This window comes from Pelobates fuscus, chromosome 8, assembly GCF_036172605.1.
Source record: "Pelobates fuscus isolate aPelFus1 chromosome 8, aPelFus1.pri, whole genome shotgun sequence".
NCBI classification, from domain to species: domain Eukaryota; kingdom Metazoa; phylum Chordata; class Amphibia; order Anura; family Pelobatidae; genus Pelobates; species Pelobates fuscus.
In genome coordinates this window covers 55,881,967-56,013,302 of record NC_086324.1, presented here as the reverse complement: position 1 = coordinate 56,013,302, position 131,336 = coordinate 55,881,967, and the positions used below count along the sequence as shown (strand labels likewise).

At 42.4% G+C, this 131,336-nt stretch overlaps 1 protein-coding gene across 2 annotated transcripts; it reads left to right on the top strand.

Moving 5' to 3' along the window:
• The first annotated feature begins 69,016 nt into the window (after window positions 1-69,016).
• Window positions 69,017-121,576, top strand: LOC134571533 (caspase-10-like). 2 transcript variants are annotated; one of them, XM_063429862.1, is made up of 11 exons: window positions 69,017-69,119; window positions 73,852-74,177; window positions 75,364-75,460; window positions 81,045-81,180; window positions 82,422-82,531; window positions 82,914-82,956; window positions 84,898-84,960; window positions 99,920-99,996; window positions 115,408-115,513; window positions 116,736-117,222; window positions 120,642-121,576. In XM_063429862.1, exons 2-11 carry the CDS (start codon window positions 73,882-73,884, stop codon window positions 120,802-120,804), a joined length of 1,578 nt encoding a protein of 525 aa, XP_063285932.1. In that variant the 5' UTR covers window positions 69,017-69,119; window positions 73,852-73,881; the 3' UTR covers window positions 120,805-121,576. The 2 variants fall into 2 exon arrangements, with proteins under 2 accessions (XP_063285932.1, XP_063285934.1); XM_063429864.1 differs by lacking the exon at window positions 73,852-74,177.
• The last annotated feature ends 9,760 nt before the right edge of the window (window positions 121,577-131,336 follow it).

Here is a 131,336-nt window from a genome sequence, read left to right as displayed (position 1 = left end):
CTCGCTATTTATATATATGTGTATGTGTGTGTGTGTGTGTGTGTGTGTGTATATATATATATCTCTGCACACACACAATCTTAAAATTTGTTTATTACACACCACTGGCCACTATCAATGTAGATATTCCAACTGATTCCAGCTGGAATTTCCAGTTTGTGTGTATGATTAATATATACACACATTGGTAATTTAGAATATTCAATAATATTACTATTTATAGGAATGCCATTAAACTATAACTGAATATTTAACAAATGAATGCAATGAGCATTCAAAAGATCATGGAAGCCATTGTTGGGTGTAATAGATTGATAGGGTTATTCACTAAAGAGAAAATTGTCGGAAATTCAAAGCAAAGGCAAAATTAGTCGAAACTGGAAGCGTAGCTTACTGAAAATGTTTCCAGTTTGGCAATTTTATTTAAAATTTTATATTCATTTTGAATTCCTGACAATTCCCAATTTAACGAATAACCCTGTGAGTGTCAGCGTTAGAAAGTTCTATTGATAACAGGTTAATGGCAGCATGGGCAGCCACATCAAAATTATATTAAACCATGTGCTGACCAAAATGTGTCCTTGTTATAACAGTAAACTTGTTGCAGCAAACAACAAATTAGAACTTTCTCACCGAATAAAAGGTAGTATCTCAAAAGCACTTTGATAAAAAAAAAAAAATTCCTCACCTGAAAAACCTTATGCTAACTCTTCAGATAATCCAATATTAAAGCTATTTTTGAATTTAGGGATCGGTATCTTACTAGAATAATAGTGGGCCTTGTATATCAAATCAATCCTAAAAAACTCTGAGCGATGCCAGACATATTATTATTATTATAATATTTATAGAGCGCCGTCAAATTCCGCAGCGCTTTACAATGGGTGGACGAACAGACATGTAGTTGTAACCAGACAAGTTGGACCCACAGGAACAGAGGGGTTGAGGGCCCTGCTCAATGAGCTTACATGCTAGAGGGAGTGGGGTAAAATGACACAAAAAGGTAAGGATAGTATTACACTAGTGACAGTTGCAGAAGAGGAATAGTCGGGAGCTATTAACATATTATGCCAGAAAATATATATAACATTCTACTACACACACTGTAGGTCACAATGAAGAAAAATTGTATCGTAACTATTTAAAACTGAATTTCGGAAACAAAATGTCTGACATTTGAGAAAAGTTGAGATGGCAATTTGTTTATTGACTCCCAAATGCTTTGTTAGACAACGGTCTAATTCAATTTACAACTACGAAACACTTTACCCCTTAACGTCGTAACGGCGTTCTATGCCGTCCCGCATGAAATGGGCTTTAAAGCCGTTGCGGCAGCATAGAACGCCGTAACGGCTTGCAGCCCCAGGAGCTCAGAGGTTCTTACCTCCGCCGCGATCTTCTTTAGGAGGACTGTCTGACAGCCTAGGCAGCCCTCCTCCAGCAAATCAGGCCCCCGGGGGCCATGTGAGCGCTCTCAAAGAGCGATCACATGGCCCCCTATAGCTGGCTGTGGATCTGCCAGTAGGGGGACTGTCTGAAATGTCAGACAGTCCCCCTGCAAGTGGGAAGTATAAAAAAAAAAAATTAAACATGTTTAAAATAAATTACAAGTATTTATTTATTGATATATATATATATATATATACATATATGTGTGTGTGTGTGTGTGTGTGTGTATATATATATATATACATCTTATATATATGTAACATCATATGTAGTGTATTTTAATGTTAATATAAGTACATATATTAGTATTAAAATACACTTAGAATGACGTTACATATATACAAGATATATATATAATAAATCTATATATATTTTATATTTATATATACACATATAATTACAATAATAAATTAATAAAATAAATATATTTTTTGTAAAAATTTAAATAAATTATATATACATATGTAATCTAATTCTAACTGTATTTTGTTATTTATATATATATATATATTGGTAACAAAATACACTTAGAACGACATTCTATATATATCTATCTATATATAAAATACAAATAACTGCAAATATTTATATATAGATAAATATATATAATTACATAAATAACTACATAAGTGTACACGTAGAATTTAAATACATATATGTATATTAAAATTCTATGTGTATATTTAAGTAATCTTTTAACATAATTATGTGATTTAATTAATTAGAATTTGATTGACGTGCCTGACAACTCAGGCAGAAGTGCAGAGAATTTAATTCGCACGCACTATATTTAACCCTGTAACTTTCCAAGACACCATTAAACCTGTACATGGGGGGTACTGTTTTACTCGGGAGACTTTGTTGAACACAAATATTACTGTTTTAAAATGGTAACTTGTATTACAATGATGATATATTTATAAAAGTGATGTTTTTAGGATTTTTCACACATGAACGGCACTTTTACTGACGATATTATTGTTGTAATATGTTTTACTGTTTTGAAACACTTGTGTTTGTGTTCAATTAAGTCTCCCAAGTATAACAGTACCCCCTATGTACAGATTTTATGGTGTTTTGGAAAGTTAGAGAGTCAAATATAAGGCTTGCATTTCATTTTTTTCACATAGAATTTTGCCAGATTGGTTACGTTGCCTTTGAGACCGTATGGTAGCCCAGGAATGAGAATTACCCCAATGATGCCATACCATTTGCAAAAGTAGACAACCCAAGGTATTGCAAATGGGGTATGTCCAGTCATTTTTAGTAGCCACTTAGTCACAAACACTGGCCAAATATTAGTTTTTTGCTTTTTTCACACAAAAACAAATAAGAACACTAACTTTGGCCAGTGTTTGTGACTAAGTGGCTACTAAAAAAGACTGGACACACCCCATTTGCAATACCTTGGGTTGTCTACTTTTTCAAATGGTATGCCTTCATGGGGGTAATTCTCATTCCCGGGCTACTACACAGTCTCAAAGGTAACATTACTAATCTGGCAAATTTCAATTTGAAAAAACTGAAAAATGGAATGTGCTATATTTGACCCTGTAACTTTCCAAAACACAGTAAAAACTGTTAATGGAGGGTACTGTTGTACTCGTGAGACTTTGCTGAATCCAAATATGTGTTTTGTTTGCAGTTAAAACTAACAGTATTGTGACATTTACAGCTAAAATGTCGAATTTTTTTTTTAAAAATCTTCATTTCTCAGTTTTTAAAAATTTATTAATAATAAATTATATTTCAATTCTGAATAGTTCATGAGAAATTAAAGCCCAGTTTCTCCTTAACAAAATGATATATAATAAGTGTGGGTTCACTTAATATGAAAGAGGTGAATTAAGGTTGAACAGACATATAGCGCAAATTCCAGTTTTTGTTTACATTTTGTTTTGATCAGAACGTGCACTATTGACTCCGTCCTGAAGGGGTTAAGCCACTTTAACGAAGACCATAAACAAATAGATGTTGTTGATTCTGTCGATCTATAAAGTCTAAAAAAAAAAAATCTCACAAAACAATTTTGAGAATATAAGAAGACCAGATCCACTAGAACTTTGACCAACACACCATATACGCTGCATTTTATCATACTATCGCGAGTTCAACATTGAAATTTACCCTCTCTCAGTGTTTTACTCAACTACTCTGTTTGGTCATTGTTGTTTTATTGTAAATACATTCTTGTGTTGAGCTTTAAAATCTAGTATGTGCCAACTCAAACAAAGAAGGACTTTGATCTCATGATGAATAAGAAGAATCAAAGTCCAGATCACAATATCTCGTCAGAGAAATAAGAATGGGAGTTAACATTGAGTGGTCTGATTGAAATTAGGTTAGAAGGATATACGTTTAACGTATATCTTAAATGCAAAGAATAAACATTATTTAATTATGATGTCTTTAAATCATGTTTAGACAGTGTGTATATATGAATGTATGTATATATATATGTGTGTACGTATGTATATGTGTAAATATGGCACATAATACATATAAAAGTGTCTATCTAATAGTATCCGTGCATGAAGTCATAGTACAATTTTTTTATCACACATTTATTTAGATATACTTATAAGTGTTGGTACCTAATTGGGAATCTATTTTTCATATTTTTTTCATTGAGTGACATTAATTTTATTGATGACTGGCACAACATTTGATCGGAAAATGTTAAATCTGTAGGGGTGAGTTACCAGAGATAAGGAAACACTGATGAAGTTACAGAGAATAGAGGGAGGTTTTTACTCTCTTTAATGTGAATTCTTGATTGATCATTCTACCATCAATCTTTTATGATTCACTACTTTATTTTTCTGATCTAAACCTCTGAAAATTAATTCTCTTAAATTTATTTCACCTAACTATTAACGTTTACTATTCTTTTCCACTGTTCCCCTGAATATTTGAACTTTGCAGCAATTTGCCTGGCTATTTTCCATTAAATTTTTTCTATCAAAACTGAATTCCTTATCCATTAAAAGGGAAGGAAAACCAGCGACTAATATTAAATGTTAATTCAATATATCATGTTGATTTTTTGCATTCGTTGGTGATAAATTCTTTGTGTCAGTAACTAAATTGCTCATTATCCAGATTTCATCGTCTACTATGGAAATTATATTCTGACTGGTTTGAAGCTATTTTCTTTGTCATATGTACTACGATCCCAGATTATGTTACATTCGTATACATTGTTATTGTCGCAATAAATTAATATATTAAAACAGAAAATTATGTAAATTTAGTCATTATCTTGTGTACTGTAGACTGAAGATGCACCAGTAATGACTATGCTGTTTAATGTACCTTATTGGCTCACGATAACAAGAGTTTAAGCTAAAAAATTATGCTTAGTTTACTCTTACAACTATATATTTTACAGATGTACATATTTTAAATCCTATATTTTATTTGCAGATATTTTATATTTCAAATTGTATTAGATTATACATTTCTTCAGTTATTGTTATGGTAGGTGAATCTCCATTAAAAAAATGGATAGAAGCTACTTCTCTCTGTCTTCAAGTTATTTCCACTCAAGAACCAAGTACCCCAAATGGTTTTGAGATAGTACAGCAAATCAATTTATCTACAGTGTTCCGCTAACTCTTTGATCATAACATGAAGTTTGGCTCCTGCAATTGCCTAAAGTAAGCATGGAACCTTACTGTTTGGAGACTCCAATGCTCTCTTCAACATGATGGTCAGTTAGCTTCTGGCAAAAACCTTCTTCGTCATTGCAGAGTTCGACATCCTTTTCAGAGTCCAATCTGTTGTAATCTGTGGATGATATAAACTCACTTCTAGATAATTTCCTCAATAGCATTTGAGAGAACATACAGACTTTAATGTCAGAGCGAAAAAGAAAACCTCTTAGACTCTTAATGCAAAAATAGGCAAGGTGGAGGATTCTATTCACACCACAAAGAATTAGGAGACATACAACAAGCATTAATGAGGTAAAGTGGTGATAAATGAACAGACCTATATGTTATGGAGAAACATTGTTTATATTTGCTAAAGGATATTTGACAATGCTTTCTTTGCAGCTACACATATACGGTACATTATTTTAGCCTTTCCACAATATGCTACAGCTCAGAATGGCTACCAGTGGTGATTTTGTATGAGACTTCATTAATAAAAAGAGTACTACAAGAGTAATACCTTCTGCACCAAAGTTAATACAATGGAACATCACCTACTCCAGTATTTGGCGCAATCTCTTCCTACGATCCAAGCAACAACATTTGGAGAGGGAAAGGTCAGTCTCCCTTAAGCACTCCCATAACGCATAAATTGAAGAATAAAGAATATGTTAATATAATTTTATGTTTCAGGGCAAAATTCTTATTTTCTTTTAAATTAACTTTATCCTTGTCGAATTTAATTAAAATAAGAAGCATTCCATTATCTTCCTAAGACATATAGCACCATGCAGATGGACAATGTTTAACATCAACAAAACACTATTTTACAGGCATTCTATAATGAATGAATACTATATGCAAAACCATTTAACCAAAGTAGAATAACTGAATAACTAGTGCTAAGAATCCAAGCTTATACAAAGGATGTCAAATAGTTCATTTTAAACTGCTCCTTCCAAAAAACTAACTTATGAGGCAATTTAGAAGATGTAGAAACACATCTTTGCTCTGTGATCTTAAAATTCAATACAATAACATATCCGAAAGATCTAGTTCATTACAGGTTTTAATACAGAAAAAGAAAAATGAGATATGATAAAATGTCCGGGCTACCAGTGTTTTACTAGTTATTCAAAATATGTGTCCCTTAAACTCCCACCAGTACACCTAAAACATTTTAGGAATTTGTTTTCTTAGTGAGTGGGTTTGTATGCTTTAACCTAGTGATGGCTAACCTTGACACCATAATTTGTTTCTTGACTACATTTCCCATAATGCTTAGCTAGCTTTTAGACTCTAAAAGCTAGCTAAACATCATGGGAAATGTAGTCCAGAAACAATTTATGGTGTCGAGGTTAGCCATCACTGCTTTAACCATTAGTGTTTTGTCTTACTTTATTAATCACATTCTTAATGAAATGTAAAAATTAAATTTTTAGTTAAAATATATTCTACATATCTAAAATATATTGCTGTATTTGTTGATTTGTAATTTGATTCTGTTTGATGAAATTTTATTTTGGTTTGCATATGATTTTTATACTGTAATTGTGTTACTTTTAATTGTAATTACTTTTTGGACAACTTGTGGTAATGCAATAGTGGTTTTGCAGCACCTTATACTAATTAATATGAGGTAAAAAGGCAGTGTTTACATTAAAATGCCTGCAGGGATATGCTATAGACACCAAAACAACTACATTAAGCTGTACTTGTTTTGTTGACTATAGTGCCCCTTTAAATCTGTCTTTATCAACTTTTTCAGGTTGTCTGATATGCACAGAGTAATATAGCAATTGGAGCAAGTTGGCCTCTCATTGAAAGAAATACATAGTACACATAATACTTTATATATAGTTTCTCTATTTTTGTTACATTATCACGTTCATGCTACAGTAAGAGGAGACACTCCGAGCTGTTGAATTAGACTATTAAATTATATTTAGATTACTGCCCTCTAATAACAAATTGTTACATTTGGGGTATTGCTAAACCACTCAGTATTACTGTACAGTAATATATGTTAAAGGAAGACTCCAGACCTTTAACGCACTTTAGCTTGCTGAAGTTCTATATGTGTGAAGAGTGTCTTTTTTTTTTCATTTTACAAAACATGCAGATTTCAATAGAAATTGTCACTTTTATAAATGAATCTTGTTACATCCCCCATGCTGTTAACAGGACAACTGGCCCTGTTACTTTCTGGTTTGCTTACCTTAGTGGAGCTTAACCCAAAAAGCAGCAATTGCTCAGAGCACCTGCCTTGCAAGGACTTCTCATTGAGCTGCATTGGGATTCGAAGGGGAGGGCTTGTAAAGACTGAGACAATAGATCTGCAGCTTTTGCCTTAATGAAAAAATACATCATTAAATATATGCATGTTTTCATTGGGGGTATATTTACTAAATTATTAGATACATATTACAGATTTTTGGGGGGCAGTGGAGTGTCCCTTTGTATGTACTTGCTGGAGTTTTATAATTGTGTAATTATGACTACCTGAAGATTAACATGATTTATATATTGCTGTTTAGTAAAAGTTTCAATCTAATCGTTCGACACCACACTCCTTACCTTTTTAATAAGTTGAACACATGACACATTGTGATGGTTGAAATATGATTTGTTTTTCTTTATGCATAAACTAATAATTTTTCTAACAATTTATCAAACATTTTCAGTATCGTCAAACAAAGAATTCATATAACTGTGCTCTTAAAAAGTATAATTATATTAATTTATTAGAAAGTTGTACAATAGTATAAAATAAAACTGTTTTATGTATGCAAATTTGTCTCTTTTGTTATTATGTCCATTAATTGTTTATTAGTTACTATATTTTGCTGCAGCTAGAATAGTTTGAGGTTTGTGTGTTAATACATACTTTCACGCTTTTTTTTTTCTTTCCCCACCTTAAAATAATAGGCAGTACAAACTGTATTTTATACTTTGTATCATAACAGCTCACTATTGGTTAAGTAGAAGTGGGGAATGCAGGGAGACCCTGTCCATATCCTTTCAGACCCTGGGGGTCTCCCTCTGATTGCTGGCAGCCTGAGTATCACCGCAGTGGAGCACAAACGCTCAGTCTCGGGGCATTAAATAGATTTAAAGGAACAACTACAGCGTTAGGAATACAAATGTGTATTCCTAAACTTATAGTGTTAAAAAATTCAGCTCATCTTTATTCCAGCACCATGCAGGTCCGCCGCCCCTATCCGCCTTCTTGACTGGCATCAACCAATTGATGATCTCAGCCAATCCAATGCTTTATTCACAGGAATGCATTGGATTGGCTTAGATTGTCAATTCTTATTATCTCAGTCAAGGAGGCGGGGCTGGGTGAAGCCAAGCTCCGCCCTGGTCAATCAGCTTCTCCTCCTAGAGCTGTATTGAATCGTTGTGCAACACTGACCCAGGGAGCACCTCTAGTGGCCGTCTGATTGACTACCACTGGAGGTGTTTCTAGGGAGCAATGTAAACACTGTATTTTCAAAAGCCTGCAAGGACATGCTGTACTCACCAGAGCAACTACATTAAGCTGTAGTTGTTCTGATGAGTAGAGTGTCCCTTTAACCCCTTAAGGACCAAGCTTCTGGAATAAAAGGGAATCATGACGTGTCACACACGTCATGTGTCCTTAAGGGGTTAAAGGGCTGTATGCAGCACTCCTTTTGATCACTGCACTCAGCTCATCTGTGACTCTGGGGCCATTAACTAAAACCCCAGCTGATAGAGGCTATGGAAGGAATCTAACCATGAAAACCAAAGGAAAAAAGTTACTCGCACAATATCCCAAATCCCTATGCACATTTAGATTTTATTATTTAAAAAAAAATTCTTTAGGGCATAGATTTCATACAACAGTGTCACCATATTCAGCAATAACATAACAATAGCATGTAAAATGCACTTATAACTGCTGAAAGGAGACCCTTTTTTTGAATAATAAAAGTGTAGGAGAACACTCATCAACACCTATGTGAAAACCTTTTCCGATGGGTAGTATGGGTATCATTATATTTGTTACAATTGCCTCTTAGAGAATCAAATTTGTTTGCGATCATGTAAGATGTTTAGAATGCTCTATAACCCACAGCATGGGGGAGGGGGGTCTTAAGGGGAAGGGGTAACATACTGGCTGTTTCTGCAATGCACGGTGTTGTCCCACTCCCACCACCCGAAGGCCTTCTCTAGCTTGTTGCCCTTAGGAAATTACATAACTATGCTTATATGAGATAGTGATTATAATCTGGCATTGGGGCTATCGGTCTAACTGGAGGTGGTAAGGAGTTACAATGCAGGTGAGTAATAAAAAATGCCTGGAGCTAGCATAAATGTCAATTTGCACTTAAAACTTAATGCTAAGTAGTAACTAAACATTGTTCCTAGCTAGAGAGAGTAAAAGAAAAGGGGTTGATCCTGCCAGTCTGGTGTTCAGGTTAGTCCCTCCAGTCTCTCAGGTTCCCAGACTGTGGCGGTCTGCCTTCTGTTGGCTAATGGAGGTAGGCTTCGCTGAAGAGGGGCCTATGTCCGCGCCCAGAGACTTGGTTGGCTGGAACAACACAATTTTAGACATGTCCCAAGTATGTTGGGTCTTTCGATCATGTATTGTGGTCTGCGGGTCCGAGTGTAGTGGCAGACCCAGTGATATCTGCACAGATTCCGTTTCTGAGGCATCCGGAATTGCCACCTCGTGTGATGATCAGATTCTGAGGGAAAACCAAACCATACGGTATGGCATGACTGCGAAGAGTAGTGGTCAGAGGTCGGAATTGGCTTCTCCATTGCAACGTTGGTCTGGATAGGCCTTTAAAGAAGGTTATGGTAGCATTTTCGAATAGGCAGATAGGCAGTCCTCTCACCGCAGCTATGAATGAGATTTGCACTAACCTCCTCTGGAACTGAAGGATGACATCCCTTGGTGAGTCCGCCAGGGCTCTGGTTGCTTTTGGGATTCGATAAAAAACCCTTTCCACCACTGCTTGTTTGGGGGTGAGTATTGTGCTTAACAACCGCCTGGTGTAATGTGGTATTTCCTCAGGATTTACAGATTTCAGGATGCCCCAAATTTTTACATTCCTCAGAGGAGGCTGAAAGCAAGTCGCGGCAGTGGTTAAGAGCCTGGTACAAGTGCCACAAGGTACTGTGCACCCTCACTATCTGTGGACACTCTGGGGTGTAAATGGACAAGCCAGTAGGTATCATCCAGTAGTATTGAATGTTCTTTGATGAGAGAACAAGGGTGAGTGGCTTCAGGGCTCGAAAATAGGAATGTGTAGCTGGTTATTTTATTTAAATTTGTCATGTACACTGCCATAGGTCGAATCTGCTCAACATGGTACAGTAAGGTGTCTGTAGTGGTCAACTGTGCTTCAAGTAGATTGTCACTGTCTGCTTCCAACCATCTCACCTGGTCAGCTAAGCTCTGGAGGTCATCATGCAGATGTTGCAGGTCTCTTTTATCAACACTTGCAAGGCTGAGTTGGCCTCCTGCAGGGCTTGGATGAGTTACATCCATTCAGGGTCTTCCAGTAAAGGTCCCAGATTAAGATCCAAAATTTTGGGATCAGGAGTAGAGGGGACCAGCATGTGACAGGCCTCAGGAGGTGAGAGCCACAAACCCCAGTGAGACATGACTCTAAGAAAGTACCACAGAGAACTGGTAAGGGAACCTTTTTCGGGGACCTGGGACTTCGAGAAACTGGTACGCTTGTTTGTCTTTCCCATGTTAAATATAGACAATCGTGGTGGAAAGACCTTAGGCAGCAGGGTTTTTTCACTCTTCCTGTTCCTTAGTTAACAGAATGTCCATATTGAGTGTACACATCTTAGGCTTCATTATCGTATTTGACAAGTGTAAAGTTATTGATTTACCTAAACCTTTCACATTTTTTGGTTAGTATGCTTTCATCATGGTATAAGAGAACAAAATATAGCACTTTGCTACCCCCTGCTGGTTATATTTTGTAAAAACCCAACCACGTAGAAAATACTAGCAAATATGTAGATTGAACCCTATCTATCTATCATCACTTTACATGCAAATATTTATCAAGAAATATATGTTTGTAGTGTTTTCAAGGTTTTTTTAAAACTTTTGTACATATTCACATACACACAAATAGAAGTGGAGTTTGTGTGCAGTGCTTACATTTGTATGTTTGCCTTTGTTGTTATATTAGACAACCATTTCACAGTGCTGCCGGCCCACCCCATGTTGTCCTAGTAAGGGTTAAAAAGCGTATAGGGGTTCATAAAAAAAATAATCCTTTCTGTTTTGCCTTGTAGCTAAAACCAACAAGGGGAATTGTTAGTGTATAACTTACCTAAGAGGTCTGCCTTGACGTGGCAGGTGAGCTTACACTTTAATGGCCATTGGAGCTTTACAAAAAAAATCTATTATTTAAATGTGCGTAGGGATTTAGGATAGTGCGTAACCTTTATTTTGCTTTTGTTCTGTGTATTTTGAATTCAGAATACTGTAACCATGGCTGCCACCTAGAAGGAGTGGGCCCTACTAAGGTTTAATATGTGCGTAGGTCTTTATAAAATACTCCTTTTTTTGTTTCATTAGAGATTTTGTCTTTTAGCTGAAAGCAGCAAGATGAATTGTTATTGTAGTACTGGACACTTGAGTTTGCAGTTTTATGGCCATTGAAGTGGTACTAAAGACCTCCTGTTATTTAAATGTACATAGGTGTTTTGGATAGTGTGTAGGTAACTTTTTTTTTCTTCTAGTTTTTTGTTCTATGTATTTTGGCTGTAAAACAATTCTGTAGCCATTGCTGTAACTCAGGAGTAGTGGGAGTTTGGACACAGGACTTTGTTTTGTGTGTTTCCATTTACATACACATTGACTTACTGCTGCGATTTCTTCAACCTAATGTGTGCTCGTTCAGTAAATTTATGTTAACTACATCTTCTGATTATAGAATAATATCTTATTTGTTAGGTTTTTGTCTGGTTGTCATCTGGCTGCTATTTTACCGACACAGCCAATATTTGAGGCTGCCTGGCCAGTGCCAGTATTATAAAAATACTGGCAATACAAAGACTGGGATTGTTTTATGACGGGACTGTGGGAGACTGGTGAGAAAACTGTCAGGTACAAACATTGCTATATACACACAATAACACATACACAGTATGCACACACTGTTAATACACACACTTAGACAAAGTATACGCTAGACATGTGCAATTAGTTTCGGTCCAAATGAGAATTCGAACGAATTTCAGGCAATTCGAACATTCGGATCCTTCCGAAAGTCTAAATTGCTGAATTTTGGAAGTGCCGAACCGAAGTGCCAAAGTGCCGAAGTGCACTTCGGATAGGGTAGGGTAGAGTTAAGTTATGATAGGGTTAGGGTTAGGGAGCCTTACAGATGTTCCAAATTCCAAAGTCTCGACTTGTCAAAGTCCCGAATTGACAAAGTTCTGAACCGAACCGAATTGCCGAAGTCCCAACTTTCAGAAGTGCCGAACCAAACCAAATTTTGGATCATGCACATCCCTAATATAGGCACAATGACGGGTGGGATGGCAGCCTTAGGCCTTGTCAAGTGGCCCATTGTGCCAAGAGGAGAGTAAAAACACCATTCCAATGTGATTGAAGGGGGGGAGGGGGGCAGCAGTCTCCTAAACAGACACCCTCACTAACAGGCACACACACACACTTGCTGATTTGACACACACTCACTGGCAGGCACACGCACACACACACAAACAAACAGACACACTGTTACAGGCATACTGACTCACATAGACAAACATACTGACACACACACACACAGGCATACTGGCTGACACACACACACAAACTGGCACATACACAGAGACATACTTGCACATACATAGACAGACATACTGGCACACACAGACATATGTCTGGAAATGTAGTAGTGGGATAGGGGCTGAAGTAGGTTGATGGCTACAATTTGGGAAAAGGGCTGTGGTGTGGGTGATATGGGTAGCAATTGGGGGAGAGTAGCTGAATTGGGGATGTTATTGGGGCTGTGGTGAGGGGGCATGGGACTGAGAAAGGGGGACGGTAGCTGAGAGGGGGGACATGGACAGACAGGGGGGACAGGGGCTGAGGAAAGGGGATAGGGGCTGAGGAAGGGGAACAGGGCCTAAGGAAGTGGGATGGAGCTGAGGAAGGGGATAGGGGCTGAAGAAAGGGACAGGGCTAAGGAAAGGGACAGTGGCTGAAGAAAGGGGACAGGGGCTGAGGAAGAGGATAGGGGCTAAGGAAGGGGATAGGGGCTGAAGAAAGGGACAGGGCTAAGGAAAGGGACAGTGGCTGAAGAAAGGGGACAGGGGCTGAGGAGGGGGATAGGGGCTGAGGAAAGGGACAGGTCTGAGAAAAGGGACAGGGGAAGGGGGACAGGGTTGAGCAAGGAGACAGGGGCTGAGCAAAGGGACAGTGGCTGAAGAAAGGGGACAGGGGCTGAGCAAGGGGACAGGGGCTGAGGAGGGGGATAAAAAAACAAAAACTAAAGTGTATTCCCCCCCTCCATGAGTCTTACCTTAGGCCAGGGAGGGGTGGGCAGGAGCCAAGAGCAGGAGGCAGCAGCCAGCAGGAGCAGCAGCAAGCATACAGCCGTCAGTGGAGTCGGCCTGCCTTTCCTGATGATGTCATGAGGAACAGGCGTGACTTTCTCTGCTCTTCTCCCAGACTCCCCAGCGGTCCTGGGAGAAGAGCAGTGAAAGTCACGCCCCTCCTCCTGACATCTTCAGGAGAGGCCGGCCGACTCCACTGGCTGCTGGTTGCAGGGAGACAGGTAATTTGAAAAATTTGGATCTTTCCTTTTTTTGCTGAATGGGAAAATTGCCTTCCTGCCCCCTGTCCCAGCCCGCCCCTGCTGGTCGGCTATCAGGCCCCCTCCCATAGTATTGATTTAATGTGAAATGTTTATAAAAAATATATTTATAACATACATTTATAACAATTTTTTATGTTACTTATCTAAATCTTTGTTAGTAATCTAAATGACAGATTCATTCATGTGATACTTAGCAATGCCTTTAAAAGGACACTCCACTGCCCAAATACAAAACAAATGAAGATCAATGTTTAGTAGATATACCCCAAATTAAAACTTGCATGTTTTTAATAATTAATAATATAATTAATTGGGGATATAACCTGCCTGCAAAACCTGCAGATCTCTGGTATGATGCCTTTGCAAGCCCTCCACTTCTAATATGTAGCAAAACAAGGCAGAGTTTGTCTAATCCCACACCTCTAAGAATAGTGCATATTCTGCCCTCCCATTCTAACCTTGGCCAGATATCCCCAGCTATCCACTCACAGACCTTCCAATGAAGCTCAATGAGAAGTCTTTGCAAAGCAGGTGCTCTGGTCAATTGCTGCATCTTGAGTTTAGCTCCACTGAGCTAACCAAACCAGGAAGTAACATGACCTGTTGTCTGATTGACAGCTAAGGGAGTGTAACCAGAGGAATGTATACAAGTGTAAATGTCTATTTAAATTTGAACTTTTTGCAAAATAAGAAAAATAAGAGACACTCTCCACACATAAAGCATATCGGCAAGCTTAAGTGCTTTAGGATTCTGCAGTGTCCCTTTAAGTCGGTAATTGTTCATAAACATTTTTTAAAGATTAGGACCTGCAGATGTTGGTGAATGTATTTCCCATGGTGTTTATTCAGCCAGACGTAAGCGCTATTATGGCAATTGAATATACTCACCTTAGGTGCCACCCTCCCAAGCTTTGTGTATTTTCCTAGGTGTTTCTCCCTAGCCCCCAATTTGTAATTTTCCCCCTCCCTGTCCCCCAACAAGCTTGTTCTTTTAGCATTTCTGAGCTGTCAGGTATTTGCCATCCGGTTCAACGTTAACAGTAAACCCCGGGTTACCAGTGTTGCGAGATGAGGGGTGGAGGTTATGTAACGTCAATTCTCTGCCTATGTATCATCATAGAGCTGCCTATCTAACAAGGATTACTGTAAAACTTGAACTGGGCAACAAGTGCCTCACCAAATGCTGACAACTCTGTCAGTCTACTTACAGTCAGGAAAGTGCCCATTGTTTTTTTTATTTTTTACTTCATGTGGCCCTGCTACCTTGAGGTTTGAAGGCTTGTCAGTGGTGCTGCCCATATCAAGCCTGCATATAGGTTACTGTTGCCTCCAATGTATAATATGTTGCCTCCTATATATAAGTCATTAAAGGGACACTATAGTCATCAGGACAACTACAGCTTATTGAATTTGTTCTGGTGAGTAGAATCATTACCTTCAGGCTTTTTTGCTGTAAACACTGTTGTTGCAGATAAAATGCAGTGTTTACATTACAGCCTAGTAATAACTTCACTGGCCACTCCTCAGATGGCTGTTAGATATCTTTCCTGGGTCATGGCTGCCTAAAATGCATCCAAACATTTTATTCCAGAGATATATACAATTTGTTTATTTATGTGTGTTTATTCTGTTGGTTATAAATCAACTAGCTGGAATACGCTAGTTGATTTAGTTTTGTGCAATTTATGCCATGTCTCAACATATATAAGACATAGAGTATTCTAGAAATGCAGACATTATAAATAATTATTTTTGTCAATATATATCAATGAGATGAACAAGAGGTAAACAAATTATTGCTGCAAACAACTTGCAGAAAAATTGTGAATGGATGACTCAAGATGCTGCAGCAACTAAAGAAAGTTAATGTTAACAAGGCCAGGGCCTGATGGTATTCACCCACAAGTACTTAAGGAGCAAAGTGTGGAAATAAGTGAACCTCTTTTTTTAATCTTTCTGGGTTCTTTTCTTTTAGCAATTGTATTAGATGATTAGAGAAAGGCAGATGTGGTTCCTAAATTATAGACCTATGAGCTTGACTTTGGTGGCTGGGAAAGTATTATTAGGGCATAATATTCAGGAATTCATTGGGAACAACATTGTTATTTGCAAAAATCTGCATGGTTTTATGAAATATAGGTCATGTCAAACCAACGTAATTGCATTATAAGTATAATTTGCAGTGGAAGATGTGATCTTCTTTGACTTTGCCATGATATTCAATATGGTTCCATGCAATAGGTTAGTGTTTAACCCCTTAAGGACACATGACATGTGTGACATGTCATGATTCCCTTTTATTTCAGAAGTTTGGTCCTTAAGGGGTTAAACTAAAAGAAATTGGTCTAGAGAGTTGCCATTAAAGGGACACTATAGGCACCCCGACCACTTCAGCTCATCGAAGCAGTCTGGGAGCGTTGTCTCAGGTCCCTTAATTCTGCAAAAGTAATTATTGCAGTTTTTAATAAACTGCAATAATTACCTTTGTGTGTTAAATCAACCTCTAGTGTCTGCCTTTTGGGCGCCTAACTGACTCGGGACGTCCTCACGCTATGCATGAAGACATCCAGCATCACAAAAACCTCATAGGAAAGCATAGTATAATGGGGGAAGTACTAATGTGAGCGTGGCCGTACATGCGCATCAGGTTTCCCAGGCCGAGGAACGTCAGCGCTGGACTCAGGTAAGTGACAGAAGGGGTGTTTAACCCCATGGGTGGGGGGCCTTAACACATGTGGGCGCTACAGGGAGCTTTAATAATAAACTTTTAGCAACTTTGTTTTCCTGGCACTATAGTTTCACTTTAATAGTATATTTTCAAGCTGGACAAATTTATTAAGAGGTCTAGGATTTGAGGTCAATTTGCTGCACAATTGGAAAGTGCCACAAATGTTTTTTTTTGCCTTCGTTTGGATCAATAGCAAAAACCAATAGGTCCCAGTGGGGATCCTTTCCCTAGGGCCCACTAGCGATTCTTTCCCTGAGTCCCAGTGGGAATCCTTTCCCTGGGGTCCAGTGGGGATCCTTTCCCTGGAACCCACTAGGGATTCTTTCCCTGGGTCCCAGTGGGGATCCTTTCCCTGGGTCCCAGTGGGGATCCTTTCCCTGGGGCCCACTAGGGATTCTTTCCCTGGGGCCCACTAGGGATTCTTTCCCTGGGTCCCACTAGGGATTCTTTCCCTGGGTCCCAGTGGTGATCCTTCCCCTAAGAGCCAGTGTGAGGCTTGTGTGATCTTTGTACCCTTCCAGCACTGCTTCCTCACTCTTGTTTAGTGATGCCAGGGCCGAAGTGATATTATAACCTGGCTCCTGGCATCACTGCAGGGTGCATGGGGGAGCAGTGCTGGAAGAGCACAGAGATTAAAGTTCTCTCTCTCCGAATATAATTCTCTTTATAAGTTTGTATATATCATTGTACATAATTTGCGCCATCTTCATTAGATTCTGTTTCTAGCTCCCTCTCTCTACCTCCATTCTTTGCCAGTTGGCCGCCTCCTTGTGAACGCCTCTGCCTCCCACCTTACCCTGTGGTGTGCGTACCCCCTGGGGTATGAGTACCCACTGGGGTATGCGTACCATCGGTTGAGAAACTGGCATTTAAATTATATCCCTTTATTTCTTATGCATTTGTTGAAATAACGTTTGGATTTATTTTGAGATTGCTTGAAATGTTTGTCTTTTTTAGCGATAGCTTTAAACTTTGCAGCTACATATGGGTAATAAGTATAGGATTAGAATATAAACCCTAGTTTAACTACCAGGAGTGCTGTACACTGTTTCTTTTTTAGTGATATGAATTTTAGTCCACAATAGCTTTTTATAGCAAGTCACAATTTTAATATTAGCATAAAAAGGGTTATGGAATTGCCGAAGTGCCAAATTCCCGAATTTCAGAAGTGCCGAACTAAACTGAATTACCGAAACGAACCGATGTGCCGAATTGCCGAAGTCCGGAATTGCTGAACCGAACCGCATTTTTTGCCCATGCACATCCCTACTCAAAACCTCAATAAAACTGTTCATAACTAAGAGATTTTAGACTGGAGACTTGTTCCAAGTGCTTTTCTATAAAAAGCATTTGACCGGAGAATGACCAGTGTTGACAAATAAGTAAGTACTGGGGAATAAATATGTATAAAATTTATTTGTGAAATTATATTGATTGCATGAGATACTTAAAACAATACATATTTCTATTTTAAAATATTAATTTTTAGACATTGAGTTCTCTTTTAAAGATTTTTTTTAATTAAAAAATTACAGGTAATCTACATTTTCAACAAACTCGTGCTGGGCAAGTCTTTTTACATAAGCAGAGGACTCCAATTGAACACGGGAGGACCAAGATTGAGCCACTTCACAGTCGTCCCAAAAACTGCAGATTTGAATGTATAATGAAGAACTCCATTCTTATTTTTCATTATTTACATTTTTTTTTGTGTGGAAATAGTCTGAAGTATTGTCTTGTGTTCTGTATTGGTTATGGTGCTTGGAGTGTTCACTTAAGGCCAACATTGCCAATCTGGAAGCATAGCTAACTTGGATAATGTTTCCAGTGTGGCTATTTTAGTCTTAAATTTGGAATTCAATTTAAAGTCCTGATATTTATCACTTTAATTGCCAGTGTCCAAAAATATATGGACCTACTACTTATTGAGTTTAGATGGTTCAGCTTCACTCATTTCTAACAGGCAGATACAATCCTGCACATATTCATAAAAACCTCCATATACACACAACGGCAGTATGGTGGGTTGTACTTAAAAGCTCAGTGAAATTAAAAGTGTTACTGTCATAGGAGGGTGCCATCTTTGCCACAAGTCAATCTATGAAATTTCTACCCAGCTAGATCTGCCCCAGTTGACTGTAAGTGCTGTTATTGTGAAGTAGAAGCATCTAGTAGCAACAACAACCGAGCCACGAAGTGGTAGAGCTACAACAGAGTTGGGGCAACAAATGCCAATATACATAGCACATAAAAATCTTCGGTTACATCCCTAACTATAGATATCCAACTGCCTGTGGAAGCAGCATTAACGTAATGTAACGAGTATATACCCCTACACGCAGGATCCAGCCCTAACAGATGACAGTACAGAGGAGAGATACGTCTACCGGACCTTAGAGTGGCCGGACTCGACGTAATAGGATAAGACAGAGTCAGGAACGATCCGAGGTCAAGGGCACAAAGAGACAGCGTAAACGAAAACTAGCCGGGGACTGGTACACAGGAATCAGCAAGCCGGCAAACAGTACAGAATAGGATAAAGCGAAAACGAAGTCAGAATACAAAGCCAAGGTCAAATACGGAGAAACACAACTGAACACAACAAGCACTAAAGGGAACTGTAGCAGAAACCACGATAGGGCAAGGAACTAAGGGAAAAGGGTAAGTATAAGTAGCCTTCAAACTAATGTGATTGGCTCCTGTCACTTCCACTCCCCCAACAGGTAAGTGTATGGGGTGATTGGCATGACAGGAGCCAATGGGAGCCTTTTTGCAATTTAGGCTCCCACTGTCTCTTTAAGAGCGCGCCCGAGATTCGCGGCGCGCTCTTAGCTGCAGGCGGGACACGTGACCGCTTCTCGCGGTCACTGCCCGCCTTCCTGTCAGAACAGTCGGACGAGCCGCGCGCGGCTCGTGCAGCCGCAGGACCGCGCGCGGCTTGAAGAGAGGACCGCGTCCGGCCCCCGGATAAGGTAAGTACCGCTACAGTACCCCCCCCTGAGGACACGCCCTCCGGGCGGGCAGGACCAGGCCTGGCAGGAAAACGCGAATGGAAAGAACGTACAAGGCGGGGAGCATGAACAGCATCCGCAGAAATCCAACTGCGCTCCTCAGGCCCATAACCCTTCCAATGTACCAAGTACTGAAGCCGACCCCTAAGAAAACGAGAGTCAATAACAGCAGATACTTCGAACTCCTCATGACCCTCCACAGAGACAGGAGGGGGAGGGGGAGTATGCCGGGTATAGCGGTTGTGTACGTAAGGCTTCAACAAAGAGGTGTGAAATACATTGGGTATACGCAGATTCTTAGGCAGACCCAAGGCATAAGAAACGGGATTAACCTTATGTATAATGCGATAAGGACCAATGAAGCGGGGAGCCAATTTCATAGAAGGCACCCGGAGGCGAATATTCCGTGTGGAAAGCAAAACCCTGTCCCCCACAACATAGGAAGGAGCCGCTCTGCGATGCTTGTCAGCCTGAGCCTTCTGGCGGGCAGCAGAGTCCACCAAAGAACGCTGAACCTGCTCCCAAGTATTACGCAAACCAGCCAAATGCTCATCCAGAACTGGCATGCCCTGAGAGGAGAATGCAGCCGGAAGAACAACGGGATGCTGGCCATAGACAACGTAAAAAGGGCTTTTGCCGGAAGAATCATGAGTGGCATTATTCCGAGCAAATTCAGCCCAAGGAAGCAGGTCAGACCAATTGTCCTGATGGTGAGACACAAAACAACGGAGGTACTGCTCTAGAGACTGGTTGGCACGTTCAGCAGCTCCATTAGACTGGGGATGGTAAGCGGAAGAAAATGAGAGGGAAATACCCATCTCCGAACAAAAGGCTTTCCAGAACCTGGAAATAAATTGGCTACCCCTATCGGATACAATAGATAAGGGAATACCATGTAATCGAAACACTTCTCTAGCGAAGATAAGAGCCAATTCCTTGGAAGTGGGCAACTTGCGAAGAGACACAAAGTGAGCCATTTTGGAAAACCGATCTACTATCATTAGGATGACTGTGTTACCATTCGAAGGGGGTAATTCAACAATAAAATCCATTGATAGATTAGACCAAGGTCTCTCGGGAACGGGCAACGGATGCAACAGCCCACAAGGAACTCTACGAGAGGTTTTCATACATGCACAAGTAGTACAAGCACTTATATAGTCAGTAACATCCTTACGTAAGGTATCCCACCAGAAATACCGAGAAACGGCTGACACTGTTTTGGAAATACCAGGATGTCCAGCAGTCTTAGTATCGTGATAAAGTGACAGAATATCCCGTCTCTCGGGAATGTCAACGAACAATTTATCATTAGGCCTCTCGCTGGGTGCCATGCCTTGTTTCGCTTGTATGGCCTGCAAGAGGGACGAGGAAATAGACAATATAGTAGTTGCTATTATCCTGTCTGGGGGAATGACAGGAGTGACATCAATCTCCTGTTTGTCAATAGTCTCGAATTGTCTGGACAGAGCGTCCGCTTTAGTGTTCCGGTCACCTGGCCTATAGGTGATTATATAATTAAAATGAGACAAGAACAGTGACCACCTAGCCTGCCTTGAAGACAATCTTTTAGCTTCGCTAAGGTAGGATAGGTTCTTATGATCTGTAAATATGAGAATAGGATCCTTAGTTCCTTCTAGCAAATGTCTCCATTCTTTGAGTGCTAAAATGATAGCAAGGAGTTCGCGATTACCCACATCATAATTCCTCTCTGCCTTGGACATTTGTTTAGAAAAGAAGCCACAAGGATGCAATGGCTTGTCAGGAGACTCTCTTTGGGATAAGACAGCACCTACCCCTATATCGGAAGCATCAACCTCAAGTATATATGGCAATGAGGGGACAGGATGCTGTAAAATAGGGGCAGAGGCGAACGTAGTCTTAAGAAAGTCAAAAGCCTGAAGTGCCTCAGTAGACCAGACACGTGTATTGCCATCCTTTTTAGTCATACGAGTTATAGGCGCTACTATAGACGAAAAACCTTTGATAAAACGTCTATAATAATTAGAGAACCCCAGAAAACGCTGGATGGCTTTCAGACCTTGCGGCAGAGGCCATTCTATGACTGCAGCGAGCTTCTGGGGATCCATCCGAAAACCCTCGGCGGAAATCAAATACCCTAAAAACTGGACCTCGGACTGGTCGAATAGACATTTTTCTAATTTGCAATAAAGACCATTAGCAAGAAGGGTCTTCAGAACTGTTGTAACATGTCTGTGATGAGCGTGAATGTCTGTAGAATATATTAAAATGTCATCCAAGTACACAATAACAAATGAGTGAATAAAATCCCTTAAGACATCATTAATAAATTCTTGGAACACTGCTGGGGCATTGCAAAGCCCAAATGGCATGACGGTATACTCATAATGACCTGACCGAGTGTTAAAGGCTGTCTTCCATTCGTGGTCCTTTTTAATACGTATCAAATTGTATGCTCCTCTAAGATCTAATTTGGTGAATACCGTAGCATGTTTGAGCCTGTCAAACAATTCTGTTATTAGAGGTATAGGGTAAGCATTTTTGATGGTGATCTTGTTAAGACCTCTATAATCAATGCAAGGTCTTAAATCACCTTCTTTCTTTGATACAAAGAAGAACCCCGCTCCAGCCGGAGAAGAGGATCTTCTAATAAATCCCTTGTCTAATGACTCTTTAATGTACTCCTCCATGACACGGTTTTCTTGAACCGATAGGGGGTACACCCTGCCCTTAGGAGGTATAGTACCAGGCAACAAATCAATAGCACAATCGTAGGGTCTGTGAGGCGGTAATTTGTCAGCCTCTCTTTTATCAAAGACAGTCTTTAAAGTTAAATACTGAGAGGGTATAGTCGTAGATAAAGGAGGAACAGTAGGAACGTTAATAGAATTCACAGGCGTGACTTCAATAGTACATGACTCATGGCAGGCTTCACTCCATGATTTTATCTGCCCTGTCTCCCAGTCAAAAATGGGATTGTGGGCACGTAACCATGGATACCCTAACACCAACTGTGAAGAGGGAGAGGTGATGACCTGGAACCGAATGGTTTCATAGTGTAGAACCCCTGTGTACATGTGTAGCGGTGCAGTCTCGTGAGTAACAACAGGAGATATCAATGGTCTACCATCTATGGCCTCAACGGCCAAGGGTATCTCCTTCTCTCTGATGGGAATATTGTTTCTCTTTACAAAACCAGAGTCTATAAAGTTCTCGGCTGCCCCAGAATCAACCAGGGCGTCTATGTTTTCAACTATACAACTCTCTCCCATATGTAAAGAAACAGGGAGAAGCAGTCGGTTAGGAGGCAAAGTAGGAGACTTAGAAATCACACCCAAGGCCAGTCCCCTATAAGGTCTTAGGTGCGAGAGTTTTCCGGGAGCAGAGGACACTCCTTTACCATATGGTCTCTCTTACCACAATATAGGCAGAGTCCCTCCCTTCTCCTATGTAATTTCTCAGTATCTGAGAGTTTGGCAACCCCTAATTGCATAGGTTCCTCTTCAGGTACTTTAACACTCTCCGGTATATTAACTCTGGGTTGAATAGGTGTAACAAAACGTCTATTCCTGTTCTTAGTATAGAGCCTGTCACGAATCCTATTATCTATATCGATGAGGTAGTCAATAAGGTCCTCTAAGGCAATAGGAAGCTCCTTAGCTGCTACCTCATCCAATATAGAGTCTGATAAACCTTCCATGAAGGCCGTAGTTAACCCATTATTGGTCCAATCGACCTGTGAGGCAAGGGTACGAAACTGTATAGCGTAATCAGCCACAGGCCTAGAACCCTGTTTAACCCTCATTAATGCTCTAGCGGCATTCTTAGACCTTTTCATAGTATCAAAAGTTCTGCGAAAAGCTGTTAGGAAACTGTGAAAGTTATGCACCATAGGTCCATTAGCCTCCCAAATAGGGTTTGCCCATTCAAGTGCTTTGTCGGTAAGTTGGTGCATAAAGAACCCAACTTTAGACCTCTCTGTGGGAAATGAACGTGGATACATTTCAAAATGAAACTCTATTTGGTTAATGAACCCTCTGCATGTCTTAGAATCCCCTCCATACCTAGGAGGAGGCGTTAAATGTGCTGTAGCGTTAGGCATAGTCGATACTTCAGGAAGCAGGGGTGCAGGAGGGTTAGGTGCGGTTGCTGGAATGGTTCTAGCTAAGAGCGTCTGGAGAGCCTGAGCTATTTGATCCATACGGTGATCCTGCTCTACAAATCTAGCCTCATGGGTCGCCATCTGTTGAGCTAAATCTGCGGGGTCCATGGCCCTATCGTAATGTAACGAGTATATACCCCTACACGCAGGATCCAGCCCTAACAGATGACAGTACAGAGGAGAGATACGTCTACCGGACCTTAGAGTGGCCGGACTCGACGTAATAGGATAAGACAGAGTCAGGAACGATCCGAGGTCAAGGGCACAAAGAGACAGCGTAAACGAAAACTAGCCGGGGACTGGTACACAGGAATCAGCAAGCCGGCAAACAGTACAGAATAGGATAAAGCGAAAACGAAGTCAGAATACAAAGCCAAGGTCAAATACGGAGAAACACAACTGAACACAACAAGCACTAAAGGGAACTGTAGCAGAAACCACGATAGGGCAAGGAACTAAGGGAAAAGGGTAAGTATAAGTAGCCTTCAAACTAATGTGATTGGCTCCTGTCACTTCCACTCCCCCAACAGGTAAGTGTATGGTGTGATTGGCATGACAGGAGCCAATGGGAGCCTTTTTGCAATTTAGGCTCCCACTGTCTCTTTAAGAGCGCGCCCGAGATTCGCGGCGCGCTCTTAGCTGCAGGCGGGACACGTGACCGCTTCTCGCGGTCACTGCCCGCCTTCCTGTCAGAACAGTCGGACGAGCCGCGCGCGGCTCGTGCAGCCGCAGGACCGCGCGCGGCTTGAAGAGAGGACCGCGTCCGGCCCCCGGATAAGGTAAGTACCGCTACACGTAAGAACTGTGTGCCAAGAGCTTCATGAAATTAGTTTCCAATGCTGAGCAACGGTACATAACCTTCACATCAATATGTGCAATGACCATTGTCAGACGGTGTGATGTAAATACACCACCACTGGAATCTGAAATATTAGAAATGTGTTTTCTGTATCAATAATACTTTATTAGGGGGCGTGGCCTGGAGCTCAACCGGAGCAGCCGCATGTTAGAGTAGCTCCGAGCTACGGAGGCCTAAACCGAGCGTTACGAATACCCGAAAACGAGAAAAATCAAGCCACAAAGATGTCTCAGCAGAAAGGCAGGCGCCAGGCAGACAAGGGTGACAAAAACAGCTTTGTTACTGCTCGGAACACCCAAGGTAAACATGTGAGCGTGACGAAGCGCAAGATGGCGCCAAAGAAGACGAGGGAGACAGACATAACAACATACTAACGGACTTGCCAGTGACACAGGGAGTGCTACAGCGCATGCTGGACGCCATGCACTTCATGCTGCAATGCACACTACAGTCTGCTATGAAGGAAATTAAGTCTGACATCCAAGATCTGGGCACTAGAGCATCCACATTGGAAGACAAAATGGCGGATCAGGTGGAGGCCTATAACGCCCTGCGGGCAGACATGGAAGAAATGCAGGAAGATATGCTTACATTCGAAAATAAAATGGCGGACATAGAAGACAGGTCGCGCCGCAACAACCTCAGGATCAGAGGCATCTTGGAGGCGGTGGGACCGGCAGACCTTCACGCACACATGCAAGGCCTATTTAAGGTCCTGGCACCGGACCTACCTCAGGACATGCTCCTGATGGACCGCTACCACAGGGTCCCTAAGCCCAGCTTCTTATTAACGGAGGCGCCGAGAGATGTGCTGGTGAGGCTGCACTATTTCCATGTTAAGGAGGTGATTATGAGATCCAGCAGGCAGCGCACGACATTCCCGGCGCCATATCAAGGAACTGCAATCTATGCGGACATCTCAGCGGCCACCTTGAAAAAAAGGAAGACCTTTCCACCCATAACTGAAATCCTCCGACAGCACAAGAAACCGTATCGATGGGGATTCCCAGTTAAGCTCCTGGTTCAACACGAAGGCAAGATCGCGGCACTGGGAACGTCAGAGGTAGGCATCAAGATACTCCGGGAGTGGGGACTGGCACCTCAGCAGACCACGACGCCGGCACTAGAACGAAGCAAACCAACAACATCGTGGCGGAAAGCGACCAGAAACAAATAGCAGCACTCATGAAGCGTGGCGAGTAAAACACAATGACTGTGGGACTTTATCATTTAAGTTACGTTACTTTCTCTTATTTAACCATAATTGAGCAAAATCCACAACGGAAGGACATGTGTGACAATATATAGTAAGAAAGGGAGATGGTGGACAGCTATTAAAGTCTGCAAGTTACGAGGGAGAACACCCTACGGTTTAAGGGTAGGAAATGCTGCCCCACACCACCCCTAATGTTAAGCCACTTACAACACTCATAAGGGTAATAGAGAGCACCAGTGGCGAGTAGGCCGCATTCATGCTCCGAACAGGCATGGAAGCTTTACGCATACTCCCCCAGGGCACCTCAGGCAGGAGCCAAGCCAAATCAATGGTACTCTGTTTAGTTTTGATAGTTTTTCTAAGTTTTGTTTTATTGTTTCACCCTCTTGTTTGTCACACAATACGAACGCACTATGATGACCCTCAATCCACTGTCTCGCCCACGGGGAAAACCCACAATAGAGGTACAAAAGGCAGGGAATACACGGAGACGGAGGGACCACCCGGTTCAAAATGGCTGGGTAGGGTGGTAACCTCCCATATAGAACACTTAACACAACAGGTAAAGCAGAAAACAGATCACAGACCCCCATGAAAATATACTCTCACAACACCAGAGGCCTTAACAGCCCCGCAAAACGCAGCCTCCTGCACCAGGACCTAAGACGCAACAGGCCAGATATAGTGTGCTTGCAAGAAACCCATTTTAAAACCAATGCGCACTCCCCCCTGTTTAAACAGGACTTCCCACACCAATTTCACGCCACACATACAAGCAAATCCAAAGGGGCATCCATTCTCATAAACAAAGATGTGGCTTTTGAACTTAACCAGGTGGAGATTGATGAGGGGGGAAGATATGTCATTGTAGTGGGCACCTTCAATGATGTCACATACACGGTCACAAGCATTTACGTCCCAAATTCGGAGCAAAGGAATTTCATACACAAAGTGCTCCACAAATTAGAACCGTTACAGAAAGGTATTAGCGTAGTATGTGGAGACTTTAACCATGTTATTGACCCCAAGATGGACACCACGGTGTCACCAACAGCACCCAGAATGAGACCACTTAAAAGACAAGGTAAAGCAATTCAGAAACTGCTACACTCATACCACTACTATGATACATGGAGGGCGACTCACATAGGGGAGAGGGGCTATACATTCTTCTCCACGGTGCATAAGACATATTCCAGGACTGACGGAATTTTAATGACAGGGCAATATTTAGATCAGGTCCAGGAGTGTGACATTAAGCAGATCACCTGCTCAGACCATGCACTGATGATAGTGACCCTCGCTGACAGATATGACACCTCGCATAGAAGCCCCTGGAGACTAAATGGATCCCTCCTAGCTGACCCCCATTTCCAGAAAATACTGGAACAGGAATTACAAATATACTTTAAAGAAAACACAATAGCGGAAACCTCACACAACACAATATGGCAAGCACATAAATCGGTAGCTCGAGGCCTGCTGATACAAAGGGCTGCGCACCTTAAGAGAAAATCAGAAGCCCAAAGGAGTAAATGGCAGAAGGAGCTAGCAGACCTCACGATAATAAACCAAACAAACCCCTCTCGAGACTTAAAAGATCGCATAGTTCAGATCACACATGACATCCACAACCAGGCATTAGATAGAACAGGCCAACACCTGCGCAGACTCAGAGCGATCCAATACACACAAGGCAACAGGGCAAGCAAACTAGTCGCCCAACGCCTCAAAACACAACAAACCAAACAAAAGATTGCATATCTCCAATCGGACAATGGGCACAAGATCACAGCACCTAAAGATATCAGCAATACCTTTGCCAAATACTATACTTCCCTGTACAATCTAGCAGATAACAAACTAACTCCACGACCGCAACCTTCAGCCATCAACGACTACCTAAGTAAGATCCCATTACCCACACTAACATCTCAACAAAGCCAAGCCCTTTCATCCCCAGTCACAGAAAAAGAAGTGACAGAGGCGATCCAAAGGTTGCCGACGGGCAAAGCCCCTGGCCCAGATGGCTTCGCCAACTGTTATTACAAGACATTTACTACCACCCTCACACCATATCTAACTAACGCATACAACGAAGCCACCAACAACGGACAACTGCCAAAAGAGACGCTGATGGCACACATCATAACCCTCGCAAAACCAGGAAAACCACCCACATGTCCTCAAAATTTCCGCCCCATCTCCCTGTTTAACACAGATGCTAAGCTGTACGTCATAATATACGCGCAAAGACTCAGCAACATACTCCCACATATCATTCACAACGACCAAGTGGGATTTGTGAAGGGCAGGCAAGGGGGGGATAACACCAGAAAAGTACTGGACACCATCTACAGCACCAAACGCATGAAGGTGGGCTGCGTAGTGGTGGCCCTGGAAGCAGAAAAAGCCTTTGACCGCCTGGGATGGGACTTCCTCAGGGCGGTCCTAACAAAGTTTGGGATGCCGGAGGTCTTCCTCTCAGCGGTCGGGGCCCTATACAACAAGCCCACAGCTAGAGTAGTGAACGCGGGGTTCGTGTCAGACCCTATTCCAATAACTAATGGCTCACGGCAAGGGTGTCCTCTGTCCCCATTACTATATGTATTGGCCCTGGAGCCACTGGCAGTGGCATTAAGGCAACATTCCTCTATTCATGGGGTGATAGTGGGAGGTAGGGAGTACAAAGCAAACCTGTTTGCTGACGATATACTGCTCACAATAACGCAACCGCAAATATCCCTTCCCAACCTGGTGGAGACTATCTCAGAATATGGACGACATTCCTATTACAAACTTAACATCACTAAGACACAGGCGATATGGGGATAGGAATACAGACAGACGCCCTGGACAGACTCAAAACGGGGTTCAATTTTGACTGGAGGACAGACCACATTACTTTCTTAGGTATAGACATCCCAGGAAACCTTCACAGGCTTCTAGACAAAAACTATACGAAACTACATAAGGAGCTAGAAAAAACGTTAGAGGGCTGGGAGGGTAAATATCTATCCTGGGTAGGAAGAATGGCAGCGATAAAGATGATGTTGCTACCGAAACTACAATATCTACTAAGAACACTTCCCATAAAACTACCGAAATGCTATCTGACGGCTATGCAAAATCTCTTTAAGATTCGTATGGGCAAAGAAAAAACCCAGGGTGACGTCCTCAATCTTACAACGATCGATCAAAGAGGGGGGGCTGGGACTGCCCAACATACACACGTACTACAGGGCAGCGCAACTCACAGCGGTTAAGGTATCCACAGCAGCAGGGGAGGCCCCACAATGGACAGTTAGAGGTACACTGGGTGGGAGGTCGTGAATTACTCAACCTCCTCTGGCTACCACACAACCACCGCCTGATGCATATAGACCCCCTACCGACCACCTCCCTGACTTTAAAAATTTGGGATGAGTTACAACAAAGAGAGAAAGACGGGGGAGGTATATCACCACAGGCCCCAATATCTACAGTGGCTATGGGAATTCAGACATTCGACCACAAGCCTTGGCATGAGGGAGGTTACACCAAAATCCACCAACTATATACAGATGGGAAGATAATGCCCTTCCCAGAGCTCCAAAAGCTATACAACCTGCCCAACAAAGCTATATTCCCGTACCTACAAGTAAAATCATTCCTAGGAAGGGTCAAGTTACAGGACCCGGCACTGCAACACACACTTAGAATAGAGCAGATATGTTTATCACCCAAACCGGCCAAGCAAACTATATTGAAACTATATAACGAGCTTCAAAGAGGCGAGATGGAGACCACAACGCTATTTCAAGAGGCATGGCATAAAGACCTAGGGCACACCATACAGAAGCCAGACTGGGAAAGGGCTTTCACTATCCACAAAGGTAATACAATGTGCATCACACATCTAGAGACAATTAGGAAACTTCAATACAGATGGTACATGGTGCCATCCCCACTAACAAACTAGATAGACAAACACAGAGGACAATCCATGGCTATAGAAAGGGTGGGCCAAATCAGACACAGTCGAACAGTCACCACAAAAGTAGCACCATGCACAGGGTCAACACGAAGTCCCTAAAAGAAGGGCATGAGAAGCCCGAGCAATCACAAGACAACAGTGGGCGGGAGGGAGGGGGCGAGCCCGAAGAAGGGCACCTAAGGCTAGGGTTGAAGCAAAGTTTTGAATGGAAATAAAATACTGCTATGTGTATAATCCCTCAGATGTAAATATATGTTCCTGCACAAATATCCCCATTTTCTTTCTGTACCCTGGCGAGCAGGCGCCACAAATTGAACTGACAAACAAGAGAATAAAATATATGTCAAATTGAAAAAAAAATAAAAAATAATACTTTATTATCTAGCAGTCTGATGGAGAAATCTGAATGTGACAGATGAGAATTACACTACCTATAGCCATAGGCATGCGCATGCGTATATATATATATACACAATTACACACACATATATATATATATATATATATATACACACACACATACACTGCTGTGTGTGTGTGTGTGCTGCGTGAGGGTGGTTTGAGGGTGTTGTGTGTGTAAGGGTGCTGTGTGTGTGTGTGTGTGTAAGGGTGCTGTGTGTGAGGGTGCTGTTAGTGTGATGTGTGTGTAAGGGTGTTTGTGTGTGTGTTTGTTAGGGTCCTGTTAGTGTGCTGTGTGTGTGAGGGTGCTGTGTGTGTGTTTGTGAGGGTGCTGTTTCTGTGCTGTGTATGAGAGGGTACTGTGTGTTTGAGGGTGCTGTATGTGCGAGGGTGCTGTATGTGTGTGGGTGCTGTGTGTGTGTGCTGTATGTGTGTGAGGGTGCTGTGTGTGTGTGTGGGTGCTGTATGTGTGTGAGGGTGCTGTATGTGTGTGTGTGCTGTGTGTGTGTGCTGTATGTGTGTGCTGTGTGTGTGTGCTGTATGTGTGTGCTGTGTGTATGTGTGTGCTGTATGTGTGAAGGTGCTGTGTGTGTGTGTGCTGTATGTGTGTGTGGGTGCTGTATGTGTGTGTGCTGTGTGTGTGTGTGGGTGCTAAATGTGTGTGTGGGTGCTGTGTGTATGTGGGTGCTGTGTGTGTGTGGGTGATTGTGGGGGGTGGAGGTGGGGGAACATTACTTAATATCCCCCCTCCCTTCTTACCTTATGTAGGGAGGGGGGATTCTTGTTCCTGCTGCTTTCCCTGGTGGTCTCACTCCATAGGCGTGCAGCGGGTATTAGGGTACATCTGGCACACCCCGTGCGCACGCCTACGCCTATAGAAATACAGTAATACAAGATTAGAGCACCCAGGTGCAGTATATATACAATGAATGTAAAAAGATAATTACTTCCTTTTAATTTGGTACAACAAAGGTTTCCTCTCAATCCTCAATGTATATGAAAAAATAAGATATACCTAAACACATAAACAGAGAAAGAAAAAACTCATAGGGAAGTAACGTTAATTAACAATTAGCCCCTTGTTTCAATGTTGCACTCACAAAATTGGAGAATTGTTCAGGATCATCAATAATGTATGGACTCTCACGAATTCATCATTGGTGTGTCAAGTGATGCATGAAAAAAATAAACACTACCTATAGCAATGGTTTCCAAACCAGTCCTCAAGGCATGCCTACCAGTCTGGAATTTAGGGATTACCAAGTTTTGTCTAAAGTGTTTTTAGAAAGAAAGAAAAAACACCTTGACAAAATTTAGTAATCCTTAAATTCTGGACTGGTAGGTTTGCTTTGAGGACTGGTTTGGAAACCACTGCCCTATAGGAATGCAGAGTGGCTGTTGTGAAGTTTGGTGGAAGAGAGATAATTGTTTGGGGCTGTTTAAAAGCAGGACTTGGCCTATGCACGTTAGATCCAGGGAAGTGTCATCCTAATTCTACAGAGTCATTTTAGGTATATGGGTGTTTTCAACTTTATGACAACAGTTTAGGGAAGACCCTTTCCTATTCCAGCATGACTGTGTCCCTGCGCATAAAAAAGGTCCATCAAGACATGGTTTGACAAGTTTGGTGTGGAAAAAACAGAGTGGTTAGCACAGAGCTCTGGCCTCAACCACAAGGAATACCTTTAGGGTGAACTGGTATGCTGATTGTGAGCCCTACCTACTTGTTCAATATTAATGCCTGACCTCATAGTTGTTTTGGCTGAGTGGGTAGATTCCCACCGTCACAATCCATAATTTTGTGGAAAGGCATCCTTGAAGAGTGTCATGTGTCAGGGGAGGGCTGGCAACTTGTGGCCTTGGGTGCAAAAGCTATTTTGGGGCCCATAGTGCAATTTTACCAACCCACCCGTTAACATTAGTGAGAGGTGCACAAACAAAATAGCTGTGTTGATAGACATACAAGATAATTGAATAGAAAGAATTAAGGTGCTGTGCACTTGGACATCTAGAAGTGAAAAGTGGTTAGAGAGCAGTCCTGCCCACTTGACACTTGGACATCACTAATCAATAAGATAGATCTCCCCAACTAGGCAAGCATTTAGTAAAAGGAGTTCTGAAGGGTTTTCTAGCAAAAGAATGCTATTAATACATTAAATGCATAAACATGGTATGTCATGCCAATGAGCAGTAAATGTATAAACCCTGTATATCATGCCGAAGAGCAGTAAATTCATAAAATATTATGCCAATGAGCTATATGTGCCTCCAAAAAACTGCCAGTGCCATCTCCCTGCCTCCAGCATCTCTGTGACATCTCTCTGCCCCTAGCAACCTACTTAGTCACCCAGATGGAATTCCCAGCACTTGCTCTGCACCCAGATGACATATCTTGCACCTGCTCCGCACCCAGATGCCTGGCATCCCCTGCACTTAACCCAGGATCCAGATCACTTCCCCTGCCCTTACCCCAGGACCCATATTGCATCCCCTGCACTTTCCGTAGCATCTATATTGCATCCCCTGCACTTACCCTAGGACCCAGATTGCAACCCCTGCACTTACTCCAGGAATTAGATCGATTTCCATGTACTTACCCAAGACCGAAATGGTATCTTTAGGACCTCCCTGGTGTCTAGTGGGATGCAGCACAGGGTCTGTGCACTTTGACACCCTGTCTGTCTGCCTTTTGCCCGCTCCACACATTTGGTGAAGTCAGAAGTCACGTTACTCGCAATCTCTAACTCCCTGAGACATACAGCGCATGCGAGGGGCAGACAAACAAGATGTAGACTGTGCACATACACAGTGCATAGGAAACACGCTGCCTCCCCCTCTCCGCAAATTCAGCTGGCTGACTGCTAGCCGCAAAATATACAAGCACTGCTGCCGATATTATCAATGCTGGCACCAGCTAGATTACCAGGTGTGTGGCAAAGAATAGTCAGGATAATAGCCGAGGTCAAGGGACACGATAACAATAAAGGAAAGACAGAGGTCAGGGATACCAGAATACAGGGAAGTCAAAAACAAAGCCAAAGTAAAAAAAAACAGAATAAACTTGAATCCAGAACGCGCTCTCGGACAACCACTAGGGAAACCATGACAGGGCAATGAGGAAAGGTAATTTTAGTTTTTTATACCTTCTTTACCTTTCTGATTGGCCGGGATCGCTCTTTGACCCCAAAACGTGCGTGTGCATGACGTCACGTGCACGCCGGCATCGTTAATCACGTGAGCGGATGTGGGGGTATAATTAGCCGTGGATCCGCAGCGGCTGGCGTCCATTAACATTCCGCAAGTGTTAGTCATGCAGATGCACGGCCGCTGACTGCAAGGTGAGAATGCATATGTTACACTAAGTTAAAAGGTTATGACTATGATGTGAACATTTGCAAATGAGCTAATAGGCTTATTCTGTGAACAATAATAACACATTAATGAGGTTACTGATAGAACCAATCCAGTGGTGAAATTATGTCTTAGATGCATTCATGCAAATCCATTTAAAATCATTCAAGGAAAGGCAAATTCTTCAAACTGAATAAAATCTCACAACATTATTTCACTTGCAGTTAGTATTATATTACTCATATTCCTGGTAGCTTCTGCTTTGAAAATTAAATGTGATTTGGCAGGCATGTCATGTACTTCTAGCACAAATCATGATGCATCTGATAAAAATTGTCTAAAGGAACATTATACTCACTATAACAACCTATTTTGCCTACAATAGTTTCTTCCCTTAAATTTACCCCACCAAATGTTGTTTTACTAATTAGAGGGCTTGGAAGCGAGGCTTGAAGCCACGAGTCCAAGCCCTCTGGGCAGGAGAGTCGGGACTGTCACCTCCTGGCTTAGAAAAAAAAAATAGAAAAAAAGGATAAATCAGAAGAACTCAAGAAACAAGAAAAAAATGGCAGATGCTCACCACGTTGCTGCTGGCCAGGTTGAAGAAAATGGTCTCTAGACAAAGAAAACAGTGGGCCAGTTACCATATAACAAAGGAATTCCTATGAGTAAGGACCTTTGTGTCTGAAATGCGTTAGACTTTGGCTCCCCCCTGTGGTGCAGTTCCCCATGCTGATGTAATCAATAAAGCTGTTATTACTTGTGTACTCTGCTAGAGCATGGTGTTTTTGTGGTAACCGCCCCAATTGATTTTTTGCTCCTTCTTGACTCTCATACCCAGACATACTGTAACGGCATGCATTCAATTGTTCCTTTCGACAAGATTTTAATTGGCAGATCGTGGTGAGCACTTCGCATGTGCCTACGGTCCCCAATACTCCTATATCTATCGATATATAGATTTTTATTCCTAATGTTATAGTGTCACTTTGAGGGTTAAGGGATTAAATCCCCCATTATGAGTTCATCTGCTCTTCTGTGTGGCTGAATGTGTCACGCTGTTCCTATAGCTTACAGGCAATCAAGACACACATTATTGATGAAGTGAATATAACCACATATTTAACCAATGACCACAAGCAAATTGCTACTTTTAGTTTCCAATAATTTCTAGGTATCAGTGGATTTTATGAGTCAATGGAGAAGAGTACTGAAATAAGATATATAAAAAAATCTTACCCAGAATTCACTCTTCACAGGAAGTAGCTTCGACGTTTAGTAGGCCTTGGCTTTTATACACAAAATGCAAGTGGTATAGTCCAAAGAACGTGCATGAAACTTCCTTCTTCCAGTCATTAATCCAGAACTCTTTCATGAGAATACTTTAGCAGTTCTTATGACTTTATAGCAAATGCTAAAAAACAAAAACCTCGGAAAATCTGAGTAGTTCAATCGGTTGAAGCAAACATGCTAGATTGAGGAGTTTCATTCAATCCGTTCTAGATCGACAAAACAGGAAGTCCCCACATCTGGAAGACCGTAGACAATAGCTATGCTTTGCTGCACCCTGCTGTCCAATTATATAAAATAAAAAGATTACATACAACACATTAGACTAATAATAAAACATTTTTTTTAATATAGTAATAATAATATTACTTTGCATATATTTAAAAAAGGAAATTAATTAAGATTTCTCGTGTTTTTTAATTTATTTCTTTTTACTTTAAATACATTAGTTTGTAAGTTCACGGCTATTTAGTTATTTAGTAAGTACTTTCTATAAAGGAGTTAATGGCTTTAATGGCTAAATCTCAGCTTTACTTTTTGTATTGATCTGTGTATATTGTATTTCTTTTACCCAATGGTACAACACTGAGGTATTTGTTGGCTCTTTATAAATGTATGCAATACCTCTGTGGACATTTTAGTGGAGCAGTATTGCTCCTTAATGGAAGAATATCTCGTCTTCTGATTGCTACAAAGATTTCGGTTTATTCAAGCAGAGAGAATGGAATAGTGATATGTTATAGTGTTATTTCTACTCATAAGACTATGCTAAGTCCGTATTGATAAGTGCATTGTAGGTTTTACAATATGCAATAATGTGAGACTAAAACTCTGTTTTCAGATTGGCTAAGGAACATTCATTCAAAACCATCAAAAATGAACCTGGAACTGCATACATGGCATACTCAAGCTTCTGTTTTTTTTTTTGTAAATTCTTTATTGTGATGTTCAAGTGAGTACTGTAACACATGCATATACCACAACATCATACATGCGTTGTAAAACAAGTTGAACAATGGCATCAATAGTGTTAACAATAGGCATTATCGTTTTTTTAGCAATCTCACATGTGTCAAGCATCGTAAAAGCTGTCAATCAATAGACTATAAACAAGTGTAACAAGTTTAGATGGGTGCATGTCTCATAGCTAGAGCAGTTTCAATAACAGTAACAATAACTGGTTAAATGCAAAAAAAAGGACCGTTTCGAAACCCTATTCTAAGGGTCTTCTGGAGAGTTGAGCTTATAAATCGGACAGTTTAAATGAAGGTTGTAGCTTCAGTATCAAAATTATGTGACAGGTGGAGTAGGAGAGTGTTCTCGACCATCATTAGAGACCCCTGTCCTACGGGCTATGAGTCTGAGTGTATGAAAGGAAATTGGTCGCTTGGTAAGTTGGATCGTTATATGGTCAAGAATTCGGGTACGGAGTAGTTCCACGGGTCACGTGTGTGACAGATAGAAGCTTTTTTGTGTCTGCCTAATAGTGTAGCCCGCTGGTCAGGTGTGTGTTGTGTCGCCCCATAATGTCACGTATCTGGTGCTACATCCCCTTCCTCCCGTCGGTCGAAGGTGTCATATTTTGGAGACTATTTTCTCCATACGTTCAGTTCCTTATTACCTCTGTCGGTCGACAGTTTATTAGGTCAATGATTCAAACCAGTAAGAATCACTTCGTGTCATAGCGATATATCGTACTTCAGCATGATCGGGTCCTCCCCGCCCCGACCCCCTCAGGCGCAGGTCAGGCCGCCCCAGCGATACCCTTCAGAGAAGTCATATGGGCTTGAATAAACATAATGGATGAAGGTAGGTAGAAGAGATGGGGTAAGTGGGGAAGAGGAAGGGGTGGAGGGTGGGGGGGTAGGGGGGGGAAAGAGTGTGGAGAGCGACATGTGTCAGAGTGCGCCCAGGCACCCCCAATCCCCAGGAGTTGTGGTGTGCGCTAAGACCCTCCATTTCTTGGTCGTGATAGGTAGACATACCAAGGGGTCCAAATTTCGACGTGTTTGGTGCTCCTCCCTAGCAGATCCGCGTACCGCGCCTCGGCTGTGTGTATTTCCTCCACTCTCTGTAGCCATTCTGCAGTTGTCGGTGGTTGGGTTTGTTTCCATCTAACCGGTATAGACGCTTTCGCCGCGTTCAGCAGGTGCCTCAATATTGATCGTTTGTATTGGGCTATCGAGCTTTCCGTGCAGTGAAGGAGGGCCAATTCTATGCTAAAGTCCGGTAGGTCTCCCAGGATAGCTGTTATTTCCCTTCGTACGTCCTCCCAGTATGGCCTAATCCTTGCACAGTCCCACCAGATGTGCCTGAGGGACTCAAGCTTCTGTTTTAATAGATTGTAAGAAATTATTGATTTAACTGACTATAAATACTGACATTTTTATTATAATTTTTTTAATGTTAGGTAAATATCAGAAGCAGAATTATTTTATTTAGTCTTCACAAATTATTTTTTTCCTGATTTGCTTTGAATGGGTTTATATTTTGGGTCTTCTAAAAAAGATTTTAAAAAAAGGAAACGGACATCCTCCAAAGTACTTTTTAAAATAAATTCTTTATATTGACGTGCATTAGATGAAAGACATTTTAGCAATACACAACAGCGCAGAATGCATAGTTACATAGTTACATAGTTACATAGCTGAAAAGAGACTTGCGTCCATCAAGTTCAGCCTTCCTCACATATGCTTTTGCTGTTGATCCAAAAGAAGGCAAAAAACCCAGTCTGAAGCGCTTCCAGTCTGAAATGCAGTATCAGACATTATTCATTAAACAGATTAAACAGATAACGTGAGTGAAATGAGCACTTTCTATATTTAAAAATAGGAAAATAAGAATAGATTCACACACACTGAAAAAGGTGCAATGTATAAATATACCACCTATTACAAGTATAAATAATGTAGTTTCATCTGAAAAACAAATGAGATATACATAGTGCATTCCATAAAATAAAGTATAAATGGTTTAAAATATATATGGAATAAACTCACAAAGATGGAGCCACATAGGCTCTATGTACATCGCCCTTGGGTGCCTGTCCAGGCTCTCGATATGCTTCTATGAAGAACTCAGTGTCCACAATGTTAGAATATATAGATACAAATTTATTAAATATTATAATTAAAAATATATAGGAAATATATATATTAGGGGACAAAGGTAAGGCAGGTATTAAAGTATAGTATTGCACAGTATTGCACCGCAAATATGGCCAAAAATTGAAAGCAGTGAAAATACAAAAGAACAACAGCATGTAAACATAAAATACTGCCAACAGGAAAGTCCCAATAAAAGTCCAGTGGTAGGCAAACGCATTTCAGCCCTTCCTCAGTGCTCTGTATTTTATGTTTACATGCTTTTGTATTTTCACTGCTTTCAATTTTTGGCCATATTTGCGGTGCAATACTGTGATACTGTGATGTTATGCCAAATTCAACTGGGGGGGATTTCTCCATTACCTTTCCCCCTGCATGATTTCCTGGGGGGGGGGGTAATCATGCAGGGGGAAAGGTAATGGAGAAATCCCCCCAGTTGAATTTGGCATAACATCATGTTATGCCAAATTTAACTGGGGGGGTGGGGGGGATTTCTCCTGTCCCCACCCCCCCACCCCCCCGGTTCCTACGCCCATGGATCCTGTGGGAGTCTATAGAGAGACACCTGAATCCTGCAGCTGTGACTCACATCTGCTTTAAGCCTTAAAAGTATTTGAAGTAGCTTTTTGCTTGAAGTTATAATAAGGCAGGTGTGTAGAAGACTTCACATCCTCTGGCAAAATATACCAAATTTGCAGAACTTTGTAGGAGGTGACTGGTAAACCAATTACCTTTTAGTTATGTTGACTGGAGAGTAAAGACTGACGATGCAAGCAGCTGGATGAAGCATGTTTTTCAGATAATGTGAAACGTTTCATGGGAAGAAGTTATGAACCAAGCTAAAAACACAACATCTGCCTTCAGAGATAACCAGTTCAGTTCCAAAAATATATTGTCATGGCCTCCTGGTTCGTGCACCAGCATCGATTTTTAAAAACGTTTTTTTCCTTTTCACAACTGGTGCTTACCATGTTCAAATGACTGAATAAACAGTCTGTCTTTTTCATGACTACATGTGGTTTCCCAGGCAACTTAGCTGCAACTAGCAAAAGACCGGCACTATTTAGAACCACACTATTCAACCCAAGGTGACGCCTGATCCCTCCTATGAAAAGACTTTCTTAAATACTGATATTGTTTGCCTCTAGAATCAATGGTGGAACATCTGGGGTCACAAAGGACCCACGTGCAACCAGGCCCTCCCTCTGTGTTCGATCTTTCACAGGGGGCCCAATGGCCTGCGCAAACCTAAGGTGGTTAGCTGGTGCGTGTGTATGCGTGTATGTACATACACACAGTATATTCACATGTGCATGTATTCATAATAAATGTGTATTATATTAAGGTGTATATTAAATAAGTGTATATTAAAGAGCATTCAATTCCATCTATACATTGCAATAGAAAAAATGGTAGCAAATGTATAGTTTTTAAGTTAGAGCTCTTCAAAAATATGGTCCCTCCGCTACCTGTCAGTGAAATCCTCAAAATTAGACCTGTATGCCAGCAACAAACAGGGCTTAATACTTTTGTCAGATAAAAAGAGCTTAGTGGTGTACTAGCAAAACCATTAACAGATTTATTTAACCAATCATTGTTAACAGGGGTAGTCCCAGAAGATTGGAAGTTAGCGAATGTTGTGCCCATTCATAAGAAAGGTAATAGGGGGGAGTCGGGCAACTATAGGCCAGTAAGCCTTACTTCAGTAGTGCGGAAAGTGATGGAAACCATGTTAAAGGATTGGATTGTTGAACATCTAAAAACACATGGATTTCAAGATCAGAGACAACATGGGTTTACTTCAGGGAGATCATGCCAAGCTAATCTTATTGATTTTTTTGATTGGGTAACTAAAATTATAGATCAGGGTGTTGCAGTAGACATTGCTTACCTAGATTTCAGTAAGGCTTTTGACACTGTTGCACATAGAAGGCTTATCAATAAACTGCAATCAATGAGTTTGGATTCCAATATTATTGAATGGGTAAGGCAGTGGCTGAGTGACAGGCAACAGAGGGTTGTAGTCAATGGAGTATATTCGAAGCTTGGGCTTGTCACCAATAGGGTACCTCAGGGATCTGTACTTGGACCCATTCTCTTTAATATTTTTATTAGTGATATTGCAGAAAGTCTTGATGGTAAGGTATGTCTTTTTGCTGATGATAAGATATGTAACAATGTTGATGTTCCAGGAGGGATAAGCCAAATGGCAAATGATTTAGGTAAACTAGAAAAGTGGTCAGAGTTGTGGCAACTGACATTTAATGTGGATAAGTGCAAGATAATGCATCTTGGACGTAAAAACCCAAGGGCGGAGTACAGAATATTTGATAGAGCCCTAACCTCTACATCTGAGGAAAGGGACTTAGGGGTGATTATTTCTGATGACTTAAAGGTAGGCGGACAATGTAATAGAGCAGCAGGTAATGCTAGCAGAATTGAGGATGTGTATTTTTTTACAATCTGCAATATTGCTGTTGATTTCTTTTACTGTGCGGTCCCTGATGAAGTTCCTGTGTTGAACGAAACGCGTTGGACCTACTGCTGCACTTTTATATTTTATCTGCTTGGTGTTGTATCACCTTTTAAAGAAAATAAAGCTACAAATATTTTCTACCATTACTCACCTGGAGTCCTGTGTCCCATTTGGCTGCTAGACACTACCGAAGGATACCAGCATCCCCCCATATTTCCTGGGGAGGCACCTTGAATGCTGTTTTACCTTTACTATCTCGTGAGTGCATCCATTTAAGCGCACATTTTCACTGTATATACTGTATCACACTATTGTTTTTTTTCCTTGTATGTTCCCTATATAGACTGTACAGCCGTATCCCACTTCTGCTTGTGGTTCTATACATATATATGATCGTTTTGTGGTGGATAACGATCTTGGGAGGCTACAGACTAATTGAAGTTAAGTAATCGATATTTAACACTCAACAACGTAGTTGTTTTGTAATGCTAGCAGAATGCTTGGTTGTATAGGGAGATGTATTAGCAGTAGAAAGAGGGAAGTACTCATGCCATTGTACAGAACACTGGTGAGACCTCACTTGGAGTATTGTACGCAGCACTGGAGACCGTACCTTCAGAAGGATATTGATATTGAGAGTTCAGAGAAGGGCTACTAAACTGGTTCATGGATTGCAGGATAAAACTTACCAGGAAAGGTTAAAGGATCTTAACATGTATAGCTTGGAGGAAAGACGAGACGGGGGGATATGATAGAAACATTTAAATACATAAAGGGAATCAACACACTAAAGGAGGAGACTATATTTAAAAGAAGAAAAACTACCACAACAAGAGGACATAGTCTTAAATTAGAGGGACAAAGGTTTAAAAATAATATCAGGAAGTATTACATTACTGAGAGGGTAGTGGATGCATGGAATAGCCTTCCAGCTGAAGTGGTAGAGGTTAACACAGTAAAGGAGTTTAAGCATGCGTGGGATAAGCATAAGGCTATCCTAACTATAAGATAAGGCCAGGGACTAATGAAAGTATTAAGAAAATTGGGCAGACTAGATGGGCCAAATGGTTCTTATCTGCCGTCACATTCTATTAGTATGCATGAAAATGTTCACTTCCTTAGCATATGTAATTAGTCACTTTATGGAAAACTTTGGTAAAATTAAGGTCATGCTCTGTGTATACACACTGTATTTATGAATAAATATGGAAACTGCTTCAAGTCACTCTTGATATCACTGGTTTACTTTTACAAGACATTAGATAGAGGGATTTGAGGGAAATACATTAATATTGTACTGGAGAAGCTTAGTTACAAGTATAAGTAGATTATTATTATCTTAACAAATAAGAAATCACTGAGAGGCTGGAATATAGTTATTTCGATCTAAATGCTTCACATATGTCATAGCTGGAAAGGGTGGAAGACTCATTCGGTATGTATAGAGAAGATAATAGCAAAAGCAGTGTAAGTCACATACTAGAGACAAACAGAGCCAGGCAAGTGAATGACTCATTCCAGATTAATAGTCTATGAATATGTGCCTTGAGGCATGGAAGGCCTTTTTCATATTGCAGCATTGTTATAGTATTTGCTATAACTTTTGATTACATATACTCTTACCGTAGCTCTCTATCACTTCTATATAAAATACTGATTTTTATATCCAGCTTTAAATGACAGTGCCTGCTCGCTGTATAGGCGACAGCCCCTACTACACTGAGGGGACCTGGCACAGGTAGGGGCATGCGGCAGGATTTAACCTCTGCCAGATCCCCCATTATTGCTATTGCTGCCCGGTCACAAGAACTTTTAAATTTGTCTAGGCGACATGCCCCTACTCAATAGAACTTTCCCACACTCTGTAAAATGGCACAGAGCACTCTGATTGGTTGGATTAAATAAACCAATCAGAGTGATCTGAGCCTACTTGCAGGGCGTGGGAATGCTTTATAAGCCTTTCCCCACCCTGCAGAGCTCAGTCTGCTCCTTGCCCTTTATGGGTGAAGATGGATTATTTTTTGTGCGCTCGGGTTTTCTATTTTATTTTCAAAGTTCAATGGGTATTATGTTTTTTTATTTGCCTTTTTGGGGGCTGAATTGTTTTATTTTTTTTTTTAGAAAAAATAAGACATCAAATGGTAAGTATGAAATTTATTTTACAGGGTTTGTTTATTAGGGTGAGGGGGATATTTTTATTGCGGGGGTGGGTGTGACTAGGGGCTTGAGGACCTCTAGTCACTTTATTATTTGTGGTCCCCACCATTAGGTCCCCCCCATTATTTATTTAATTTAGGTCCCCACCCACCGCTCATGGATTGTGAGCCAGGGCGGGACATTAAGTCCCCCCATTTATATTAATAGCCCCCACCCGTGTGGGGGTGCGGTGGGCACTATTTCCCCCCCATTTTAGGTATTTGTGTGTCAGGTCCCCCCTTATTGCATTAGTGACTGGGCAGCAATAGCTGCCCAGTCACTAGTACTTTTACATTTGTTTAGGTGTCATGCGAGTAGGGGCATGCAGGAGGATTTAACCTTCCTTTTATTAATATGTGGGTCATAATGACGCCCATAGGTTTTAATGCAGGGGTGGGGTTGGAATGAATATTTATTATAAGGAGGAAGCTGGAAGCGCTGCAGGCTCCCTCCTTGTTTTTTTTTTTTCGCGCATGCGCACTATTTTTTCTCGTGCTGTGGAGGTTAATTCCCATGCAGCACGGAGTCTATTAAATGAATGAAACAAAAAGGTAATGCATTCGGCCTTTGCCCTTTCATTTAGTTTGTATTTCATTTGTAGGACTTTCATTTACGTTTTAGTAAACGAATACGAAAAAACCTGAATTTTCTCACGAAATCGTATTCATACGAAAATGAATGCACATGTCTAGAATTGTGTCCATCTAGTTCAGCCTGTCTCACATCTGTTGCTTATGTTGATCCAAAAAAAGGCATAAAACCCAGTTTGAAGCACTTTTTCAACAAAATATTTGACGTTAGGACGTCAACGACCTGGCTCTCCCTCCTGACCCTCCTCTTTCTCTCTCTCTCTCTCTCTCTCTCTCTCTCTCTCTCTCTCTCTCTCTCTCTCTCTATATATATATATATATATATATATACACACATATCTCTATCTATATCTCTATCTGGTATTTTGACATCTTGTCTACTGGACTAATACGGCTAATCCAATCTACTCTCTCTCTCTCTCTCTCTCTATATATATATATATCTATGAAAATACACTATAGTTCAAATACACTTGGCACTCTACCAACAAGGTACACAATAAATGCGGAATGTCTGGGTGTAAATCCCACATTTTTTAAGTGTGTGTCCAGAGAATGTATTGTGCAAGCCCTATATTTGACCCTGTAACATTCCAAAAGCCCATAAAACTTGTACATGGGGGCATTGTTGTACACCTGGGACATCACAGCATATAAATGTGTATTTTATCGCAGTAACAGTATTATGAAATTCTTAATTCCTCACACTTTTTTAGATTTGTGACAAAGGCCCTGTTGTGGGCTGAAACGTTGCTTTCATCTGCTCCAATAGCCAGCTCACTTTGGATTTACCATGAGTGCCTTGACATCATTATTTTCTGCAAATCATATGTAAATTATGTGAAACTAAAGCCCTGTTTCTTCTAAACAAAATTATATATAAGTGTGGATGCATTTAACAAATAGGAGGTAAATTATGGGTATTTAGACATATAGCTCACATTCTCACAAGTTTTGTTGTGGTTCAGAACTTGGACAATTGCCTCTGTCCTTATAGGGTTAACATTAACATTAAATTTTATCGGCAATTTGAGTGCCCTAAGCTATCAATATCTCACAGCAGCGTAATAATATACTATCTCACATTGTATTACTTTACCTAGTTATGCGTCATTTGCAAACACTGACACATGACTTTCAATACCTATTTCAAGATCATTTATAAATATGTTGAATAGAAGTGGTCCCAGAACAGAATCCTGAGGGACATCACACTTATCACTTTTGTACAGCTTGAAAATTTACCATTAATGACAACTCTCTGTACTCTATCTGTAAGCCAATGTTCTACCCAAGAACAAGAATTTTCAACAAAACCAATTCTAGACCACTAACCTATTGTATGGAACTGTATTGAATGCCATGGCAAAATCCAAGTAGATCACATCCACTGCAACACCCTGATCTATACTTCTAATTATTTTTTCATAGAATGCACTTTAGTTAGACATGTTTCAAAAAAACATGCACGTTTTTGCTAATAATGTTTTTCCCACAGAACTTATAAATATTACCCCTTAACTACCCTATAAATGCTTTCCCAGCCACGGAAGTTTGGCTCATATAATTTCCAGGCAAAGATTTTGAACCCATTGAATGTAAGAACCACATCTGCCTTTCTCCAATTCTCTGGTATAATTCCTAAAAGAAAAGAACCCTGAAAGATTAAAAACAGAGGTTCTCTTATTTCCACACTTAGCTCCTTGTCACGTTCACAGTAAATGATGTGGAACACAACTGCAGATTTCTTAGGACTTTGATCTTTTATTAAGACACTTAGATGGAACTGAGACTTCAGTTCCAGAATTACAGTTACTGTTTCTTTAAATAATAAACGGTTTGTTTCATTTAGTATTGACAAGGTCAGAATTCATTAGAGTCCGTTATTCTTGTTAACAGTTCAAATTATAAGAGATTAATTACTTTGGAATTATCAGTAGCAAGAATGGTACAGCTGAACTTGAATAATACTTGATTTGAGGAAAGCTGTAGCAGGATTGCTGGACAACTTGATAGCAGACTTTAGTAAGTTAAAATAAATCTTTAGCATTGTTAGCTCTTAACTCAGAGACTGTAAGTTACTTAACTTCTAGTAGTAGAGGGATTGTGTCCCCAGCTCTCCTCAGAGGCGGTTGCTTCCGTGAATGGTTGCCGAGAGTGCTGGTAGTTTGTCTGTGATGAGGAGAGATGATGGGGACTTGAATATTCCTCCAGTCCGGTCTAGTAGCGAGTGGTCGTCTCAGCGAGGTATGTGAGACGGTGAGTTTGGCGCGGTACGCGTTTCAATAATCCAGCGTCTATCAGCTGGTGCGGTCGCATTAAATAACAGACCGCGGCAATGGGGGTGTGGCTAAGCTCCGTCAAACCTGGAAGTATGAGGAGACATCAGGAGGCTTAAGGCCTGACAGTATCCCCACCTTAATGAGCAACCTCAGGGTGCTATCTCAACATGGTTTAGAAGGGTAGCGTCTATGAAAAGCAGAAATCAATTTATCAGCATGGATTCCAGAGGAGTTTTCCCAAGTATCTTCATCAATTCCATATCCCTTCCATCTAATGAGGTATTGTAAAGAGCCACGATGAACCCTTGAATCAAGAATTTTCTGAATCTTGTATTCTTCTTCACCCTGGACTAAAACAGGATCAGGAGAAGTAGTTACAGCTCCATGGAAAGGATGAGGATGATGAGTTTTAAGTAAGGATACATGGAAAACGGGATGAATTTTCAAAGTAGATGGAAGCTTCAATTCAACAACATTACAGTTGATTATTGACTTAATTGGAAATGGACCATGAAAAAGGGAACTTAACTTCTTAGATGGCCAATTTATGAAAATGTCCTTTGAGGAAAGCCAGACAAGATCCCCAATCCCATAATCGGGGGAAGATCTTTCTTTAATATCAAAATTTTTTCTTTGGGTGGATAATGCAAATTCCAAAAGTTCATGTAAAAATTTGAATAAAGATGACATGTGAGAGATTTGATTCGAAACGGAGGAGTTAGACGAAAGACTTGTCTGAGCAGGAAACAAGGAGGGATGAAATCCATAGTTGGAGAAAAATTGAGTCATTTTGCTATTAGTATGATAGGAGTTGTTGTATACGAATTCTGCCATGGGCAACCAGGTTATCCAATCATCTTGTAAGTGAGAACAATAACATCGTAGATATTGCTCTAAGCATTGGTTGACTCTTTCAGTTTGCCCATCAGTTTGGGGAAGATATGCGGATGACAGTTTACGTTGGATATGGAGAGAAGCACATAATGCGTTCCAGAATTTGGAGGTAATCTGAGTCCCTCGGTCTGAAATGATTTCGTCAGGCAGTCCATGAAGTTTTACAATATTGTCAAGAAATAATTTTGAAAGTTCAGAGGATGAGGGTAACATCTTTAAAGGGATAAAATGGGACATTTTCGTGAAGCGGTCCACTACCACTAGAATGGTGGTATGCTGTTGAGAAGGGGGAAGATCCACCAAGTAGTGCATAGAAATGGATTGCCAAGGTTTTCCGAGAATCGGTAGGTTCAATAATTGACTACTTAGGTGCTGATGTCCATGTTTGGATCTTTGGCAGATTGAACAAGTTTTAACATATGATTCAACGGTTTTGTCTTGATGAGGCCACCAATAATATCTCTTGGACAATTCAAGGGTCTTTTTTATATCTGGATGATCTGCCAGGGTAGAATCAAGAATAAAATTGAGCACTTGATTTCTGAAAGCAGGAGGTACGTAAATTCGGTCCTTGAAATAGTAGAGACCGTCTTTCTTTGATAATTTAACTGATGTAGGAAGATTAAAAGTATCTTTACTGAGTCCTTTTATGTCGTTGAAAAGGGAAGATAGAGTCCCAACGACTGCATGAGGAGGAGGTTCCAGTTCGGTGTCCGAATAACAAGAGGGTATAGCTGGTTCTTTAGTAGTCTGAAAGCTTGGAATATGTTGTAAGCATGTTTTCTTACAATAGTCGGAGTTAAAGGTGAGAGAAAAAGGGGACCAAGAAATTTGAGGGTTGTGGTTTCTTAACCAATTGATCCCTATTATAACTGGATAAAGTGGTGATGGAGGAACATTAAATGTAAGAAATTCAGTATGAGTATGATTGGTGGTTACTTTTAGAGGCATGGTTTCATGAAGTATTGGTCCCGATGAGATGAGGGACCCGTCAATCACTCTAACAGGAACAGAAGTTCTTTTACGAATACAAGGAATTTTATTCTTTGTTACAAAGGCTGAGTCGATGAACACTCCATTTGCACCGGAATCGATGACAGCCTTGGTCATAATTCTTTCATTGTCCCACTGTAATATGAGAATGATAGGGGACATTTGAGTATTTGCTGTAGAGGGGAGTACACTTAGGATGGAAGAGGCCTGAGTCTGCCTACTGCCCTTTATCCGTTTCAATAAGGGGCAATCAGAGACCAAATGAACTTGAGAGGCACAATACATGCAAAGGTTTAATATACGTCGTCGATTTTTCTCTTCTTATTACCCCTATTTCCATAGGTTCGGTTGGTAAGGATGAGTTGTCAGAAGGCTTTGGAGGATGAAATGATTTTTTCCCAATTGAAGTTGAGAGAGCCTTTTCGGCCTTCCTTTCTCTAAGCCTTCTGTCAATGCTGATCGAAAGATGAATCAGAGCGTTCAAAGTAGTAGGGAGTTCTATTCTGGATAGTTCATCTTTTACAGCTTCAGATAAGCCGATTCGAAACTGGTTGCGCAATGCGATGTCATTCCATTGCGTTTCTACTGCCCATCTTTTAAATTCAGCAATATAATCTTCAACGGGTCTATGTTTTTGTAGCAAGGTTCTAATTGTTAATTCAGCAGTATTTTGTTTGCATGGATCTTCATAGAGAAGAGACATGGCTTTAACCCCTTAAGGACCAAACTTCTGGAATAAAAGGGAATCATGACATGTCACACACGTCATGTGTCCTTAAGGGGTTAAGGAATTCCTCCAGTGAATCTAAGATGGGGTCATCATTGTCCAAAAAGGAATGGGCCCAGGACATAGGTTCACCTCTCAGAAATGAGATAACTGAAAAAACCTTAGATCTTTCTGTGGGATAAGATCTAGGTTTTAAAGCAATCAATAATTTGCAGGAATAAAAAAACTCCTTATATTTGGAACGATCACCATAGAATTTTTCAGTGAGAATTCTTTCATTTGTAACCTGCAGGTCTTGCACACCTTGGTTAAGTGAATCGACTCGTTGATTCAGCAACAATACTTTAGAATCGAAATCTGCTGGTTCCATTACAATGGCTGGATTATTCTGTCACGTTCACAGTAAATGATGTGGAACACAACTGCAGATTTCTTAGGACTTTGATCTTTTATTAAGACACTTAGATGGAACTGAGACTTCAGTTCCAGAATTACAGTTACTGTTTCTTTAAATAATAAACGGTTTGTTTCATTTAGCATTGACAAGGTCAGAATTCATTAGAGTCCGTTATTCTTGTTAACAGTTCAAATTACAAGAGATTAATTACTTTGGAATTATCAGTAGCAAGAATGGTACAGCTGAACTTGAATAATACTTGATTTGAGGAAAGCTGTAGCAGGATTGCTGGACAACTTGATAGCAGACTTTAGTATGAAGAAATAGATTATCTGTAGCAAGACAGGTACAGCTGAACTTGAATAATACTTGATTTGAGGAAAGCTGTAGCAGGATTGCTGGACAACTTGATAGCAGACTTTAGTATGAAGAAATAAGATTATCTGTAGCAAGACAGGTACAGCTGAACTTGAATAATACTTGATTTGAGGAAAGCTGTAGCAGGCTTGCTGGAGAACTTGATAGCAGACTTTAGTAAGTTAAAATAAATCTTTAGCATTGTTAGCTCTTAACTCAGAGACTGTAAGTTACTTAACTTCTAGTAGTAGAGGGATTGTGTCCCCAGCTCTCCTCAGAGGCGGTTGCTTCCGTGAATGGTTGCTGAGAGTGCTGGTAGTTTGTCTGTGATGAGGAGAGATGATGGGGACTTGAATATTCCTCCAGTCCGGTCTAGTAGCGAGTGGTCGTCTCAGCGAGGTATGTGAGCTGGTGAGTTTGGCGCGGTACGCGTTTCAATAATCCAGCGTCTATCAGCTGGTGCGGTCGCATTAAATAACAGACCGCGGCAATGGGGGTGTGGCTAGGCTCCGTCAAACCCGGAAGTATGAGGAGACATCGGGAGGCTTAAGGCCTGACACTCCTTAAGTACTCGTGGGTGAATACCATCAGGCTCTGGAGGCTTTGTTTGCATTAATTTTCTTTAGCTGTTGTAGTACCTTGTCTTGAATCATCCAACCACAAATTTTCTGCAAGTTTTTTGCCGCGATCATTTGTAAATCTCTTGACATGGGTTCATCCTTCATATATACTGATGAAAAATCATTATTTATAATGTCTGTCTTTTCCTGATCTTTATTTACTAAGAAACCCATTTCTGATGGCCAGGACCACCATCAGTGGGGTACAACCTGAACAGTTGTAGGGGGCCAGTGCCGCCCAGGGGCAATGGCGGGCCGGGCCCCTCATCCCCAATGTGCATATATGTAGCAAGTACAATTATATATATACACTTGCGGCCCCCTGCTGTCTTCTATAATGAAGAGGGGGCCCAGTAAACTCCAAGTTCCACCTCTGTCAGCGTCCTCTCATAAGTGTTAGTGTGTGTCTGTTAGTGAGAGTGTGTGTGTGCCTGCTAGTGAGTGTGTTAGTGTGTGTCTGTTAGTGAGTGTTGGTGTGTGTCTGTTAGTGAGTGTTAGTGTGTTTATGTTCGTGAGAGTTAGTGTGTGTCTGTTAGTGAGAGTGTGTCTGTCAATGAGAGTGTATATGTGTTTGTCAGTGAGTGTGTATGTGTGTCTGTCAGTGTGTGTATCTGTCACTGAGTGTGTCTGTCAGTGTGTAGAGAGAGAGAATGAAATGGGTTAACTAAAAAGCGCTCCCAATATCAGTCCCAATACCCTAATGAAAACTGCTCCACCAGTATCAGGCAATAGTCTGCCAATTAAAAGAGCATCGAAAGAACTATAATTTTAATTAAATTATTATTGGTCCCTGTTAGAAAAAGGTAAATAAAATAAAATAAAAAGTGTATATAGTGATTATAATGTGCAAGACGAGGACAATATAACATAAGTAAAATAGGACCACCCGCTAGTATTCAGAGTTGCAAAAATCCACACAGTGTAGTGGGCACCAGCTCTTGACAAAGGCGCATGCTAGTGCCGAAACGCGCGTTGGGCTGTTTCTTCACCACTGTGGTTTTTTAACCTAGGACCACTGCTTCTTTTGCTTAACTTACTTTAGTTGGGGTTCCTTATCTACTATTTAGTGCTAGCAAACTAAATATTAGCTTTAGCTGGTTCTGCTATTCGTAGTTAGCATTTTGAGACACCGCTAGACAGTTAGCGAATATAGTGAGATATTTAATTACTTCTTGACCTCACTGACCTCTGTCCACAATTAGAATACCTTGCTACTTAGTATCTTATTTGACTTAAAGAATATATTTCCGTATTGGATCAGGGATTGCAAGTCGAGTTTCCATTAGTTGGACAGTTGGCTAATTAACACTGTCTAAATAGGACATGATGCTGGAACTGCTTCCTGACTAATCATTACGTTTTGGAGACGATAGGACATTTTCACAGCAATAGTGGGTTAATTGAATTTACATTTATTCAATCCCTCTCTATGTCCGGACGGGTCAGCAATCTAAACTGTAAATACTAGCGCTGGATTTTTGAAAGTCCACTACAAATGATCCTACTTTTGGCTCTCAATATACCTACTTACTTATAGCATGTGGGTTAGCACGGGATATTATAATTGGGGTGTTAGATTTTGTGACCTCAGTCACCTCTCTCAGCTAGTTTCCCGACTTAATTACTAACTAGTTTGGGTTATCCTGCCTTTTCCTCCCCCCAAATATCCTTCAATACCTACTACCCATCACCATCTCCTACCTTCCGATTTTAGGAAGCAACTTTAGCATATCCTCTGGGGAATTCTATTTGTAACACATTTAACCTTACTCTGAAGGGGTCTAACTGGGTCCATCTTAACCATATTCTGTTGACACTATCCACTTTGTAGCGTCTCCAGGCTCAGTTTGATACTCTGTTGCAAATAATTTGTGGCAACAGTACACTTCATTCATTTATCTGAGTCTGTGCTACCATATGGGTGGCCACTACACTGTGTGGATTTTTGCAACTCTGAATATTAGCGGGTGGTCCTATTTTACTTATGTTATATTGTCCTCGTCTTGCACATTTTAATCACTATATACACTTTTTCTTTTCTTTACCTTTCCCTAACAGGGACCAATAATAATTTAATCAAAATTATAGTTCTTACGATGCTCTTTTAATTGGCAGACTATTGCCTGATACTGGCGGAGCAGTTTTCATTAGGGTATTGGGACTGATATTGGGAGCGCTGTTTAGTTAATCCATTTCAGTCTCTCACTTTATTATTACTTTGGGTCATGCCCTAAATACCTGTCAACCAATCCAACACTGGCAAAGGATTTTTCAGTGTGTGTCAGTGTGTGTATCCATGCCTGTCACTGAGAGTCTGTGTCTGCCAGTGAATGTGTATTCCTGTCAGTCAATGTGTGTGTCTGACACTGAGTGCATATATGTCTGTCAGTGAGTGTTGTATATGTGTTTGTCAGTGTGTATCTGTCAGTGAGTGTGTATCTGACACTGAGTGAGTGTGTATTCAATTCTGTCAGTGAGTGTGCATGCATGTCTTGTTAGTGAGTGTGTATGTGTCTGTTGGTGAATGCGTGTGTGTCAGTTAGTGTAGATGTGTGTCTGTCTGGCAGTGGCGGATCCAGAGCCTGATCTCAGGAGGGGCACTTGTAGATTATTTAAAGAAATAATCCAGGCACAATAACCACTACAGCTCAGTGTAGTAGGTATGGTGCCAGTAGTGCCAGGATCCCATCCCAGAGTAAGTAGCCAAACCATTTAAGAACAGTTTGACAACTTACCTGGGGTCTGCTGGGATATAGAGCATAGGTGCAGTGGTATGTGTGAGGGGTGAAGCGTGTGTGTGAGCTGTGAAGTGTGTGTGTGACTGCGGCAGTGTATGTCAGAGTTGCAGTGTGTGTGTTAGACGGCAGTGTGTGTGTAAGCGGTGCAGTGTATGTGTGTTTAAGGCAGTGTGTGTATGGGGGGCACTGCATATGTGTGTGGGGCAGTGTGTGTATGGGGGGGCACTGTATGTGTGTTTGGGGCAGTGTGTGTATGGGGGGCACTGTGTATGTGTGGGGGCAATGTGTGTGTGTATGGGGAGCACTGTATGTGTGTGGGGGGCAGTTTGTATATGAGGGGCACTGTATGTGTGTGTGGGGCAGTGTGTGTGGGGCAATTTATGTATGGGTGTGCAGTGTATGTGTGTGGGAGGCAATGTGTCTATGGGTGTGCAGTGTGTGTGTATGGGTGGCAGTGTTTGTGGGGCAGTGCATGTATGGGTGTGCAGTGTGTGTGTATGGGTGGCAGTGTTTGTGTGTGTGGGGCAGTGTGTGTGTGTGTGTGTGGGGCAGTGTGTGTGTGGCAGTGTGTGCGTGTGTGTGTGGCAGTGTATGTGTGTGGCAGTGTGTGCGTGGGGCAGCGTGTGCGTGGGGCAGCGTGTGCGTGGGGGGGCCTTTTAATAATATTTTTAATTTAATAAAATAAATAAATATATGTCCCTGGTGGTTCGGTGGGGATTCCCTGGTGGTCCCAGTGGTGCTGAGGTGAACTCTAGCCCGCAGCTCCAGGGCTAGAGTTCACTTTCGCGAGATTTGGAGCATTGCCATGGTTACCCAGCGAGAGTAGGACCCAGAGGAGCTGCAGGCTGAGCTCCCGGGTCCTCTCTCCCTCCCCTGCCGGCTGCCAGCACAGTGCCTGCGGACCGGGGAGGGATCTCCCTCCCCAGTCCGCAGGCACATTGCAGGGCTGGCACTTGGACAGTGCCAGCCCTGCATTAGCCGGCAGGGGAGAATCTCGGGGGGCAATTGCCCCGTTGCCCCCCCCTAGATCCGCACCCAGAAGGTGCAAAGCAACATTTCAACTAGTGTGGTCTTTATCAAGTGGAACCCTTTGACATAGTGCATCATCATAGAATATATCATACGATATTAATACTTTAGAGAGAGTTCAGAGAAGGGCTACTAAACTGGTTCATGGACTGCAGGATAAAACTTACCAGAAAAGGGTAAAGGAACTTAACATGTATAGCTTGGAGGAAAGACGAGACAGGGGGGATATGATAGAAACATTTAAATACATAAAGGGAGGCGGAGCCGAGCAGCCAAAGCAATCAGACGCACATTCTCGGAGCTCCGAGATAAACGGCGTAAATAGGCGATGTAACGGGAATAAAATCCCTAAAAATCGAGAAACTAGATGCTCCAGAATGACCAGAGCCACCATGGGCCGAAATTCTAAAAAGCAGAAGGCAGATAAACCCAAACCTGGGATGAATATAGGCGAGCTCTTTAAACAGGCGCATGGCGCGATTGGGCCTAAAATGGCCGCGGAGCTGGATGAATACTCCGACTCCTCGGAAGAGATGTCGCAATTCATCGGTGCAGCAGACATGCCACCACATAGACCCTCTCACACAGGCAACCGGAGCTTACCCTGCCAGCCTGTCACTAAAGAGACCCTGCAGGAGCTCCTGGTGGGTCTTCAAAAAACCCTCTAGGCAGATGTGGCCGCACTGAGACAGGACCTCATGGGCCTGGTAGGCCGACTGGGAGCTATGGAGGCTTCCACAAAGGACCACGATCAGAGAATATCCTCCCTGGAACAAGAGGTACAAATGCTGAAAAGGCAACAGGCTGGGGTAGAACAGAAACTGCCGACCGCTGAAGACGCAAGACACCGCACAAACCTTAAAATAAGAGGTATCCCGGAGGAGGTACTGACGGCAGACTTACCGCACCTCACAAGAAGGCTGCTGGGAGCATTGCTGCCTCCAAAACAAGCCAGGCAAATTGTGGTGGATGCGGTATTCTGGATTCCGAAACCCAGGAGGGCCCCAGAAGAGGTGCCCAGAGATACAGTGGTGAAATTCCAAAGAAGCAGTGACAAGGCGTCAGTACAAGAAGCCCTTAAGGGCCAGTGGAGGAGGTCCCTGCAGGGGTTTACCACTCTCCTATGGAATAACCAAATCCAGTACAGGTGGAGGACCCACACGCTCCAAGTGCAACACGAAGAATCCGTCCACCTGGTCCAAGACATACAGGAGGCATCGGCGCTTCTAGACACCCTAGGTCTACCACGGGACGCTTTGCAGAGTAATGGGACTCGAAGGGCGACCACACAAGCACACACATGGGACCCTGCAGGAAGCACTCCATTTGTCCCGTGACGAGTCCCACATGGAGCCTACGCTTTGGCAACTACTTGAGGAGCACATCTGTCACACATGTACCTGACACCAGAGGGGTACCGAGCCCTGACAGGCAGACAGCCTCACCGTTTCTGTGACTATTTCTTTTTCATCATTTCCTTTTGTCCACCTGTTGGCACCTGTTTAGTAAGCACCAAACGTCCCATAAGGACGATTCCTCTAACCCACCTCCACTCAATGACCGTTAAACCGAGACCTACTCTATCTCGAAGGGAGGTGTAAAAATTATCACATAGCAAGCCACCTCCAGACTTCCTCATTAAAAACATTAGTAATACAATTCGTAGCACTAGTATTTGTAAAATAAGTAGACTCAAACACATATGCAAGAAAGTTAAGGCTTTAAACAATTAGGGATTATTCTAGCTTTAGTGACTGAATAATCTAAATTTTATTAACGACAGGAGGCGAATATTTGCTTATCTTTCTTTACTGAACCTCCCAGCAGCAAAGAAATAGTTAACAGTTATGTAAAACAATTCAACCAATCAGAGTGTATAACAGTATTATATGATGTCATCAAGCTCCTCCCATATCCTCTTTCTTGCTGTAGCCGACGATACGAGTGTCAACCATGTAAACCGTAATTATGAACTGTAGACTAAGTCGAGGTCCTGATGTAGTCAACCATGTAAACTTTCAACGTGATTGATGAATCCATATATCCCAAGTGTTGGTATTTTTTCACACTAAAGGGAAATAGAGGAAAATCATGAGAGTATAGGTTCTCATACTAGATGAATGCAATTTATGGCATGCACATTAGGAACAACAATTTTGATACCTTTCATGTAAAATATGTTGAAAAATGTAACTCTTGGTTAGAGTGTTGTGTCGTGAACCTATGACAGATGGTGTATAATTGTGTGTGGAACAGATTGACTAAAACAAATGTAGTAACTTACCTTTGGGCGGGTATAAAGAAGGGAGGGAAAATATTTGTCGTTAATAAAATTTAGATTATTCAGTCACTAAAGCTAGAATAATCCCTAATTTTATGGCAAGAGGCTTCATATTTGCTGTTTTAACGCTCCTATATGATAGAAGATGCAGCATGTGGCATAGGTTTGAAATAGAATGTACGAAAGGTAGACTCCCTGGACCAATCCGCAGACGACAAAATGTCTGAGAGGGAGCTACCCACACGAAGGGCTGAGGATGCGGCTGCTCCTCTGACTGAGTGTGCTCCAAAAGAAGAGTCAACACCTGCTTGGGCTAATATCCATCTGATCCACCGTGCGACGGTGGGGGCCGACACCGGTTTGTGTGGTTTGACATAGGACACGAGAAAGGGTCCTGTAGGTGGATGCAGAGTGGTTGTGGCATCTATATAATGTCTTACGCAGAGCGCCACACAGAGTGACTGTCTATTTGGAAAATAAGGGTGGAAAACAGATGATGAATTAGTCTTTGTACGCCTGGTAATATGAAATGAAACGCCTTCAGGCGAGAAGACAATGGCGTGGAAATCGAAAGCTCGAATGTCTGAGACCCTATGGAAGGATACCAGACATAGGAGTAAGGCCAGTTTAGCAGAGAGTTGACGCAACGTCAAATTCTCATTAGAGGGCCAGGATTCTAAAATAGAACAAATCTGAGTGACATCCCAGAAATTGGAGTATTTAGGAAGAGGGGGTCTGGCCAGCCTGATTCCTCGTAAAAGTCTACAAACCGAGGGTGTTTTCCTATTGATGCATTATCAATAGGATTGTGGGCCGCAGAAATAGCTGATCTAAAAACGTTAATAGATCTATAGGATTTGCCTTGGTCAAAAAAGGTAGATAGGAAATTTAGAATGATCGTCAAAGGTGCTGAAAAGGGATCGGTATCCCTTTCCAAACACCAGCTGACCCAAGTTCGCCATGCAGCGAGGTAAGCTCGTCTAGTACCTGGGGCCCATGAGTCCCATAGGAGAGCCTTAGCTGTTTCCGAAAGTCCCGAGACATTCCAGGATCCCCTGAAACGGTCCAAGCCACAATTTGGAGCCGACCTTGAAGGGCCTGTGGGTGACAGAGCCCTGCTGGATCCCTGAGGATGTCGGGGAGACGAGGTAGTAGAATTGGGTAATTCACAGACAGTTCTAGTGGGGTTGGGAACCAAGTCTGGGCTCTCCATAGAGGAGTGACAATGACTATCGTTACTACTAGAGCTTTGACCCGGTACAGATGCATATTATGTCAAATAGTGTATGACAGGATATTAAATGGGGTGCACCCAAATATGTTTGATAAAATGTATAAATGGGGGTCACCCAAATCAACGTAGTTGGTGTGTAGGGCGGCACACAATAGTGGGGTAGACCACTAAATTATACAAGTGGGTTGTACCACTGTACCGAAAAGAAGTGGGATTACCACACAAATAGTCAATATAGTAAAGTGTGTGTCACTTTAAGTAATATATATTGTACAGATGAGGGTCACTCACTGTAGTGATGGTGTGGAGAACACCCTGTTAGAATTGAGTATTAAAGTGAATAAGGTGGGGGTCACCCACAACAGACATTCAATGAACAACAGTAGTAGAGAAAAAAGGTGGGGTTCACCCACAAGGCCTTATTTTATTAGTAGTAGGAGATAATACAGCAGGTATATCCTGTTAATAAAACAAATGAGTATAATGAGTAATGAATAAGGTAGGTGTGAGCACTTTAGGTTTCTATTTAGCAAGTAAATAGGGTACTTACCGAATCCAACGCTGGGTACCAACGATTTGGGTGTTAATGAAGAAAACCACGGTTTTAAAATGGCCACCGCCAGTAAAAGGGCGGAAGGAAGCGCGTCAGAAATTGCAGACGCGAAAGGGCGGGAAAACCTGAGGGGCGCGAAATTGAGCCGCGGAATTGAGCCGCGGACTCCTGGGAAATGGAGTCCGCGGCACTAATGAAGAGAACTGAAGGTAGAGCCCTCAGAAATGTGGAGAGACCGCGGCCGCTAGACGTGATAGACTCGCGGGAATAAACCCGGTTCGGTTTTAAAGGGGAAATATATAATAAAATACAATGAGTCCTATATGTTGGCACAGTTGTATAATATAGGATAAAAGTCACATTTAGATAAATTGTGAGAGTGTAAGTTGTTAAAACATTTATTTAACATTAGTAGCAAGGTAGTTTTTAAATGAAAATATTGCATAAATGGCTAGAAAACAAGAGCCATAATTGGAATAGACTCACCTGGGAGGCAAGCAGCAAAGAAAGAGGATATGGGAGGAGCTTGATGACATCATATAATACTGTTATACACTCTGATTGGTTGAATTGTTTTACATTACTGTTAACTATTTTTTTGCTGCTGGGAGGTTCAGTAAAGAAAGATAAGCAAATATGAAGCCTCCTGTCTTGCCATAAAATTACCAATTCTCAGGTCTGTCGTCTCTTATTCACAATAGGCTCAGCACAACTCTCAGACAACACAGTAAGCCACTCTTATGCCTATATTAAAAAAGTTATCTACACAACATTAACCAGACAAGTCATGCAATATACACCTACACTTCCAGTTCCTCACGATACCTCATAGTCACTCTCACAACGCACACTACGATGAGCATACCTAGGTTACTGCTTGCCACTCTGATGATTTACCATTAGATGCATGTACCAAACTTGAGTACCATCACACAAATATAAAAAATGTGCTCGTATATCAATGCCATCTATGTGAAAAACCTGTGTTACTGGATGTGTACCACGCTGTTGTGACTATATTTAAAAGAACTACCACAACAAGAGGACATAGTCTTAAGTTAGAGGGGCAAACGTATAAAAATAATATTACTTTACTGAGAGGGTAGTGGATGCATGGAATAGCCTTCCAGCTGAAGTGGTAGAGGTTAACACTGTGAGGGAGTTTAAGCATGCGTGGGATAGGCATAAGGCTATCCTAGACTTAAGATAAGACCAGGGACTAATTAAAAGTATTTTGAAATACTGGGCAGACTAGAAGTGCCGAATGGTTCTTATCTGCCATTACATTCTATGTTTCTATGTTTCTAACATTGTTCAACCCCCACCCCCTGCCCCCACAGATACACACACCTTGACACATAGATACACACACATTGACACACAGATACACACACCTTGACACTCAGTGTATCTGTGTGTATGTATGTATCTGTGTGTCAAGGTGTGTGTATCTGTGTGTCAAAGTGTGTGTCTGTGTGTCAGAGAGCGTGTATCTGTGTTTGTATGTCCCAGTGTTTGTATCTGTGTATCAGTGTGCATCTGTGTGTAATCTGTGTGTATGTATCTGACACACACATAGACACTGGTACATAGTGGCACACTGATACACACCTTGACACACAGATACGCACCTTGACACACAGATACACACACCTTGAGCTTCCCGCGCTGTGGGGGCGGAGCTACTGTGCGGCGGGGCGGAGCTAAAAGTGCCGGATAAGTGCTGCAGGGGAAGCAGAAAGGAGTCCCTGCTTCCCCCAACAAACAGTCTCCAGGAGCTGCACTGCCTCCACAATGAACAGAGGTAATTATGTGATTGTCAGTGTGAGTGTGACTGTCAGTGTGAGTGTCTGTGTGTCTGTGACTGTCTGCCTGTGTGTGTGTGTGTGTCTGTCTGCCTGTGTGTGTGTGTGTGTCTGTGACTGTCTGCCTGTTTGTGTGTGTGTGTCTGTGACTGTCTGCCTGTGTGTGTCTGTGACTGTCTGCCTGTGTGTGTGTGTCTATGTGTGTGACTGTCTGCCTGTGTGTGTGTGTCTGTCTGTGTGTGTATGTATGACTGTCTGCCTGTGTGTGTGTGTCTGTGTGTGTGTGTGTATGACTGTCTGCCTGTGTGTGTGTCTGTGTGTGTTTGACTGTCTCCCTGTGTGTGTGTGTGTGTGTGTGTATGACTGTCTGCCTGTGTGTGTGTGTATGACTGTCTGCCTGTGTATGTGTGTTTATGACTGTCTGCCTGTGTGTGTGTGTCTGTGTGTATTACTGGCTGCCTGTATGTGTGTGACTGTCTGCCTGTGTGTGTTTGTGTGTGTGTGTGTGTGTGTGTCTGTGTATATGACTGTCTGCCTGTGTTTGTGTGTGTGTGTGTGTGACTGTCTGCCTGTGTGTGTGTGTGTGTGTGCATGTGACTGTCTGCCTGTGTGTGTGTGACTGTCTGCCTGTGTGTGTGTGAGTGTCTGTCTGCCTGTGTGTGTGTGAGTGGCTGTCTGCCTGTGTGTGTTTGTGTGGCTGTCTGCCTGTGTGTGTGTGACTGCCTGTCTCTGTGTGTGTGGATGGCTGCCTGCCTCTGTGTGTGTTTCTGTCTGCCTGTGTGTGTGTGTGTGTCTGTGACTGTCTGCCTGTGTGTGTCTGTGACTGTCTGCCTGTGTGTGTCTGTGATTGTCTGCCTGTGTGTGTGTGTGTCTATGTGTGTGACTGTCTGCCTGTGTGTGTGTCTGTCTGTGTGTGTGTGTATGACTGTATGCCTGTGTGTGTCTGTGTGTGTTTGACTGTCTCCCTGTGTGTGTGTGTGTGTGTGTGTATGACTGTCTGCCTGTGTGTGTGTGTGTGTGTGTGTCTGTGTGTATTACTGGCTGCCTGTATGTGTGTGACTGTCTGCCTGTGTGTGTTTGTGTGTGTGTCTGTGTGTGACTGTGTGTGTGTCTGTGTATATGACTGTCTGCCTGTGTTTGTGTGTGTGCGACTGCCTGCCTGTGTGCGTGTGTGTGTGTGCACGTGACTGTCTGCCTGTGTGTGTGAGTGACTATCTGCCTGTGTGTGTGTGAGTGACTGTCTGCCTGTGTGTGTGAGTGTCTGTCTGCTTGTGTGTGTCTGAGTGGCTGTCTGCCTGTGTGTGTGTGAATGCCTGTCTCTGTGTGTGTGGATGTCTTCCTGTGTGTGTGGATGGCTGCCTGCGTGTATGTGTGTGGCTGTCTGCGTGTGTCTATGGGTTTCTGCCTGTGTGTGTGTGGCTGTCTGCCTGTGTGTGTATGTATGTGGCTGCCTGTGTGTGTGTGGCTGTCTGCCTGTGTGTGTGTGGCTGTGTGTGTGTGTGTGTGTGAGACGGTCTGCATGTAAGTATGTGTGTGTAAGACTGTATGTGTGTGTGTGTGTGTGTAAAACTGTATGTGTGGCTGTGTGTGTGTGGCTGTCTGCCTGTGTGTGTTTATCTACCTGTAACTGTGTATGTGTGTTACTGCCTTTACCTGTGTGTTTCTGCCTGATCCTGTGTATGTGACTATCTGCCTGTGACTATGTGCATGTGGTGGATTTGACAGTGTATATGTATAACTGTGTGCATCTGACTGTGGGAATGTGTGCACATAACTATGCAAAAATATACACCTGCATTCACACACAGACCTAAATACATGTTTTTATCTGAATTAAATAACTATCACACACAGCCAATAAACCCAGCACAAATATCACATACAACCCATACACGCATATCACACACTGTTAATACACCCATTACAAATATCACACACAGCCATCACATAGCATACATATCACACACAGTCATCACATCTATCACATACACAGACAACACAAACATTACATAATACATGGATGATTGGGGTGGGGAGTGGCCCTGTGAAGATTGGTTGTCACGTTAGTGAATAACCCTGACAGACAATGACACACTGCTATACGCACGCACGCACTGCTGCACAATGCTACTGTGATGTAATTCCAGTAAAATACAAGTTTAGCAGGCTAAGATTGCCACAAGGCATATGTATGTATATGTGTTTGTAGTATCAGTTAGTTAATTACACGTAGCTAAGATACTGTTATCACTGTACTGACCAGGTGCAGGAATGTAAGAACTGGAATTACGCGTCCCTCTCCTTTGTATCAGATGAGCCACGTGGTTAGACCGGATGGATGAGTTTAGACTCTATTTATTAAATAGGTTAAGGGTATGTGTGGGTGTAGTTAATTGTGGGAGGAGCTACAGTGCTATATAAGGAATGTACTCTATGTATTCAGTACTCAGACTTTGCTGTATTTTGGTGACGCTAGTCCCTCTGAGTCCCGATCGGTGATCCAATAAAGAATCTCTTCCTTCCTGAAGAAACCTGTGTCCATCTCTCTGTGCTTGGCTTCCGTCAGTTTCTCCGGTATCATTTGGTGCATTGGCCGGGAAGCTCATCGTTCAACGGTAGCTGAGAGGCAGAGGCGTGAGACGGTCTATCTTTGCCCACGTTCTCTACGGCTGCACCCCTGAACTTCTGCGTGGACCTCCCTTCGTCTCGGCGCCACTGGTCTGTTGTCCAGGAGATCATCGGCCTCTACGTGAGAAGTGCTGGGGTGTCCCCGTCGATGAGTGTGAACTCAGGTTCAGGAACGAGGAGGTAAGACAACTGCTGTTTTAGACGGCAGGACCCACTAGGGGTATACCGATTGTGCGGTAGGCCCAAAGGGGTTTTGAATCTGTGTATCTGCCCCCTCTGTCGGAGGGAAGGAGCGAAGGCGCACCGCTCGATCGAACGCTCTTTAGTCAGACCGTTTGATTTGGTTAGTCAGGCGGGGTCCTGGTGTAAATAGCCCTAGCCGGACACCGGTGTCTTGTCTAGACTAGCGTTCTAGGGTGTATATTACGTTCGCTAGGTCGGAGGGACCGGGAGACTAAGCGGCGCCTGTGTAAATTCGGTTCGCTAGTTCTCATCCTATCTGGGCTAAGTGGGAAGGCGTGTAAATTTGGAACCCACTAGACTTTTGATAGTGCGACTAAGAGGCGCCTGTGTAAATTCGGTTCTCTAGCTCGCTATATATGTGGTGATTGGGCAGTGTGGCTAACCAAAACGGGTGTATATAGTTTTAGGTAGTCCATTCAAGGTACTGGCCAATAGTTTAGTTGGGAATTGTAAATGTGTTAACGATTGTTTTAGTAAAGTGTATATCTTGTTAGATAGCGCGAGCTCAGCCGTCTAGCGAGAGTGTTAATAGTGTGTTGCTGTATTATAGTGCACGGTACCATAACCCTGTATATTTACTGACATTATATAATAAGTACTAATCATTGTCGTCCATTGCATGTTTAACACCATAACCACTAATAATTGTATTGTGACCTTAACTTGTGCTTTGACCTATGCTAACCGTACTGTAACCGCTATTTGTAAAAGACGATGTTACTGGGGTGTGTTATAGACGGGTAATTCGTATATAGAGAATTATAGCGTGGGTGACTGTATAGTTACGCCAAAGGGCATAATATTGATTATATAGTGACTGGTGTAACAGCTGTGTGTGTACGGGAATTCCCTGAGTGTTTATTGTTATTGTGTACGTTTCACTTGGTAACCGTACCACGTGGTGCTGTTGCCAGAGGAAACGGGTGTGACTGTTGAATAGTACGCGTGTATAGTATTCGTTGTCGACGACGTTCCATTGTTAAGTATGGGTGCGTCGCAGTCAACGATTCCGGATCCCTTAGGATGTATGGTTAAGAATTTTAAAAAGGGATTCAAAGTTTGTGATTTTGGGGTAAAGATGTCTCCTGTACGTTTGGTCACTTTGTGTACTAGGGAGTGGCCTACTTTGGTTGCGGCATGGCCGCCACGTGGCAGTTTGGATCCAACTCTGGTACAGCGCTTACACGTGGCTGTATCGGGTAGGCCTGAACTTTACGGCCAGTTTCCTTATATTGACTGTTGGAGACAGGCCGTAAATGACTCGCCAAAATGGCTCCAGACATGCCACGAGGAGCAGTGTCGCCTCATGGTAGCTAGGACTTGCTCGTCCACTAGGACTGGTGTTAGGCCCATTTTGGACACGCCCCCTGAGTCCGAGATCCCTTTGCCGCCCCCTTACTTTCCGTTAAGAAGAAGTGACGCAAACGCAGGAAGTCCTGCACCCCTCCCCTCATTACCCTCATCCACTTCCGCTTCCTCCTCCAGTACAGGATCCACCCCCCCTCGTACTAAATCTCCCCTTCCGGAACCAGAATCCACCCCCATTAGAAACGAATATCCTGATTTGGCGCCACTTCAGACTTCCGGTCAAGCTTCATCTAGCTCGGCTCGAAGTGTTTTATTTACGACCTTTTCCCAAAACCGACCTCCCACATCCCCATACCCTATCTCTCCCCGACCGGAACCCATGACTGACGCCTCTCTACGTAGCCCCATCCAAACCCGACAGTTGACTGGTGCCCAACAATTAAAGCACTATCAGATGCCTCTTCGTCTGAATCCCGGGTCAGCTTATATCGATGCCGCAGGTCAAATGGCACACGCTGACCCAGTCTTCGTATATGTCCCATTTACCACAACCGATCTTTTAAACTGGAAGACCCATAATTCCTCGTATACTGAGAAACCACAAGCTATGACTGATCTGTTCACCTCAATAGTACAGACGCATAATCCGACATGGGCTGATTGCCAGCAGTTACTAATGACTTTATTTAACAATGAGGAAAGGACAAGAATAAATCAAGCAGCCATTAAAGCATTAGAGGATAGAGCCCGTGCTTTGAACCAAGCCAATCCAGCAGCATGGGCCGCGACACACTATCCCAACACCGATCCCGATTGGAACGTAAATGGTGCTGATATGGTTCAACTCAGAGCCTATAGAGACGCTATAATTGCTGGCATGAAAGCCGGAGGAAAGAAAGCCATTAACATGTCGAAGACAGTTGAGGTGATCCAGAAAAGCGATGAAGCGCCCAGTGTCTTTTATGACCGATTATTGGAGGCATACCGCTTGTATACCCCCTTTAATCCGGAAGACGCAGACAATTCCCGAATGGTTAACTCCGCCTTTGTCAGCCAAGCATACGGAGATATTAAGCGCAAGCTACAAAAGTTAGAAGGGTTTGCAGGTATGTCCATCACCCAACTAATGGAGGTAGCAAATAAGGTCTATATGAACAGGGATACAGAAAGTAAGAAAGAGGAAGAGCGCAAGATGCGTAAAAAGGCTGATATGCTAGCGGTAGCGATCGCAGGCGTAGATAAACGGGGCCCAGATAGAGGCAATAATAGATGGAGTAGGGAGCCTTTGAGTAGGGATCAATGCGCGTATTGCAAGGAAGAAGGGCATTGGAGGAACGAATGTCCGCAAAGAGAGCAGTACGAGAGAGACCAACCCAGGGCAGGCTACGGAAACTTTAGAGGTAGAGCGAGAGGTAGAGGAGGCCCCGGAGGGAGTAATGGTTATAGAGGGAGTAATGGGAACAGAGGAAGTGTTAGGGAAGACAGGTATATTCCAGCAGCGCAAAGGTCCCGCGATAGAGAAGGTAGGGACTTTGTAGGATTGGCTGACACTGTCATGGAGGACTATTGATACCGACCGGGCTCCATCCCCCTTGGTCGAGCGGAGCCTATGGTCGATGTATCAATAGGGGGGAAAAGGAGTGCGTTCATGATCGACACTGGTGCTGAACATTCAGTGGTGACTAATCTAGTTGCTCCTCCATCTGGAAGGACTATTACTGTGATAGGAGCAACTGGAAGAAGTGCTGAAAAACCGGTTCTTAAAAGTCGACTCTGTACATTGGGAGGCCACGTAGTAAAACACCAATTCCTTTATATGCCTGAATGTCCAGTCCAATTGCTGGGACGTGATATGCTATCAAAATTACAAGCGCAGATTACGTTCCTACCAAATGGAACAACATCCTTAAAGTTTAATGGACCTTCAGGTATTATGACTTTATCCGTACCAAAGGAAGAAGAGTGGCGACTTTATACAGTGTTGACTAGCCAAAACCCTAGGAGTGATGAGACATTGTTTAACATACCAGGAGTTTGGGCAGAGAACAACCCACCAGGACTGGCCCGCAATATTCCACCAATAAAAATTGAACTGAAACATGGGGTTTATCCAGTGAGCCTAAGACAATATCACATTCCGCAGAAGGCTAAGAAGAACATCCAATCCTATCTGGATAAGTTCATACGCGATAAAAGTAGCCGAAGTAACTCCGTGGATACATCACTCCAGGGTTAAACCAGCAGCAGTCGATTCTTGGCAAATTACAGCAGATCCAGAGAATCCCTGCAAGATCCGGTTGAAACGCACTACTCAGTCGGAGTAACGAGGAATTATTGTGGATTACAAATTTTATTGTTACAGGTGTGAGTGAGAAGGCCATAATAAAGCCTGTCCGCTTACCAACACATAGTGTATAAGCCAGGAAAGTCTCGAAGGGACACCTGTGAAGACGAGCAGAACTCCATTCCCTGCAGCCCTCACATCCTGGAAGCTGAGGTTCCATCGCACGGACGAAGACTGAGGATGACGGCGAAAGATGTGCTTTTGATTGTGTTTATTTATATGTGTTTTTATATTCAGGAAGGTAGAGGTACCGACACTCCTAGCTGTGAGGTATGCATTAAGACTACGAGAACAGGTAACCATATTTCCCAAACCCTAATTTGGCATTCACAATACGAATGTAAAGGAGAGGTATCAAGATGTAGATACCTAAATATAGACTATAGTGTGTGCCATTTAGGAGTAGGAGAACCTAAGTGCTTCAGTCCAGAGTATCAACCTCGTACAATTTGGTTGACTCTCAGGAATGGAGATCCTCAGGGGACCCTAATTAATAAGACGGTGTTAGAATCCGTACATTCTTCGGGTGTTCTGCTATTTGATGCATGTAAGGCGATATCAAGTGGTAGAAAACCGTGGAATGTATGTGGGGATCTTAGATGGGAGAGGACGTATGGGTCTAATGATAAATATATTTGTCCCAGTAGTAAAAATAAATATGTGAGTCCTAGATGCCCAAATAAAGACTATAACTTTTGTCCATATTGGTCTTGTGTGGGGTGGGCGACTTGGGGACAGACAGTAGATAAAGACATGATAGTGACTAAGTTGCCGACTAGCCCTTATTGTAAGTCTATGGAATGCAACCCAGTCCATATACTTATTAATAACCCCGACAAGTTCCTAGATAAGTATGGAAATTTATTTGGGTTTCAGATATACGGGACGGGTTTAGATCCTGGGACATTATTGTTTATAGGAATAGAGACTGATACGGTATCCTCCCAGACTCATCAAGTATACCATTCCTTTTATGAAGAGATGAGTATAGATAATAAGATCCCCCATAACGCTAAAAACCTGTTCATTGACCTAGCTGAAAGTATTGCCGGTAGTCTTAATGTTACCAACTGCTATGTGTGTGGAGGTACTAACATGGGAGACCAATGGCCTTGGGAAGCAAAGGAGGTAATGTCCGGTTCTGAGGCAGTTGACCAACTAATATCTACACAAGCCGATTATCATTTGAGTGTTAGAGGTAAATCTGAGTGGAGATTAAAGACCTCCATCATAGGTTATGTTTGCATAGCAAGGAAAGGAATAATGTATAATACTTCTGTAGGAGAATTAACTTGTCTAGGGCAAAAAGCTTATGATGATGATACTAAAAATACAACTTGGTGGTCGGCTTCAAATGTCTCAGAACCATCTAACCCGTTTGCTAGATATGCCAGTTTAAAGGATGTGTGGTTTGATTTATCCATCACATCTACCTGGAGAGCCCCAGCAAATTTGTACTGGATCTGTGGTAAGAAAGCCTATTCGGAGTTGCCACAGGACTGGGAAGGGGCATGTGTGTTGGGTATGCTCAAACCATCCTTCTTCTTGTTACCGATTGAAACAGGTGAGACTTTAGGTGTTAAAGTGTATGATGTGAATCATAGGAAGAAAAGGGGACCCTTAGAGATAGGCACCTGGGAAGATAATGAATGGCCTCCCCAGCGTATCATAGATTATTATGGGCCAGCCACGTGGGCAGAAGATGGTACCTTTGGTTATAGAACCCCAATTTATATGCTCAACCGTATTATAAGATTACAGGCGGTGGTTGAGATTATTACTAATGAGACCTCACAAGCACTCAATCTTCTAGCGAAGCATAATACCAGGATGAGGACAGCAGTGTACCAAAATAGATTAGCCTTGGATTACCTTTTGGCAGTAGAGGGAGGTGTATGTGGGAAGTTTAACCTGAGCAATTGCTGTCTTCAAATAGATGACGAAGGGCAAGCAATAGCTGAGCTTACTAGCCATATGGTTAAACTAGTGCATGTGCCTACTCAGGTATGGAAAGGGTACAATCCAAGTAGTTGGTTTGGTAGCTGGTATGAGTGGTTTGGAGGGCTTAAGGCAGTGGTAGGTGGAGTCCTACTGATTTTACTGTTGTGTCTACTCCTACCGTGTCTTATACCCTTAGTAGTTAGGTCTGTGCAAAGCCTGATAGGAAGTATAGCAGAGAGGAAGGCTGCTGCACAGATAATGGCGATATATAAGTATAAGGCTCTAGATCAAGGAGAACCAATGCAGGAAGATGAGTGTTAAAAGATTCACATCATAAGATAAGTCTGGTCTGGTTCATGGTAACCTGAGGTATATGCAAACCAAGGTTAAGTGATGCCTCAAGTAATTGTGAAATATCAGAGGCATCAAAGGGGGGAATGTGATGTAATTCCAGTAAAATACAAGTTTAGCAGGCTAAGATTGCCACAAGGCATATGTATGTATATGTGTTTGTAGTATCAGTTAGTTAATTACACGTAGCTAAGATACTGTTATCACTGTACTGACCAGGTGCAGGAATGTAAGAACTGGAATTACGCGTCCCTCTCCTTTGTATCAGATGAGCCACGTGGTTAGACCGGATGGATGAGTTTAGACTCTATTTATTAAATAGGTTAAGGGTATGTGTGGGTGTAGTTAATTGTGGGAGGAGCTACAGTGCTATATAAGGAATGTACTCTATGTATTCAGTACTCAGACTTTGCTGTATTTTGGTGACGCTAGTCCCTCTGAGTCCCGATCGGTGATCCAATAAAGAATCTCTTCCTTCCTGAAGAAACCTGTGTCCATCTCTCTGTGCTTGGCTTCCGTCAGTTTCTCCGGTATCACTACATGCACAGTCAGACACAGGCCACACATTGTAAATAGTTTATTAGTGATTTAGGAAACTGTCCCGTTTTAAATGTTTTTGTTACTCTCTGAGATGTCTAGTAATATCAGGTGACATTGTGCCCTGTGATGTAAAGCATATATAGTAATTAATTATGCCAATTAGAATAGCCTATTTATTCTTATTTTTTTAAAAAGGTGGCAACCCTAACTATAGCAGCAGCAGTGGTAAAAAGTAACACCAAAAGTGATTTAAAAAGTTTGCATGATTTATTAATGCATATACTGTACTGTCCTACAAATTAAGAAAAATATGGCAGTAATCTAATGCTTGGTATTAACACATTGCCATGTGTTTTTCTGTCATAACACTGCAAGCACAGCAAGAAGGAAGTTTGAAAGTTCTTGCAGTGGGAGGGAGGGTGCTTAGGTGACAAACCCGGAATGAGCAGTCTAAGTTACAGTGTATCTACAGGAAGTCTGTTCTCAGACTGGAGGAGAGTTCTGTAAAAGGAGCTCAATACATGAACTTTTTTTTATTAATAACCTGACGTTTTAGACAGCACTGGGGACATTCACAGGTAAGACAAGTTAACTCTTTTATTCACTAGATATAGTAATGAAATGCCTTATGTGTGTTTGTGAGTGTCTCTTTTACTATCGGTTTTCTGATCCCACTTCCTGATCTATACCCTGCAGTTATATATCTGATACAACTGGGTACATTATATACAGGAAACTGTGCTCCAGACTTGTATGGCAAAATTGGACTTTGTAGGTGGTCAATGTACAGGTAAAATGTATCTTTTGTAACTTAAAGTCACTTTGATATACTGATACTGATTTATTGATAGGGGAGTGGGGTGTTTTACAGAGCAGATGACAAATTACATTATTCCAATCAGTTTTGATATATTTTAATATATATTGCTTGTCCAATTGAAATTATCACTGCATAATGCATAATGTGGCCTTTGGATTATTTGACAAAGAGAGTTACTACTATATATGCATCAAATGTGCCAACATGTCCCTCCAAATGATTTTAAAGACAAATGATGCCAAGCCCATGTGTCTTTACCTTATCCCCCACTCTGGTGTGTATAGGTAGAGATATAGATAATTAATATATAAAATGGTGCACAATAAAATATACATTTCAAATGTGCTTTTAAATGGTGAAAATAATTTCCACTTTAAAAACTAATAAAATGGCGAATATATATACCATGCAAACAAAGTGAAAAAAAATCAGCCATCACTAGTGTGAAAAATAGTGACAACCATAAATCACATGTGTAATAGTGTTGTGATGTATGGTTGTCACTATTGGCTGATTTTTTATTTTTTTTTACTTTGTTAGCATGATATGTAAATTCAGCACTTTATTAGACTTTTTAAAGTAGAAATCATCTTCACTATTTGAAAACACAGAATCTGTATTTTATTGTGCACCATTTTTTATATTGTTCGTTGCTGTGAATTTCTCTTAAAGGGTTTTGATTTGGTTGCTGCATATATACTGTGACATTTTACTAAATTGTACACTTTTAGAACTGCTTGCACATTGAATTGCACTGCTCCACTTTACTGTTTGTTTTTCTAGATATATAGATAGATATGATTGGCAAAACAAATACATTTATAGTTTTGTTTAGTTTCTTTCTTTGGATTCATGTTTACTCTGAACAAATTACCAAACAAGCAGTCTTTACATTAGATTAAGTTAGGTTTTAGGTATATGCAGTTTACTTTAAATTTGTGCGGCGCAAATCATATTGTTACTTGCAATAAGTAAATAAATAAGAAATTGGCTCCAGACTAAAGCATTAGATACCCAGTATATATGGATGACATAAACACAGTATGTAACCACATTTATTAACAGTATCAAATAAATATTCCCTCTATCCTATTCCCTCATATCTCATCCGCACTTTGTCTCCCTCTCTTGCTCTTTCTTCCTTTCACTCAAACAATAATCTCTCCCTTTCCTCTTGCATATCAACTTCAAACATGCAACTGTAATCCCAATTCCGAAAAAGCCCAGCCTTGACCCCAACTCCCCATCCAACTACCGCCCTATCTCGCTACTGCCATTTGCCTCCAAGATCCTCTAAAGAGTGGTGTACACCAGACTGACTGACTTTCTCGAATCCAACTCTCTGCTTGACCCCCTTCAGTCTGGATTCCACGCTGGTCATTCTGTCAAAACGGCTGTGACCAAAGTATCCAACGATTTAATTCCTGCTAAATCTCACAGCCATTACTCTATCCTAATTCTACTTGATTTTCTGCTGCCTTTGACACTGTTGATCATCAACAGCTTCTCCGCATTCTCAATAATTTTGGTCTACGTGATACTGCTCTCTCCTGGTGCTCCTCTTACCTCTCCCAGCCCTCTTTCAGTGTTTATTTCTCTGACTCTGCCTCTTCCCCCCCAACCACTCTCTGTCGGTGTCCCTCAAGGTTCTGTCCTTGGTCCCCTACTGTTCTCTATCTATACCACCTCCCTTGTTAAACTCATCAGCACCTTTGGCTTCCGTTATCATTTCTATGCAGATGACATGCAAATCTACCTATCCTCTCCTGATCTCTCTCCGCCCATCTTGACTCGTGTAGGCACCCCGACTGGGTACCTCCGTTAAAGGATGCTCCTAGCGTTTCCTGAGGACTCCAAGCACTCTGGCAGACACCACAATCACCGTATCGGAGAAGCATATGAATCCTCCCAAGCCTCTGAATGCTGTAGAGTGTAGACAGTTGAATAGGAACCATACGAATAGGTTTGCACTCCTAGCAGTCAAACTGGAACAGCATGCAATAAATCCTCCCCCAAATACTTCACTTTGAGGGTTCAACAGGAACTCCGGTGCTGGCCCACCCAGCCTGGTTTTTATTACAGTTGTTGCAAATACAGGTCCGCCCACAGGGAGGTATAAAACAACCAATCACATCACAGTTACATCCCACATATTCCCTCCCCTTATCCTGAGAGGAAACTCAATTACACATACAGTTAAAACATACTTTCTACCCAACTTTCATAACTCTAAAACCATACATCACATTCACATAAAAATGCATATCCACAATCAATCCATTCAGGGGAACACCATATTAAAAGATGGCATGAATCAGACCAGGGGTTCAAAAGTTAGTAAAGTATCTTTTAAAAAACCCTGCCAGCATGGCTTTCCGGCTCAGACCGGTTTTACAGAGCCCTCTCTCCTGGAGACAATAGAGAAGTAATCCAATTACCTCCCAGGACATAGACAAGGCTCCATTATGCACATGGGGACACAAAGACAGTAAAACACTTTAAAATACATAAAGTCACCTTTTACACATAACACACAGACATTTCACATATCCCCAGATAGCTGGGATCTGAGCGCACAAAACTACCGAATAGCGCTCAGATCCTATTCACACAGTTCAATTGCCACGGAGCTAAAGTCTTTCCCATAGTCTTTCATTATATGAATAGGCTCCATGGCATAGCTATCTGGGGTATCACCGCTCACACAGGGCAAGTACCGAATGACCCCACTGTATTTAAAGGGCCAGAATGAGTGACATGCACTCTGTTAGGGCCGAATACGTTTATTTGAAGGGCCCAATCTCCCAGGGCCATAGTCCAAAGGCAAGAGGCGGGCAAGCAGCCCCCTCCAAGGACACGTGGCGAGGTCGGTTTCGCCACAACTCGTGTCTCTGACTGCCTCTCTGCGATTTCCAACTGGATGGCTGCTCATTTCCTTAAACTCAACCTGTCCAAAACAGAACTTCTGGTCTTTCCTCCCTCAAGTGTTACCACTCCCGTGTCTGTCTTCCTCCAAGTCAACGGCGCTACCATCACCTCTACCTCGCAGGCTCGCTGCCTGGGTGTTCTTTTTGACTCCAACCTCTCCTTCACCCCTCATGTCCAATCAATCGTGAAATCCTGTTGCTTCCATCTCAAAAACATAGCGCGCATCCGCCCCTATTTAACGCCAGATGCGGCTAACGTGCTGGTCTATGCTGTTGTTCTCTCTCGCTTTGACTACTGCAATCCCCTTCTCAGTGGTCTTATGTGTTCCCATATTGCACCACTTCAATCTACTATGAATGCGGATGCGAGGCTTATTTTCCTGTCCGCTCACACCTCCAACGCCTCCCCGCTCTGTCAGTCCCTGCATTGGCTTCCAGTTAGATAAAGGGCTCAATTTAAAATTCTGGTGCTTGCTACAAGTTCCTACAAAATGCTGCTCCAACCTACCTATCCTCCCTAATACACAAGTATGTCCCGTCAAGGCCCCTACGCTCTGCCAAAGACCTACGTATATCCTCTGTCCGTACTCCCTCCTCTAATGCTCGCTTTCAAGATTTCTCCAGGGCTGCACCTCCTCTGTGGAACTCCCTTCCCTTCTCCGTAAGACTTTCACCCAGTCTCCATTTATTAAAAAAATCAGATTTTTTGGGGAGGTTTTTTTTTTAAACACCTAATTTAGGCAAAATAATGGGGGGATTTAGTTACAACGTCAATGTACCTCATCTTTGGCAGGTCCTACTCTCACAGTCTAATGTCTGCTCTTATGAGATTAACCCACTTACTTGGGGGGAAAATTCCACCTGGGGCTCTCTGTAGTACAGTATCAATAATAATATAAAAAACCATTAAACATGGCAAGTGTGGAACGTGCAAAAAAAAAATCACTAGTAATGCACAGCTGTTTGTGCATGTTTACATTGCCATTGTATAGCACTTGAAACAGATTTTAACATTTTCTATCATACATTACAGCAGGTTTTTAGTTTTGTTAATCACACTGAATAAAACTTTTCTAAATAGTTTTATGAATTCTAAAATAGAGATTATGAAATTCAAGAGTGCATAATTGCAGCTTCTCATAAAGCACTGGATCCAGTGTTTTTCATTGAGGAGCATTTACAGCTTTTGACTACACCAAATGTGAATATTTTCAAAAATTGTAAGTCTTCAATGGGGTGGTGCCTCTACTGGCTTTCAGTCTGACAGCCACTAGGGACGTGATTATGGCTAATGTAAATATTGCTTTCTTAAACGTCAATGTTTTATATTGCGAGAAGAGGGGACAACATTTATGCACTAAAACCACTTTTTTAAGAATTGAGTGTTTTGGGTGCTTAAAGTGTCCTTTTAACTGCAAAAAAATAAAAATTCTGAAGGAGCATTTTTGTTTTGTTTTTTTTAACTCACAGAATGTAGACAACATAATATAAGTGACTGATGTATATCAAGACTCTTGGCATGTTAATAGGCATTTGTATTTTCACATTACTTTCTAATTTCAGATTTAACCTGTGTCCATTATAATTTTAAACATGGAGTTTATAGACTTACTATACGAATTGGATTCCAATTTGGACACAACAGATGTGGAGGCTATGAAATATCTCTGCACTGGCCTTCTGCCTGCCAAGAAATTGGCTATTATGACTTCAGGTCAAGAACTCTTTGAGGCACTGATGAACATTGATCTCCTAAATGAAGATGATCCATTTCTAGTGGCTGAACTGCTGTACCTCATTGGACATCATAGTCTCCTCAAAAAATTGAACACTACCAAAGAACATGTGAAAGATATGCTCCAAAGAGGCGGGAAGATCTCTGATTATAGGTATTTTCTTACTAAAGTATCTAATAATGAGTTATATCACCATCCAGCGTCAGTAATCAATAAGGTCTTCTGACTTTCAGCTGGAATTTTTCTGGAATTTTGAAAACACAAAATAACAATCCAAAATTCATGGACCATTTTGTTGCCAGTAAAGCTGCAGAAGTCAGAAAACTTTATCAACTTAAAAAACAGGCCTCAACTTGAGATTTACTCAATAACTTTGCTGTGTGCAGGTTGGTAAGCTGGTATCACAAGATTAAGAACAACAAATATAAATGCACCTTTGCAGGCTTTTTGATTACAGGTTGACAGGATCTCTAACAGTGCCATGTTCGGCAGGAAGTCATATCACCAGGACCCACTGGCGTACATACCGCGGTCGCAGGGGTCGCAGTTGCGACCGGACCCGGCCCACCAGGAGGCCCGGCCGCGCTGCGACCCGGGTATGTATGCCAGTGCGGCCACATTTTGCCAGCCTCTTCTCCTGTGGGGCCCCCTGAGGCTGGCAGTGGTCTCACCTGGCGGCTGGTCCGGTGGGCGTGCGAGGGAGCATTCTCCCCTCAGTTTTCTCTGCCCAGCTCCCTCGCGCGCACGGCAGTGATGCTGGAGCTGGAATATGACGTTACTCCGGTTCCGGCATCACAAGCTTTCCCAAGAAAGTATTCCTATGTGCATCACGTCCCTAATGCTCCTCTGTTAGGAACATTGCATTGGACGAATGCCTGGAATGCGACACCTTCCATGTTGAGGTTGAGGGAGGCGGAGCAGAACCAGCACCAAGGGAGTTTTGACGCTAGAGAAAAGGTAAGTACAACTTTCATCTTACTTATTTCTGTTACACCCAGGGGGGACAAGTAATCTAAATATAGACAGGGTTACTATAGCTTTAGGAGTACAGGTCTGTCGTCCTAATGCTATAGTGTTCCTTTTTAAATTTTTAAGCAGAGGTACATATAAAAATGCACAAGTGTTTTGTCCCCCATTTTTAATTTTTCAACATGGCTGTTTTAGGTTATACATAACAGCACTAAGAGCAATATCTAAATCAATGGTAAATATTAGAAGAAAGAAAACAGACACTGTGACCTGAATTGTCTGGATCCGTTGCCTCCAAAAGATAGGGTGTTGTTGGGTCTTAACCACTTAAACTGCATCTATATTTTTTTTATATTGTTTTTTTAAATAGACGTATGCTGTTTGAAATCTCAGAAAACATTACCAAACAGGACCACAAAGAGATTATCTTTCTCCTGAAGCTCACTAAAAAGCAAAAGGAATGCAAGGTAAGGAACTAACATTCTGAGATATATACACAGGTATATCACTGTACACAACAGAAAAGGCAATCAATTTATGATATATCACTTATCTCAAGAATATGAAAAACAAGCTCCTAAATCTCTGGCCTCCCAGCAGTGATACTTAATATTGCTCTTCCACAAGGGATCTAAGATAGTGGCTTATAATATGGATAATATCCTGAATGACTAGGATTTTTTATCGAACCTTACAATTTATTGTGAGCTATTATAAGTATTGACAGAGGGTGAGATGTGGAAGAATTAGGAGCTTAAGAACATTAGTCTGGTAGCATCATTAATTATGATTGTAAGCATTGTAAGCAGAGCTAAATTAACCACATGGCTACCCATTAGACAGGGGTCCCTAAGACCATGAATATCTTTGGTCCATTAACCATCCTTTTGTGAAGAATAAAAGGGGGTTGGGGGGATTAAGTGAGACCAACAATGAACATGTTTTAATTCGTTAAGGAGATAATAAGTTTTACATGCATTGGGTTTCAGGGTGCATGCTGTGTTTTTATGATAAAAACTCGAGGATTTGGAGACTGATTGTATGTGGGTAGAGGAGGAAAAAAGATTGCCATCAAAGAGGATCCCATGGCACTGAGCCTGTGCAGTAGAATTGATGGTGGCAGAAGGGTTACTAAAAATTGAGGATGAGCATTTGAAGAAAACAGGCAATGTTCAGGAACAGGCAATGATCCTATCAGATACTGAAGTTAAGGGTCAGGGGAAGATACGTAGACCTGGATGCAATCAGCCTAAATGATGTAATGATGAGAAAACACAGGATGGCTGTGTAAAGGGAGAATAGAAGGGATTTGGAACACCGAAGGGAAATCGGGACACTGGTGCCTGTAAGGGAGACACTAAACAAACACTAGCACAGGTAGGATGAACACAGAGCAGAATCACACAGACCAATGTTACAATGAAAGCAGCAGAAACATCAAGATGAATTAATAGAGTAATTGTGTCTGGATTAAGCAGCACTTCAGTTTTAGTTGTTTCAGTAAAATGTCAGCATGGCCATTGGTGGACAGTCATTGTGGGCGTGTCATTACTGATTCTCACAGAGAATCACTGGAGCATGGCCATTGGTGGACAGACATTGTGGGCGTGTCATTACTGATTCTCACAGAGAATCACTGGAGCATGGCCATTGGTGGACAGTCATTGTGGGCGTGTCATTATTGATTCTCATAGAGAATTTACAGATTTTACTATTAACATGACGTAAAGTCATGATTTTATTAATGACATGGAGGCGAGTATTATGCTGCACTCTTTCTTTATTTACCTCAGCAGCAAAGAAAAATACCATTAAATCAGTATAAAAGAAACCAGTAAATAACATGAGGTATATCTTCCTAGCAACAGGAACAGCCAATCAGCATCCTCTTTATAGCATAATAGGCAGTGTCCAGTATACTACTTCCTCTTTCTTGCGATCCATAACAAGGACAACAAATCCAAATAAAAAGTGGGCTCCAATAAGAGGGTACACGAGCCTTAAACTGGATCTCGAAGTCAAGCTGGAAGAGAAAGGAGAATATGGTAATATCCAAGTATAAAACTGGATTCATGCATAAATTCGCATTACATGGAATATCAGATATATATACATAACATGAAATTCAGTTTAGTCAAACCTTAAGCTCTTGACAGTCATTAACAAGGATAAAACCCAAAAATCAAAAAAGACTTACTGTGAAGTCAACTTACCCAGAGAAGACCAAACCTCCAGGGATGAGAGGGAGGGATAATACTCGCCTCCGTGTCATTAATAAAATCATGACTTTACGTCATGTTAATAGTAAAATCTGTACATTTTATTAAGACACGGAGGCTCCTATTATGCTAGTTCAAAGCTGTGAAATTATGTCTCCTGTGAAGTGTTGAATAGGTCTAAAGTAGAAATCATGGAATGTAGACTCCGAAGACCAGCCGCTCTCATAATATCCTCCAAGCGACAACCAATCGAGGAAGCCTGAGAAGCCATTCCCCCACGAACCGAATGAGGCACAGACACATAGGTATCAATACCTGCTAGAGACATAACGTATTTGACCCACCAGGCTAGAGTAGACACCGGAAGACGCAACTTTTGGAAGGAGATGAAGAGTTCCTGTTTCAAAGGATTCCGTAACGTAGTGGAACGATGTTCACACACCCATTAGTATGCAACAGGGCAAAGGAGAGATCTATCAGGGAAAACTGGGTAAAATTGATTTTAGAGGAGGTTTTTGTCCTTCGAGAAATTTCAAAGAGGACACCTTCTGGAGTAAAGGAACGAGCAACCACATCAAGAGCTCGTACGTCAGAAAAACCTCTTGCAAGAAAAAAAAATCAAGACAATAGAGACGTCCCATAAGACAGAGTATCGTGGTAAGGGTGGATGAGCAAACCATGTTCCTCAGAGAAGTCAACATATGGCAGGATGTCAACCGACAGGCGTCCAATCGAAACCTTGATGGCCAGCAGAAATGGACGATCGGTAAGGTCCACAGTGCGATAGGCTTTACCTTCATCATAGAAGTCAGAAAAATGCAGGACAGACATAAAAGGAGGCGATATGGGATTTAAATTTAATTTCATGCACCAACTATGCCATCTGCTCCAAGCTGATTTATAAGCCTGTCTCGTGTTGGGTGTGATAAGGGAATCTTTTAAGCAAACAAAGAAGTTTGAATGACTATCTGTTCCTGTCCAAATTAGAGATGTTTAAATTGCGTATACGCAGAAGTAAATTCACACTGACACACGGAGTTCAGGTTAAAAGCACTTCAGGAAATTTATTAGCATCTGAACAAAGCAGGCTTGCAAGTCCTTTTTAAAGATAAAATTACATCATTGTAAAATCAAGATAAAAGGTGAGGAAACATTGTCAATTGGCTAAGAGAAGAAGTGGTTAGTTAAATGCCCTCCCTGTTGGGTGTTACGTCTTACATCATAACTGACGTCATAAAGTTCTCCTCCAGATTTCAGCGCCATCTTGCTAGCACGAGGAGTTCTTTCGATGGGAGGGGGCATTTTGGCAGCTATCCATAAAGAGTAGCTGGTACCTTTAGTCTTTCAAGGTTAGTATCCTCAGTATTCTCAAGGCCTCTTTGGCAATTATACACTCTATCAATACTATCTGCTACAGTGTGTTCTTTGAATCAGAAGATTCTAGCATTTTCTGCTGACATGCTGTTTCTACGAACAAAGGAATCTTGTAAAGTTTAAACTACGAGGCATGAGAGCTGAATATGAGAATATAGTATTAAAAGGGGCCCAGTAAGGATTATATAGTTTATAAGGGGCCTAATAATGGATATAAGTTAGAGGGGGTTAATAATTCTACAACAGGTGCACCCTTGATAAGTTGGGGAATTGATTGTGAAACTCCCTTGACTGACCAAGGTTCCCTGAAATAGACTACACTATGAGATGCAAGAGACCTTGGAGAACAAGGGGATGAGGTACACCGTCTGGATCCTGAAGAAGGCACTCGAGAGATGGAAGGTCGATAACCACCTCCTGAAGAGGAGAGAACTATGGTTGGGAGGGCGATAGAGGAGCCACAATCACCAGGTGCCGGACTGGCGATGTAGATGGAAAGGCAACAGGGAATCAGTGTAAAGGGCAGAAAATTGTAATTCCTTGGAGAAAACATTCATAGCCAGTGCTATTGGATCTGGTCTCCAACTGAAAAAAAAAAAACGGCGAAGTTGAGCATTCAAACGAGAAGCGAAAAAATCTATTTCCAATAGACCCCATAGGTTCCAGATGTCTTGGAAGACCATGGAATCCAAGTGCCAGTCTTTTTTTTTTTTATGTTATAACTATAATAACTATATTATATAACCACAGTAATGATATGAATAAAGTAAAGTAAAAGATCCCACAGTTAAGAACCATGGGACCCAGTGTCACTTAACTGAGGTAACAGCAAAGAAAGAGGGAGTAGTATACTGGACACTGCCTATTATGCTATAAAGAGGATGCTGATTGGCTGTTCCTGTTGCTAGGAAGATATACCTCATGTTATTTACTGGTTTCTTTTATACTGATTTAATGGTATTTTTCTTTGCTGCTGAGGTAAATAAAGAAAGAGTGCAGCATAATAGGAGCCTCCGTGTCTTAATAAAATCACATGAGCATGGCCATTGGTGGACAGTCTGGATGAAATACAAGCAGGGAGATATGACATGAAATCAGAGCAGTAGCAGAGAATCTGATCAAAGTTAAGATAAAAACATGTATTTCTATAGCTAATTTTTACACTATTTAGGGGAATAAAGCATTTAGTGACACTAGGTTTACTGTTACAGGGGGGGGGGGGGGGGATATGCATTTTTTTGCCTATAGAGTTCCTTTGATTACAATCCAGCTGAGAACATTTATAATCGATAATGTTTATTGGCAGTTTATAAGCTCCCAGTATTTGACCACTCACAACACTAGCAGCGGGCTATTGGGTGTGTGCTATAATAATAATAAATGGGGAGGACTTAATGTCCTGTCAGCCCCCACCTATAGTCAGCGGTTGGGGGCTAAAATAATAATAAATGGGGGATATATTGACCCCCAGTGCCTACTCATAGGCGGTGGGTGTGGGCTTATAATAATAAATAAGAAAATAAGTGACAGGTCGGGGCTATTAACCCCTTAAGGACCAAACTTCTGGAATAAAAGGGAATCATGACATGTCACACATGTCATGTGTCCTTAAGGGGTTAAAGGGACACTATAGGCACCAAGACAACTTTAGCTTAATGACGCAGTTTTGGTGAATAGATCATGCCCCTACAGTCTCACTGCTCAGTTCTCTGCCATTTAGTAGTTCAACCATTTTGTTTATGCAACATTAGTTACACCTCCTACACAGTCTTCATAAACACTTCTTGTAAAGAGACATATGTTTAAACTCCCTTTATTGCAAATTATGTTTAATTTCGAATTTCATATCTCCTGCTCTGTTAACAGTCGTCTAGAACCTACAGGAGCCACCTGTGTGTGATTAAAGTTCAACTTACAGAGCTGGAGACAAAAATCTCTAAAGCAAACCAACATGTGAATGAAAATGAAACCATGTTTTTCATGCAGGCTGTGTGAGTCACAGCCAGAGAAGGTGTGGCTATGGATGCCTAGGCAGAAGCAAACGTGATTTAACACCTCCTTAGGACTGCTGGTGGGCAGTCTAATTTAATATACAAGGGGGTATGGACATATCATTGTCCACCCCCAAATTGTCACATATCCCACCCTAGGTAGCTAGGGGTCCCCAATTCCTTAATTACCTCCCACCCCCAAAATAAAAGTACCCTACCTAGTTAGGGAGGCACAATTAATCTGGGCCCTGTTAAAAATTATATATATGTATATACATTTACCAACAGATGTATTCTTTCTTCTTAAAACTTAAAAAAAAATAGAAAGAAAATAGAGCAAATAAAAAAAACATAAAGTACCATGGTAACTTTGAAAATGATAGAAAAAAACATTAATGGAAAGTCTTTGACACTAAGAGGAGAACATAAGAAAACATAAGAAATTCTGTCTTCCAACTGTCTTTTAGTCATTCCTTGATCTTCTGAGCTATTTGGAGAAAATGGAAACTATCACTAAAGATGATCTTACCGCTCTTGAAAATGCCCTTAGCAAAGTTTCTCCAGATTCGCTGAAAATAATTGGAAGATATAAAAAAGAAAAAGGTACACATTGTATCATTCTAGTGGGCATAACTATCATTTTGTAGAGGTTTCTCATTTCTTTTTTTTTTTCTTTTTTTTTTGGTGTGGTTTCTCATGAATGCCTTGTTAAAGTATTCTCCCTCTTTGGATGTCTCCACACGTTGTAGTTTTACAACCTGGATTTAAAATGGCCTTTTATATAATAGTGGCACTAGCACTTCAACACAAACCTCCCTTGGGTGACTGTGGCCCAGCCTTTCACTCAACATAGAGTTATTGTGAAATTTACATTTTCTCATTCATAATATCCACCCCACTCATATGTTGATGGCATTCACTGGGTGAAGGCATTAGCTGATTCTCAAAAAATTGTCTTCCAAGGGTAAGAGAGAGTATCAAATGGGAAATGTAGTCAGCTAGCTCATTACCATAATCCCTCTGCCATAAGTCTAATTTAATTATTATAGAATTACATTTGTGAAAGCAATTGAGGAAAATATTTATATCTACACCTTGGACATGGTAAAATTTCTTCGAAAGCTGAAAAAGACATGTTTAGCGGTGGATATCTGTTCAGAAAAATTATTGCATTTTTTATTGTTATTTTTTTATGTTATTCATCATTTATTCATAATTTTTTAAAACTTTTTTTAAAGGATCACTATAGGGTCAGGATCACAAACATGTATTACTGACCCTATAGTGCTAAACCCACCATTTAGGTGGCTTGTCCCCCTCTTAGCCCCCCTATAAAAGTATAAAACTCACCTCATTTCCAGCACTGTGTGGGTCTGCTGGTTCTGGCTCCGCCCCCTTTGTGACATCATCGAAATGGCCGATTATTAGCCAGTCCAATGCTTTCCCTATCGGCACGGGGCAGGGCCAAATCAATGCATATCTATGAGGAAAATTAGCATCTTCATGCAGAGCGTGGGGGGACGCTGAATGGCAGGGCAACACTGAGCCAGGAATCACCTCTAGTAGCCATCTAGAGGCAATGTAAACACTGCCTTTTCTCTGAAAAGGCAGTGTTTACATGAAAATGCCTGAAGGGAGCTATTGTACTCACCAGAACAACTACATTAAGCTGTAGTTTTGGTGACTACAGTGTCCCTTTAATGTTATTCCTTATAATGACTTTTCTTTAAAAAAAGTAGGTGAGACCAGAATTATGATATGTTGGTGTTCAAATTAAATCTTAAAGCCATTTTAATGCATATTCCTAGTTTGCTGTTCCTAAAGTGAATTGTTTTCCTCAACAGCCCAGCAATTTGAAGGCCAGACGCACAACACGAATATAATGTCACCTACTGAGTCTTTAGAGTATGAAGGTGAACCAGAAGACTTGCAAAAACCACCAATTTCCATTCAGGTACCCTGGCTAATCTGACTATAGATCAGGCTGTAGTCTCAAGGCAAAGGAAATAGATAAATAAAGAAAATATTGTACCAGTTGGTAAAGGGCAAAAAAAGTTTTTTGAAACTTGAAAACATAACAATTTTGTATTTACAAAATATGAAAAAATTGTAAATACATAATTGTTATGTTTTTCAATAAAATTTAACTTAAAAAATAATTGCAAAAGGAAAACCAAAATATCCAATTTGGAGAAATTGCTAGCTATCAAAATTAATCTAGTTCAGCCTGTCTAATAAGTTCACTGTCTAATAAATTCACCTCCTAATAATCTAGAAAACTCTATCAATCATGTTTAGCATTGTCTTCTAAACAATATTTTCTGTTTCTAATGCAGGTTATGTCCCAAGATCCAAAAGAAGAAGAAGAGCCAAACAATGGTACGTTTTTATCGAAACCACATATTAATTAGTCACCATCAATATGTTCTGTTTTTTTTATATATTTATGTTTTATTGTGTAAGAAAATAAAGCGTCCAACCACTGCAGATAGCATTTGCTTTAATAGGAAACGGGATACAGAGTGATAAAATTTCCACCAAACAATGTGGTCTTTATCAAATCAAAATTTATCAAAGATTTCATAAAGACCACATTGTATGGTGGAAACATTATCAGTATGTATCAAACTTTTTATTACAGCCAGCAAATGCTATCTAAAGTCTTGAGATCTCTTATTTTCTTGTTTTATCTACAAAGGGTTTGGCCACCCTGGGTCCATTGTTGCACCAGTGGGATTTTCAGTAATTTACTTTCTGGAAGAGTGGAGTCCCTATACCGTGGTCAAATGTCTTCTTATGAAATATGAGATATATTGAGATAATGTGATTTCAGGTGGTTGATGTCATGTATACCAACTTTGGTATCTGTTTAAACAAGGTTACAGGTTGGTTTTCTACTAAGGGTGAACACATCCTTTTCGTCATTTTAAAATGAGTACCATTAAGCTGTGTAATCATTATAAGACACTGAACTTAATAAATGAAACATATAATTTAGAAGTAAATGGACCATGCTCAAATATTTCCAGAAAAACTATGAAAAATAGTATTTTTTTTAAAATGTATTTTCCAATACTTTAAAAATAATGTATTCATACACAAAATTGTGCTATGCATACATACAGAGTATCTGAAGTAAAGTTCTATCTGTCTTAGTAAGCATGGGGGCACTTAATGGATTAAATAGAAAGTACAGTGTAAAAAACAAACGTTTCAAATGTACTTTAAAGACTTTAGTCACAATGCATATAATGCCATAAAAGCTTAAGTCACTAAAGGGTTAAAAATAATGTTGCTTTCTGGTGGATATCTCTGCCCCCTTTTTGATTAGAAGGTCTAGCATCAAGTGTGAGCTGAGCTGCTGACTTGACTGTGCCCCACAGGCAATTACTGTCCATTTATAATCTGTACACCATTTCATAGCTGTTCTACGTGAAAGAGAGAAGATAGTAAGACAGACCTGCACAACTTGGCAGTTGGTAGGGGGTCAAAATTAAAATATGCTAAACTTCCTCAGTTTAGTGCCTCACTTTACAAGTAAAGGTATAACATTACATATAAAAATACAGATACACACACACTGACACACATATAGATGCAAACACACAGACACACAGACAGAGACATACACATATACAACACACACTGACAGACATACAGACACACACACATTGACAGACATACAGATATACACACACACACACACTGACAGACACACATCCTGACAGACATACAGATACACACACACTGACAGACATACAGCTCAAGTATCTCTCTGGGAGGAAGTGACCAGCTGCCACTTCCTCCCAGGCTTCCAATAAGCATGGGGCTTTGTTAAAGGGCCACAGCGCCAGACCAGACTCCTGCTGACCCATGCCCACTGGATGACCCAAAACATGTAGTCCATCCCATGTGCCCCCTTAATGTGCAGCCCATTTTTCGCGAGCTGACTGAAATCCTTTTGCAGGCCGTATGTTGTGCAGGTCTGTACTAAAACAACATTGATTGGCTATGGAGTGGTATCATGTCAGCAGCTCAACTCACACTGATGTCTCATTGGCTGAGTATGTATCCTGAGTATTTCCAGCGAGGAAAGGGGGCACAGTGAAGAGGCAGTGTTAGCTGGCAGAAAGCTACAAAAATCCAGATTAAATAAATGACCAAAACCTATTAACTGCACCTAGGTTGACGTCCAGAGTGCCTGGAGTGGAGTGTCTCTTTAAATTCAATGAACCCAGTGGCTTCACTGGCAGACAATTGCCTTTTCGTACGCTGTACATTATGACTAACTGCACTGGTGATATGCTTTCCTCATTTTAGGCACACGGAAAGGGAGTGTGGGAGAGATTGTCCAAGTAATACATGGCGAAGCACAAAAAGACGGTATTTATTATTATTATTATATTTAAAAAGTATTTGGTACCTCTGTGTTTCTCTAGAACCAGTGTTTACATATTTTCTGTACATTTTCTGTTTACACTCTCTCATGTAAATGTATGGCAGTGGACACGACTGTGATAATTCAGCTAGTCAGTCCTCATGTAAATGTATGGCAGAAGCATTCAAATGCGACATTAAGCACATGCCCATTAGATGTGTGATGTCACGTGTACATGTGTGTGACGTTAGGTGCACAGTTAGATTACCTATAGAAAATAACTTTAAAATGGGTAGCAGTACTATGAAAGCGATCTTGGTGGTACTATGTGAGGGAGTGCTATAATATTTCCCCTCCTTTTAAATTTATAAATAGATGCTGAAGGAGGAGCTATTTGAAGATTATTTTTGTGCAAAACCATGAATTGATGGGCAAACTCAGATACCCCATTGTTTTTAAAGGGAATTGTGCAATTCCATATACACAGGAAGTGTTGATTGAATATATAGTTCATTACTTGACAGCAACTGGATTCATCATATAAATGGAGCTACCTTCGTTTTATGAAGGAAGCTATAGACAGGTGAAAATTGCTACCGTGATTTTATGAAGGAAGCTATAGATGCAACCATGCAATTGCACACGTGAATGGCTAATTTTCCTTCATATAAAATTGCAAAGGAGAACTTTAGAGAAAGTGGGGACTTGGCGGGCTGCCGTAAAAGTGCAGCAATTTTGCAAATTGCTGCTGTCGTAAAGCATCACTAGTTTACTACTCTAAAACACTCATATTTGTGTTCAGTAATGTCTCACAGGTACAACAGTACTCCCCATATCCAGGTTTCATTGTGTTTTGGAAAGTTACAGGTTCAAATATAAGACTTGCTCATTTCTGATTTTGCATTATTAAAATTTGCCAGATCGGTTATGTTGCAACTTTGCAAACATAAGCCGGGCCATGTTTTTATTAGAGAGAAGATGCTTGAAAAAGTAGGCAACCCAGGATATTCAAAATTGGGTATGTCCAGTCTTTTTTAGTAGCTACTTAGTCACAAACGCTGGCAAAGTTACCTTTCATATTAGTTTTTTGCATTTTTTACACAAAAACTGCACTTTCACTGATGATATTGTTGTGATACGTTTTACTGTTTTTAAAAAACTAATATTTGTGTTCAGCGAAGTCTCCAGAGAACAACAGTACCCCCATGTACAGGTCTTATGGTGTTTTAGAAAGTTACAATGTTAAATATAGGGCTTGCAAATCAAATTCTCTGGATTGGGCTGTCAGACAGGTCCCTCAAATTTTAATTAATATGATCACGTAATTATGTAAAATGAATGAATATATATATATATATATATATAAATACGTATAATTTAACTATAGATACATATAGATCTATTTAAATTCTACATGCATATTTATGTAATTTTTATATATATATATATATAAATAATTTTCCACGTGTCCCGCACTCACTGCTCCCGGTCCTGTAAACGCCTGGGTGCCAGCTCCGACCTTTAGAATATATGAAACTTTGTTGAAGTGCACTCACAGGACTCAATAGTATTTTTCAATCGTGCTTGTTTATTAAAGCATCAAATATTACAAAAAAGTGTCGACGTTTCAGTCCTGTCTGGACTTTTTTCAAGACCAAAATATATAAATATATATATATATATATATAGATACATATAGATCTATTTAAATTCTACATGTATATTTATGTAATTATATATATATATATATATATATTTATATACTTGAGAGTCCAGCAATCACTCTCCCAGTCCTGTAGATGCCTGGGTGCAAACCTTCAGCCCAAACTATAATGTAGACAAAAAATGCACTCACGGGTCTTTTTGCCAGGATTACAATTGATCCAACATGCAGTATTAGTATTACACTTAGGAATAAGGATAACCGGACCTTAGAATGGCTGGACTGAACGTACCAAAGAATAGTCAAAATACTAGCCGAGGTCAGGAACACAAATAGACACAGTTGCAAGGAATAGCCAATAGTCAGGGATACCAGAATTCAGGGAAGTAGGAACGAAGCCAAAGTCAATAACCAAAGAAACACGATCAGGAACACACTCTCGGATAACCAGCAAAGGGAAACCACGACCTGTAGATGCCTGGGTGCAAACCTTCAGCCCAAACTATAATGTAGACAAAAAATGCACTCACGGGTCTTTTTGCCAGGATTACAATTGATCCAACACGCAGTATTAGTATTACACTTAGGAATAAGGATAACCGGACCTTAGAATGGCTGGACTGAACGTACCAAAGAATAGTCAAAATACTAGCCGAGGTCAGGAACACAAATAAACACAGTTGCAAGGAATAGCCAATAGTCAGGGATACCAGAATTCAGGGAAGTAGGAACGAAGCCAAAGTCAATAACCAAAGAAACACGATCAGGAACACACTCTCGGATAACCAGCAAAGGGAAACCACGACAGGGCAATGAGTAGAAGAAATGAGTGAGTTTAAATATCCCTCTTGTGAATCCGATTGGCCGTACTCAGCCTTTGACCCCAAAACGTGTGCGCGTCCTCTGCGTGACGTTATCCGCACGTCGATGTTGCTACCACCGTGGACAGATGTGGGGCTACATAACAATGTGGACCCGTAGCGGCCGGCGTCCACCGGCATGTCGCAAAAACCCGGCCTTATGGCATAGGACCGCGGAGCAGCACTTCCCCTGGAAATGTGATTTATATTGTGCATAGCATATGCAGAGGATGTATACGTGACACTTTTGCAATAATCCTTTTATTGTGTAAACAACAAATACACCTCGGTTCTGTCGATGTTTCAGTCCACACAGGACTTTTTTCAAGACATCATCCTCCTTCATTGCTGATCATAGATAGTCCTGCCTCTGTTAATAACCTCTGCCAAACTCGCAATGTATAGAGCGCCCCTCTGGGTGTTATCACACAGCTTTATTAGTAAGTACCGCACATCTCATTAGACCCAGCCAGTCTTCGATCTGTAAGTAGACCATGCGGTGACTGCTTTGTTTCTTTTCTTATTCTCCTAGACCTAGACCTATGTGCATTTGATTCCATCAGATATTTCTGGTCACTGATCTTGATGTGTAACATTATATCTTTAGCCCAATTGCTACATTATATGCCTTAATTTGTATCTTTCTTATTTGTTACTTACATATGTTGGGCTATGTCGTAAATAGTGTGTATATACTTTGTATGTATGTTTGCTTGATATGGGATACATGATGATGAGCCTTTTTTCACTTTATGGATATGTCAATCGTTTAGTGAATAAGCCTCACGATCGGGTTACACTTTTTGCAATTTTGCACAATTTTTTTTCTACATCTAGTCTTAGATATCACTCATCCCTTACACTTATTTTTATGCATCACTTTTTTTTGCACTTTTAAAAAATAAGTATAAGTTATATATACGTAATTAGAGACTTGCTTTATGTTGAATATTTGGGTGAGTTCCCATTCACAGCACTGCACACATCACTTCTGTGTTTTACATCACAAACCACTTCTACTTTACGTGTACTTTACCTATTACTTTACGTGTACTTTACCCAATTATTTGGGTGTTTACACCTGTCTTGAAAAAAGTCCCGTGTGGACTGAAACATCGACAGAACCGAGGTGTATTTGTTGTTTACAAAATAAAAGTATTATTGCAAAAGACCTGTGAGTGCACTTTTCGTCTACCTTAATATAGGTAATATAATTTAATTCTAAGTGTATTTTGATACCAGTATATATATAATACTAGTATATATATATATATATATATATATATACAAAATAGAAAACTCTTGCACTCCAACTATAGTAAATTATACCAGGTGCCCAGTTCCAAATTCAGAAAAGGTAAAAAAATTACCGGCACTCATGGGTTTCTCTCATCCAATTTATTGTAGGTAAGTACTGCTAGGTCAACGTTTCAGCTCCTGGTCGGAGCTTTCATCAGGACACCAAAGGACATACAAATCCGAATACGATTGCTTACACATATCTCTTGCATAGATAAGAGATATGTGTAAGCAATCGTATTCGGATTTGTAAATGTGAGATGTGATAGCTGTTCTGTTAATCAGGTTTTTCGGCTAGCACTGCTTATCAGAGTATAAGAACCCGATGTCATCGAGAGGAAGGCTTTGCTTCAGAAGGTGGAAATTCTCTGAGGGCAGCTGGTAACACAGTAGCAACCTAAGCTGAATGTATCAGCGGTTGCTTAGATACTGTGACGCACCAGTGATGTAAGCCCGACCTCCCGATCACATGACGCGGAAGTTCATGCCGAACATAGACATGCGCAGTTGCGCTGAGTGCACGCCGAGAATGAGGACGAACAGAATTCAGCTGATAAGGTGAGTGTCTATTGGTTTTCATGTCCTGATGAAAGCTCCGACCGGGAGCTGAAACGTTGACCTAGCAGTACTTACCTACAATAAATTGGATGAGAGAAACCCATGAGTGCCGGTAATTTTTTGACATTTTATATATATATATATATATATATATATATATATAATCAAAATAAAGTTAGAATAAATCATATATATATATTTATTTATAATTTTTAGTTATTTAATTTATTTCTTATTTATATATAAAATAAACAATATCAATAGTTGAATACACAATATATATAGTTATTGTATATTATATATATTTATATATGTAATTTAATTTTGAGTGCATTTTGATATTATTATATATGTATGAAATTGTAGATTATACTAGCTTTAGTGTAACTATAATCTTAATTTTATTAATGACAGGAGGCGAATATTTGCTTAAGTCTCTCTTTACTAGAACTCCACAGCAGCACATTAATATAGAGATAAAAACACCAGAGACAAAAAAAATCAGGAATCTATAAAAGGCTTCTCCCAACTAACTATTTCCTCTTTCACGCTGCGACAAATAAAGTACCGTATTTATTGGCGTATAACACGCACTTTTTCTCCCTGAAAATAGGGGGAAAATGATGGGTGCGTGTTATACGCCGATATACCATATTTACTTACCTGTCTTGAAGCGTGGGCCGGTGTTCAGCGCGCACCGCGGTACTGGAACTTCAATTTCAGGTTCCGGTTTCCGGCGGACTGAAAGGAAGTGTGCAAACCGGAACCTGAAATTGAACTTCCAGTACCGCGGTGCGCGCTGAACACCGGCCCACGCTTCAAGACAGGTAAGTAAATATGGAACAAGAGGGAAAGTGCACTAGGGGACACTATGGGAGGGGGTGGAGAATACTATGGGAGGGGGGGAAGAATACTATGGAAAGGGGGGGGAACACTATGGGATGAGGGGGGGAACACTATGGGAGGGGGTGGAGAATACTATGGGAAAGGGGGAGAATACTATGGGATGAGGGGGGGGAACACTATGGGAGGGGGTGGAGAATACTATGGGAGGGGGTGGAGAATACTATGGGAGGGGGTGGAGAATACTATGGAAAGGGGGGGGACACTATGGGATGAGGGGGGGAAATTTCCTGGAATTTCCTTCTGAAAATGAGGTGCGTGTTATACGCCGGTGCGTGTTATACGCCGATAAATACGGTACATAAACAATACACCACAAATACAATAACAGGAGAAACAAACATAACATAACGATGAATGCCATCCGAAATTGAAACCTTGGAACCAGTGGGTGAAACTTGACCTTTATCCTGTAGAGTAGTCGGATCTAAGAACTGTAGCCAAACCATTAAACTAAAACGAGATAACACTGATTAGCGAATGAAATGTACTGAGAAAACCTGAATCCCCATCATAAATACTGACAGTATAATATCCCAGATAGTGAAAAAAACCTGAATCCCCATCATAAAATACTGACAGTACCATATCCCAGATAAATCCCAACTCCCCCAGATATCCAACCTAGCCCAGGAGACCAGGTGAATAAACAACAAGTAAGTCAAACCAACAAACAACAAGGGGAGGGAGAAACTGGGAAGGAGATATTCGCCTCCTGTCATTAATAAAATTAAGATTATAGTTACACTAAAGCTAGTATAATCTACAATTTTATAGCATGACAGGAGGCTTCATATTTGCTGTTTTAACGCTTGGACAGCAAAGACCAAAGAAACCCGATCCGCCGTACCAACCTAAACTCTGCGAAGATAGCTCCTCGTAACCGGCAGGAAAGCGTTCGATGTCCTGGAGAAAAACGCCTGCCATGTCGGTACCTGAAGTCACAGCGTTACGGACTGAAGTGAACCGAAAAAACCTATAGGCCCCGCCAATGCCAACCACAACCAAACGATACATGAAGGGAGAGAAAAAGGAAAGAACCATTTAAACAAACGGTGAAGTCGAACACCGTCTAAAGGTGCGAGCGCTACCAAAGTAAGAATATGACCCTCGGGTCCGACTAAGGCTGATAGACAACTAAGGTCCGAACCGCCGAGCCCATCTGAAAGAAAAACAAGGTATAATAATGGAAATAAATCCAGAATCAGTGAATTGGCAAAACCCGACAGAACCCACCATAGGAGCATGACAAAAATGTGTGTACCCCCTGGGGAGATGAATAACAGTCCTCAGGAATTGTAAAGGGAATTCTAAGCAGAGCGAGGCCCGCTGACAGTCGTACGCGCTACCTAATCTAATTAATATGGCAGTGACCGAATACCCGAACCCTGTAAAAGCGGTAGCAAAATTAGGAGATCCGTACCAGACCCAACTACGTCAGGGTCGCCATGCAATCCCCGAGATCAAATGAGCAAGGGTCCAGGGAATCCAGGAACTAGGTTCGACTCTGCTAAAGCGGAGATCATAATTCCAAAGTACCAGCAGACCGAGGCACCTGTAGAAAGGTCCTGAGACCAAACAAACGGAGAAGACTCGTCTACGTCTCCGTGTCGAACATTCCTGGAGGGAAGCGTTCATCGCTGAGCAAACAAGTCCGTCATCCAGCCGAACTGGTCGGGGCCTGATGGGTCCTCCTCCGTGGACTAAAGTCTTGACGCCGGGTCCTTCCAGAGAAAACTATTCCATACGTACGAGAACTCAGACAGAGGAGAGCGTAAGAGGCACCCCCTTGCGTCCAATCCGCCCTCCAGGACTCCACTCCTTGAGATGTAGAGGAGGTCAATATTTCCCTGGTTGAAAACTAAATCCAGGGACTCGAACAAGGGAAAACGCAGGGAGCGTCGGACCTTTCGGTCTGGGAGGTACCTGGCAGGGGGTCCGGCAAGCCAGTCCAGCTAGACGGTACAGCAAGATGTCCTATATCGATGAAGAGTTGCGTCCAGGTCCCAACGCATGGAAAACGAGAAAGATCTCTTCAGATAGTTCTGGTATTCCTGAATGTCCTCCATTCCTCTCAACCTGCCCACCAGGTTGTATTGTCACCCAAATGACTGATGCACAAGATACCTATCTCACCAGGGAGAAAATAGAGGCCACCTTACCAGAACTGGGTCCCGCGGTCCCTAGAAGTTTCTTGAGGGCCACGTCTAATTCAAAGTAACTAATGAATATACGTTCAATCGTAGACTCGTGCCGGGACTCCGAGGGGGTCAGATCCCTTTATCCAAGCACCTCCAGCGGTCCAAATTGCATTTAGGATTGGGTTGTCTGCCACCCCAGACTCGGGGCCCCATCTGGGATGTCATCCAAAAGTGGAGGCAAGTGTGAAATTCCAGGTCAAGGGTCCAATCCCCTATAAAAGTTATGGGTTGGAGCTGAGATAAACCTCCGTCAAGTATTTCCATGTAAAAAAGGACACATCTTATACTTCCTCGTATGTTCCGCTAGCACAACTCACTCGTGTAGCGGAGAACAATCGGCTTGCCAGTGCGGACTTAATAGTATAGGCACTGCAGTGGGCCGCACTCAGAATCTCCTGAATACTAGACAGGTGCTTAACCAGCAAAACCGCAGTGCCCCATCGGGGTCTAAGTCTGGGTTTGCGTCTACTTTATTCAGGAGCCAGGCTGGGAATACCGCTCAAATTATCCTGCGGGCTTTTCAAGCCAGCGGTCTACGTGCCCAGAAACGCACCGATGGTGCTAGGTGATCGGGCAGAGACCATTCCAAAGAAACCAGGTGAGCAATAGATCGAGGGTCGAACAGGGGTTCGTTTAAGGCGATCCACGAGACGACCTCTTCTTCCACGGTCGTTGGGGTCCCTGCAGTGGACTTTGTTCTACGTCTCATGGTGCCACTAGGGGCCGTCATCATAATCCACACCCCCATCGTCCTCTCCCTCCGAGGGGAACCAGTCCGCCCGCCATTCAGCTAGGGCGGTCATGGTGGTGGGGGGGTGGTTACAGGGACCTTCACCCCTGTGCCACATAGGCAGTGTCATCTGGCTGTCAAGGCCGATCGTATCAGGGCTAGACACTTCTCCGGAGTCTAATCTTTCCAGGCGTCTGGTTCCGGGCCTTCACCCTACCTGTAGTGCTTATGCGCCCTTGCCTGCTCTCCACTCGGAGAGCCTGACTCCTTCAAGTCGTCTGCCTTTTTAAGAAGGTGGTCACTGCCGCGTCTGGTGGTCATCACCTCCCCCGTGCCATATAGGCAGGGCCGTCTGGCCGATTGCAGAGGGGTTAGCCGCTCCTCGGAGTCTTATCTTTCCGGGAGCCTGGTTCAGGGCATTCACCCTTCCAGTAGCGCTCATGTGCCCTTGCCTGCTCTCCTCTAGGAGAGTCTGACTCATTCAAGTCACCTGCCATTTTAAAGGTGGGTGTTACGCTCCTGATAAGCTTAAGGGAGGACCCTGGCTGTAGCCTAATTCCACGGAGGCGGTCACTGCCATAGTAGTCATTGTCTGCGCTGTTAACCCGGATAAGGGTTCTCCTGTGCAGCGATCCCAGGCAAAGCGACCTCAAGGAGTATAGAGGACAAGTGTCACCGGCAGGGAGATAGGGGCAGCACCCCATATAGTGACCGAGGCAAGTTGGGCAGCGCATGCAATGCACAAGCGTGAGTATGTGGCAGTAGGCTTGGCATGCAGACATTCTGGCCCCAGACAGCACAGGCCAGATCAATGGGGCACAGACAAAGCAGGCCAATCAATGGGGCACACACAAAGCAGGTCAATCAATGGGGCACAGGCAGAGCAGGCCAATCAATAGGGCACAGGCAGAGCAGGCCAATCAGTAAGGCAAGGACAAAGCCGGCCAAGTCCTGGGGCACAAACAAGTCAGGACCTTCAGAGATTTACAGGTGAGGAACTGCGCATTCCATTCTTCCGATAAACTGTACCTTTCGCTCTTCAGATAAGATGTACATAACACTTCTTCAGATTAATAGCACAAAACACACTTCTGTGTAACTGTACGTAACCTTCTTCTGTGTAACTGTACGTAACCTTCTTCTGTGTAACTGTGCATAACACTCTTCTGTGCAGCCGTACATAACATCCTTCTGTGTAAACATACAAAACGTTCTTCTGTGTAAACATACAATATGTTCTTCTGTGTAACCGTACCTAACGCTCTTCTGTGTAACTGTACATAACACTCTTCTGTGTAACTGTACATAGTATATTACTGTGTAACTGTACATAGCCTTCTACAGTGTAACTGTACATAGCATTCTCCTGTGTAACTGTACATAGCATTCTTCTGTGTAACTGTACATAGTATATTACTGTGTAACTGTACATAGCCTTCTACTGTGTATCTGTAGATAGCAATCTTCTGTGTGACTGTACCTAGCATTCCATTGTGTAACTGTAGATAACGCACTTCAGTTAAATAGTGCCTGACACTCCGTAAATAGTGAACTTGCATATTGAGTACACCTGTAGTCAGGGAACTCACCAACTGAGTTACCTCACAAGAGGTGCTTCATTGGTCAATATGATAAAACAGAGCGCTGCAAGCAATCATCTGAATAAACAAAAGGGGGGGGGGGGGATGAGTATAAGTGGTTGCCTGTAACCCTTGAGGGGTTGTGCACAGCTCTATATAGCATGACTGTGATCTAGATCATCCACTATGGTTCCCACTATGGTAGCCTATCCTGACAGCCCCATGGGGCACAAAGCCAGGACAGCCTGAGGGTGCAATGCGCCCAAGTCATAGCTGAGTCACAGTCAAAGCTACAGCACATGTGCCTGCCATCGACGGAACTAATGCGGTAAGTCTGGTAACTGGCGGTCGCAGAAAAGTGGATGCTCGGGGCCGCCGCACTGCATGGGAAGGTAACCACCCCCCCCACCCACGCCACGGGAGCTGTTATACTGCAAGAGGAAGCGTGGGTCGGTTGGGGGGGCGGAAGCAGAGGTTCTTGCTCGGCGGACGGACACGGCGGGCGGGATCCAACATGTGACCGCCGGAGTCTTACTCCGGGGTCCCGGCGGTCGGCAACGGAAAGCGGTCGGAGGACCGCTTTCCGGCAGCCGCAAAACGGACGAAAATTGAAGGGGCCAAAGCCACCTGGAAAAAGTAGAGGGAGGGAGGGAAAAAAGGAAAAAACCCCAAACCCGAGAAAAAAACTATCCCCAGACAGGGGAGGCCAAAACAGGAAAATGCAGAAAAGTCATAAGAGAAAATACATCCCTACAGCAAAAAAGTAGGGACAGAAAAACACAATCTAAATAAATAAATCATAATGGCAGTAGGAAGGTAAATACATTCTAAACAAATAAATCCCTGCAGAGTAAATAAATCAATCAAGCAATCACTACAGCACTTAGCAGGTATGTGTAGAAAATACAGTATAGCTAAATAAATCAATCACTAGAGCACTAAGAAGGTAGATGCAGAAAATACAGTATAGCTAAATAAATAAATCCCTACAGCACTAAGTAGGTAGATGCAAAAATACCCTCTAAACAAATAAATCAATACAGTAATAAACATATAAATACAGTAAAATATCCACAACCACCCATATAAAACAGGAGGCAGTGGTACTCTGACCTGTACGGACTGCGGAGCAGCAAAGAAAGAGGAAATAGTTAGTTGGGAGAAGCCTTTATAGATTCCTGATTTTTTTTTGTCTCTGGTGTTTTTATCTCTATGTTAATGTGCTGCTGTGGAGTTCTAGTAAAGAGAGACTTAAGCAAATATTCGCCTCCTGTCATTAATAAAATTAAGATTATAGTTACACTAAAGCTAGTATAATCTACAATTTCATACATATATAATAATATCAAAATGCACTCAAAATTAAATTACATATATAAATATATATAATATACAATAACTATATATATTGTGTATTCAACTATTGATATTGTTTATTTTATATATAAATAAGAAATAAATTAAATAACTAAAAATTATAAATAAATATATATATATGATTTATTCTAACTTTATTTTGATTATATATATATATATATATATATATATATATATAAAATGTCAAAAAATTACCGGCACTCATGGGTTTCTCTCATCCAATTTATTGTAGGTAAGTACTGCTAGGTCAACGTATATTCAATGTGCTTGCACTCCTTGGAAGTTTGTACAAATGCCCTGTGCAGGTCAGATAACAAATCCATGTATCCACTAAATGACTGCACTCTAAGGACTTTGTTTGAAAAAATAAAACGTAACTTTTAATTCATATTGTAAAAAGACAAATCAACGTTTCAGCTCACATAAGGAGCTTTCATCAGGATGGCAAAAAAAATACTATATAAAAGACAAGATCAATATATAGTATAAACAATTCAAAGATCATGCACTTACCCTCAACATGTGTGTGGAGATTACGGCTAAACTCGGGAGCACACGTGGCCATGGAGTTTGAGCTGCAACTACCGAACCAGTACTTTGAGGTGGGACATCAGCTCGGGCAACAGCTGGAGTGCATACCGCCGCCCAGTGCCGCCCGCTCTAAAAAAATTGGTGATATCCCCAGCCCATACATCTGACTGCAATTAAGCAATATTCTTACTACTGGTTTGATGTTTTTTCATGGGATACCTTAACAGAGTGTCTCTACAACCGGATTGCCTGACATAAGGCTTTGCAGCCTACATGCTTACTTAGAGAGACGGACGCTCTCCAAGTGGTACAGCTGGCTGTGTGGAGTCTATACACTGCTGCACCCCCTCCTTAGGGGGTTATCCCAGTGCCCGCTGGACTGTCCCACGCTGTTTCTCTTGCTGTGGAGGATGGCTGCCACTAACTGCCTGGATGATAAGCAACCTAAGATGGCGTACAGGCCATTTCCTGCAGCACTACACATCGGGTGCTTAATACAGAGGCTGGAGGCAATATTTGCAGGCTTTTGGGCTCATCTCACCGCATCAGATTGTCGGGGTGAAACGCAGGGGTCAGTTGAGCCCTCCCCGGATGAAGCAACATGTCCCACTCCTGTTTTACCCATCAAAGGCCCGCGAGGGCTGAATGTTGCTCGGGACTTGAATCTAACACAACACTAACCTAGGAGGAAGCTCGCTGCCCGTAAACGGCAAAGGGCCGCTAAGTTCTCCCGAAATGTTCCCTCGGAAAGCATAGGGGTCTGTACTAGGGAGAAGAAGACCCTGAATCAAGTCTGGTGCTGGTGGTGGTCCCTGCCCTGTGTGTAGCAGAGCTCCAGTACTCCGACAGAGTACCTCTGCCAAGCCTACTTCCTCTTAGCTATCAGGGACACTGGAGCACTGCAGACCCAGTCGCTGAGGCTTGACTGGGATCACTGAGGGCCTTTTCCACCCTGGACCAGGCTACTGTGTTTATAGCCCTGGACACACTTTTCATCAGCAGATTATATCCCTTTCTCCAAACACCAGATGACACTTGGTGAAGGTTAAAACAGCAACTAGCTTTAATACACATCGCACACATATTTATGTCCCCAATAGCCTAATTTAATTTACAAGAGTGTGAATAGAGCACTATAGTACAAGAAAGGGTGGGGTCAGACCAGTGGTGTATTTATAAATGGTGCTGCCCTAGGCATGACAGATGTCGGGCACCCCCTCATTTAAATTTACCCGCCCTTTCCTGTCAAGGCCACACCTCTTTCTGTCAACTAACACACATTTTGACTGACTGACAGACACACACTCACGGAGCAGCACACACTCTCAGATACACTGACATACACACTCACTGATTTGACACAATCTGACAGACACACGCAATCATTCAGACACACACTGATAGATGCATACCCTCACTGACAGACACATAAGCACTGACAGACACACCCACTTACTGACAGACACACACATTCACTGGATGGACACACTCACAGACACTCATTGACAGACACACACACACATTCACTGACAGACAGACACAAACTCACACAATGTCACACACACACACATTCACTGACACACACACTCACTCATTGCCAGATACACACACATACATTCACTGACACACTCACAATCACTGTCACACTCACATTCACTGACACACACTTACTCACTGACAGACACTCACTCAAATTCACTGACACACACATTTCCCCCCAACACTCACAATTATTGTTATTTTTTAAAATTTAAATCCACCCAGCTTTTGGGAGAGCTGTGTGGATTTTTCACCAAGGGTCTAGTGGGTCAGCTGGGCGGACGTGCAGGTGTGATTTCCCTGCTCAGCTCCCTCGCATGCCGCAGAGTGATGCCGGAAACCAGACTAACGTCATAGTCTGGCTCCCGGCTCACTGCGGGTCGTGTGAGGGAGCTGAGCAGGAGAGCTCAGGGGAAAGCGATCCCTTGCGGCCTGCCCACGAAACAACTGGCTGCCTGTCCTGGGGGGATCCAAAGGTGGCCAGACAGCCAGCTCTTGGGCCCCCATAAAACAAGGCAAACAAGGCATTAGCCTGGGCATTTGGGGGTGGCGTTTTTTGCCGCCCCCTGGAAAGTGCCGTCTAAGGCAAATGCCTTGTTTGCCTCACGGTAGACAAAGGCAAGGGCTAATGGGAGATTGAGGAGGAACAGGGCAGCTAGTTTAAACTGGTCTGGCAGTGTCCTGGGGAAACAATAGGATAGAAAAAAGGGGGAGGGATAAAGACACATACAACCTGGACAAATAATACGTTCAACATACCCTGCACCAATAATGTGCACAGGGTGACCAAAACACAAGAGGAATCTGGGGACCTACATATAGTGTCTGTCTTCCATCCCCAGTGATGGTGACTACTGTCACACTCGGTACGAATATACTGCACACCTCAGTGCTATTTTATATTTCAGGACTGCCAAGCACAGGAGTAGGCTGAACACTGAGCCTTAGCTGAGAGGTGACCTACTGATAACTAGAAGTGTCACTGTGACATCTGCACCCACCTTATGTTATTCAAACTTTTGTTTTATTTTGAACTGTTTTCTTTATCACTTTAATTTACTTATGTCTACAATAGCCTTCTGACAATATGCCTCTCCCCAAAGGAGATTATATATCCTTCTTCAGTGTTGGCCACCTGGGGTTAGATAAAACACGGAGGCAACTTTGCCTGCAGTCGCTAACCTTCCACATGTTACTCATTCTTGCTATTCTATAGCGAAGCCGCATATCTAGTTCCAGCGGTCTTTTTCCTGTTCTCTCAATCTACAGGTGATACTCGAAAAATTAGAATATCGTGCAAAAGTTCATTTATTTCAGTAATGCAACGTAAAAAGGGAAACTAATATATGAGATAGACGCATTACATGCAAAGCAAGATAGTTCAAGCCGTGATTTGTCATAAGTGTGATGATTATGGCTTACAGCTCATGAAAACCCCAAATCCACAATCTCAGTAAATTAGAATCTTGTGAAAAGGTGCAATATTCTAGGCTCACAGTGTCCCACTATAATCAGATAAGTAAGCCATAACACCTGCAAAGGGTTTCCAAAAACATTTCTATCTTTAAAATAGAAATTATTCCACATAGCCGAAATTTCTTACTGTGCAAAAATCTAGATTTTTTAACTGTGTCTTTGGATCTTGTAGCTTTTTTCCTCTTCTCTTATTTATGCTGTTAAGCCTGATCACACTACTTGAACTGTGCTTTTTTCTGATTTGCAGATGACAATGCTGGAAACATTGAAAATCAAGTTGGCATGCTTAGCCTTAATGATGAGCAAACACGTGAAAACTTAGAGGTTAGTTAAAGTATGTCTCAAGTTCAATGTGTAAGCTAAACACTTTTGGAATAGATTTGTTCCTTTCGATTGAAATATGGTGACAACATACGGTATATACAGTCATGGAAAAAATAATTGGTTACTTATTGGTTACTTATCAGTACAATCATCTGTTCCTTAGCAGGTCAAAATTTGGTAAATACTACCTCAGATGAACAACAACACATGACATATTACACCGTATCATGACTTTAACAAAAATAAAGCCAAAATGTAGTATCCATGTGTGAAGTTCCCCCTTACTGCTTCCATATGAATTAAGAGGCTAAGTAACAGGAAGGTGCTGCTAATCAACTTTCCTTGATTAATTGATCACCAGCAAGTTTGACCATCTCTATAAAAGCAGACATTTTAGCAGTTTGCTTGTCTGGAGCATTCAGGTATGTGTTAACACAATGCCAATGGACAGGGACGGATTGACAGTGGTTTGGGCCCCCGGGCAAAATTAGGCCCCAGGCCCCCTGCAGATCAATATATGAGCTGGTGTAGATGTACCGTGTATTTGATTGTATGCTTCTGTGTGTATATTTACTGTGAGCCATGGTGTAATTAAATATGTGTATGTCTGTGTGTTGTGTCACGATATGTGGAATTAGAGTTTATTTAAAGGGAAACTATAGTGCTAGGAAAACAAAGTTGTTTTCCTGGCACTATAGTTCTCCACAGTTAAAAACCCCTTCTGTCACTTACCTGAATCCAGCGCTGATGTCCCTCGGCACTGATTCAGGTTCCACCGGCAGCCGGCAGGATGGGACCGAATGCGCAAGCGTGGCAAGCGCCACACTCATTAGGATCTCCCACATAGTAAAGCATTGTATAATGCTTTACTATAAGGTTTTGGGTGATGCAGGATGTTCTCATGCATAGCGTGAGGATGTCCAGCGTCAGTTAGGCGACCAAAAGTCTCAGTGGCTGTCTAGTAGACGGTCACTAGAGATGGTGTTAACCCTGAAAGGTCATTATTGCAGTTTCTCAAAAACTGAAATAATTACCATTCCAGGGTTAAGGACCCAGGTACACTGCATTCAGACCACTTCAATGAGCTGAAGTGGACTGGGTGCCTATAATGTTCCTTTAAATATATTTCCATGGATAAAAAGACCCCCCAATCAAAAATGGAGGGTGAGGTGGGGGAGGGGGAAGGGGGGGAGGGCGGGAGGACTAATAATTTCTATCAGTAAATCAAAGCGCTAATTGGGGGCTGGGGGGTAGTGGGTGTAGGGGAAGGTGTAGCGGTACTTACCCTCTCCAGGGGCCGGCCGGGGTCCTCCCTTCTAGCCGCGCGCGGCTCAGCCAACGATGGGATCAGTCAGGCGGGCAGTGACCGCGAGAAGCGGTCACATGTCCCGCCCGACACTAAGAGCGCGCCGCGCGTCTCGGGCGCGCTCTTAAAGGGACAGTGGGAGACTAAATTAGAATCAGTCTCCCATTGGCCCCTGTCAGGCCACATTCCCCATTCACTCACGTTTTGGGGGCGTGGATATGACAGGAGCCAATCAAAGTGAACCTTAGGGTTTTTATACTCACCTGTTTCCCCTTGCTCCTTGCCCTATCGTGGTTTCTGTCCAGTTCCCTTTAGTGCTTGTATCGTTCAGTTGGTTTTTTGGTGCTTGACCTTGGCTTTGTTCCTGACTCCGCTCTCTCCTTATCCTTGCTTGCTTATCCGCTGTTTTGTCCTCTGTGTACCAGTCCTCGGCTTGTTCTACGTTACGCTGTCTCTCAGTTCCCTTGACCTCGGCTTGTTCTGACTCTGTCTTTCTCTCGTCCTAGTCCGGCCATTCTAAGGTCCGGTAGACGAACTCTGTTTCTTGTCTCTTGACTGTGAACTATTCCTGCGTGTTGGGGTATATTACCGTGACATTACGATAGGGCCATGGACCCCGCAGGTTTAGGTCAACAGATGGCCACTCATGAGGCTAGATTCGCAGAACAGGATCACCGTATGGATCAAATGGCTCAAGCCATCCAGACACTGTTATCCAGATCTGTTCCGGTACCTGTACCTACGCCTCCTGTAAACCCTATACCGGACACAGCTAATATGTCTAATGCTTCTGCACATCTAACCCCGCCACCTAGGTATGGAGGGGACGCTAAGACATGTAGGGGATTCCTTAATCAAGTGGAATTCCACTTCGAAATGTACTTACGTTTATTTCCCACTGACAGATCTAAGGTGGGTTTTCTTATGCACCAGCTTACGGATAAGGCACTAGAATGGGCAAATCCTATTTGGGAGGCTAATGGGCCTATGGTACACGACTTTAATAGTTTCCTCACAGCGTTCCGTAGAACATTTGACACGACTAAAAGGTCAAAAAATGCCGCCAGGGCATTAATGAGAATAAAGCAAGGATCTAAATCTGTAGCCGATTATGCTATTCAGTTCCGGACCCTTGCCTCACAGGTAGATTGGACTAATAATGGCCTTACTACTGCCTTTATGGAAGGTCTGTCTGATACTATCTTAGATGAGGTAGCAGCTAAGGACCTCCCTGTACCCCTGGAGGACCTGATTGACTATCTTATCGATATAGATAACAGGATCCGTGACAGGTTATATACCAGGTCCAGAAATAGACATTTTGTTCCCTTTAACTCCCCTAGAGCTGAGACTCCCGAGGGATCTAAAGGTTCTGAGGAGGAACCTATGCAGTTAGGGGTTGCTAAACTTACCGACGCTGAAAAGCTTTATAGGAGAAAGGAGGGACTTTGTCTTTATTGTGGTAGGAGGGGTCATGTGAGACAAGAATGTCCCGTGCGTCCGGGAAACTATCGCACCTAAGACCGTATAGAGGACTGGCCTTGGGTGTGACATCACAGTCCTCACATTTGCCTCTTAATAAGTTACTTCTTCCTGTTTCCCTGCACCTTGATAGTAACTGCATAGCAGGGAATATACTAGCCCTGGTTGATTCCGGAGCGGCCGAAAACTTTATTGATTCCAGTTTTGTCAAGGAGAATAACATACCCACCAGAGAGAAGGAGACACCCTTGGCCGTTGAGGCCATAGATGGTAGACCATTATGCTCTCCTATTATCACACATGAGACTGTTCCCCTACATATGTCTACAGGGGTGTTACACTCTGAGACCATTCGGTTTCAGATCATTACTTCTCCTTCCTCTCACCTCGTGTTAGGGTATCCTTGGTTACGTACTCATAATCCCACCATTGATTGGGAGTCAGGACAAATAGTTTCTTGGAGTGATTCTTGCCAAGAGTCTTGTGTTGTTAAAGTCACCCCTTTGAATTCTACTCATATTCCTCCCGTGCCTACGATCATACCCTCTCAGTACCTGTCTCTTAAATCTGTTTTTGATAAAAGGGAGGCTGAAAGATTGCCACCTCACAGGCCTTACGATTGTGCAATTAATTTATTACCTGGTACGATGCCTCCCAAAGGGAGAATATATCCTTTATCTCCTCAGGAGAATCTGGTTATGGAGGAATATATCAAGGAATCTCTAGAGAAGGGATTTATAAGAAGATCCTCTTCCCCGGCAGGGGCTGGGTTCTTCTTTGTGTCTAAGAAAGATGGCGAATTAAGGCCTTGTATTGACTATAGGGGCCTTAATAAAATCACCGTCAAAAATGCGTATCCCATACCTTTGATCACAGAACTTTTTGATAGGCTTAAACAGGCCACAGTTTTTACTAAATTGGACCTTAGGGGTGCTTACAACCTCATACGTATCAAAAAGGATCACGAGTGGAAGACTGCTTTCAATACCAGGAGTGGCCACTACGAGTACACTGTGATGCCCTTTGGTCTTTGTAACGCCCCAGCAGTTTTTCAAGAATTTATTAATGATGTCCTACGTCAATTTATACATACATTCGTTATAGTATACTTGGACGACATATTAATTTATTCTAATGATTTACAGACTCATCACATGCATGTTAAATTAGTGTTGAGAACTCTTCTGGTTAACGGTCTCTATTGCAAACTCGAAAAATGTTCATTTGATCAATCTGAAGTCCAATTCTTGGGTTATATAATCTCTGCCAAGGGTTTTTGTATGGATCCCAAGAAACTGTCTGCCATTATGGAATGGCCTCTGCCCCAGGGTTTGAAAGCCATTCAGCGTTTTCTGGGGTTCTCTAATTATTATAGGCGTTTTATTAAAGGGTTTTCTGCCATTGTAGCGCCTATAACCAGAATGACCAAGAAGGATGGTAATACTCATGTCTGGAAACCAGAAGCACTCGAGGCCTTTGAATTCTTGAAAGCTACATTTGCCTCTGCTCCTGTTTTACAGCATCCTGTCCCTTCACTGCCCTTTATTCTTGAGGTTGATGCTTCTGAGATAGGGGTAGGTGCTATCTTGTCTCAAAGAGATTCACCTGAAAAGCCGTTACACCCTTGTGGCTTCTTTTCCAGACAGATGTCCAAAGCAGAGAGGAATTATGATGTAGGCAATCGTGAACTCCTTGCTATCATTTTGGCGCTCAAGGAATGGAGACATCTGCTAGAGGGTACCAGGGATCCTATCCTCATTTTAACGGATCACAAAAACCTCTCATACCTTAGTGAAGCAAAAAGATTGTCTTCTAGGCAGGCCAGGTGGTCTCTGTTTTTGTCTCGTTTTAATTACATAATCACTTACAGACCGGGTGATCGTAATACTAAAGCTGACGCTCTGTCCAGACAATTCGAGACTACTGACAAACTCGAGGTCGATGTTACCCCTGTCATTCCGCCTGACAGAATAATAGCGACTACTGTTCTTTCTATTTCGTCTTCTCTCTTACAGACTATTCAGGCTAAACAAAACTTGGCTCCTGAGGAGAGGCCTGCTGATAAGCTATTCGTTGATATACCAGAGAGACGAGACATCTTGTCATTATATCATGACACTAGAACTGCTGGACACCCTGGTATTTCTAAGACAGTCTCAGCAGTTTCTAGATATTTCTGGTGGGCTTCCTTGCGCAAGGACGTCACCGATTACGTTAATGCCTGTAGCACTTGTGCCAGTATGAAGTCCTCCCACAGAGTTCCTTGTGGGTTGTTGCATCCGTTGCCCATACCCGAGACGCCATGGTCCAATATATCCATGGATTTTATTGTTGAATTACCTCCCTCTAATGGTAAAACGGTCATCCTGATGATTGTGGATCGTTTTTCTAAGATGGCTCATTTTGTGTCTCTTGTCAAATTGCCATCATCCAAGGAACTTGCCTCTATCTTTGCCGGGGAGGTGTTTCGGTTGCATGGTATTCCCACTTCGATCGTGTCCGATAGGGGTAGCCAGTTTATTTCCAGATTCTGGAAAGCGTTTTGTGCAGAGATGGGTATCTCCCTCTCGTTTTCTTCAGCCTACCACCCCCAGTCTAATGGAGCTGCTGAACGTGCCAACCAATCTCTGGAGCAGTATCTTCGCTGTTTCGTGTCCCACCATCAGAACAATTGGGCTGACCTGCTTCCTTGGGCTGAGTTTGCTCGTAATAATGCTGCTCATGAATCCTCCGGTAACAGCCCTTTTTACGTTGTTTATGGCTGGCATCCCGTGGTTCTTCCAGCTGCATTCTCCTTACAGGGCATGCCAGCTCTGGACGAACATTTGGCTAGTCTACGTAATACTTGGGAGCAGGTTCAGTGTTCTTTGGTGGCCTCAGCTGCTCGCCAGAAGGTTCACGCTGACAAGCATCGCAGGGCGGCTCCATCCTATGCGGTGGGAGACCGGGTTTGGCTTTCTACTCGCAATATTCGTCTTCGTGTGCCTTCTATGAAGTTGGCCCCTCGTTTTATTGGTCCTTTTCGTATCTTACATGTGGTTAATCCTGTCTCGTATGCATTGGATCTTCCAAAAAATCTACGCATTCCTAACGTGTTTCATACCTCCTTGTTAAAACCCCTCCTGTGCAACCGTTTTACTCGGCATATCCCCCCTCCTCCTCCGGTTTCGGTGGAGGGCCATGAGGAGTTTGAAGTGGCGGCTGTAATTGACTCTCGCTTGCTTCGGGGTCGCCTCCAATATCTGGTACATTGGAAGGGCTATGGGCCTGAGGAACGCAGTTGGATTTCCGCTGACGCTGTTCACGCTCCTCGCCTTGTGCGTTCTTTCCACGCTCGTTTTCCTGCCAGGCCTGCTCCTCCCCGCCCGGTGGGCGTGTCTTCAGGGGGGGGTACTGTAGCGGTACTTACCCTCTCCAGGGGCCGGCCGGGGTCCTCCCTTCTAGCCGCGCGCGGCTCAGCCAACGATGGGATCAGTCAGGCGGGCAGTGACCGCGAGAAGCGGTCACATGTCCCGCCCGACACTAAGAGCGCGCCGCGCGTCTCGGGCGCGCTCTTAAAGGGACAGTGGGAGACTAAATTAGAATCAGTCTCCCATTGGCCCCTGTCAGGCCACATTCCCCATTCACTCACGTTTTGGGGGCGTGGATATGACAGGAGCCAATCAAAGTGAACCTTAGGGTTTTTATACTCACCTGTTTCCCCTTGCTCCTTGCCCTATCGTGGTTTCTGTCCAGTTCCCTTTAGTGCTTGTATCGTTCAGTTGGTTTTTTGGTGCTTGACCTTGGCTTTGTTCCTGACTCCGCTCTCTCCTTATCCTTGCTTGCTTATCCGCTGTTTTGTCCTCTGTGTACCAGTCCTCGGCTTGTTCTACGTTACGCTGTCTCTCAGTTCCCTTGACCTCGGCTTGTTCTGACTCTGTCTTTCTCTCGTCCTAGTCCGGCCATTCTAAGGTCCGGTAGACGAACTCTGTTTCTTGTCTCTTGACTGTGAACTATTCCTGCGTGTTGGGGTATATTACCGTGACAGAAGGTTAGAGGTCATAGCATAGGATGCAGGGTGAAAAGGCCATAGTGGGTGCAAAAGTTAATAGGGGCTGTAGTGTGTGCAGGGGACATGGGGGCTGCAGTGGGGGCAAGGGAATAAAGGCTGCAGTGGATGCCGGGGAAAGGGAGTAATAAAGCCTATAGAGTGGTGGTAGGGGGTTATAGGGGCTCTAGTGGATGTAGGGGAGGGACAGGGGCTGTGGTAGGTACTAGGGAAGGAAGGGGCTGTGGTAGGTGCAGAGGAGGGATAGGGGCTGTAGTGGGTGCAGAGAGAAATAGATGCAGAAGTGGGTGCAGGGGAAATGGGCTGTAGTGGGCATATGAGCTGTAATGGGCATAGGGACTGTAGTGGGTGCATGATGTTAATAGGGCTTTAGTTGATGCAGAAATATCAGAGGTGTAGGGGATATAGGGGCTGTAAGGGGGTGCAGTGCTTTTATTGGCTGTAGGGGGTAGAGGGGCTGTAGGGTGTGCAGGGATTTTAGGGGCTGTAGGAGGTAAAGGGGCTGTAGGGGATAGGGAGGCTGCATGGATTAGAATGACTATAGGGGGTAGAGGAATTATAGGGGCTGCATGGGGATAATGGGGCCACAGGAGGCAGTGGAGTTGTAGGGGTTAAAGGGATTATAGGGGCTGCAGGGGTTTGAATGGCTGCAGGGGGTAGAGTGGCTACAAGTGGTAGAGGGGCTGCAAGGGGTAGAGGGGCTCTAGGGGTAGAATGGCTGCAGGGGTAGAGGGACTGCAGGAGCTAGAATGGCTATAGGGGTAGAGGGGATATATGGGTTGTTAGAATGGCTGCAGGGGGCAGTGGAGCTGTAGGGGTAGAGAGGTTAGAATGGCTGCAGGAGGTAGAGGGGTCTGTAGGGGATGCAGTAATTTTAAGGGCTGTTGGCAGTCGAGGGCTGTAGAAGATAAAGGGATTGTAGGGGGTGCAGGAATTTTATGGTCTGTAGGTGGAGGTTGGGCTGCACGGGTTAAAATGACTGCTGGGAGTATTGGGGGCAGGAGAGCTGTAGGGGCTAGAGGGTTATAGGGGCTGCACGAGTTAGAGTGGCTGCACGAGTTAGAGTGGCTGCAGGGGGTAGGGGGGGTGCAAGGGGCAGTGGAGCTGTAGGTGGTAGAGGGGCTGTGGGGGTTAAAAAGGCTGAAAGGAGTAGAGGGGCAGGGGAGCTGTAGGGGGCAGACAGGTTATAAGGGCTGCAGGGGTTAGAATGGCTGCAAGGGGCAGTGGAGCTGTAGGGGGTAGAGGAGTTGTATGAGGTAATAGGTCTATAGGGGTGAAGGGATAGAGGGCTGTAGGAGGTAAAGAGACCTTAGGTATTTTAATGGCTGTAGGGGGTGCAGGGATTTTAAGGGCTCTAGGGGGTAGAGTGGTTGTAGGAGATAAAGGGACTGTAGGGGACAGATTATATAGCCTTTTAAAAAAAAAATAATAATAATAATTCTCCTCCCTGAGCCTGACCTGTGGCATGCTATGTCAGAAACTTCATGCTGCATGTAACACTATCAGGCAGCTCCACAAAGCTTGTTGAACTTTTGACACAAGATGTAATTTCCTCTCAAACATGCTGCACGGAGCTGCCTGATCAGGACTACAGACAGCTCTCCTGCTGTGCTCATCAGTCAGGCACAGTGAGAGACAGCCTAGTGGGTCTTTGGGAGGGCCCTTTAGCTGTCTGTCACTGTGCCCGGCTGAACAAGGGGGAGGGCCGTGCGGGCCCATGACTGACTGTAGGCTGGCTGGGGAGATTGTTAAACTCCCCAGCCGGGCCTTAATTTCCTGCTGCAGGGGCGGGTCCCCCAGAGCCTCGGGCCCTCGGTCCATGACCAATATGCCCGAGTGCTCAGTCTGCCCCTGCCAAAGGAGGAAAGACATAAGCAATGATCTTAGAGAAACAATTGTTGCTGCCCATCAAACTGGGAAGGATTATAAAGCCATTTCCACAATTTGTTGGCGAAAACCAAACACAGTATATTAGCACAAACACCTCATGCCAACTGTCAAGCAGAGTGGTGGAAGGTGATGAATAGGGCTTGTTTTGCAGCCACAGGACCTGGGAACCTTGCAGTCATTGAGTCGATCATAAACTCCTCTGTATACCAAAATATTCTAGAGTCGAATGTGAAACCATCTTTCCGACAGCTAAAGTTTGGCCGAAATTGAGTCATGCTACAGGACAATGATACCAAGCACACCAGCAAATCTACAAAATCAACAAAATGGCTGAAAGAGAAAAGAATCGAGGTGTTGCAATGGCCCAGTCAAAGTCCAGACCTCAACCCAATTGAAATGTTCTGACGGGACCTTAAGAGAGCTGTACATAAAGAAGTGCTAGCAAACCATGGGCGTCCGCAGGAATTTTTCTGGGGAAGGGGAGGGGGGCAGTGGTGTATCTTGGTTTTGTGCTGCCCTAGGCAGGACAAAACTCAGACACCCCCCCCCCCGCGCGCGCGCCACCCCCACCCAACCCTTCCCCCCTGCCCCGCCTTCTAAATACACACACATTCACTGACAGATACGCATACACTAGCTAACAGACACACACAGTCGGACACACACACACACTAACAAACACACACAGTCGGACACACACACTAACAAACACACACAGTCGGACACACACACACACTAACAGACACACACAGTGAGACACACACACTAACAAACACACACAGTCGGACACACACACTAACAAACACACACAGTCGGACACACACACACTAACAAACACACACAGTCGGACACACACACTAACAAACACACACAGTCGGACACACACACACTAACAGACACACACAGTGAGACACACTAACAAACACACACAGTCGGACACACACACTAACAGACACACACACTAACAAACACACACAGTCGGACACACACTAACAAACACACACACACTAACAGACACACACAGTGAGACACACACACTAACAAACACACACAGTCGGACACACACACTAACAGACACACACTAACAAACACACACAGTCGGACACACACTAACAAACACACACACACTAACAGACACACACAGTGAGACACACACACTAACAAACACACACAGTCAGACACACACACACTAACAGACACACACAGTCGGACACACACACACTAACAGACACACACAGTGAGACACACACACTAACAGACACACTGTCGGACACACAGTCAGACACACACAGTCAGACACACACACTAACAGACACACACACACTAACAGACACACACACACACACACTAACAGACAAACACTAACAGTCACACACACACACACTAACAGACACACACACACACACACACACACACTATCAGACACACACAGTCAGAGACACACACACTCACATTAACACATTTTTTTTTTTTATTTACTCCCCCCCCCCCCCCCCCGCCTCCTTACCTTTGGGAATGCTGGGGGTGGGGGGGGTTCTCCCATTCCCTGGTGGTCCAGTGGCTGCAGGGAGGCACTGGCGGGCAGGCTGGGTGGCCGGCGAGGGAGCTCTTCCCCTGAGCTCTCTGCTCAGCTCCCTCGCGCGCCGCCCGCAGAGTGAGGCTGGGAGGCGGAGCCGGAATATGACGTCATATTCCGGCTCCCAGTCTCACTCTGCGGGCGACGCGCGATGGAGCTGAGCAGAGAGCTCAGGGGAAGAGCTCCCTCGCCGGCCGCCCAGCAACCAGCCCAGCATGTCTGTTAGCCGCAAGGCTAACAAGACATTTGCCTTGGGCATTTGGGGGCGGCGTTTTTTGCCGCCCCCTGGAAAATGCCGCCCAAGGCAAATGCCTTGTTTGCCTCGCGGCTAATACGCCCCTGGAGGGGGGTGTAATGACATACATGCTTGGTTCCTATCTGACAGTGTCATGAAAGGAAGTGGCATAGTCATTATCACGTAATGCAAGGGTGAATAGTGTTTTCTCAACTATGGTGTCAGGAATACATGTATTCCTGACACTATAGTGTTCCTTTAATTAAATTAAAGTAAAAATTCTGGTCTTCATAACAACTTCATCTAAATGAAAATGCTATGATGCCAGGAGGCCCCTGGGTGCTCTCTTTCCTTTAAGGGGTTAAACTGCTCTCAAATGGTTTAACTCCAAAGGCTTCCTCCAGCTCCAGATCTCCAGGTCGCTCAGTGTTATTCGGCTTCTGAAACGGAGTGTGAGGAAGTGCAGATTGACGTCAGGCATGGGTGTCGCAGATTGACTAGCATGGTCAGCAGACGCTCTAAGCCAATCGCTAGTTCCCAGTTTATAAAAATGTTTTACTTTTTTGGGGGGAGCTACTGATACTGACAGCAACACACCCCTACCCAGCAGCACTCACTACTTCCTGACACTCAGTAAATAAAAGTGAACACATTTTTTACCTGGGGAGATGATAAGGTCCAAAGTTTCCCTGCCAGGCCCAGGTACCTAAGCCTTAGGATGTGGTGTCCAGAATAAAGTGGAGGGATCACTTCACTTGTCCTTCCTGCTCCAATCGCCTTTTCATCTCCTTTATTTGACACAGTCTTCTTTTTCTTCTGACACTGTTTTCTCTCCTCCTTGGCTCCTTATGCTTTTTTACCTTTCTGCTTCTTTTGCGCCTTTCTGCTCCTTTATGTTTCTGATCCCTTTCTGCTCCTTGCAGACCCTTTCTGCTCCTTCTACTTTACCTTTGTGCTCCTTCTGCCCCTTTCTGCTCATTTCTGTTCCTTCTCCTTCCTGCTCCGTATCCTACTTTACCTTTGTGCTCCTTCTGATTCTTTCTGCTCCATTACTTTTGTGCTCCTTCTGTCCTTTCCTGCCCCTTCCTTCTCCTTGCAAACCCTTTCTGCTCCTTGTAGACCCTTCCTTCTCCTTGCTGCATCTTGCTGCCCCTTTCTGCTCGTTGCTGACCCTTCCTGTAGGCTGCCCCCTCATCCCTCACTTACCTGATCTGTAAGCTGCCCCTCCATCCCTCACTTACCTGATCTGTAAGCTTTCCCCATCCCTCACTTACCTGATCTGTAGGCTGCCCCCTCATCCCTGAATTACCTTATCTGTAGGCTACCCCCCCATCCCTCACTTACCTGATCTGTAAGCTGCCCTCCATCCATCACTGATCTGTAGGCTGCCCCCCTCATCCCTGAATTACCTGATCTGTAGGCTGCCACCCCATCCCTTACTTACTTGATCTGTAACCTGTCTCCCCATCCCTCACTTACCTGATCTGTAAGCTACCATCCCCATCCATCTCTTACCTGATCTGTAGGCTGCCCCTCCTATCCTCACTTACCTGGTCTGTAGCCTGCCCCCCCACCCTCATGCCTCACTTACCTGATCTGTAGGCTGTCTCTGCAGTCTGGGGGTTGCTGTCTGCACTCTGTGCTGCTCCCCTGCAGATTCAGTCAGGAGAGAGAAGCAGGGATAAGATGTAGCTTCCGATCCCTGCCTCTCTCCATACACAACGCCACCTATTGGCTGGTGTTGCACTGTATTCTAAGTTTCATAAGAAAAATAACAGCACAATCTGAAAAATCCAGGGGGAGGCAAGTACCCCCCCTTGCGGACGCCCATGTAGCAAACCTCAATGAATTGAAGCAACATTATAGAGAAGATTGGGCCAAAATTCCTCCACAACAATATGAGAGACTGATAAAGTCATAGAGAAAATGATTAATTCAACTTATTGCTGTTAAAGATTGTTCTACAAGCTATTGAATTACAAGGTGTACTTAGTTTTTTCCCACATGGCTTCTTCATTGTGGCTTTATTTTTCGTAAATAAATATTGACACGGTGTAATATGTCATGTGTTGTTCATCTAAGGTTGTATTTACCTAAACCCTGCTAAGGAAGAGCTGATTATGTCCTGATGTAAAACTATGGAATTCAAAGAAGGCATACTTTTGTTTTCCCATTACTATATATATATATATATATATATTAGTTAATACAATGTTAAACAAAAATCTGCACACCAGTCAAGCCATAGGACTTGCTTTTCCCACAGAAATCCCAAATCTGCAGTGATGTTACTACCGCAAAGGATTCTGCATATGCATATGTGGGGGTGGGCATATGCAAATTATTTTAACAAAGTATCAAATTTTTTGCCTCATTCCATTTTAAACATGGATTCTTTTGAGTCTGTGTTTGCTGTATACAACAGCTTTGAAACACAACTTAGGATATATATGTATATACACATACATATACAGTATCTCACAAAAGTGAGTACACATCTCACATTTTTGTAAATATTTTATTATATCTTTTCATGTGACAACACTGAAGAAATGACACTCTGCTACAATGTAAAGTAGTGTACAGCCTGTATAACAGTGTAAATTTGCTGTCCCTTCAAAATAACTCAACACACAGCCATTAATGTCTAAACCGTTGGCAACAAAAGTGAGTGCTTCCTGGGGCAGTGCTGCAAAGTGTGCAAGCTACCTAAATGGTGGTTTTAACACTATAGCTTTAGGAATACATGTTTGTGTTCCTGACCCTATAGTGTTCCTTTAACTAAACTGTCAGTTGTCAGGAAGTGACCAGAGAATTACAAATATTGGAGCTGGAAAAGTGTGGTTCAACAATGTATCCAGTTACGCTAATGTAGCCTACAATTAGCAATTCTTGAAAATTCCTGGTTTTGTGACTATCCCTGCAGGTTTTACGCACTAAACTGCTTATTATTTTAGAACTGACTTAAGAATTACAGAGTTTAGGCCAAAAAGCTGAATATATATATATATATATATATATATATATATATATATATATATATATATATATATATATCCCTATATATACTATCCCTGCAGGTTTTTACGCACTAAACTGCTTATTATTTTAGAACTGACTTAAGAATTACAGAGTTTAGGCCAAAAAGCTGAATATATATATATATATATATATATTCAGCTTTTTGGCCTAAACTCTGTAATTCTTAAGTCAGTTCTAAAATAATAAGCAGTTTAGTGCGTAAAACCTGCAGGGATAGTCACAAAACCAGGAATTTTCAAGAATTGCTAATTGTAGGCTACATTAGCGTAACTGGATACATTGTTGAACCACACTTTTCCAGCTCCAATATTTGTAATTCTCTGGTCACTTCCTGACAACTGACAGTTTAGTTAAAGGAACACTATAGGGTCAGGAACACAAACATGTATTCCTAAAGCTATAGTGTTAAAACCACCATTTAGGTAGCTTGCACACTTTGCAGCACTGCCCCAGGAAGCACCTTCAGTGGCCATCTGAAGAGTGTCCCTATGCTGTAATGTAAACACTGCTTTTTCTCTGAAAAGAGAGTGTTTGCCCAAAAATGCCTGCAGGGACTGACTATACTCACCAAAACAACTACAATGAGCTGTAGTTGTTCTAATGATTATAATGTCCCTTGATTGAATCTGTAGTGTATTGGCCCTTGACAGCAAAATGGACACTGTATTCCAATAAACTAAAGTATTGCAGAGGAATAACAGGGTTCATAAAACTATTACCACTACATTTAAGCATAAATGTTTTTTTTCTAAACCCTATAAAAAAAGAGTAATATCTATTTCCATTTAAAGAGTATAATATCAGTATTTTAAAGGGACATTATAGTCAACAAAACTACTTCAGTTTAATGAAGCAGTTTTAGTGTATAGATCATGACCCTGCAGTCTCATTGCTCAATTCTCTGCCATTTAGGAGCTAAATCACTTTTGTTTCTGTCCATGCAGTGCTAGTGCAGTGCACATGAAAAAAGAGGTCATTTTAAATCAAATGTTAACTTATTTTAGAAGTTTTTTTTTATCTCCTGTGATGTAAAATGAACTTTCTTTGCTTAAAGAATCTCCCTGCAAGGTCTAACATGCTATTAACAGTGCAGGAGATACATTCTAAAATAAACAGAATTTGCAATAAAGAAAGTGTAAACTTTAGATCTCACTTTGCAGGAAATGTTTAGGAAGGCTGTGCATGTTACATGGAGGGAGGTCTGAGCTCCATAAACACATTCATTTAACTTCTAAATGACAGAGACTTGAGTAGGGACATGATCTATACACAAACACTGTTTAATTAAGCTAAAATTGTTCTAGTGACTATAATGTCCCTTTAAGTACCTTTCCCACACAACGCTTTGAGCAAATTATGTCTTCTTTGCAGCAAAGAAAGGAAGTGGTAGAGAGGCATTAAGTGTAATATCCAGCATGCATTCAACTGTAATCTAGTTCTTGTATCAAAGATACAGCTCCCTGTCTCCACTACAACCTGTAGAGAGCTATGAGCTCTCTGTATGAGCTAAGCCCGATGGTACAGGGCTTAGCTCATTGACTTAGAGTGATCAGCTTATGCACAGCACAGCTTAGCTCAGGAGAGCTAATGGAAGCTCCTAAGCAGGAGCTTCCTGCTCTCTTTTGGCTGTAGTGGTGGCATCGAGTGGTGCATGTGGATCCCGGTATGAAGTCAACCTGTTTTAGCATAGTTTGACCCCTTACCTAGGGTGTGTTCGGTGCTGCTTGCAATTGGGAGATGCCAGGGCATCATTATTTTTAATTTTTTTTTAATTATGAAAGATGGATACCAATACAAAAGTTGTTATTTTTTTTTTTACCTTTTTCTCACAGACTTCTATTTATGCAATGAATCATAAGCACAGGGGTTACTGCTTGATTGTAAGTAACTCATTGTTCATGAAAAGCCTACCAAGACAAGGGACACAAAAAGATGCACGTGAGTTATATTCAGACTTTGAGTGAATTACATTTTTTTTTAGATTATTTAGTGGGTACATAACTTTGTCCTTCTTTAGAACAAAAATCTGATTTCCACATTAACGTTTGTACATAACTTCTATCATAGCAACTTTGGTCTCGTTTCCAACTTTGCCAGTCAGGTTTACGAATAAGCTGTTACTCACTAAAGTAGCTGCCACTAACATTAGCTAGTAGTGATAGTTTCCAAAGTAAAACATCTCACAATGCGTGTGTACTACACATCTTGTTTTCAATAGATGGTCTTGGCAATCCCCCGTTAGTTTGTATTAATGGTTATATATACAGTATATACACAAGTCTATATATATGAGCACAGTCCATTAAAGTGGCAAAATGGATTATTTAATTTTTCTTGAGGTTTTTTCCCAGGGACTTTGTAGTCCAGATATCTAAGAACTTAGACATGGGTCATAGACAGCCCATTTGGAATTCTGGAACGTAGATCCCTTAAGAACTGAAAAGTGGTTTCTCCTGTTTGTCTCGAACGTTGTCCTTGTCAGACTTGTTCTGCATCAGAGACATCATTAATTAAAGAATAATATTTACCTCATTGTCTGAGAGGGAAAAAGAATATGTATGGCTCGAAGCTCACAAACTTCCTTGCAGGCTGAAGGCAAATTATGTAGGAGATTTTTTTTTAAGGTACACTCTAAACACCAAAAGCTCGATATCTTAATGTAATGATTTTGGTGCATAAATCCTGTCTCTGCAGTACGACAAATGTAACCAATGCGACAAATGTAAACATTGCAAGAAATGACAATGTTTACAATGTTTTGGGTTCCTGTCCTGCTTTAGTTCCATGGTGTCCTGTATTTGGGAATACAAGGGAACTGTCCCTGGGCAGCAAAACGCAGGTGTATCATTAGATGTGATCGCTCTGTGCAGCAGGTGGCAGAACAATGCAGGGAGCGCTTCAGCAGCACTCCCTGCATGGTTCCGAAGGCTGGGCATTACCTAGGCTGCGTGTTAGTGAGGGGACCAGCCTGGATTATGGGCTTCGCTCTCATGGTCCTGCCCACTTGCCCCTACTCTCCCCCTGGATAGTTTTGGGATGTTCTTCCTAGTAAAGACTTTCAATAAACGAAAGTCATGTTTGGCATCACCAAGCACTTTGAATGCTTGACAGAAAGGAACACTGGATTCCTAATAATTGGTATTTTAATTGTATCTTTTAGAGGACTTGAAGGGTGTGTTTACATGGCTTGGATTTGAAGTGGAGACATTTACAGAACAAACAGCAGACGATATATCGAAACGCCTGGAGGAATTCTCAAAGAAAGACCATAGCGACAGAGATTGTTTTACATGTTGTATCTTGACACATGGAGAATCTGGAACGGTAATGGGAACAGACAATGTATCTGTACCCATCAATGATGTTATAGCCAGTTTCATCCCAACCAATTGCCCGACACTGGCTGGAAAACCTAAGCTTTTTTTTATACAAGCATGTCAAGGGAAACAACCACAGACTGCATATCCTATCCAACCTGATGCTGCTATATCGGTAAAGAAGAAGAAGTACGCTGTAAGCATTCCAGCAGATGCAGATTTATTAATAGGCATGTCAACAGTAGATGGTCATTTCTCCTACAGACATGTGAAAGAAGGAACGTGGTACATTCAAGCCCTTTGCAAGAACTTGGTAGAAATGGTTCCAAGGTTAGTAGGTTTCCTGATCAAAAAGGTAAACTACATTTGGCATTTATTACATAGCAGCCAATGCTTATTGCTGCTAAACAAAAATGTGAAAAGAAAGTCTTAAAAAAAGCCATTTAAGTATAAAAATTTAAATTTGTGTCTCCTTTAGCTGACTGGTTGAAGGAATAATACTTAGGGGGGGGGGGGGGGATGACAGCCTTTTTAATCATGACATGGAGTTTGCAAACGTATCAGTAGATTTATAGAATATATATATATATTTGCTCTAATAAATTGGAAAACGTTTTAAATCTTTATGGGTTCTTTATAAAGAGTTTACTACTTACCTTACAAAAGCCATTGTTGTTGGCCACACCAAATACTAAAAGGACACTATAGGCAATGGTCTGAGTGCATATTCCCAGGTCCCATAACCCTGCAGAGGTAATTATTGCAGTTTTCTATCTTTGTGGGTTAACGCCACCTCTAGTGGCTGTCTACCAGACACCCATTAGAGGGTCCTCCGAGTCGTTAGGCGACTTTTTCGCCTAACTGATGCTGGATGTCCTCACGCTAAGCATGAGGACATCCAGCGCCATCCAAAACCCCATATAAAAGCATTAATGCTTTCCTATGGAGGAAGTACTAATGTGAGCGCGACCACCATCGCACATGCGCATTAGGTCTCTTCTGCGGGCTTATGTCGGCGGGGGAGGAGCAAAGACGGACTCTGATATGTCACTGAAGTGGTTTTAACCCCTTTTGCACTGGGGTGGGGGGCATAAGGGGTGCATTCACAGAGGGGCACTATAGGGAGCTATAGTGCCAGGAAAACAACTTTGTTTTCCTGGCACTATAGTTTCCCATTAATATGGCCTATTTTCATGGCAAGGACCATAAAGAATATCTTTACACCTGTCAGTGTGGATTTGTCTAATCAGATTTGAAGTGTGGCATACTTCATAATACATCTTGTAGCATATATACAATTATTTTAACAAAGTTGAAATTGGTATTTAAAGGAACACTTTAGTCACCTAAATGACTTTAGCTAAATAAAGCAGTTTTAGTGTATAGATCATTCCCCTGCGATTTCACTGCTCAATTCACTGTCATTTAGGAGTTAAATCACTTTGTTTCTGTTTATGCAGCCCTAGCCACACCTCCCCTGGCTATGATTGACAGAGCCTGCATGAAACAAAAACAGGTTTCACTTTCAAACAGATGTAATTTACCTTAAATAATTGTATCTCAATCTCTAAATTGAACTTTAATCACATACATGAGGCTCTTGCAGGGTCTAGCAAGCTATTAACATAGCAGGGGATAAGAAAATCTTAATTAAACAGAACTTGCAATAAAGAAAGCCTAAATAGGGCTTTCTTTACAGGAAGTGTTTATGGAAGGCTGTGCAAGTCACATGCAGGGAGGTGTGACTAGGGTTCATAAATAAAGAGATTTAACTCCTAAATGGCAGAGGGTTGAGCAGTGAGGCTGCAGGGGCATGTTCTATACACCAAAACTGCTTCATTAAGCTAAAGTTGTTCAGGTGACTATAGTGTCCCTTTAAGGAGCATTCCTAGCAGCATAACCACTAGAGCCCGCTGTAGTGGTTTTGGTTCCCAGAGTGTCCTGGCACCCTCCCAATTTAAGTAGTAAAACCATTCGCAAGTGGTTTGGCAACGTACCTGGTGTCTTTTGGTGCTGCTCACCTCTGATCTTGACAACGTAAATAAATTTTATATGAATCACGTTGTTCTTTAAAGGACACTATAGTCACCCGAACAACTTCAGCTTAATTAGGTTGGTCAGGTGAGAACAAAAGCTCCCTGTAGCCTCTCTCATGTAAACACTGTATTTTCTGAGAAAAGGCAGTGTTTACCTTGGAAGCTAGGAACACCTCCAGTGGAAGTCACTCAGACGGCCACCAGAGGGACTTCCAAGTTCAGGTCTGCCTAATTCGCATTCATCACATTTGACGTCTTCACGCTTGGGTGAATACATCAAACGTGATACCAGGAGGCACTCTGAACACGCCTCCTGTGCCCTGTAGTTATCCCCGGAGCCTGTCAGCAATCAGAGCCGACAGTGTGGGGAGATAAGACACACAGCGGCTCTGGCTTGCAGGCTGACCAGAGACCAAGCAGGAGGATCCAAACTGTAATAAATGTATTTTGTGAGTGAGTGTGGGTGAGTAAGTGAGTGTGTGTGAGTGAGAGTGTGTGTGAGTAAGTGTGGGTGGGTGAGTAAGTCAATGTGGGTGAGTGAGTGTGGATGGGTGAGAGAGTGAGTGTGGGTGAGTAAGTGAGTGTGAGTGTGGGTGAGTAAGTGAGTGTGAGTTAGTGTGGGTGAGAGTGAGTGTGGAAGAGTGAGCGTAAGTGAGTGTGGGTGAGAGACTGAGTGTGGGAGAGTGACTGAGTGTGGGTGAGAGAGTGAGTGAGTGTGGGTGAGAGTGGGAGAGAGGGTTAGTGAGTGTGGGTGAGAGTGAGTGAGCAAGTGAGTGAGTAAGTGAGTGTGGGTGAGTGAAAGAGTGTGTGTGGGTGACTGAGAGAAATAGATAAAAATAGATAGATAGATAGAGATAGATAGAAAGAAAGAAATAGACAGATTGATAGAAATAGATAGTGATAGAAATAGATTGTGATAGATAGTGATTAAAATTGCCTTTAAATTCTCACTTTATCCATATTGTATTGCTTTAAGAGATGAATACATTTTATATATTGATTTTATTGAAGAATTGGACACTGTTGTATTTTTCCGTAACTGCGGTTATTAGCTTTCTTTTACATTGTGATGTTCTTGACAATCCCAGAGACTCCACCCTAATAGTGAGCGTTTATGTTGTTTCATTATTACCTTGCTCAGTGTAGTGCGATTCAGTTGTAGTGTTGAGAGAGAGGTGAGACCGCTGTATTTGGAAAGTCAATTTCTTTGTTTGCTGCTTACCTCTTTCCTTGGAGCCTGTTAGTTCCTCTAAGCTAATAACTGTAATGTAGGAATGGTTCATTGGCTGAGCGCATCAGTTGAGCACTCTCGGCCAATAAGTTTAAAGCTGCACTTCTTGGCTCAGCTTAATGCTGAAGCTTCTGGGCTGCAGAAAAAGAGGTGACTGGAGACCGGCAGCCTCCAGGCAAGTAATCAAGCCATTTGCAGTTGGTTTGAATACTTACTCTGGGAGGGTACCAAGGCATCCTGACACCATAACCACTATAGTGGGCTGTAATAAATATGGTGCTTGGAATATTCATGTGAAAAAATATATTATTAATTATATTGCTTCAGCAAAACATGTATTTGTACAACTTAAAAGCTCTTTAAAATATGATTTAATATGCTCGTTACCATTTAAGGCTAAAATTGCATTTTCTTCATTTGTACATGTAAATTTAACTGATATACGTGACATAATTTTAAACTGTGAATCTGTTATTTTACAGTGGTGAAGATATTTTGTCCATTCTTACAAAAGTAAACAGAGATGTCAGCAGGAAGGAACACCAAGCAGGACGTATTAAACAAATGCCTCAACCATCATACACTCTACTAAAGAAGCTTATATTCCCTGTGCCTTGTAAGCCTTATAACAATATACAAGATTGAAATGGCATACACTGCTTCAGCACCCCACAACATCACACCATCCATGGCAATTTCTATTTTTCTTAATCTCTTTTTTTGTTTTTATATTGAGGTATCAGCAGAATACAGTCGAAATAAAATATTATCAGATGAGCGCTACACACATGCGTATATATATGTCAGAATTACAAACCTAATTTTATACTACTGCAAAACCATGAGTATAACCAGAAATAACAGTATTGAACTGATATACAATGCTGCTATGAAAACGGTAAATTATATGATCCAGTCAACACATCAATAGTACAGCTATGAGTAATGCATCTGAACCAGACTTGAATCATGAAATAATATAATTAGGCTTAGATATCTGATGTGCGTTTGATTTGACATAGACTCATAGAAAGTGAGAAGCAAGGAAGCAGCCATGCGAATTCAAAGATCATAGATTAGATTCACCAAGGAGCTTTGTATAACTGGACTCGCATATAGAAGAATAAAAATTATACTTTAGACCATCTATGAGTAAGGAAAACTAAAAAAATGTTAAAACAAGCAATGGAAAGAAATAGTGTAAACTAATTCGCTTTAGGCTCATTAATTGCAGCAAGTTACATATTAACTTGCTTCGATAGCCGCACAGTGTTAGCTGATGACTTGACAGGGGCAAGGATGCCCAATAACCCAACCTACACTGGCCAAGCCAGAGTCCAGAGAAAGTCCATGTACACCACCAGTTATGGTGCTTGGGTGGCAGGTCCCCCGAGTGTGTGGACAGTGCTCCAGTGTAGAAACCAAAATCTATTACACATGTCGAATGCCTTTAGGAAAGTACAATTCTGCTCCTTAGGCAACTCAGCCTCCAAATTCAGCAATGGAACAAAGACGGGGGCCATCATGTATCCTCATTCACTCATTCATCAGGTGGATTTGCACGGCATCCTTGATGGGTACCGGAATAATCCCACTGACCCATGGGGATGGAGGGGGAAGGGAGGGGGACCTGTGAACACAAGAGAAGCCTGGCCAGACCAGGGAGACCTGGCACTTAGGAAGATGCTCCATGAATTCCCATCTCAGAATAATTTCAGCATTTGGCAATATTAGGCGTAAAACTGTAAATTAGATGCCCAGCATTGGTATAATATAAAGGAGACGACATGGTTTGAGTCCATCCAGCTCGGCGATCAAGCCCTGCCCCTTACTTTCTATTTTTGGCACAGATCGGGCACCCAATTGTTTCTTCAAAGGTTACTCCAACCAGATTGAGCAAACGTTTTGGTTGTATGAACCAGTGGCAATGGTGAATCCCCCTCCCCCCCCCCAAGAAAAAGTACTTCTACATTTAAAAAAGAAATGTTTGAATGCTAGAAGATGTAATTGCAAAGCAAGATTCCTTATCTTTATTTTTAAATATTAGATGATCATTTAACTGACAGTATTTTGGTCAAAACAAATGTGCCACTTGACTACTATCATGTCATTGAAACTTTCTAGAAAAAAATGCAAGTATTCTATTTATTGGTTATTTTTTTCCCCTTGGTTAACTTCTTATTTTTTGGTTAATTATTTTTTTGAGAAACAATTTTAAGAGTAGTCAGAACTATTTACTGTTATGCAGTCATATACAAGAACCTAAGTTGCCATCATTTGTTTTGGTATTAGGTCATGGAAACTATCTAGAAGGTGCAAGCTTACCCTACTCAGTAATGATTTCAACCACTTACAGGCAACCTTAACTTTCTAGATGGTTCATCAACCTACCCACTAACTGAATGAACCAAATTTAATAAACACACCTTACATTACTCTATAAACTTTTATACAAAACCTGCACTTACCATGATGGCCATTATGTAGCAGATCCCAGACCTTCCACTTCCTTGGTTTTCCTATTTCCAACTTTGGCCATATCTATAGTCTGTCCTAGTGAACTTGACATATACAGACTGAGACACTTCTCTTGACTACATAGTTCATTCAACCACCACTCCTCCCAACTACAATTTTGGACTTCTCTCTCTAATTACATTCCTAACTAGTACTATATGGCACTCTCCACAATTTTTAACCCATTTCCCAGACCTGACCATTGCATTCTACTCTCATACATTCAGTACCAAAATCCCTCTCAAGTGGAGCCATAAAATCCCAGAGCCAAGGTGGAATAGGCTCTGGTTAATGTAAGTGGGAACACCATATATAAATTATTTACACCATGTTTACTAATATTGAAGACCGGATCTTCTGCACTATTATGTGATTTGATTTTGAGGAGACGGTCTGTAAGGTATTATTTATAGCACACCACGGTTTGTTTCTGATAATTGCTGCAGTAGATCGTAAGGCTATTTTACAAATGTGGAGCCAGCCCACCTTAGCCTCACAATCTAGTTTTCTAGTTACCTCTTCAAGATCGACTGGCTCCATATACTTTATAACAAAGAGTTGATGACCAGTACTCCTCTTCACCAAATATATAGAGAGTTTTGACTTTGTTGTTTTGTTTTCCTTATCCTGTTTGTTGTTAATGAACAATGCACAAGTAAATTTGGTTGGAGCCTTATTGCTCTCCAATTAATCCATGATTTATAGAGCACAATATTCATGCATTCATAGACTGGTCCCTGTAGCTAAAATTACTTATTGCCATTATGCTTTTTATGAAAGACCATCACTGATATCATTGAAGTGTGTCCTATCTTTTATCAGATTTTTTTTTATTTCATAATGTTATTTTTTCATAATTATTAAAGAGAATGTGAAGCTCCATTTACCCACCATTGTGACAAGCTGTGTTCTACATGTATGCTGGCTTAACTATTGTAACGTCTGATATTCAACATTTCTCACCTGCCAAATTGCCCACAATGGGCAAATGAGTTTCCTTCTTCAATTTGCTGAGGTGCATATACTATTTTAAAGTATTTTTTTAAATTGTGTATATTTTGACAATTAAATGTGAAATCTTCAGAAAATTGTGTTTGTTGCTATTCTCATTATAGAATAATTAACAATATTAAATTTACTTTCTAAACTGAAGTAGAAAAAAGTTTATTCACTAAACTTCAAATTGTACTGAACTAAAATCCAAATTGCAAACTTTAGGCAAAAGTAGCTGATCTGGACAAATTCTCCATTATAAGCAAAGCTTGGCTATTTTATCCTGAATTTTCACCATCCAGATTTCAGTTACGTATAATTTAGACTTCTGGGAAAAACACTGGAAGTGTTTGCAATTTAACACAATCTAATTCCTAACATTTTGACAGCAGATCATAGAAGAAGACTCAAGCTACCCTGTACCATCAGATGTAAATGTGTTCCCAGCAAACTTGTGGTCATTGTCACCTCACCAGCAGATTGAACTCAAACATAAGTACTTGTCTAGTGAAACACTGGAGTTCTGTTCTAGTCATGTTAAGATATAAGAAAACAATGGATGTAGCGGAGCGTTAATCTTAGCAGGGACTTTTCTACGCTGGTTTCTCCAAGATGAACTCAGGAACAAAGAAGATTCTTCACAAGGTTACCGCCCAGGTGGACCTTGTGGGGCACCGAGCCACAACGTTAACACACCAATGAAACAGGGTTATACATAGAGACACCCCCATACAGTATGTACAAGCCCTCCCCTCTGCCTGGTAGATAATTGAGGTAGATAATGTAATAACTTAATTATCTCCAGGCAGGAAATCCACATATTTCTCAAGATTCTAGAAGTACCCCAAAAACATGACATATCCCCATCATTGGTCTGGGTGAACAACATCCAAAAATCACCCAGATCAGAGCAGGGGTTCACAAATTACTTGGAAGTCACTTTTGACCGACCTCAATAATGATTTCATGCCCAAAAGAGTTCCAGAGAATTAGGCTGTGCAACCGGTATATCTTCTTAGTCAAATAATGTGTAAATTGCATGAATGGATCCGTTCGTGCATAACTTCATTGGATGTATCTGGCTCGGTAGATTGTTTCTACCGAATAGCGCTTCATTCGTGCACTTCTAGTTGAACTTAGGTGGAGGTGGAAGTCCCAGCAGGGTTCGCGCCGTCGAGTGTCTGATTATAGTTCCATGCACTCGACGACCAAACACCGCTGCCTTTGTTTGTGTCCCAAGATGGCCGCCGCCACGTGCTTGTCTATATAAACGGCAACCACCCAGCCGACCGCTTAGAACGTTCGTGTGATTGCGGTTTATGGAGGTGTGAACTGAGTTAATGATCGGCACACTCCATAGCTGTGTGGTCTACCATTCGGTAGTTTGTTCAGTTGATGAATAAAACCGTGGGAACCACTTAAGGGAATGGATTTTGATGAACGGCCAGGTGAAACAGGGAAAACCTTAGGTTGCAAAGCCAGGGGAGTATGTATTGCACAGATATGGTTACTTTCACACACAGGGGATCAAGAAGAGAGGGGAAAAGGGGATACGGACAGCCCAGAGCTGGTATAAAATATGATAGCAGGTCCATTCTGCTACAGTGGACTTTCCATATTATGTGCTGACATTGCCTTTGTGAGGGCATATAGTTCTTTGGAGGGAGTGTTACTGTAATACTTTATTAAAGATACACTACACACCATAACCACTTCATCTTACTGAAATGGTTATGGTACAAATTCCAGGTCCCTGTTTCCTTCTCTTAAAACATTTTTTTCATTCTAGAGACCAATACATTTTCTTTGTGTCTAGGGCTGCCTCCCTTGGCTGTCAGTGAGCAAACTGAAAAAACTCACTCCCTGGTTGTCTATATATCTGTCAGGGTACCTGAGGTCTCTACCTCTGAGAGAGGTAGAGACTTAGAAGTTTATCCGTCCAGAAGGGCTGTTTCCTCCGTCCCTCGCGGTCCTCCCGGCCATTTACACGCCGGCCGCGAGGGATCCACTTCCTTTTGTAACACGACGCCCAGCAGTCGACGTCATGACGCCAACCCGGACCGACCTGTCACTCAATTGTCTGGAAACGAATCAGGACTCGTCGGAGGCGTGTCTACTCTCCTGAGCCAGGGTATTTAACAGTGCTTCTCCCATTTGCTCATTGCCCTGTCGTGGTTCTAGCCTGTCTAGTCACCCAGCGCTTTTGTATTCCAGTTATCCTTTTGGTTCCGACCCGGCTTGTTTGTTTACTCTGCTTATCTCTGTTACCCTTTGACTCGGCTTGTTCCTCGCTCACCTGTCTTCTCGTTCCCTCGACCTCGGCTTGCCTTTGACCATTCTCTCTATCTCCGTACGTTAGTCCGGCCATTCTAAGGTCCGGTATACGTACCTTTCTACTGTCTGTACTCTGCGTGTTGGATCCCTGTCCCGATCCTGACAATATCACTCCCTGGTTGTCTTTTATGTCTGGTGCTAACCCCCAGATGTCTAGGACAGACTGCCAATAGTGTGAGTTACACAATAACAGGGTTAGTGTGAAAATGACCGAATTCCTACCGCAATGTGGTTCTTGTACTTACTAAAGTCGAATATGGTACGAATTCTGTTGGCCTCAGCGAATCTGCAGCGATCACCCACATGCATTCGGTGTCTGAATTAAAATTGGTGCTCTCGATCCGAATCTTATACAAAAGTATAGGATTCAGAATATTCACAAAGAACTAGTTTTAGTAAAATTCAGAACCGAATGCATCCGGCAGGAGGCACGTTCACAAATTATCTTGCTTTTATGCAGCTAACAATAATTTTAGTACTATTAGCCTCATGGAAGCATTAGCAACAAGCAGGCAAACGGTTAAATAATCCTCAGAAATACAAGGGTTAATAAGGTGGTGAATAGACAGTGCTTGCTAGAAAGCCACCACATTACAGAAGTTAACAAAGTAAGAAGCCTACGGGCGTCAACAAGATTACCATGGCGCCAGGTGGGAGCATATGTGCTAAATATTTAAAACTAGCGAGGCCTGCCCAGTCACTAGAAAAGCCCCATTCCATAACTATATGCACCCTGAGCCCCTAAACCAAAATAATTCAGATGACTAAAATATGACTAAATCTAAATGGCATTTTAGTCAAAAGGCTATGACTAAAACTAAATTTGCTGTCAAAATTAACATTGCGCAAGGGCTCCTGGGCCTGGGCCTGAATACCGGCTAAAATCAGGGGCAATCTGCGCAATCTGCGCAATCCTGAACCCTAATTTACCACAAATTGCTCTGCAGAAGCTGGCGACCTAGGGGACACCCCACACGCCTAGAATCCCTGCCGGAATGACCGACCTGAGGCCTGGGGCCTGCACCAAGCTCGAGGGCAGCAGCCGATCTCCAGATGCTGGGTTCGCTGCACGCCACAGACCTCCTGCCAAACCGCAACCCCCCCCTATGGACCGGCGGGGGATATCCCGGTCCCCACTGGGGAAGCCTCACCTCCACGAGGGGCATCGCTCCGTGAACCAGCAACCGCATGGCGCGTCCAAGATGGCCGCCAAGTCGGACCGCACGATCCTCTCAGACAGCCCAGAGATCCAAGCGTGGAGAATACAATTTGAGCACAGATTCAACATGGTGTGCCAGGCATTCTGGGACCGAATCCAGCAAAGAGCCCAAGACACCGCGCTCCCTGCAGAGCCAGGGACTCCAGCTCCCACTCGGGAACGCCAAAGCCACCCGGGGCCTGGTACTCGACAGAAGGGGAAACCCGCCGACCGCACAAGCAGACTAAAGCACTCTCCTAACATGAAGACACCTCGAACTGGGAACTCAGGGCAAACTGAACAAAAGCTCCTGACACGGGCAAAGAGGACACGGCCCGAAACACGGATACCGGAAAAAGCCAAGCATGCACACCGCAACCCACCCCAACCCACCAAGCCACATCACGGCACCGAGCCCCAACGAGAAACCAGCAGACTTATGCACCCCAAGACTGACAACCTACCAGACAAAGGAATTGGATGAACAGCCACATGCAGGCCCCTTGGGGTCATGCTCCACTTTGGGGGCAAGAGATGAACTGGCTTGCAGCTACATCTCCAGCCGTTCATTAAATTGCATAATCTCTCCTCTGATATGACCAATGATGGGGGGCAACCTAGTGGTCTTATTGTTTTATTATTTTATCGTTTATTAGTATTTTCTTTAACTTTGTTCTGCAGTGCATTTTAAAAGCATAATGTTTCGACATAACCCTGCCCTCAATGATAAGCACTCAGACAGCATAACCATATATTTAACTAAACGCCTGCCCTGGCGGGTTCATACTACAGTGAAATACAGTATGTCTTGACTCAGCATGTAGATAATTTAGCATGTCTTTTCAAACTTACATTTTTCTCTTAACACGCCTAGTTACCCTAGCATGTTATGTCATATAAGAGACTTGTATTAGCCTAGTCTAACTAAATCATACTACAGCAAACACAGTATGTCTTAACTCAACCTGTTGTTAATCTAGCATGTCTTACCAAACTTACGTTTAACTCTTAACACGCCTAGCGACCCTAACATGCTATGTTATATAAGTGACTAGTACTGGCCTAACTGAACCATACTGCAGCAAACACAATGTTTTTTAACTCAGCCTGTTGTTAATTTGGCGTGTCTTATCAAACCTACATTTAACTCTTAACACGCTTAACTACCCTAGCATGTTATGTTATATAAGCGACTTGTATTAGCCTGGCCTAAATGAACCGTACTACAGCAAACACAATGTGTTTTAATTCAGCCTGCTGTTAATCTAGCATGTCTTATCAAACTACGTTTAACTCTTAACCCATCTAGCTACCCTAGCATGTTATGTTATATAAGCGACTGACTCTTAACACGCCTAATTACCCTAGCATGTTATGTTATATAAGCGACTGACTCTTAACACGCCTAATTACCCTAGCATGTTATGTTATATAAGCGACGTGTATTAGCCTGGCCTAACTGAACCATGCTACAGCAAACACAGTATGTTTTAACTAAGCCTATTATTAATCTAGCACGTTCCATCAAACCTACGTTTAACCTTTGATACGCCTAATTACAATGGCGAGTTGTGCTATGTTATATAAGAGATCTGTAAAAGCCTAGCCTACTTGAACCATACTACAGCACACACAGTATATCTTCACTCAGCCTGTGGTTAGACTAGCATGTTACTTCAATCCCACATCTCACTTTTAAAATGCCTTCTTACGCTAGAATGTTATATTCTAAAAAGCAATGTTTAACAGCCTGTTACTCTTCTGATTATACAAAAATGTGCCGACCAAACTGCCACATATTGGAAAGTCTTGAAAACGCTTGTAGTCGCTGTTGTGGCTCTACACGCCTGTTGTTATCGTATGCACAAGAAAAATAAAGAATTAAAAAAAAATAAAAAATTAACATTGCGCAGTGTAAAGAAACTTGACAGGCAATCCTCACAATAATGATGTTGCTTGGGATCTTAAAGGTGACATGACCCATTAAAGTTAATGCTTCAGCCAGCTTGAGGAAAGGGAAAAATGCTTAAAGGACCACTATAGTGGGGGGGCGGGGCCGGACCGCCGAGCTGGACGGTCGCAGGCAGTAGGAGCTCCTGCTGCCTCAACTTTAAATATGCCGGAAAAACCTAACTTTAGCCAAGAAACGACCGACCACTATCACGCCCAAAGCAGAGGGCCTGCTGGAGCCAGGGTGAGGCTGGCTTTTTAAGCTACAGTCCCCTGGAGGAGAAGACTGCGATACCCCGGCCTTCTCCCACGGTGAGTGGAGCGGACGGCCGACGCACCACTATCCTGCCACACAGCACCCAGACTGGGGCTCGAATTTGAGCGGATCCGGCCCTGGTCCCCCCCCCCTATGGACCGGGGGGGTGATCCCGGTCCCCACCTGGGGGCATGGCAGCCGGAACACACAGGCGCCACAGACATGCTTGAGGGCCCGACCGCACCGCACAAGATGGCGACTGCCACGTGTACTGTGGGCACCTAACAAGCACGGGCCCAAGAAGCCTGAGATGACGGAGGCATCACTCTCCCACAGCTCGCCAAGCGACATTTCACCTGACAGAGCAATAACTTATCGGAAGACAGACAGCAGCAGAGGCTTACCGGACACGGAGTGGCGGAGACACCAACCTGCAGGGACTCAGCTCCATGCCCACGATTCTGCCGCCAACCGAAGAGAGCCACACGCCAGGAAAAGCAAACCACCCAATGCCGACCTTGGAGACCGCTCCACCCAACTCCCAACAGTGGCAAGCCCAGGCGACACATCTGGAGAGGTACCTCAGCCTGCAAGAATACCAACACCGGGTTGCGCTGAAGGGCTGAAACCAGCACTGGCTGATTATATGCTCACGGCCACCCATGGAGCAACAGACCCACCATGACAGTGATTCCTGGAGAATATGCCGCTATACGAACTCTTGAACGGACTGGGTGATATTATGCTATAAGTTGCCTGTAGATAGCTGCCTGACTTTAACATATTAACATATATAACGTTTACATGCTACTCCTCTGACCACAGCATACTGTTTACACCTCACTCATCATAACATATACCATGCTAGCACTTAAGGCACCCTACCATTGCAGAAACCGCTAGTCAGCCTGCACTCACACCTAGCCTGCAACAACTATGTTTTAGGCCATACTTTTTGTGTACCAGTGTGTATGTTTAGGTATGTGTGTGCCAGTGTGTCTGTGTAGGCATGTGTATATGTGTGTGTGCACCAGTGTGTAAGTATAGGTATATGTATCTGTGTGTGTCAGTGTGTATCTTTGAGTGTCAGTGTTTAAATATGTGTGTGCCAGTGTGTCTATGTGTAGGTATATGTGTGCATCTGTGTGTGTCCTAGTGTGTGTATGTATCTGTGCCAGTGTGTATAGGTGTGTGCCAGTGTGTATGTGTGTGCCAGTGTGTGTATGTATATGTACATACGTGTATCTAAGTGTATCTGTGTGTGCATCTGTGTCAGTGTGTATATGTGTGTGTATGCCAGTATGTGTATCAGTGTGTGTGCCAGTGAGTTTGTGTAGGTATGTGTATCTTTGTGTGTGCCAGTGTTTTTGTGTAGCTATGCGTATCTGTGTTTATCTGTGTGTGCCAGTGTGTTTGTATGTGTGCTAGTGTATGTATGTGCCTGTTTAGGTATATGTTTGTGTAATAAATTCTGCCTCTTCTGTGTCTTTTTCCAGTTTATTGATATATACTTCTTTTGTATACATACAGGGAGTGCAGAATTATTAGGCAAATGAGTATTTTGACCACATCATCCTCTTTATGCATGTTGTCTTACTCCAAGCTGTATAGGCTCGAAAGCCTACTACCAATTAAGCATATTAGGTGATGTGCATCTCTGTAATGAGAAGGGGTGTGGTCTAATGACATCAACACCCTATATCAGGTGTGCATAATTATTAGGCAACTTCCTTTCCTTTGTCAAAATGGATCAAAAGAAGGACTTGACAGGCTCAGAAAAGTCAAAAATAGTGAGATATCTTGCAGAGGGATGCAGCACTCTTAAAATTGCAAAGCTTCTGAAGCGTGATCATCGAACAATCAAGCGTTTCATTCAAAATAGTCAACAGGGTCGCAAGAAGCGTGTGGAAAAACCAAGGCGCAAAATAA

Excerpts from the sequence above, each read along its gene's own strand:
- LOC134571533 (XM_063429862.1), top strand. The coding sequence starts at position 73,882 with ATGGAGTTTATAGACTTACTATACGAATTGGATTCCAATTTGGACACA. Across the intron at positions 84,961-99,919 it reads TGGCGAAGCACAAAAAGACG|ATGACAATGCTGGAAACATT; the intron begins GTATTTATTATT and ends TCTGATTTGCAG. Across the intron at positions 115,514-116,735 it reads AGGGACACAAAAAGATGCAC|AGGACTTGAAGGGTGTGTTT; the intron begins GTGAGTTATATT and ends TGTATCTTTTAG.